This window comes from Mauremys reevesii, linkage group 10 (assembly GCF_016161935.1).
Source record: "Mauremys reevesii isolate NIE-2019 linkage group 10, ASM1616193v1, whole genome shotgun sequence".
Classification (NCBI taxonomy): Eukaryota; Metazoa; Chordata; order Testudines; family Geoemydidae; genus Mauremys; species Mauremys reevesii.
In genome coordinates, this window is record NC_052632.1 from 2,926,303 (window position 1) to 3,069,860 (window position 143,558).

The following is a 143,558-nucleotide window of genomic DNA, read 5'->3' on the forward strand; positions in this document are numbered from 1 at the left end:
GCTGCCAGGGATTTGAACAGTCATTATTCCTATCAAAAGAGACCGCAAAATAGTTGTTACGGGACAAATACTTGTGGGGCTGCAACCAATACTGAAATATTACTGACACCAGCTCTGCAGTCGTAAACCCAGACGCTTGTGTGCTGCTCGCCTGTGTCAGTGGTAACTGTCTTCCTGTTTCAAAGCTCTCCAAATCACAGGGGTAGGTGGTTTTGACATTTGATTAGCCGCAGAGAACAACTTGTGCGTGCTTGACAAAGTGAGTGGGCAAGCTCAGCAGCAATCATGGTGCTGAATACTTGAGCCTGTTGGAGATTGGGCCCTATCAGAGGAGAGTCATGGTGGGCACGGCTCCAAAGGGAAGATAAGTGGGCTGCTGGGAGAGATGAATATGAGGAAAGGAAGTGGTGAGTGAAGTCAACTGAAAACAGTTTCTTATGCTCTCCATGACTCATACGTTTCATTAACACAGGGGCTTGCACCGGAGTGAGCAGACTGTGGCTGCTAGAAATACTGTCTGGGGGCCGGAGGTGGGGAACAAGCCAGTATTCTTTATCCTTAGCACCAGCCTTCACAACAGCAGAGACCTGCCCCACGCAGCCTGAGCCGCTCCGTTGTAATTCCCGTGGATTCCCAGTGCAGGGCTGGCCGGGGGCCATCACACCATGCCAGATGCCAGTGAGCGCTATTCTGTGAGGTGGATGCATTAACCCACGCGGTGCAGCTGCTTTGCACTGAACCGTCAGCACAGCCTGGGCTTAGTGCCAGCAATAGCCAGCTTCAGGGGGGTCTTTGGCTGTAAGGCGATGTCCAGGCTCTCGGGGAAAGACACTTAGCCTGGATGCCCCTGCATGATGGTGAGGTCTGGCTGCAATGTGGGCCCCTGGGGGCTGTTTGCAGCCGCCACACACTAGAGCAGCCCTGCAGCTGCTCTAAGTTGATTTAGTGGAACCGGCCCTGCACACAGCTATAGCTGAATTAGAGGAGAGTAAAGCCAAGCTTTTGTATGCACACACACACCCCCCCGCCCAACCCTACACCCTGTGATTTGACTGTAGCTAAGGCCCTGTCTCATCGTCTCCTAACAAGTCGCAGTAATCCTTCCATCCTGGCCTGAAGGCCTGTGGGCAGAGAGGGGGAGTTCAGATAACCATAGCCGAGCCTCCACCTGCTTTCCAACACAGCCAACCCCAAAGACAGGGCCCAAGCAAGGGAAGAATCAGATCATTGGTGTTTCTTTGTGCTCCCTGGGGTAAAACCCTGACAGTGGCCTTATCGACAGCAGTGGCCTTATTGATTGCCACTGGCTTTGTTACTCTGGTGTAACTCCACCAGTGTAAAACCTGCTGCACCGGTGGAAGTGGTGTTGCTGCGAGTGCCACCTACCCCGTGAGCCACAAAGGTTTTAAAGGCTTTGTGGGGGAGGGATAGCGCAGTGGTTTGAGCATTGGCCTGCTAAACCCAGGGTTGTGAGTTCAATTCTTGAGGGGGCCATTGAGAGATCTAGGGCAAAAATCTGTCTGGGGATTGGTCCTGCTTTGAGCAGGGGGTTGGACTAGATGATCTCCTGAGGGACCTTCCAACCCTGAGATTCTATTATAAACAATCTGGGATCCCAGCTTCAAATACATCTGTGTTCCTGTACAAGTAGGACAGATGCAGCCTGAACACGGGGAATCTCACTCATGTGCATAGGAGTGGTGGAGATTCAGTGCTTGGGCCAGGAAGGCTTTGCTGGAGCTGGGAGTAGCATTGCCAGGTTGCTAACCCAGCAGCCCAGGGCCTCTCCTGAACAGCCAGATCATTTGGCCACATGATCTGCTGGGCAAATGTCTTTCCCGGGCAAGACTGAGGCCTTCAAACCCTTTCCCTCTGTGAGTCGAACCTGGGTCCCATGAAGAGAAAAGCTAGTGTGGTCCCCTCCCCCACTCTGCATTCTCAACCCCCTATGCTGTCCCTGGTGAAAGGAATTTTAAATGACTATTACATGTATCTGAAAGCATCTCTGAATTCAGGCAGCAAAGCAGCCTCACCAGTTCATCTTTGCAGAGAGAGAGAGAGAGAGACTGACTGATACGGAAAGTCCCTGGTGCAACATAACCAAACACCAGCCCAGACAGTCATGAACTCTTGCTCTCCCCCCCCCCGCCCCGCCCCGCCCAACCTAAAACCTGTTGTGTCAGGCTGGTCATGATACTGTAGGGTTGTTTTCTTTTCTCTTGCTATCGCTGCTATCAAGTAGGAGTTAACAGCTCTTGTTTATACAATGACTATCTGGCCAGAGGCTGATTTAATACCTACCACTTCTTTTAAGTGCAAATAGACTCTAATGTGTGTATTAGGCTACTTGAATGGCTGTTCTGGTGAAATAGTAGGTTTCCAAATAATTTACTCCCAGTTAGTACTTGGGGGCGCGGGGAGGATCTATATAATGTATCTAAGCAGCTCTACAAATCCGCAGTCTATGTACCCTGAACAGAGAGGACCAGCATGCTAACAGATTGCCATACAAAGATTGTTTATTATCTTTTATCAGAATGATAAACTAACCAAGTCGGCAGTCCACCATGATCCCTCCTGTTAGATATGTCTGGCTAATGCACTGTTTTCTCTATACACCCTACTTACATGCGGTAATGACCAACCAATTGGCCCCATTATGCTGGGGAACAAACAGAGCTATCGTTATAATACCTAGCTCTTGTATAGTGCTTTTCATCAATAGCACCTCACAAAATCCCCATTTCTCAGATGGCAAAACTGAGGCACAGGCCATGTCTACACTTCCACTTGCAGCGCTGAAACTTTCTTCGCTCAGCTGGTAGCTATTCCCCTCGCAAAGGGAATTTTATTACAGTGCTGGGAGAGCTCTCCCAGCGCTGGAGCCGTGACTTCACAGCCACATTAAATTTAACATTGGCTGTGTAGACATACCCACAGACGGGGAAGTGACTTGCCCAAGGTCACCCAGCAGAGCAGGGACAGAACCAAGACTAGAACCAGGTCTCCTGAGTCCCAATCTAGCTTTCTGTCCACTGGGCCATGCTAACTGTTTCCTAGTAGACAAGCCTTACCCCGAGGAGCTTAAAATGGAGACAGCCAAATGGTAGAGGAACGGGATTGTAATATACAAGCAAGGTGAATAGTGTGTGACCTGAGGTTGCAATATACATATATAAAGATATGTAGCTTATGTGATACAAATAAAATATTCTGGACATTGAAGCATAAGACTAAGAAAAGTCAGCAGAAGAGCATGATCCACTAAAAGACTTCCTTTGGGATCCCACATAATATACATTATTATGCACAGCCGAACAAGCCTGTAATAATGCCATGTCACGAGTAAAAATGGTGCCAGTGCGGAGAGATGCAGTTTCTGCCAGCAGCACTCCTTCATGTAGTTGCTGCTGTTTGGTGGTGTGATTCAGTCAAAACGTATCTTTGCGTTAAGCTTTTAAAGCCCTTTTTATTTAAAGCAGAGATTGAGGTCAATGCAGAAAAATGTTCATGCATTAAATTGCAAAACCTTACAGGATTCCTAGTCCCCTCTGTAAGCTTTTTCTCATGTAGGGCATGATCTGGCCCTAAATAAAGTAACTCTAATTGCCAATAAAATGCAGGCAGAAGTGACAGATTTTCACTTAACACATGTTTTAAAAGGTATAATTTCTTTGCCAGGTACTTAGAAAATTCATACCTATAAAATTCAGCTTTCTGTTCCATGGCAAGTTAAAAAGACAAAACTGGGGGATTGGGGTGGGGGGAATCCTTAGCAGAAGTGTATAAACTCTCCTATCACTAACTTGCATGCAATTTGATGGACCATTATGGCTTCTTCAAGGTCACTTTGACCTATTATATGAATAGGAGGCTAGCATTAAAAAAAAGCGAAATCTGCTCTGTAATTCTATAACTGCCCAGTAAATATGTGTATTGAAAAGCCTGGTAATACAGGTATGATGTGTGTACTGAACAGACCTCTGAAACCTTCCATGCCACGATCATTTTCTTTAAGACATCATATGCATACAAAGCAGCCTCCCAAACTGGAGTGCCAGAGGAAGTTGCTATGGTGTGGTTAATCAGCCTGAGCTATTCTCAGAGTTGAAGAGGAATTTGCCATGCAAGGTTTGTGGTTGGCATCGCCCAGTGACCCAGTCCTTTTACAAGCAAACTCCCACTGACTTCACCTTGTCTGATGTGCTGGCGTAAAGACTGCCAGGGCCCAGCCCAATGTGTCTTTCTATCAGCAAGATCCCAGCCACAACCGAGTGACCTTCATGAGTGGATGTGCAACGAAACCTGCCCGCAGGACCACTCGAGGGACTGAGGAAGAGTGGGTGCTTAGTAAAGGTACAGCAGAAGGCCCCTTCATTTGGCAGCGTCAAAGGGCCTTAAAACAGGTATGAATGTGATTTACTCCAGCTTTCAGGCCCCTTGGTGACGCAGTGGTGTAAAGGGGCCTTCGTATAAATAAGAATCAGACCCTAGAACTTACATTCCTTGCCCCCGCCCTTCTCCCTCTGGCAATTCCCTAGGGGGTGACGTTTTTTAAAGGAAAGGAAACCCACTGTCCCCTGAAATACCAGGAGGGGGGCGATTCTTCCCCTCTCTTTAAGAGAACTCTCTCATTCCTTGGTCTCCATTTCGCACGCGCGTCCACACTAATTCGGCGGCGTCTCTCTGGGTGCAGCTCTGAGTTCCACTGGTATTTTGGAAAGGAGGCGGCTTCCGTGGCTCACACGAGATTTGTTATTTGTTGCCGTGCATCCCTTTCGAGCTCTGACCCCACTGGACGCAGCAGCTCGAGCAAGTATAACACCGCGGTGCGACCTGGTCGCCTTTTCAATGGGAGCTTTGCTTTCTACTCCTCTGTGGCGAATGCCAGCACAGGGAGGGGCAGATCCTGCTGCCCCTGCTCAGGTGGAAATCAACAGGACAAGAGCCAGAAGCAAGATGGTGGAATTCAGAATGTGAACCCTTAACTCCCACTGGTGAGCAGTTATCACATGACTAGCCCCAATGGCTTCAGTGGGAGACCTCTTAGGAGCAACTGACCATCACCATTGGGATGTGGGGTGGGTGCCAGCTCTGCTGATGTCAAGAGGAGTTTTGCCTTTGACTTCAAGTCCAGGATTTACCCCTGGCCCTTAGCAAAAAGTTCATGAGGAATGTGTCTCCTCTTGCAACCAACTCTGATAACTCTTGGGGGGGGGGGGCGGTGATTTGTTATAACACAATAGGGACAGCATCTCACTTTCTTCCTGAATGCAGTTTCTTGCTGTGTACAGTGTACCGCCATTAGTGCCATTGCCTTAAGTGTGTGGGAATTGCAAATGCAGCGAATTCCATTTCTGCCAGAAAGAAAGGAAATCTAGCTCTGCGTGCCATCAAAAGTGGGAGCACTGGGGTGTTTGGAGCGCCAGCTCCTGCCACTTTTCTTTTCTTCCTTTCTCTCTGGTTGTTGGAGGAGACTGCAGACGGTTCCCTCAGTTTAAGGAGGTTAGTTTTTCAGCTCAAGGGAAGTCCAGCATCTTGAAGCATAAACATGGTTGGGCGCAGAATGGCTTTAAGCCCAGCTCCTCAGAGCCCTTTGTACCCACGGCTCTTTTGAAAGCCCACCCTAGTAGCTTATTTTGCTTGAATTGAAGTCCACCAAGATACTCCTCCCTGATAAATTCTGCACCTTACCCACCAAAGTGTCCAATCTGCCAGGGAGCATGCATGCTCCTGGGTGCGGAACAGCGGCATCCTCTTTTACCCTGGTGCTGCAGCCAAACTGAAAACTGCCTGCTGCCGCCGGAGCACATGACTCCAAGCTCAGAGAGGCACGTAAAGCCAACAGGTGTGTACGCAACATGCTAAACGGCTGAGAAAATAAGGCTTGGGATCTGTGCCCTGAGAGTGCTGGAAAGGCCTGGGAACAGCAGCACAGTGACACTACGGAGGGCCCTCTCTGTCTCCATGGATCTTAACTTTGCAGCCGAGAATAGCAGCTTACCTCATGCCCTGTGTACACATCGTGGGGCTTCCAGTGGATACTTCTCCCATTAAAGCCTTGCTCTCACCAGACAACTCGGTAGGCTTACAATGCCCCCAGAGAAGATTCAGAGCCTCCACGCGTCCCTTCCCTAGCTGGCTGCAGGAGAGAGGTTTGCTCTTACAAAAGTTCTCAAGAGGCTGAAGTGAGTCATGTACTGACAAGATATCCCCAGACCCTGTTTAAAAACAAAACGTTAGTTTCATGCACTGTAGGAGGTGACTGCCGGATTGTTTTCAATCAACTGCATCAAAACTGTTTGTACATTTGAGAATTCTACATTGTTTTTCTAAAACAACAACTGCAACAAAAACCCAGCATGTGCAAGACACGGCATAGCAATCAGTTTCCAATGTGTGTATGCAGCAGCCCCTCCCCATCCACCGGGCCATTGTAAATACTCCGGCTTTTCACCTGGTGCCTCCCATCTGCAGATCTCTAGGCACAGTGCATCACTAACAAAGCCAGCTTCCATCCCAGCACCGTGGGAGGCAGGGGGATATTGTTATCTCCCCTGGACACAATGGGCAGGTGAGACTTGTCTTTTCGGGTGTCCCAAGTTGGGCCCTAAAAATAAGGGGCTGCTCTTGAAAAGACTGGGCTAAGTGACTTGTCCAGGAACAGAATCTAATCTCTTGACTCACCTGTCTGTGCTCTCAGCGTTCGGTCCTGTGCCCCTTTCTCCGATAGCCAGGACATTAAACAGTGGGCCTTCCACCGTGCATGACAGTGCACACTGGGTATCTTTAGATATAGAGATCTGGGAACTGTTAAAAGATACAGTGAAGGACAAATGGGATTGTGCCGAGGAAGATCTAATGGAACCTCATGGCACTGATGGCTGCAGTTAGAATCAAGTACCGGGAGCCAAGATTCCTGGATTTTGGCCCCATCCTCTGCCATTGACTCACATGGGGATTCTGAACAAGCTCTTTAAACCCTACCTCATTTTACGCATCTATGAAATGCCAGGTGTAATAATACATCCCCTCCCTCACAGCCACATTGTGAGGCTGAGTTGTTTGGTAAGTACTTGGAAATCCTCAGCTGAGAGGCATTACAGTACACGTGTGAGTTCAAATATCATGACTACACCTGAAGTCCAAAGAGCAACACTTCCTGGACAAAGCTTTCTCATAAATGTGTTTGGTTGTTGTTGCTGCAGCGCTTGGAGTGTTGAGAAAGGGGAAAATCTTGCTAGACTCCAAGAGGAGATCAGGTTCATTGGTGCTCATATCCTGCAACGCTGCATCTGGAATTTGGATGCACTAGATTTATTTTTCAGTCCCAATCGGAGACTTCAGCATTCCCTAAAAGTGAAGAGGGAAGTTGCACCGGAAAATCTCAGTGGTATGGTACGCTGTGACTCAGATGCTGTCTGAAATTGATTTACTTCTGCTGGACTCTGAATTGGGACAGAGCTATATGGGACCCATGCGTTGGAGCATCATTGTCTTGTTTTCAAACTGTTGACCGTGAAGTGTTAGATTTTGTTCACTCTCCTAGATCTCATTTATAGCTGCAGTGAACCTTTTGCCAAATGTTTGTGTGTGGTTCTGGAGTAACAACTGTTTGAGCTACATTCCATTAGCTCATGCACGGCGTGTAAACACGGCCAGACATTCAACCTGAGCGCCTCTCTAGGGACATGACTGGGCAGCTCTTCGGAGGGCCAAGGATCACCTGCGGTTTGTTTCAGAGTGAATAGCTCAGCTCAGTCTTTGCTGTATGTTGTCTAATTATAGACATTATGTTGCAAATGGCTTTTGAAGCTGTTAATGGTATTACTGGTGTTATTCTTCTAGCTGTTAATTATAACAGATTTGTTTGGGATGCTTTCCCGGTTTTCAGCTGTAATTGCTCTCCATGTTCCCTGATGTCTTGCAGTTCAGGGTAAGCCCTGTTGTTCTGGTAGATGATGTTCACCTCCCCTGTTGAAAATGGTTGTATAGTGTTACTTGTGAAGAATGGCTGCCATGTTCTACCCCAGAGTTGGCTGCATTCCTGCAATGGGCAAGTGCTGCAGCTGTGGGCCCGGATTCAGCAAGATCCTTATGCCTGGGGCCAGGGGCGGCTCCAGGCCCCAGCACGTCAAGCGCGTGCTTGGGGCGGCATGCCACGGGGGGCGCTCTGCCGGTCGCCGGGAGGGCGGCAGGCGGCTCCGGTGGACCTCCCGCAGGCGTGCCAGCGGAGGGTCCGCTGGTCCCGCAGCTCCGGTGGACCTCCTGCCCGCAGGCACGTCTGCAGGAGGTCCACCGGAGCCGCGGGACTGGCGACCGGCAGAGCGCCCCCCGCAGCATGCCACCGTGCTTGGGGAGGCGAAATTGCTAGAGCCACCCCTGCCTGGGGCTAACTTTACTCAGGTAAATCCCACTGCATTTTAAGTGAGGCACAGGCACAAGTTCCTTGCTGAATCAGAGCTGTGGCCCATAAAGCAGTATAGGATTCTTCCTGCTAAGTCAGCAATCTAAGGTGTTATTACTAAAGTGCTACATAAGAGTGGGGCATTACTAGTAGGTAGGGAAATGGGAAAATATTAGCTGGATTGTTTCTCTTTTATTGTCATTAAGTTCTAAAGGGGTCTGTTCACTCGGCATAGAAACCCCAGATTTATACAGCAAGCTGCCTGGAGTGCTTTTGGGTTTTGTTTTTTCAGGCTTGTTCTTAAATTTTCAAAATACCAATAAAGCAAACACTGAAGAAAAGACTGGGCCCAGTCCTGCATGCAGGGCTTCTGCTGAGCTCCCTCTGGGATTTCAGTGCATGAAGAACCTACAGGATTGTACTTTCGCTGCTGTGAGGCTTGTAAAGCTTTACCACCAAGAGCTCATAAAATTCAACTTCAAAACAAAGCAAAATAAACTTGCTTTGATTGATAGCTTTCCTAGTGCTCCTCCAGTGTCCCTCATTAGTATGCTTCCCCCTGCCTTTCCAGCTCTGAAATCCTGGTTTAGATAAACTTGAAAGCTAAAGGAAATTTGGCAGGCAGGGTCTTGCCCTATGGGAAGGGCAGATAGTGTCACCTTTAATGTAAACACGCACTATTGACTGAGGCTGGGAATTACTTGTCAACGATAAAGCTACCTTCTGTGGTGGCTGTGTGCACACAGTTGCATACAATGAACGCGGCTTTCATGTTTGGTGAGCTAACCTATTAAAGCAGGTCAGGAAATGAGATGGGGAACAGAACTGACTCAGTAACTTGACTCAGATTAGTGAGTGTGCGCTGGTGCATTGTTTGCAGTGGTGCTGCGGTGTTTGTCCCAGGATAGTGGAGAGGCCAGCTTGGGGAGGTAATATCTTTTATTGGACCAACTTCTGTTGGGGAAGGAGAGAAGCTTTTGAGCTCGGCAGGGAAGATATTATCTCACCCACCTTGTCTGTGTGTATGTATAATAGATATTTATGTACTGAGCCTTCTATAGGGCTTTTAACAATGAGCGTAATTAATGACTGGAACAACTTACCAAGGGCCGTGGTGGATTCTCCATCACTGACCATTCTTAAATTAAGATGGGATGTTTCTCTAAAAGCTCTGCTCTAGGAATGAGTGTGGGGCACGTCTAGGGTGACCAGATGAGAGAGATGAAATATCGGGACATGGGCAGGGGAGGGGGGTCACCACTGGAGCATAGGAAAAATTGGTGGGGGCTGAGCACCCACCGGCAGCTCCCCGCCCCCCACCGCATCAGCTCACCTCTGCCTCCCCTGAGCGGGCTCCACATCCTGCTTCTCCCCCCTCCCTCCAGCGCTTGTGCCGCCATACAACTGAGTCGCACAAGCCTGGGAGGGAGGGGGGAGGAGGAGGAATGCGGCGTGCTTGGGGAAGAGGCGGGGATTTGGGAGGGATCCAATGGGGCAGGGAGGGGGCGGGGCCGGGGCGGAGTTGGGGGCACCAGCTCCCTCCGCCTGTGCACCGGAGTGCAAAATATCAGGACAAACAAGTAAATATCGGTACAGTCCTGATAAAATCGGGACGTCTGGTCACCCTAGGCAGGTCTCTGGCCTGTGTTATGTAGCAGGTCAGACTAGATGATCATAATGGTCCCTTCTGGCCTTGGCATCTATGGATCTATTAAACCGTTTCCCAGCCTCTCCTGGCTGCATCCTAACAAGCAAATCAACTTGATCTGATGGAGCTGGGGTTTGACTCTTACCTGGCTTATTTAGGGATGATGAGAATAAACACGAATCTGAAGGCGAGTACAACTAGTGCAAAATAACAAAACTTTCAACACGGTGCTAGAGTACGCCAGGAACTGGGCAATACAGCCAGTGGAGTATCGGGTGTACACCAGAAGTGTAGCATCTGGGCCAGCCCCTCAGCGGTGTAATTCAGCATGGCTCCAGCAGGGCCCGCATGGAGCTACGTTGAGGTGTACCAGCTGAGGATCTGGCCCTTACACTTTGGGTTCTCCATTCGTTGGTGGGGGGGCTTTCCAAACGCTCCCTCAGAAGCCTTACAAACTGCAGTGACCGGGGCTTTCTTCCACACCAGTGGTGAATTTGAAATGTCCTGTTGCCAAGACTCAGCCGCCCGCGGGAACGATTTCAGCAGGGCTTTGTGAAGGATCCAGAGTTGAGTAGGTGTCTTGCCTACGAGGTGGTGGTTGGTGTCCCGTTGGGTGAAAGCACCAGCCGGAGCAGCTACTGCACTTCTGTCGCCACTAAATGTTTTCACGATGCAAAGGCCAGTTTGCCAATGGGAAAAACTGCTCATGCTCTCTATCTCAAAGGGCTGTTTTGTCACAAGAACAGCGCACCGAGTGTTGCCTTGACCCTTATTCGGTCTGCCCAGCATCCCCTGCAAAAATCCTAAATACAAATCTGCACATTGCTGCTTCAGAGAACGGAAGTAATAGGAGAGGATGCGGGTGCACAGCAGCCGTGGATGGCTCCGGGTGTCAGCCCACTTGTTTGAGAGTAATCGAAGGCTTAGTCTACACTACAGACTTATGTGGGTGTATAACTACCCCGCAGTTATACCGACCAAACTCCTGGTGTAGACAGCTTCTCCCGTCCACACAGCTCCGCCTCTCGGGGAGGTGGAGTTCCTACGCTGATGGGAGAAGCTCTCCTGTTGGAGCAGGTAGCGTCTTCACTAAGCGCTACAGCGGTGCTGTATGTGTAGACAAGACTTGTGCAAGGCAAAGGATCCCTGGAGAGCAGGGGAGGGGCCAGTATGGGGCATAAATAACAGCTCTTACCCATTGTCTGCACCCGGCTCCTTCCCCCACGTGCCTGGAAGGGTCAGGCAGAACACAGCTTGCTTTTCTGGTTTAACATTAGGCTGTTGTATGACTGGAACACACTGGCTTTTCCTTGACTGAAGTGACTCACTCCTGAAGGCTGCAGGAGTGCAGGCAATTGGTTAGGTGCTTTTCTTCTGCAGTTACTCCTGTGATCCTGGCCCTCACGTTCGGACCATCATTTTTCCTGTCTTTGTTCCTTCCTGAGCTCTGTAAAGCTCTCTCTGGTGCACCGGTTGTAGGTACAGGCTAGATGGGAACCGAGCAAACACCCCTCCCGCCCCAGCTCTCACAATGTGCTTCAATCCAAATTTGGAACACGGTTGAGTGTCAAGCACCAGACCAGCAATTATGCAAAATCACAGGCAGACCATCACATGCCCTCTCCTTGTACGGACACGGTTCTCCAGAGACTAAAAAACACGGAGTGACCCCATCTTTCCCCCCCCCCCCCCGTATCTCCATCTCCCGACACCGACATCGGTGGTGTGTGGAGGTTGTAACTGTCATGCCGTTGTTTTCCAAGTGCTGTGCCTTTACATTATTACTACAGCATCTTTCTGGCTGCCATTTTGTGACCGATCTGGCGCATGCTTTGCCGTCCCATGGGGACTTCACGTTTGCTCTTCATTGTGTGTTTGCAGTTTATTTAATCCAAAATAAGCCATTTGGGCTGGTTCTTCTCTGTCTATGGAAAAGCGTAACAACATCCCCGTGACCAGGTGGGAGTCAAACTCTGAGTCTTGGCATGCCATGGGCTTCAGCTATTTAAAGGCTGAATTTTATCTCAGATGTCTAGACCCTGTGCCACATCCTACCTGTTCACCCTCTCTACTGAGATCAACATCCAGCTGGAACAGAATCTTCACCTACTTATGCGCCTGGCAAGTCTTGCTCTTTCGTAAGCACTCCCCTTGGATACCCCTTGAACCTCTCTTTGCTCTCTGCCTTGGCCTTCGGATGCCATTCTTACCTTTGTCAGTTCCCTGAGTATCTTCAGAACCTCATCCTGGCCGACATCTGCTACCTCTTGCTTGACTCAACCAAAGAAAAACCTCTCAGAACCCTCCAGTAACAGTACGCTCTGCAGAGAGCTAGTTGGGGTTGTTTTATTTCTGGTTTTGTTTTTTCCTTCAGTGTCAGGAGTGTTTACACACTGTCACAAAAGAGGTGGGGGGGGGGGGACTTTCAGATGCCTTACTCTTCTCCGGGTTCAGCACTGTTTGTGTAGACTTAAGAAGGGAAGATGCAACTTCCCATGCTCCAGTCACGCTTGTTCACATTATGTGGGCTAATCACGTTTGTTTCATATTGCAATCCTCAGAGCTTGACTTTGCAATAACCCAGGAGCTTTCAGGCTTAAGGGAAACAGAATGTTACTATTAATCTGAACTGGAAGGAGTCTCATAGCCCAGAAGAAACTAGAAACAAGTTGACAGTACAATACACATTATCATCCTCTTATTTCCTGGGTGTAGGATCCCTCCCAGAATCCATGTCACAGGAGAGAACGTTGGGATGCCTTTAGGCAGAAAAAGTGAAAGTTAAAACTGTTATTTTTATTGTTATTGTTTTGAAAGCTGCCATCTAACACACACAACACATTCAGTTAAAAATGTGAGATTTTCTTTTCATGCTAACTTTCTGTCTGGTCACATGAAAACACTACATAGAAAAAGAAAAATAACTTACCGGGAAAGTGGTAGGGGGAAAGCCTGATGTATAATGAGGATGTGAAAGCATCCATTTAAATAGACTTTTAAATCCATGTGATCCAGAACACTTCCTTCCCTCTCCAATGGCTTTTTTTGAACCAGGTAAATTTTAATAACCTACAATCAAAAATCTGCTATTTCAGTGCAGCACTGGTGTGCTAAGTATCAATTAGCAACGGACATTCTTGGTCACTTTACCGCATCTCAACAGGACTGGAGCTAAGATGAAATGAGAAAGTGATGAAAATTATAATCATTTTAGGGAAATCATTAAATAAAAACCAGAATTGCCTTGTAAATACCATGGGACGGTTTGTGTAATGTGTCAAGCCAGTGATAACTAACTTTCAATGCAAAAACATCTTGTTTCCCACCCTAAAAAGGTGGGGGAGGGAGGATGCTTTTCCTTTTCCTTTCCCCCCTTTTCCTAAAAAGACTAGCTCTTCAATCAGTTATGCCTCCCGATATCCCTAGGAGCTGGGAAATAACATCCTTGTTTTACAGATTGGGATACTGAAGCACAGAGAGATTAAGGCCAAAACTTTCAATCCTGAGTTCCTAAAATCATCCATCTAAATCCACATTTAGGCCCCAATCCCATAAGCCAACCCAGGCAAGTGGACCTTACAGCTACACTGAGCCCCACGAAAGTCAACGGGTCCACTGTGCACCTATCTGAAAGTGACCTGATGTCCCAGTACTATGTATGATCTGATGCTAGGACAGGGAGACAGGGAAAGCTACGTAGCGTGTTACCTCTTTGGGGGCAGAGCCTGTCCTTTGGTTCTGTGTTCGCAGAGCACCCCGCACAATGGCGTCCTGGTCCAGGATACAGTAATACAAATAATAATATTATTGCACTTTAGGCCCTGATCCTGCAAGCACCTATCTGCTCCCACAGTTCCACTGCTATATGCATAACTGTTTGTGGGATCCAGGCCTTCGTTTAGTAAGCTAGCTCTTCCTCCTTCGAACACCCTTAGACTCCAGATGTTTGATTCTCAGCGAAGAGCCTGATCCTACTCCCACCCATGTCAATACCAAAAATCAAACTCTCTTCAGTCAGAGCACAATCAGGCTCTGCGAAAGCACAATCACTTTACCCTGTTTCACCTGTTTTCAGCAAGGTGGAGGATGCTCCCAACTCTCAGTGGGAAGCGTGGCTGTTCAGCAGGCTCTCACTGACTCTGCTGGACCAAGCCCAGAGGACTGAAACACACTGGCTAGTCAGTCCCACCGAGTTCAGCAAAACAAAGGGACCCTTCCGGAGTAGCTGCAGATACAGCACTACCGTGAGCCTGCCTGCTGTAAGATCAATTAACCTTTCCTATTAGTGAAAAATTAACAAACGTGCAAACCCAAAGCAAGCACTGAGGACAAAGGGCAATTATTTGGGGATTTATCATAAATCATTACTTCCTTTGCCAGGCAGCAGGGAAGCTTCTCCAGCTTTCTGAAGCAAGCTATTCTTGGTCAGCATCTTTTGCAGAAGGCTGGGGAATACTGAATGTGGCTAAGGGTAGTTTTTCCTCGGGGCTGATCTGAACACTTCAGGATAGCCCCCAGTACTCCTGCATTACCAACGACAAAATATGTCACTGCTGGAGGTGGGTTTCAACTCTTGCCATCTTTGCTTGGTAATATTCCCACCTAGCATTGACCAGACACTATTCTAATACCGTACGATTGTTGATTAGGGTTGTGGTAGCCGTGTTGGTCCCAGAGAGACAAACTTTCAAGCTTCCACAGAGTCCCTGTCATCAACCAAAGTTGCTCCAATAAGTAGCTCCTCACCCACCTTGACTCGCTAATATCTTGAGGTAGTATTGACCGCCTGCTTTGGTTTATGAGTGTGGAGTAACATAAGTGGAAGCACTGACAAACCTGGTTTACTACTGTCTTAGGGCCCAAGCCTGAAAGCAGTTACTATACGTATACTTGCTTCAAAGAGACAAGAAGCAGGAGTAAGCAAATGCATGGGAGTAACTCCTTGGTAGGATCAGGCCTTTGGGTATCATTCCAGTGCAGTAATGTTCTCCCCTTGGTACAAATGTAATGAATCCAGGCCCAGGATGCATATCAAGTTTCTTGCCTAAATAGGTGCCACAAACTGCTATAGATGCAAAATTAACGTACCGAAAAGGTGAGTACCCACCGCACCAGTCACTGGGCCGAGGTTCATATTTTTTTAAATTTTATAATAATTTACATAGCGTGTTTTATCTGAAAGGATCTGCCTGCATCAGTCAGACTACAGGATTGGAGCGTATGGGCACAGTCCTCCAAACACCAATACAGCTTTGCCCGGATGAGTAGTCCCCTCATGATCTACTCGTGCACAATATTTACAGCACTAGGCCATGCATGATGGAGCTGATTGTTCAGAGGTGCTGAGCACCTATTGACTTCAACTGGAATGTCGTCTGGTTCTGACAATAAGGCCGATAAGCACGAGCGAAATGCTGTCCCATCTTGGATGTGGAGCAGCGCACAGCACACAAACTGCAGAGTGCACAATGCCAGACTCAGCAGAGGCATAAACAATCCCTGCAATAATGATCTCAATACATAATTCACGATGCCTGGCCCTTCCATAGCAATTGCCTGATGAGGATCTCAAAGTGCTTGTCTCGCCCTCTGTAAGCGAGGGAAAATCGCCTCATTTTGGGATGGAGAAACTGAGGCACAAAGAGTTTGAGGCCAGTATTTTCAAACCTAAAGTGAGGCACCTCAATAAAAGGAAAGTGCACTGATTTTCAGAGTTCCCGTGCAACACTGGCAAAGTGTGTTCCATGCTCTTCTCTGCTGGCTCCTCCCCTAGAGGGTAACGCCCTACTACTGCTACCAGCCAGTGAAGCTTCTTCTTTTAAGCTCAAGCTGGTATGTGCTTGTGAGGCTGACACCAGTCCCCAATACAAATCTTTCCAGCCAAACCCACCCAGGAGGCCAGGGCAGTCAGAGCTCCTGACTTCCTTGTCCTTGGCTTGGCTGCAAATAGGGTGACCAGACAGCAAGTGTGAAAAATCAGGATGGGAGTGGGGGGTAATAGGCGCCTATATAAGACAAAGCCCCAAATATTGGGACAGTCCCTAGAAAATCGGGACATCTGGTCACCCGAGGTGCAAATCCTGAGCTTGAGAGACGTTAGAGCGACAACCCCGAGAGGAGGCGGCGGGAGATCAAGCACAGGCAGCAGGTGGCCGCCTCGCAAGGCTGCTGCTGCTCCAGCTCCCGGGCTCGGGGACTCCAGCCCGGACTTTCCTTCCCGCTTCGGTGACTGGGTTGATGATTGTGTGTGTGCCAGGAACTCCGCTCCCACGTGGGGCGGACTCCAAGGTGCTCCATGGAGCGGCCAATGAAAAGTCCGCGCTCCAGTAGCAAATGACCCTGACACTGCTCGTAACATAAACAGTGGCGAGGCAGCCAATGAGAGGGGGAGGCCGGGAGGTTTGGACTTTGGGAACTCATTGTCCGGTGGGTGCATGTGCCCCACCGTGCCCGGGGCCTGCCCCAGCCGGGCTGGGTTTGCAAGCAGGGGTCTGCTCCTGCTGTGATGCGAGGATCTCGGCCCCAGGGGGCCCCGTGCTGACTCCCCCCCACGCTGAAGGGCTGCAGTGGGGGGCGGGGAGGAAGGGGGCTCGCCTGGTCATTGGGGGGTCACTGTTCTCCTGCAGCCTGGGAAGGACGAGCCAGCTTCCCCCGTGCAGACACCACGGCCCGAACTGCACCTTGACGGCGAGAAACCTGCACCCGGGGTCTTGGTCTTCTCCTCCCTCCTTCCTGGGGCTGGGAAATAGCAACCGGGCCCGATGGGACCCTGTAACCACAGGCCAACAACCTCCCCCAGCGTCGGGCTCTCGCCCTCCCAGGCACGCCCCCCCCCCCATTTCAACCAGAGCCCTAAATAGGGCGACCAGATGTCCCGATTTTATAGGGACAGGCCTGATTTTTGGTCTCCCTAGCCCTACACCCCCCAGATGTTGCAGGGGAGACATGTGCATTGTGTGGGGGCCAGAGGGGGGGGCTGTTTCATGGGTGTGCGCGCGACTTTTCTTTTTGTGCTTTCCCCTTTTATTATTTAAATTGATACGTTTCATTACTAGGGAGAAAAATAAAATATTCCTTTGATACACAAAATCAAATTGATATTTAGCCTCTGCTTACTTTTTTATGCATGGCTCCTTTTCCCCGCATGGTAGTGACAGATTGTTTGAGCTGGAAGGAAAAGCCATTCAAAGCTAATTAAGCAGCCATTCCAAGCAGTATTTGCAAGCGGGAGGCTGAGAAGCGGCGGCGTTTGTCAGCGCTCGGCACCCGCGTGGCTTTGACTGACAAGGCCGGCGCTGGAGTGGCAGCCCGGGCGGCCTCCGCCAATGGACAGAAGGCAGCCGGCTCTGCCCCTCGCCGATTGGTCGGTTGGATCTTTTTGATGGAAGGTTGCTTTTTGAAGAGGGGGGTGGTGGCGCGGTACGGGCCCCACGTGGGGGGAAGGCAGGGCGGGTTGTGCCTGTGACGTGGGGCGCGAGGAGCCATTTTGTGCTAATAGCTGCTGCCCTGGCGCGGAGCTGGGGGTGCATCTGCGGCGCCCCGAGCCCGGCCCTGGCTGCAGGGGCGAGCTGAGCAACGGGGGCGAGCCCTGCAAGCCGGGGCTGCTCTGAGCCCTGCCTGGCTTGCACCCTTCCCTCCCTCCCCCCAGAGCAGGTGCAGGATCCTCCCCCCGCGTGCTCAATCTCGCGTGGGCAGGACCTCGCCCGCGTGTTTCCCTGCTGGGCTGTGGGGCCTTAGCCGAACCCCCTGTTCCGCGCGTGGAAAGGGCCGGGCCGGGTGCTGCTAGTGGAGCTTGCCCCGTCTGTGGGGTGATTCCCAGCAAGAACAGCGGGGGCGGGGGGAGGGTTATTCCTCGGGGGAGCCAGGGCCCAGCACCCCGGGCAGGATGGGCTGGGAAACTGACCAGAGCCCCGAGGGCCTTGTTCATGGATCCCCACCGCCGGGCCTTGCGCGGGGAGAGCTGGCCACAGCCAGTGACAAGCGCGCTCCTGACGGCTGGCCAGCTCCGCAAACGCCTCCTCGCGTGTTCCCATCCGCCAGCGGACTTTATTGACATTGGCCCTGTAGCCTTTGGGGGACCCCGGAACACTCTCCGGGAGGGAGAACGGGGTGGGAGGCCATCCCCGCTTTGCATTGTGAGGCGCGCTCTGTTTTTCTAACCTAATAGGCCTAGGAAGGGAGAGATGCTAGACAGCGGAGTTTGCAAACACGGTGCGTTTAAAGGCTGCTGCAGATAAAACCTTTGCAGTGGGAGTCTTTGCTGCTGGTCTCTTGTTTGATTTAAAAGCTCAGTCCTCCCCCCCCCCCCCCCTGCCGCAGTTACTCTAAACACGGCTTTGTATGGCCTGTAAACCCAGTGATATTCAAATCAGTTCGGGCCGGTGTGTAACTTTAATGACATTACCCGCGTTCTTCATTAAAGCGGCTCAGACTTGAAAGGAGCCAAGGGGAGGAATATGAGGGGAAACAGGTAGTGAGCTCTGCAGCAAGGGTTGTTCCCCTTTGTATGAGCACCAGGCAGAGTGTCTCAGCCTCCTCCCGGAGTAGGGCACATCAAAGGGGAGGGTTGCTTGTCCTGTCCTGTAGGGTGGAAGGAAGGCAGGCAGGCAGGAAAGCCGTTCTGTGATTCCCCAGCAGCCTTTCCTGGGGGGGGGGGGGGGGGGAATGGCCGACCCCCCTCTTCTTATTCTTGTCCCGACTATTTTATCAGTATTAAATCTTAAGACGTGAAAACGTGAAAGTGACCGAGCGCTTCTGTTTGCTTTACAGTATCTAATTAGCCTCCGCAGAGAGGCGTTTAGCAGGCCGTGGGGAAGGTTCTCGTTCACAGGCGGGAGCAGACACCGATAACTCATAACCTGGAGTTGGGGGGTCCCCCCCCCCCGATCATTAACCCCATGGGAGTAGCAGACTCCTGGCAAAGCAAGATCCAGCCCCGGGCTGCTGCGTGGCAGGTGAGGAGTTCGTGCCGGAGGCGGACCGGATGCCGAGAGCGATGGTTTGCAGGATTTGCTCGGTGGGCACGGGGCGGCTTCCTAGATGCAGCGCGAACTGCCCGGGCCAAACGAGCAAAGGGCTCTCGCACCCGACCCGCGCTCGTTATTGGGGTCCGAGTTGTTGCCCCAGTTCTGAGCTGCCGGGCCCCGGGTGCAGCCGAGGGGCGGGGGGGGTGGCGCCCCCCAGCGAGCCCTGGCGCGCGCCCCCTAGGAAGCCCCCAGCAGCGGGGCAGGGCCCAGGGCGCCTTGCCGACACAAGATGGCATTGTGACGTTCCCGCTGCCGGCGCCCATTCGCCGGCCGAGCCGCCCCGCCCCACGTGGGCTCCCCGCGCTGCCATTGGTCCGGCCCGGGGACGCTGGGCTCCTTTTTGTTACCCTTCACTCGCGCTGTGGAGCGCTCTCGCGCGGCGGCTCGGCCCCTCGTGCTCTGCCTGCGGAGACGCTGGGTGGCAGCGCCGGGGTCCCGGGGCGCGCGAGCCAGGATCCAGCAGCAGCCGCCGCCGCCTCCACCTCCACCTCCACCGCTTCTCGCCTCCGGGGCATGTGTTCGCCGCCGCGCTCCGGCTCCCGGCGGCCGGGGGTCCCCGCGGTGTGAACCCACCCGCGCCGGAGCCGGCGAGGATTCCTCCTGCGAAGCGGAGCCAGCAGCAGCAGCAGCCGCCGCCGGGCTGCGGAGTTATGGGGCCGGCCAGGCGCTGAGCTGACGCCCGGGAGGGGAGTCGCCGCGGAGCCCGAGCGGCGCCCGGGAAGTGGCCCGGCTTTGCCCAGCGGGATTTGGGGGGTTTCTCGGCGGCGAGCAGCGGGGCTGGATCGTGCGGAGCGCGCCGGCGAGCGGCGGGCGGCAGCCCCGCGGGCTACGGGCTGAGCAGCGGCGGGGCCTGGGGCGCCCCTCCGCGCTCGGGGGCCGGAGCCCGCAGACCCCCCCCCCGTGGGGAGCAGGGAGGGGCCGGCGAGCAGGATGCCCAGGAGCGGCCGCTGCCCCGCGCCCCCCGCCATGTGCGTCGTTCGCCCGAGGGGAGCCCGGCTCCTGCGCCCGGGGCCGGCGAGCCTGCCCGCCTGCTAGGCGCCCCGAGCTCGCCCCGCCCGGGACTTCGCCGCTTCCTTTGTTCCAGTTTTGGCCCCTCCGGGGCAGCTTCGTGGCCGAGCCGCGGCCCGGGCTCGCCTGAGAGCAGACGGCGCTTGGGGCCGGCGGGGGGGTGAGCTCCTGCGATGTACCCCCAAGGCAGGCACCCGGTAAGTCCTCGCGGCCCCCGGGCGTTTCCCTTCTCTCCCCCCCCCTTGCGAGCTTTACGGGGGGGTCCGTCTGTCCGTGCGTCGCCGTGGTGCTTGTGCCCCCGTGAGACCGGAGCGAGCCCCCGGCTCCGCGTCCCCAGACACACGAGCCTGGGCAGGGCAGGGGCTCTCCCGCCCGACCCCTCTGCGATCCAGCCAGGGAAACTTCAGGGGCAGGGGGGGGTCTCAGAGCCCGGGTGGAGCCTGTTTGTTTGGGGGAGGGGTGTTGGGCAGGGACTGGGGGGCCAGGCATCTCCTCCCCGTCGGCAAACGGCTTGTTCTCGTCCTGCACCCCATAGGCGCCCCACCAGCCTGGCCAGCCGGGCTTCAAATTCACGGTGGCTGAATCCTGCGATAGGATTAAGGATGAATTCCAGTTTCTGCAAGCCCAGTATCACAGGTAACTCTCTCTCGTCTGCCTGTCTCCCTCCCCTGCTTAACAAAGGTTAAATGTTTAATGACAGATTTTAAGTGCCCACTAGAGCAAGTATTAAAATGTCTTTAGAAGAACAATTTATGGCTCTGTGTTGACTAGCATCAATCGCCAGCCCAGGCTCCTTTTGTTCCTCCCTGTTTGTCATTTCGGAACTGCCCCAGTTTTTAACCCTCTGCCTCCTGGGCTCATCGGAAAAGCTCTAGTAACCCCTCCGAATCCCTGATGGCTGGAACCTTCATTTGTCACTAGGGGGTTCCCCCCTTGATCCATTCCAAGAACACCCCCCCAAGGTTCCTGCTTTGCCATGAGGCGTCCCCCCTCCCCAAAATATTACTCCTTTGCTCCGCTGAAATTTCTCATCTTACTAGCTTGCAAGACTTCTGCTAGCCTGCCATTGATTGAGCAGAAACCTGGGAGTACTAAGGGGTAAATTTCAGGAGCTATTAAAAAAAACAAACAAAAATCTACTGATCTCGGGTGGCATGTTTCTAAGAAGTATTACTCAAGATGGTGTCTCTTCTCTTCTCCCCCCCCCACCCCCTCACTTGACTTGTCACTTCATCACTGCGGGATCTTAAATATATATTTATTCTGTTTTATCCTCTTAGTCTTAAAGTGGAGTATGATAAGCTTGCCAACGAAAAGACAGAAATGCAGCGCCATTATGTTATGGTAAGAGACTTTAATCAGATTTTGCATCAGGCTGCACATGGCATTCGCTGATAATGGAGCAGTTAAATGGGCCTGGTGGTGGTGGTGATGGTGATGCGAGACCCTTAAAATGAATATTGCCCATTCAGAACAAGTTGTCTTCCTTCTATGGCTTGCTTGGGGCTGGATGGTTCCTATCTCTAAACACTACAGCTGTCCCTTCATTGTTATCTGGCTGACTGGTTGTGAACCATCCTCCAAGGGGAGAAACAAGACTTTTGGTGACCAGTCTTCCGGCCCTGTTTTGACAGGCGCTGATCATCTTGTGGCCTCCCCTTAGATTTACCAAATATCTGACTTGTGCCTGAGGACAGCAGGCTTAGAAAGATTGGAAACCTAATACAAGTCTCCTGTTAACCCTCTCCCCTGACACCCCCAAAGAGGACTTTGAAGAATTTAGAGGCAGGAGTCCTGCTGACTCCGTATCACAAGAGTCTGTTTGTATCGTTGCCTAGTTAAAACTTCAGCCCCCTGTAAGAACGCATTCTGCAACTTGCTGACCCTGGAGTGTTTGGACTAACTTCTGATGTTAGGAGACAGGGGTCAGACTGCTCCTTGTTTTGCCTGAGGCCAGAGAAGGCCTGTTAGGACATCATCATCTCCCAGTTGCTTTGAGGAAAGTGAATTCTTTTGTTGCTGCAGAAATCTTTTCACTCTAGTTGCATTACAGGGGCAATAGGTGAGGTGATTCTTTTGATTTGTATTTCTAATCAATTTAGCGTGACCAGCCTTCGTTTTCGAAGCGCGCAGAAAGAGCACAGGCCCATTCCCTGACTCAAAGACATAGTGCAGAAAGAACGTTTAAAGGGAAAAGTAGAAGATGGTTGCCAAACTGCAGTATATTAACTGTTCTATTCAAACTTGTACATACTGGTCACATACAGCTCTGGGGAAAGGGTAGGCTGCTAACTAGCTTATGGAGAGAAGATGAATGAAAGAAAGAGTATCCTCTTGTTAAATGTGTGTCTGTTAAACCCTAAGTGCATGTGGCTATTACTTATGATTTAAAATTTCCTTGTCTAATATGTTTTAAGTACAGTTCTGCCCAGGAGGTTTTTCTGATAATGGTCTTATGCAAAGTCAATGAAAAAAAATGTTTCTTCTTTTTTTCAGTACTACGAAATGTCATATGGTTTGAATATTGAAATGCACAAACAGGTGAGTGATTCTCTTCCATATCCTGTCTCCCTTCCCTGAACCATGAAAATGAAGTCCTGGTTTTGAGAAATAAAAGCTAGCTGCTCAGATGGTGGGTGTTACACCCTGGGACCATGAGTATATATGAAATTGAGTTGATGGAAGTCCAACATTTTTTGCATATGTTAGGGAAGAGTTCAGATTTTTTTTTAATTGTTTACAAGGAGAGATGAAAGTAACGCTGTGAACTTCTCGTATGAGATGCGTACCTGGATTAGTACATCTTGTGTATATGATTAAACATGAAAAACAGAGCTAATTAATACCGATTTGATTGTTGGTGCAACTCCGCATTCTTTAAGGTCATACTTCTAATTAATACAGCACTGGAATGTATGACTTCAGAACAAATTGTCTTGCAGGATTCTAGCAGCCACTGCAATGTGGCTCAACGCCATGTTTTACATCCTACATCTGGAAGGTGAAGAAATGTTTGCAACTTTTGTCTGCTCTAATGTATAATTTGCCTAAAGGGAAAACATGAAGGACTGTTGCAGAATGTGATGTGCTACCTTGATAAGATTAAAGCTAAAGAGCCTAAAGGCTGGGCACATGATGGTAAAACTTAAAGGAATGAAGTTATTATTGAGATTAGACCTGATTATTTGTGTTGCTGCTGCTGCTTATTGGTTTTAAAAGTAGTTCTAAGAACTTAAGATAGATATAAAGTGACATCATCTTTGCAATTCATGAATCAAACCAATTTAACCCAGTGTTTTTGGTAATAGCGATGTAAATCGTATTGACACTCTCCTAAATAACAAGGTACTGCTAGCGGACTAGATTCAATCCATGTTATTTAAATACACAGTGGTACGTGCCTTATTATTTATCTTTTCTCCTCTTCAGTTCATACAGTCCTGCTAGGTATATATAATTATTTAAACAGTGACAAAAATAATTAACATTGTGTTTAGCAAGATTTCTTCTTCCCATGCTGACTATCCATACTTTTTTCCTTTTGCTGCTTCCCCTCTGACAGGATCATTGCCTGGGATTACAGACCTATTTTGATAGTTTATATGCATTCATCTGTAAGAGAGCTGTAGATTAGCTAGTATAGTTAAGTGTCCTCTTATTTGGATATTATGGGGAGATGTGTAGGGGGAGATGCAAAGAGCTGTGAGATTGTTCAGATTGACTTCGTGGTTGGGTGCTTTGGGAGAACCTGTAGCATTTTCTGACTTGATAAAGCCAAGGAGACCTGTAAGGATCTCTTTGGGTGATAGGCACCTTTTGGTGCAGTTATATCCCATTGCTAATGGGAGCTGTATGCCTCTGTCAAGAGGACAATAGCCCCTGAACATTTTTACGAGAATACATTTAGGGACAGAACAAAACAAAATGTGCTGCTTTTATTACAGGATACGTTTTACCTCTGCAACTTACGCAATAATTCTTTTTCCTCTTTTTGGAAATCTGTGACGTATGCAGTGACATAAAATGAAATGCACCTTCTTGAGCAGTGTTTAGTGAGGCAAACTCTGTGGTGTTCATCCTGGCTGTTCTCTTTAAAATGCCTAATGGCAGAGCTGTAGGGTGGTGTTGGTGTATGTTACTAGACTACCATTTTCTGCAACATTGCGAGCTGTTACAGTTTGTGTTTTTGTGAGTGTAAAAGACCCTCTTCCCTTTGGTGGAATTTTGCATAGTGGTGCTATTAAAGTGCAACAATGTTAGTTATGTACAAGTGTTTACATCTTGGGGCACTATTCAAAAACACCAAACCCTAACAGGGAAGCCTGGGTGGAGCTGGTGTTCCCTGTCTTGCATTCCACCATTTTAAAGGACTAAATAAGAATATTCTTCAAGTGGTTCCTGAGTGGAACCTTTCCTGGCTGTTTTCATTATCACTGGTGGCTGTATGTGCAGTATCTTATATTAGAATTGGGGAGGTGAAGCTGTTTTTGTTGTTTGATCACCAATGGTGTGCTTGATGCTGCAGAAAAACAGAGCCACCACCCCTGCCTTAGCAGCTGAAATGAACGTATAGTCTGTTTTCTGAATCTCAGAATTGGGTGAAATGAGCAGAGAAGACAAGGGGGAGGGAGGGTGTGAGAACTCAGGAGAGAAGAGCAAGTATAATCTAAAAGGGTTTGTCACTCTTTCTAACTGCAAGGGCTTTACAAAATAAATCCTACCACTAATTGCAGTGTGGGTCCTGGGTGCATCTGGCTGAGGGTGGCTAGTCCTGAACAAACAAGTTTATCAGCTGACCTGTTTAGCGGTTGACTTGTGTTTATCTGCACACAATCAAGTAGACTGGAGTGCTTGAATTATTCATGCAGTGTCCTGCCCTCCAGACTTGACGGCTTGTGATTACATCTGCCTGAGACAAACACTGATGGATACTTCATCTTTAAGCAAAAGGGGATTGCCTGTCTGTAGGCTTATATAACAGATTATCTCTTCTACATTGAATATTAAAAGTGTGTGTGTTTTTTCTCTTTACCAAATCACAAAGAGAAGTAAGAATAAAGGTGATTTCATGAATGACTCCATAGGCTATATGCAAGGAATTATGTATGAAGTGACAACTCACTCTATTGCATATGATTCAGGGAATTACTCCTAGTGTCTACCACAAAAGATTGTGGTAAGTGCTATGTTACCCAGATTCAGTCTTCTTAAATACAAGTTGTACCTGCATAGGATTTAAATATATATTTGCGGCCTAGTCAGTTTTTCTGAGGCTTTTTTCTTTCCAGCATCGATTTTTCAATTGCATCCTTTTTATTGGTCCTATTTTGCTTTTTATCATCTTGAAAGATTTGGATGAAATCTAATTGAATAATCCAGAAAAGCCTCTAATCATGTGTTGGGAGACAAAACACCGGGTGGTAAATACGGCTAGTTTCTAGGTTTGATGGCTAGGAGCTCAGCACATAAGCATTTCTTGTTTTTAGAGTTAAACTAAGACTTTGGCCTTGGAACACATTTAAACCATATTGACACTTTCATGAGAGAATCCTGCTTCTTCTGGAATATTCCAAGAACAGTGTATACTTTATCATTCTGGTTAGCAAGGCGTGCCAGATAATAACTCGTTAAACACTTGAGAAGCCAAGTAACTGTTTATTGTGATACTTTCTGACATCTTAAGGTAGAAACAAATAGTTTCCAGCTATTTTAACCCTTAGTGACAGCTGGCTCATGAATTCCCACCTTTAACTCCTGTTGTTTTCTGTATTAATGTCAGGAATCCTGGCAGCAGATCAAAAGATACCTGTTCTGAACTTTCTTTCCTAAAGTAGCCTTGTTTGCCTTCTGCTGTTGCGGGTTGTGGCTCGCCCCCCACACCCCCGCCCTGAATTTAATTCTCATCAGTGAAGCTCTCCACTTTGCTAATAATGATAGCAGCCGCAAATAGCTTTCAACATGCCATTGACAGCCTGTTTGGAGAGAGCACTTGAAATAGTGCTAGACAGCTGAAAGTACCCATAATTGTGTACCAGAGTGAGAACCACACTGCTCAAGGACCTTATTTTCATGTGCTTAAAGAGACAATATCCTGGTTTCAACAAATGCCTCTAGTGCTTCACGGGCAGTATTTATTCACCCCTCCCTTTTGATTAAGGCTTCATGGGGTGGGAGGGCACAGATAGCAACAGAAATCCCTGATTACTGATGAGCAAATGATATAAAATCAGACCAATCTGAATTGTGTGAGATGGGCAATTGAGAATCTTTAAGATAGACCTTTCCTTTCAACAAAGGTGAGAACTTTGGCTTCACTTACACCAAAGAACTGCCAAGTTTAGATGGGAGTTTGAAAGATCAGACTTTGTTTTTTCCTGTGGACACCTTTTTGTCTCCTTTTTTTTTTTTGTTAGTCGCTGAATAGCATTGGGGCCATGTTAGAGTGTGGCCAGCAGAGCGTATTGCGAGAGGCTACCCTAGTAATCCGTGGAGTTTACAGAGTTTAAACACCAGATTGAAATCTGCTATGGAAAAAGCGAATATTTTGGCAAAATTGTGACTGGTAAAAGAAAATGGACCGAGTTCTGCCCTCGGTTGTACATATGACCTCCCCCCACAGCCCCCATTGAATTCAGTGAGGGACCTTTGGTGTATAAGATAATAATTTGGTTTTTATTCCTTTGCCAAACTTGAGCCAAAAGAGCTTATTTTTGGCAGACCTATTTGAACCTCCTTACAGTGATTGATAGCAGGCACTTTATGTCTAAATGTGCAGGGGGTGCTGCATACTCAGAGATGGAGTAATGCATCCAGGCGCTTGCTAGGGTGGAGTGTTCTGAACGTACTTGAACACAGGTTTGAAAAATGGCTACTGGGCCTGCATGTTAGCTGCTTTTCATAACTTTTTAAGTATCAAAATTCCATGCGGTGTGCTCCTCCCCGGGGCAACTCCATTGACAGCAGCAGACATACCCATCCCATGGATGAATTTGATCCAGTATTTATAGTATCCTAAATCCTATCCCTTTCCAGTCAGTTTTTGCCATAGGATGCGAAGTGATGTTGTGTGTGTTCTGGAGGAGAGTCCGCTGTGATGTTGGAACAGTCTGGCTTGGGTGCCTTCACCGGCTGCGTGTTGCTAACCTGCTATATTCTTACAGAAAATTCTGAGGCTAATTGACTTGGTGCTATGACTGTTTACATGCCAGTTGGCAAGCCAGTTGCACTTCAGTTGTTTGGGTTGTAGCCGTGGTTGGCTTTGAAGGTGTATCGTAGGGGTGCTCCGACGTTCTATGTACTGATGCCGGCTGTGCGCCAAGATTTCAAGTGGGTATCTGTGGGTGGTCAAGCTGGTGCAAGGTTAGACTGTTAGAAATGCAGCTTCACTGGCACTGATGCCTGCACAGACATTGCAATACTCCACAGCCCATGACATCATTTGTCCTCAGCCAGTTTTGGCTTCTGAGTTTTTTAGTTTGCATCTTAAGTCAGTTTATGGGAGACCGTCAGTGTTTCGAATCCAGTTCCATGTATTTTGTATGATAAAAGGTGATTCATATTTTTTAAACTTCACTCTGTTGTGTCCATTTCTGAAGATGGAGCAGTAGATGGATGTGTCTGAAACCAAGAGCAGTTGCTACTGTGCAGGGTTAAAGTTCCTTAATGCAGTAGCATCAGACCCTGCTCTCTCCAAACTATTTGCACGAGAGCCCTCTGACTTCACTGTCTGCACTCCAGTTATGGCCTGTCTGTGTCGTAGAATGCTGTGGGTTCTGGTAGCCCAGTGGGAATAACTGTTCTGCCCATTTTCAGAGAGGGTGACTGTAACTGCCTCTGAGGCAGGCTGGGCTGGCTGTGTTCTTGATGAGGCAGGATTTATAACTTGTGCAAATGTTCTCTCTCCTTCCTTTGCGGCTCCAGCAACCCCTGCCCTGACGAGAACCCCAAACCAGAGAGGGGACTTGTGTAGCTGGTCAATTTCCTGGGAGGGCTGGGGAGAATTCATTAAGATTCAAGACTTGCCTGTCTCCTTGCCCGGTTGTAACAAGCAGTTTGGATTTGTCTCTGGCATTCTACAGTACAGCCCCGTGTGAACTCCCAACCACGTTCCCAGCCCTTCCATTCTGCTGCACCTCCCTCAAGTCAGATGGGGCTCTGCTGCACCCGACGGCGCTCTCCTCCTCTGGCAGCACTGGGCCCCATCCTGCTCTGCTCCCCCGAGAGCCAGGCTGCGTGGGAGCTGGTGGCTGGTTCGAGGAGTGGCAGGAGCATGTCCCCGAAGGAGAGGGGGCTGGAGAGGAAGGAGCCCAGCCTCCCTGCTGTGAAGGATGTAGTGGCTATGGGCCTGCACTCCCCTTCTCTTGGGAACCATGTATCTGCTTCAGCTTTTCCTTCCCTCTTCAGAAGCAGCCTGGTGCCCCCTCACTCAAGCTTCTGTCCCCAGAAGGGGGGAGAGTAGAGCCTGGGCCCCAGCCTTTCTGTGCCAGGGCACCAAACCTGGAGTCTGGATTGCACCCCGAAAACCTCACTCCCGGGCAGCCGCGCCAGTGGCCTGCCTACCTCCCCCTGCTGCAGGCTCCTGGAGGATGCGATTCGGGCTCAGCTAGATGGAGTGCCGTGTGGTTCCTGTGAGTCTGCGTGCCGCGTCTCGGGGTGAGGCTTAAACTCACCTTTGCATTGCCCTGATCCTTTTTCATAACTGGGCACCATGTAAAAGCAGCCAATGACCTGCTTCACCTTAGCCCAGGCTACAGGGTTGCAGAAGATTCCTGTAGCACGAGCATCTGACCATGCTTCCCCCCACCTCCAGTTGTGTCTCTCTCTCGCCTGCACTAGCAAAGCAAAGTGCTGTGGAGCGTGGCTCAGATTCACCACTGGCGCAAGCCGCAGTGGGGCTGGGCCTGTTTACCCCAGCAGTGACTCTGGCCCTGCACACGTAGTGATCACTCATCCGTGGCTGAAACGCAGCTGTCGCTCTGCAGTGCTGAGCTGGCGTTCTCAGAAGTGAAGAATAACAGCTCCAGTCAAGACTACAGAGGAAGGTGGCTTTTTTTTATTTTTATTTTTTTGGACAGTTTAACTCCCCAAACTAGGATCTGGTCTGAATGGAAAACGCAATGGGCTATGAAACGACCACATGCGGTCAGGTCCTGGACTGATACCTCTGGAAAGCACACAACCCACGCTACTTTGGCTGCACTGTCTGAGGTCTCCCAACGAAGATCAGATCAGACCCTCCAGAGCCTGTCTTAGCTAGTGAGACCACAGCCCAAGCTCATGTGACTGCAGGCAAGAACTACTGTGGGCTGAAAATCAAGACAGTCTCTCTTTCTCTGTGAGTCCTGCTAACTTTGTTGGCACACTGGTTAATCCCCTCCTCCCCCCCATCTTTTCTAACAAAAGGGCTGTATGGAAGGCCATGAAGCTGCACTCAGGCGTGGAAGCCGGGGAGAGCTGCCCTGACAAAGTGTCTCAGACTTGCTGTGACTCAAGACTCTTTAGCAGCTGACACGTCTGTCTCTTTCCTCCCCCACCCTCCTCCAACCACACCCACCTGCCCTGCAAAAACCCAGGTCCTTTTTATCCAGCGTTAATTTGTGGAGCTGATCAGATTGACAGCCCGAAAACTCATCGTAATGACCTGCCTTGGCATGGGTAATAAGGTTTTACAGCCTGTTGCGGTCAAGCAAAGGCGCAATTTGCATAATGTTCTGAGGGGATTAGGTTGTTGAGGTTGCCATGGCAATCTAACGGAGATGAATTGAGATTTTTCTTGGCAGGAATTGCCCGGTGGCACTCGGGGGAGGGCTCCGTTGCTTTGGAGGGGAGTTGATGAATGGGTAGTGATACTGGGAAGGTGTATTGCATGAAACCTTCCCCTGTTCTAGGCCAGCCAGTGGTCCCCTTTAGAGCCCTATTCAACCTGAACGGGGACAAACAGCGTTTAATATGCTTGGGAACTGCAAAATTAAAGTGAACAAATATTTAAAGATTATGGAATCTTATGTTAACAGGAAACCTAGCAGTCGTAAACATAACGTTTCTACAGATACTGGTTTTCTTTCTTTTTTTCCTTTCTAAATTCCACAAGGAAAGTGTCCTTTTTGAACAACAGAACCTAAGTTCGATTCCCAAATCCTTGCTGGAAGTTTAAGCAAAATTTGATTTTTAAGTACTGGTAATGGCAAAAACAAAACCAAGCTCTGAAGTAGCTCTGAGTGAAAGCAAGTGCCCTCTTCTTTTTCTCCTATACAATACCGTCTTTGAGAAAGTGTGAAGGGTTCTTTATTTTGCACAGAGATGACCTTGCAGGAACACTACCGGCTTATAACCAGAGGGGTATCTCTTCCTGCCTGCAGTGAACAGTTGGGTCCATGTCAAATGAGGACCCTGGCTATAGGATTTGTTAGGGGTAGGAAAAACAAAACCAAACCTGCCCCCGAGAAGTAATCACACCGAAAAGAGCAATACGTTTAGTGCTCGTTGCAGGAAGAGTCCAATAGGCTTCATGCGAAGGCATAAATATTTAATGGAGTTGTAGTTTATGTATAGTTTGATCAATACGCCAATGCTAAAAGGGTCTTTAAAGAGGCTTCCCCATCACATAGCAATTTGTGATCTAAGCAGAAACCTTGCTGCAAGGCCTCACGATTGTTATCGGCAGCACGACCGCCACTGCAAAGTAAAACACACGCTACTTTTCTGATTGAGCTCCACGAAGTGCAACGCAGGGCAATGGAGAGACTGCCCAGAAGAGTGTAAAATGTCAGCTGATTGTTTAATGTCACTCTTCGGCGTAGTGCGCTGTACACAGCAGACAGTAGCACTTCAGAGTTACGAACTGACCAGTCAACCACACACCTCCTTTGGAACTGGGAGTATGCAATCAGGCCGTAGCGGAGACAAAAAAACAAAAAGCAAATACAGTACAGTACTGGGTTAAACTAAACTACTAATAAAAAGGGAAAAGCAACATTTTTCTTCTGCATAGTAAAGTTTCAAAGCTGCATTAAGTCAATGTGGAGTTATAAACTTTTGAAAGAACTTCTGTTCAGAGTTACGAGCAACCTCCATTCCTGAGGTCTTTGTAACTCTGAGGTTCTCACATATGTACCTTGTCCTGGCATCGATTTTGTAACAAGAACAGATAACCAACAGCTAGGGAAGATGGGGCAGGTTAATTAGAAGAGAGGGGATGGAGAGCCAAGCCTTTAGATAGATTTCTTGCTTTGGGCTAATTGCTTACACTTCTGAGACTCCCTTTACTGTCTGTAAATTGGCCATAATCTCCCTCCCCATCAGGGATGGTGCAAGGCTCAATGTTTGCAAAGTGCTGTGGAATCTTTGGGTGAAAGGTGCAAAGTTATTTCAGATTAGTCAACTGAAATCACAGGTGCTTTACACATTTAAAAGTTCAGTAGATACAGAACCTCTTTGGGGCAGGGACTGTCTGTTGGGTTTGTGCAGTGCCTAGGGTGTTGGAAACTTAAGTGGGCTGATTGCTAGACAATGTGGTGTCAAGCCATTGGCAATGTACTTATATGTACAGGCTTCAGAATATAGTAACTTCAAGAGCTTTATGATTCAAAACAAAGAGCCAAGGAGCAGTGAAGACCTCTGAAAGAGCTAGTAAAAGCATATGGTGCAATCCGATCAGTAAGGCTTTTCTGAAATGTCACTGTGGATTTGGAAGAATACAATGGTGATGCCAAAAAAAGGTTGACCTTTTTTGAATTGGGGGGGGGGGGCACAGGGGAGAACAGGGTTAGTAAAATTATTTGCACATGGGGGGGGGGGAATCCAGTGGTTTGTAAGAACTTTTTCCTTGAGACAATTTCACCAGCTGTCAAGGGGTATATAGTTACTTCCTGGCTCTTTGGAAAGGAAAGAGGGACCTATGTTAAAATTACACGAGTCTCTCTAAACATCTGCCTGCTGTAATAATCTTTACTGATTTTTACTCAGACTCTGGGTGCAGCAACTTAACTAACAATGGCCTGTCCTAATGGTTCCGGCCACCTTCATCTATAATATTGTTGCCCAACTACTTTGTGTGTGTGTGTGGGGGGGTGTTTTTTCTTAACTAAATATTTTGGAAGTTGTTTAACTGAAATATCTCTGTGAAAAGTATGTAAAAAATGAGGGAGCCCAGAATTCAAATGCATGCCCCTTTAACGTTGTATAAACTCTAATCACCAATCTATTAGAAGTCTTTGAGGATGCCAACAAGCATGTGGACAAGGGTGATCCAGGGGATCTAGTGTACTTGGATTTTCAGAACGCCTTTGACAGGGTCTCTAACCAATGGCTCTTAAGCAAAGTAAGCTGTCATGGATCAGTGACTGGTTACAAGATAGGAAACAAAGGGTGGGAATAAATGGTCAGCTTTCACAATGGAAAGAGGTAAACGGGGTCCCTTAAAGATCTGTGCTGGGACCTGTGCTGTTCATTCCCTTTACCAGATCATTAAGGAATATGTTGAACAGTGAAGTGGCAAAGTTTGCAGATACAAAATTCCTCAAGATAGTTAAGTCCAAAGCTGATTGTGAAGGCTCACAAAGGGATCTCACAAAACTGGGTGGCTGGGCAAGAATATGGCAGATGAAATTCAGTGTTAAGTGCAAAGTAATACACGTTGGAAAACATCATCCCAACTGTATTGGGTCTAAAGTAGCTGTTACCACGCAAGACAAAACGCTTGGTGTCATTCTCTGAAAACTTCAGCCCAGTGCACAGCAGCAACCAAAAGGCTAATAAAATGTTAGGCGCTATTAGGAAAGGGATAGAATACTGTGCCAGTTTCTGCTTTCCCAGTCATAAAAAGGATATAGTGAAATTGGAAAAGGTTCAGAGAAGGGCAACAAAAATGAGGAAGGGCACAGAACAGCTTCCACAGGAGGAGAGACTAAAAAGTCTAGGGCTGGTCAGTTTAGAAAAGAGACGATTAAGGGGCGATATGAGAGAGGGCTATAAAATCGCGAATGGTGTGGACAAAGAATAGAGAAGTGTCATTTACCCCTTCCCAGAATACAAAAACCAGGGCTCACCTGATGCAATGAATAGGCAGCATGTTTAATACAAACAAGAGGAAGTGTTTCTGCACACAAGGCACAACTAACCTGTGGAACTCATTGCCTTGGGATGTTAGGATGGCACAAAGTATAACTGGGTTAAAAAGAGCTAGATAAGCAGGTCCATCCATGGCTGTTAGCCAAGATGGTCAGGGATGTAACCCCAGACTTGGGGTCACCCTCGGAGTGACTGCCAGGAGCCGGCAGGGGAAAACTGGTGGATCTCTCCAAAATTGCCCTGTTCCATGTACTCCTCCGGAAGCTCCGGTACTGGACACTGTTGGAGACTGGATACTGGGGCTAGATGGACTATTGGCCTGATCCACTCTAGCAGTTTTTATGTTCTTAAACTGCTATTTTAAGTGCTTAGATACCATATGGCTGAGTGCTCTAGAGAAGCCTTTGCTAAATGGAAGGTACATGGGCTGAGCCTGTGCAGTTTCAGGGGGGATGGTGAGTTTTCTGGAAAACTGATTCCTGTTTGCCTTCATGTTGCTTTTCTAACAGGAGGTATTTTCTGGCCATCTTGTTGCTAAAGGAGCAGCTTGCTGAGGAGAGGCTGGCGGGGAGGGGGAGATGCAGGTTGACCTAATTAATCATTTCTGTTTTATTGATAACAAGCGGCTCTGAATTATCAAAAGGAATTTTTAAATGTTTGATCGTGTTCCAGTGTGCTTTCGACCAGCCTCCATTGTTGAAGCCGTATTTCTTGAGTTCTTACTGATGTTCAGACGGTGTTTAAGTTGGATCAAAAGCTGTTTTAACAGCTGTCTTAATGGGCAAGGCTGCTGATATTAACCCTTGGAATACAGGGCTTCCCCCCCTCCCCCTTGCAATCTTTAAAAGAGCAGTTGTTTTGGAGAACTCTCATGCCCCCTTTGGGTTTGAATGCTGATGTCTTTAGTATAATACGTCACTGACCGACATCAGTTTGCATTACTGTAAGCTCCATTGGCCAGCAGGCGCTGGGCTTGCTGCAGGGGTGGGAAGCCGGAGCAGGAAAAGCTATCTTGTGTCCGTCACCCTCCTGTGAATGGAATCCCATCCAGTCAACAGAAAGGATGGTGCCTACAGCGCAGGCCTTCAGCTGTGCGTGGTGTAAAAGTTGGGTGGGTGAACCAGGGAAAGGAGACGATGACTCTTCCTCAGGGCTTTGCTGTGGCTGGGGCAGAGCACGGGCTCCTCCCCGCTGTTTCAGAGCAGGCCACGTGCCTGGTGGGTGAGTCTAATGCTGATGTATTTTCAGGGCCTCAATACTTGGGTGATCCTCTGCCTCTGCATTTATACTGTGATCCTCCTCTTAGTACTCGAGCGCTTGACTGGCACGCCACAAATCCCTACGACTGGAATGTTGCTCATGAGTACAGATTTCAAAAAGGATGAAGTCCCATTGGTTTTTCACTAAGAGCTAGGATCCCAAGTGTCTGAGTTGCTATTGAAAATGGAAGTTCAATCGTTTTGAAAATGTTACCTGTAGCTTTTTCCACTGGACTGAAGTTGTTGTGGCAAAACCCACTTTCTTGAAACACCTTTAATGTGTCGCTGCAACTATTTTGATATAGGGCTTTGTCGTCTCTTCCGTGCAGCCTTAGGATCACACAAGGTCTGGTGGTATTAAGTCTCTTGTTTCTCCCTCACCCCAGGGCCCTAAGAGTGAGACCCAGAAGCTGTTCTTGGTACAGGCACGTAACTTGGGAAAGCTAATGCAACATTTGATTTACTTTCTGTTCCATAACTCATTCACTTGGCATTGAACTTCCCTGCAGCTAGGAGTTCTCCTTTCTGGAGAGCTGAAAGTCTATCTGTGTCTTAAACTTAAGTCTACAGCCTACTTCTCAGCTGTTCCAAGACCCAGTGCTTAAGGCCCATTCACACTGCCAGATGTAGATGTACATTACATTCACTCTCACTTTAAGGTCCTCTTTCAATGGTAGAGTGGTGTACTGGGATTTTCAATGGTAGAGTGGTGTACAGGGATTTTAGTGACATCAGGTCTATAATATTTAAGTTTAAAATATGAACTGCTGACTCATATGAAATCTAAGTTTTCACTTAACCTAAAACATTTTACTCAACAGAGATGTTGCAAAAACCACAATTTGACAGTGGAGAACATTATTATTAAACTTCTGAGTTATGTGGTCAGCTGACAGGTGCAAATGGTTTCGGGTTAAAGTTCTTAAGTGATGTAAGTGCTGCAGAATTAACTAGAATGACTTTAAAAAAAATAGTGGATGGAAGTTGAGATCTGAGTAAAATGTTGGTTGTTCACAGCACTACCTAAGATTCGCCATTGACTAACTACCTGTGCAGGGTTTGAATGTGAAGCTTTTCTTTAAAGAAAGCCCATAAAACTTGGAAATAAGTAGCGTGAATGCAATGTGATCTCAACAAGCTGCCATATGAAGATCTGAGCTGAGAATGCAGAATTCATTTTACCTTTGAAAGACATGAACTGTCATAAGCAAATTTCTTCAAAAACTGCAGAAATGGTTTAGATTAACATAATTCTGAAGATTTATCAGCATAGCTCAAAGCCACCTCCACTTTGGAATTGTATACAAGATATCTGAATGCAACAGTGATCTTTTAAAGTTCCCTTTCAAATAAAGTTATAACCTAAAGTGAACAGATGAGTGGAGAACGTCGATTTTATGAGTTGAGAAATGCCATGGTGATTAGATGCTTTGTTAGATGCCTAGATAAATGGACAAGGATCACAACTCCATGCTGGGATGAGGCTTAATTGCTAATGTGTGAATAAAACCAAGTTGGTCTTTGTGCTACTTTACAATCTAGCTTATTTAAATGTATGTGTGACTGGGTTACATAAACTGGTGGATGTTGCTGTTATTTAAGTGATCTGCCAGAGTAACCATAATCTCCTTGCAGCAGCTTCAGGGAGATTGATATGAAACTGACACGTTAGGCTAATATTTTTTCACATGCTCCCTTGCTAATTTGGATAACATCAGTATTTTAACCATTTAGATTATTTTTTCTTGAGACCATCATGGTAAAAAATACAGACAGACATGAAACTGGTTCCGTTTATCCCAATCTTGTTTTGCATCTTTTAGCTCTTGTTAGGGAAAGGAATTCAATATATTATCATTTATTTCCTCCATGCACCTTGCATGAAGGATTTAGAGAAGGTATATTTGTGTGCTCTTGATGCCTCTTTAAAATTTGTTCCTTATTATGTGACGTGATCTATGGAAAGGGGGAAAATGGTTGGTTTTGGGGATAATTTTTTTTTATTCCAAGAAAAGTCTTGCTTTGATTGTTTCTAAATGCTTTAATGTTTCTGATGTCCACACAAGATGATTTTTTGACTACACTAAATGCAGTCTTCTTTTCTTTTCCTTTTTTAGACCGAGATTGCTAAAAGATTGAACACAATTCTAGCTCAAATCATGCCTTTTCTGTCACAAGAGGTAAGGGAATGGATGTGAATTGTTTTATGACTGTCTGCTGTTCACGTAGTGCTGCTATTGATGAATAATTTGTAAAGTCATCTTGGGTCAAGGGGCAGTTATAGCACGAGTGGGTCACATCTAGCATAAGTCTTTAGACTCGGGTTCAAATTCTGACTCATGGCACAAGTGAAAAAGGTCTCGGACTGGTTTAACAGTTAGTTTTGCAATATGCACAATCACGCGGATGCAGACACGACAGACAATGCATGTGCATTGTCAGAGCAGTAAAAGGAAACTTGCATAGTGTCCAGCTCTGTTGTGTGCTGCTCAAAGCTTTTTGGGCCAATGCAACTCCCAGTGGAGCCAGAGAATCTTTTCTGTTGATTTCAGAGGGAGCTGAATCCAATTGGTCCGTAGCTCCTCATTTTCATGAGCAAATTCACCAAGTAAAGCTTTGCCCCCTGACGGGGCTGTCCAGGCTTTCTTTGATCTTTCTGTACAGTCCCTGTTTGGAGACGTTCCTTATTCTAATGTGCCGTTGCAATTCTGTTCCCTTAGCACCAACAGCAGGTTGCCCAGGCTGTTGAGCGTGCCAAGCAAGTGACAATGACAGAGCTGAATGCTATCATCGGGGTACGTGGACTTCCAAATCTGCCTCTCACCGTGTGTATACCCCTTTTATTCCTATCACTTACCATGACCAGAGACAACCCTGCACTTAGCTGGCTTTAAAGAATGGCAGCTTGCAAATATACTGACAATCAGGAACGTTTCTCTGAACCATAGTCGCTGCCAGAGGGCTGCACATTACTAATTGAAATTCCCAGTTTGAGCAAGTAAGTCTTGGAATCAGAAAACTGATTCAGGGCAGGGACCATGTCTCTCTAGCCCAGCGCAGTGAGGCCCCTGAATGAGGTCTTTGAGCACTCCTGCAGTGCAAAGGAGGAGTGTCCTCTCTAGGCTCTAATTGTTGTAACTGACTTTAGAGGTGGGTTTAAACGGTGCGAGGTGCTGCCAATGTGATGAAAACATGCTTCACTTCGTACTGTTCTTTCAAAGCCTCATCAGCCATGGGGAAAGGGACTGATTTCTCCTTTTTAGCAGTTGGTGATAATGTTGCTGCTACAGATCAAGTCACTGAGATCAGTCAAAATGCAAAATTTTTGTTTTAAAAAAAAAAATTCTATATTTGAGCACAATATGGGAAACTAGCTAAACCTTTCTGAGATTTGGGGCTGTTCTTGATTGTTTTTTATTCTTTTAATTGGTCTGGATGTGTTAGCCCTTCTTCTGGCCACCTGAGATCAGGTATGTCTCTGTTGTATTGTTTATGTGAAATGTGCCGTAAATATGATTGACTTGCTGTTCCATGCATTAAGTTACTCATGTAAATGTTACGGGTGCTTATCACTAAGATCCCAAAAGTTGAACACTGCAGTGGTTTTAATTGTTTCTAGCAGTGATAGAATTACCTTTGCCAATTGTTCTGCTTAATCAGGCCTCAAAATAGGCCTTACATTTGATGTACTTCAGGTATTTACTCAAAATCCCAACAGAGTGTGCAGTAGTTGAGTACTACTGTTCCACTCCCATCTGTAGACAGAGCCCTTGTGTCTATTGGAGCTAGACGCACACAACCATGGGGCCAGTTAGAAGTCTGATTTTCAAAGAATAAACTTCCCCCAAACTACTGTTACTTCCATTCTGCCAGCACTCCGTTCTTTCCATTGCTCTTAATGGAACAGAGGCAAACCTGGCTCCTCTTCCCTGGTAATAGCCTCATCGTTGTTGTCTTGTGAACTGTTGTCAACGTGGGACTCTCAGTAATTGGTGTGTCCCCCAGGAAAACAGTGGCTCTCAAAACAGAGTCTGGATTGATGGTTTTAACTGGGTATTTGGCCCCAAAAATCTCTAAGGTAGATCAAAGCTTTGGCTCGGACTCCTTGATGTTACTCCTTGCGAGGGCCAAGTTTGAATTACATGTGCAGGGACACATGGAAACACTTTGATAGACTCAAGAATGTGTCTTGTTTGTTTGGCATGGGTGTCTAGTTCTCAAGTGGCTTTTAATGTTTTGCAGTGGTGTTTGTGCCTTGGCTGCGATGGCACAGAGCAGTGCAGGCGATTTGCCATATCGTTTGCAAACTTTCCTCATTACAGCTCTTCTGAAATTAGGGTTTTAAGATGACTTTTAAAGAGATGCGCCTGCTGCGTCATGTGCCTTGCTGCTGCCTTCCGTTCTCGGCATTTCTGGTGCCAGTGCACTGGGGTCGTGCGCTCTTGCTCCGCTCTCTGGCCGGTGCGCTGGGTGATCCTGGGGCTCAATAGTGTAAGTGTGAAAACGGAGACGTTGGCTTTGATTAGCTGCTTTTAAGTAGTGTTTAGGAGGCTACACGGCAGGTCAAGGCAGCTTGAGGCAGATATTGGAATTCAATTAAGGTAAATGAGTGGGGCCTGTGACCCCCATTTCCTAGGTAATTGCTTCCTCGGATCAGAGTGAATGCAACTGTCGTCCCATCGTTAAGCAGGCAGCCATTTAATCGTTTTGCCTGACACATTTTCACAAGGCAGGAATTATGGGCAGTCGCACAGTGCGTTAGCTCGGGGGCCGTGCTTGACTGCACACTTGCAAAGGATAAAAGCTAATCCAGTCAAGCGTTTTTATCTTGTCAAAGAAGGAACCCAAAAGTGGCTGCTGTCAGAAAGACAGCAAGAGATCACCATGAGCTTTGATCGTGCGAGAGGAGAGAGGGTTCGGCATTAATGCAGTGCGTGGCCCACCCCCAATGGCTTAGCGGATACACGCTGCGATGTGGCAGATCTGCTTGGTAGTGACCGCTGGCTAAGGAGGCGTTGCAGAGGGGGAAGGGGATCACCCCAATCTCTGAGGGGCCGACTGGCTCGTGTAATTCCCGCTGCATTTTCATGCCCATTAACAGCAAGCCGCAGAGCAATACTGCTGCTTTGGAAGGAACAAGTATCTGAGTGTGCAGAGGTGCTGACCCTGACACTTGTTTGGGGGGGGGGGGGGTTCTGTGGGTCAACAGGCAGTCTAAGCGTGAAAGGCTGTTTGAAAATGGCACCCTGGCCTTTCTAACGTGGGGCCCTGCCCAGTGTGGGGAAGCCAGCCCTTCCCTTGGTAAGTCCCTGCTCTAGAGTCCCTGGGACAAGGGTCTCGAACTGCTCAGCCATCGAAAGGAGCCAGCTAGTGTGTCATTCGCCACCTCAGAGCTCCTTCAGAAACACGGAAGCTGAGAGCTGGCATCTTTAGCAAACTTCCTGTCTCTCCATTGTGTGCATACCCCCAGCTTATTGCTGTAAGGCTGTTTGTGTGGAGCAGGGTTGCTTGTGCTGACTTTTTGGGGGGAGAGCGAGAGTGTGTGTGCGTGTGCATGCGTGTACATAAAACTCCATACCTAGAAAGTAACATGGCCTGTGTCAACAGGTAGAAGGAAAGGGGGAGGAGATACCAAATTTGAAGACTCCTAAACTTGACAGGTGCTTTAAATAAATTATTTATGAGGAAACAAGTTTGCTACAGTATGCAAGTAGGACTTCATTTATAAACATCAGGAACTTGTCTTTATAAGCTAGTGAAGGAATCATCATTTTAGTTCAGATGTTGTAAACAAAATTGACAAGTATGAAGATGCAGCAGATCATTAAAACCTCTTTTTTTCTTTTTCTCCCCCCCCCCCCACCCTTCTGAGGTCAGGAACTGTTAATTTTATGCATCTAGGTCACTGTCTTACAGTTCTCCTGCTCCAGGCTTCTGTGAAATTGAGCCCTCGATTTGGTTCTAACTCTGGAAATGATTAGACTACTTTACTAAATGTAACGCAAGTGGTGAACTTAAGTGGTGAACCATTAAATCGGTTAACAAAGGCATGAAGCATGATGTACATAATCCAATTAAAAACACTCTACATACAATTTACAAGGGAGTAAATTGTAACCTCCTCATATCTTAACCATATTTGTTAAGACCCCAGAAGGAAAACATCTTTGTGTCTGTGCATCTCCAGAAAACTTCTTTTTGTTTGGGATTAGGATTTAAGTGAGAGAAGTACGAGCTCCAGCAGCCATGCTAAATTCCAAACTTCTGCTTTTGGAAGTTTTCAGCCTAGGTGCTAATAGTCACCAGGGATAAAATCAGCAGCCTTTTCCCTAGGGTGAAGGCCCAGTACACAAGAGAGGCCCCTTGTTTTACTTTCCTAATTACTCTGTGCTGGTGTTTACCATTGGGTTTGGAAGACCTCTCTGTTTCCAGTGCCCACCTTACTGCAGTGATGGTCATTCCAGCCATTCTTTTCTAGCCTCCCTGTCTGGGGTACAGGCCATGTGATGCACACGCTGCACCAGTGCACACTTCACAGTGTAGTGAAAGCCACAGTCACGGTAGCCGGGTGTCGTCATCTCAACCACAGCCTTGCTAATGCCCACTAGCACTGCTGTACTGTCGCTGAAGGCAAAGGTGTGATGTCTCCTGCCCCGTGCCCTCAACTTGCACCTAAGGTGCTCATTTCAAAGCTTGGGTAGGACCACTGAATGGCTAACCTCAGCACGCACACTCAGATACTCATTGCTGCATTTGCTGCTGTGTTGGGAGATAGATTTTAACGTGGCTTCTCACACCAGCCATGAGGGCAGGGAGTAACTCTTCAAACTTGCTCTTAAGAGCATTTTTTAAAAAACAGCCCTTTTTTCCCCAAAGCAGAGAAGCTTTGGGGACCATTTCAAATAAAACAGGAGAAAACCCCCACATCTTATTCTCTTGTCTACTACATTTATCAGCAAGTATTTAAAAAAAAAAAAAGAGAAAAAAACCCCTTGCTAGTATAACAGAGAAACATAAAACACATTCAGATGGAGAGCTCATTAGAAATGTTTTCCCCTCTTTTGTCAGTAGTCGGCTGTGTTGTGCTTAATCTCTCTGCAAGGAAGTTGAATCTTATAAATACAAGAAAATGTCATCTCATGAAGTGCCTGGATACTACTGAGATGGGTGCTACTCACAACCCTAAGTCAGATAGAGGTACAAATAATCCCAACTAGAGACACTGACAGGCACTGACTCCATGGGTGCTCCAGCCTTGGATTACCCACGGGGAAAAAAATTAGCAAGTGCTTAGCACCCACCAGCAGCCAAGCTCCCCCTCTCCCCAGCGCCTCCCCCTCCCCGTCACACCAGCAACCATGCTGATTAACTTCTCCCCACTCCTCCCAGCACCTCCCGCCCACTGCAGCCAAGCTGTTCTGTGGCATGCAGGAGGCGGAGCAGGGGTGGGCATGCTCTGGGGAGGGGTGGGTGGCCTTGGGGGAAGGGGCAGAGTGTGGGCGAGGCCTGGGGGGGGGGGAGCACCCCCTGGATAGAGAGGAAGTTGGCACCTATGGATTCACTTAAGTCATTCTCTATAGGTGAGTCCTTCACGCTAAACCCCTGGCCCACAATACTCCCCACAAACGGGCCATGTTGGCCTGGCTCAAGAGGAGGTGGGTTTGTGGGGAATGGAGGGCATATGAAGGTTTGGGTTTAAAGAGCTTCATTGATTTTGGTAGCCAGTTATGGTTCATCTTTGTCAGTCAGTCCCTCGTAAGTCAAAGCGGCGGAGTTAAATATGCTGAGAGGGGGGCCGGCATAGGGAGTCCGGATTTCTGCAAGCAGAGCAATGATTCAAGAGGGTGTAGCTAAGAATAATAGGATGATGCTAAGAACTGCTAGTCTGTGGGATAATCTGCTGAAGGAAGTGGTGGGGGTGCTCAGCACATCTCCGACTCAGCTGGACCAAACCCTCGTGAATGCCCAGCCAGGAGCCGTGCTGCAGAGGCAGGAGGCTGCGCTCGGTGACAGAACACATCCCTCCCATTTCCACAGGTGGTGATTCCGAAGGTGGCTGGTCTTGGGGTCCCATTGCGATGAGTTGGTTTTGGCTAACATCATGGGCAGCGTGACCGGTCGCAACCACCGCATAAGCTGCTGCCTGCTTTTATCTCATGGGAGGCAGAGGGGGAAGTTACTTTCCTGTTTGCACAGCATTGTCCTCGCCACCCCCAGCAACAGACGGGGCCAAGGACTATAAAATGCAGATGTGTAGCTTCGTGGCTCTTGCAGCCTGGGTTCAAGCCTATCTCCTTTAAAGCTGATGCCACTGAAGTCAGGGAGAGTATTTCCATTGGTGTAGGATCAAGCCACCCGTAATCCCCACACCCTTTCCCCTCCCCTATCCACTACCCAAGCACGTAGGCAGGTGCGAACTTTGAGAGTGAAACTACTTGTGAAGGAATAGGTTGGCCTCTTGCATGGCTGAGAAGTGACGTTTCTGGAATAGGCCGTGTTTCAAACATACACTTCACTCTGAAGCAATAAATAGTGCAAGCTTTCAAATCACAGCCCTGGTTGGGAAGTTGCATCCCGTGTGGGGATTTCCCCCTTTGTGAAATGTGCCCTGCTGAGAGTGCTAGAAACCGAAAGCTTTCTGTGGAGAAACCCATCAGGTGCACCAGGGCACCCACGTAGCCATGCGTCCCCTGTCCCCCATCCTGCCCCTTCGCTCTGCATTGCCTCTGGGCTTCCCCATTTCCACTGAGCCCTGGGCCTCTTGCAGCTGTTGAAAGATGCGTCTGTCTGTGGGTCCTAGCCTCCACTCCATGCTAATTCTGTCCGGTGGCCTAGACGAGCTAAGTGGCACATGTTGGCATGTCACTAGTTTCGGAGACTCCTTAAGATGGATCATCTTTATGGGAAATGACCAAGGTGAAAGGGGGGGGTGGGAACGGCACTTCCTCAGAAATGTGCGGGGTGGGGGGAGAGGGTTAGTCAGTGCGGGGCTTTCCGAAGGGTCATGTGCTGGGCTCCCTCACCTCCCGCTGGCCTCTGGGGGAGCCGACCGTGGTCAACAGGTGGTGGGATCAGGGCCTAACAATTCAACTCTCTGGGTTCCTGGGGGAGGCGGCGCAGATGCAAGCAAGACAGGGTTCGAGGAGCTTTCCTGCAGTCCCGCCCCAGGTGTCTTCGCGCCCTTGTGCCCTGGCTCAGCAGAACATCTGTCCTAGCGCTTGTGAAAAAGCGGGGACTCCAGCCCAGACGGCAGGGTGAGGCCGTGCCTCGCCGAGCTGGGCTCGGACGGGGTGGGGGCACGTTGTACCCTGTGGAAGGCTGTCACAGGTATCTATGGCTCTGTGGGTTCCCTGCAGGCAGCGTCTGGGGCAGGCTAACCCAGCATGTAACTCTGCCCTCGGTGAATTCTGGAGCCCTGAAGGAGAGTACTTGCAACAAGCTCAGATCCTTAGGGCTGCAAAGGGCCCTGACCCCCCTTTCGGCAGCCACTATCCCTCCACATACTCCAATGGTTCCTTTCAAGGAGTTACTGCCTTAGAGTAAATAACTTGGGTGCTTAAAATGGCCCAAATAAATACGGGCGAGGGAAGCAGGCAATTCAGACGACAGCCAAACCCCTGTAACTTCCCCTGTGTGAATGGACAATGCAGTGCAAGAACAAACCAACCCCATTGTTCCCAGGCCCCCAGCAGAGCTGAGCTCAGAACTGCACAACTAGGAGTACCCCAGCTGCTGTTGGCGTAAGCCAAATTCCTCACGTTTTCTGACGTCATGTAGTCCAGGGACCAGCGTAAACTCAAAGCAAGGCACTGACTTCAGAGGAGTTTCTCCAGCTCTTTGCCTAGCAGCAGAGAGCAGAAATTGGCCCTGCAACATCATCATTTCCAGCACTGGCCTATGGGTCCCTGGCCATGCAGCATGCAATGGAGAGGTCCCCACAGCCGTCCCTGGGCGAAATGGTGCCTATCAGGTGCATTAGGCTTTTCATTCAACCGCACCTGGGATCTGCTTCTGAGAGAGGCCCAAGTCTGTGGCTGTTCTCCATACTGAAACTGGGACCTCCTGCAAGGGTAGGAGATGGACACCCTCTCTCTGCCCCTGTCTTCAGGTACACATGAATATTCAGGTCCCTCTTTCATTGGGTACCTGGTATCCAGATCCATCGGGCCTGACTGTCTCTGCCTCACTGAAATCCTTGTGTGCGCTGAGCCATTCCGGGAAGCTCGGCTGGAACAGGCCCCAGCAGAAAGCCTGCTCCAATTAGGCCTTGCAGTGAGTGGGTTCTGCCTCAGTTGGGTGCAGGATGTCAAAGCAAGGGATTGTGGCTTTTCTGCTGTAGCAGGGAGGGTCAAGGGGAGGTATTGGGCTGAGGAAGTGGTAGCTTCAAAGGGATTTGGATAAACATCAAAAGGCTTGAATGCTTCTCCACAATCACCCAGCCCTTTCACCAGTGCTAGTATTCACCTGCCCCGCAGGGAGCGTTTATAGATACAGCGTGTTGCTGATGCAAGGCAGTGCTCTCCAGCACCAGGCCCGTGCTGCTGAGGGTCCAAGCTCAGGCAGCTCGTGTCCTTGTCACAGGCACTTGCAAAAGTCCGCTTGGGGCACGTTAAAATAAAACAGAGGGAGAATCCTCAGCCAGGCTCTCCCTGGGGTTCCACCTCCTCCCTCGAAGCCACCTGGTATTTTAAACAGAAATTCAGGAAGTAGGAAAATTTCTTCCCCCTCTACATCCCCCGGCCATGTTTTTTGTTTAGCTTCTTCCAGCCAAAAAGGAGCTAACTGTTCCCACCCCTGGAATGGCACCTGCCTGGACAGGTGGGGCTCTTGGCTTTCCAAACACAGAACAAGAAAGAGCAGAGAAACATGCGTCCGCTGTAGCCTCTGAATTGTGTCCAGCTGCTGAGGTGCTGCGACTCACCATGGGAACACGGTGTGTCCCCTCGCTCCCCTGGGCAGGAGAGTGCCAGGGTCCTGATTTGGCGCTGTGGCTGGAGAAGCCGGATTGCACACTCCCTCTTGGAGCGACTCTCCGAGCAGGCCAAGCTGTGCAGCCTGCCCCCATCCAAGCACCAGTCCCTCTGGTGGCAGCGCCTCCAGCACCCTGCTGCTCAGGGAGGGAGCGGGGGAAGTGATGCTTCCTGGAGGGCCAGGCCTGCCCCTGCTTGGCCGCTGAGCCCCCAGCCTTATGCCTGCAGGCACTCAGTGGTGAGTAAAGCTAAGTGAGCTTGGAACGCCTTTCATCCTGCGTGCGAATGGCTCCTCTGCGTCCGCAGGCTGGGCCGTAGCTCTGGCGGGGAGAGAGCTGCGGGATTAGACTGGCAGCAGCTGAGGTCCCGTTCTCCCCCCCGTGCTGCTCTTGGGGAGAGGAGATGCTGCCAAAGCCAAGTGGCTCCCTGCAGGGGCGGGTGTCAGGCAGGGCTCAGGGACTTGCACTGTCTGACCCGCCTGCCTTGTGAGCTGACCTTGCTCAGGGTGTGGCGTTGGCGAGTTCAGGCCACCTGGCTGCAGAGCCTGCATCAGGGCTGGCAAAGGGGCATCTGAACTCTGTGACTTGCCAACAGCAGATGGGGGCCCTGAGTGGGAGGGGTGGGAGGTATCTGTCTACAGGGAGCCAAGGAAAACAAACTGCAGGCCGCTGGCAGCAACGTCCTCTCCAAACAGGGGCAGTTACCTGGAGTGTCACAGCTGGCAAGCCGATTCAGCGCTACGGCAAACACCCAAGGGCTTCTGCCTGGCTCCCCGCCTCCATCTACTCACCTGGCTGGGTTTTCCTCTCTCTCTCTCTTCTGCACTCTTCTTATCGGGTGGTAACTGCTGCCTTGTCAGCAGAGCTGCTTGACAAGCTGCAGAGATACAGCCTGCCAGGAGTTACCCCCGGGGGTGTGACACTTCCAGTAAGAAGTAGTATGTTCTCCTTTCTGTCGCTAAACAGAGTTAGCAAAAACCAGATCCGTAACCCACCCCCAAGCCAGCTTCCCCATGTGCTGCCGTGGTGGAGACAGCACTTAGCCAGGGCTGAATTGGCCTGTTTGTTTTAGGGAATGGGTAGATTTGCAATGAATTTGGACACTAGAAATGTCGCTGTTTTGTGGGGGACTTTCGGGGGGTGTTTGGGGGAACGGTGGCTCTTCCTTGCTATATGCAAAGCTCATAACAGTGGTTCTGTTCCATGGGGAAGTCTGGGCCCTTGGGCTAGCTCAGCGATGCACAGACCTCAGGGTTTCAGGAACCAAATTAGTGATCAACATTACCCAAAAGAGCCACAGTCATGGGAATTCATTGTTTCATTTGCTATAGAACTATCTAGTCCTATTTAAACTGTATGACAGACATATAAATAATTAAAACAAAAGCATCCTGATTGGTTAATATTTAAATCACACGGTGTTTTGTAGCAGATGACACAACATAGCTGCAGGGGACATGTTAAAGAGCCCCTTGTGGGTCCGGGTCATGCCCCTCAGTCTGAGTATCGATGTACTGGCTAGAATACTCTCGTACAAGTGCAAAAAGACTTTACAACCTGTTTTTCTTTTTACTGCCAAATGCCTTAAAATTACTCCCCAGCAAACAAGCAGGAACTGCCTTCTGAGGCAGCGTGAAAGGACAGCTGGATGCTTTTCCTTTCTTCCCAGATCGCATCAGTTTTAACATCTGGCAAAAACAAGCCTCAGAGTTGATGTGCTGGGTGTAATTTCCCCTCCCCGCCTTTGTTCTGCTTACATCTCGGAAATGCCAGGTTCTCTCAGTGGATTGCCAGGAATGAAATGGAGCCCCCAAGTGACGGTGTCTTTCAAACACCTGCGCTATTTATCCCTGGCTCAGAGGGCTGCAATTATAAGCTCTGCCCTGTGTCTGTGCCTCCCTCCCTTCAGTCGGACTCTTCCTAACGTGGATTCTCCTTGCAGACAGAGGAATATGGTGTTTAAGCCAGTTTAATATTCCCCCTCCATAATGCTCTGAGTGCATGAAGCAGGCTCCGCCCCTTCCAGTGACTCCTCCCAGTGTCACATGACCATTTAATATCTGCATGACATGCCATTTCCCATCAATTGCTTACCGCTGGTTTTATTGCAGCAGCAGCAGCTCCAGGCCCAACACCTCTCCCATGCTGCTCACGGCCCCCCGGTACAGCTGCCTCCTCACCCTTCAGGCCTTCAGCCGCCAGGAATCCCTCCTGTCACGGGGAGTAGCTCAGGACTGCTGGCTCTCGGGGCCCTTGGGAGCCAAGCCCACTTGACCGTTAAAGATGAGAAAAACCATCACGACCTGGATCACCGAGGTGAGAACAAAAGGCCTTAAAGATACATATTCTCGTCTCCCTCTCTCTTCATCTTTGCCCCTCGGGGCTCTTCAGAAACACTCCTTTGCCTCTGCCGGGCAACACTATGGCGAAAGCACTGATGGGCTTCTTTGACTCCTTTGACAACCTGGGGCAGCCTCTGCTCCTGCAGGAGGTGCCGAAGCAGCAGCGGCCAGAGCCTCTTAGCACGGAGACTGCTCATCTCACGGCACCCTCCAGAGATCTCCACAGCTTCCCACCCTAGGGGGCTTGCTTGGCTTCTGAGGTGCAGCCGGTTGGTCTTTGCACTGATGGGATCCCCCTGCGTAGTGGGAGCAGTGGACCATCTCTTCTGTTCCACCTGTGCCTTGTAGTGCCAGCTCTGGCCTGGCTATCGAGGCACCCTAGGTGGTAGGGGCTGAGGGTTTGTTCATTAACCCTGTGATGTGCTTGTATGGAGCAAAGCTCCTTCCATATGGTCTCTGGTCCTTTTCCCCCAGGGTTGGGCCCAATTGGCTATAATGGATCTGGGAAGGAAAAATAGAACAGAGCGAGGCTGCATATGTTGGAGGAGAATGTGCACTGGGATGCACTGATTCGTTTTTCCAACCATTGAACGTTTCTGATACAGAACTGGATTGGCAGCATATGCAGACTAAGGGTGAATTGCAGAGAGTGTCTGCTCCCCAGAGTTCAGCAGCAGGCGCTAGTGAGTGGGTTGGGTGGAGAAGTTTAATGCCAATTAAAAATAGACTGGCACCCACAATGCATCGTGCTACAGATGTCAGCGTGACCATTTGCCCCATAGGGAGTTTGCTACATCCCATATGTGTGTGTTTTAAAAACAAACACTGCAAAGATGGTGTTATTTTTTTGTCTTCCAAAGGATAATGGGAAAAGAAACTATAGCACGGCAGTTATATTAAAAAGGTACTAACTCAGAGTTAGTATAGCTTCATGGTAGCTCTGGCATCATACACCCCGAAGTTTCGTAGTGGAGTAACAACTGGTTGGAAAAGTCAGTCTTTGATTTGTATGCTGACTGTATGCCTTACGCTGGAAAATAAAAGTGAGGGTAAGTTTTATAGGGTGACTAATACCCCTTGGGGATAAGCCAAGCCAGCCCCAGAAATTTTTGGCTGGGACATCAGGGCTACCCCAGTTGTTACATAAAGGGCCACAGGCTTGGTCCTCTGTGCAGAGCAGGAGACTCTGTTCCTGAGGTCTCGTCCCAAAGGCGTTAAGCCGGTGTGGGCTAATTAGTTTTGTCCAGGTCCAGACTCCAGAGAACATTTAAAAAAAAAAAAAAAAAAGTAAGTAGATTTTGGGTTTTGTTCAAAAGCATCTGGCGAGCTGGGTTTGGCCCACGCGCTGCCTATTGCCTACCCCTGTGCTAAGCCACTGTCAGGTTGACTCTGGGGGGACTAGTGTTTTCAGGGAGTCTGGGTATTTCCAGTTTGAGGTGTGAGCTCCCAAGACAGCCTGGCTGGCTGGTTTAGAACATTCTCTGCAGTTCACCTGTTAATGACAACACATACTAGCCAAATCCTGAGTTCATGTTTGGAGCAATTTATTTCCAATTAATAAAAAAAAAAGTTTAATTTTTTTGGGTCCTCAGCCGTTTTCTTTGCCCATGGGTAATAGTGAGCATGGTTTGATGACAAGCTTTTGTAGCAATTTTTCCGTATGCTGCCTGATTCGCCCCTGCTGATGGTCTATTTTGTGTCCATAAGTTTATATGCAGGCCTGTTATTGGAGGCTTAGTTGATGCCTTTCCTAAAATCAGAGCCTCTCACTCCATTTGTGGGATCTAGCCCTAATTGTGTTCTCTATTTGAGGATCTGAAACAGCTGCACTGTACACACTCAGATGCTTTGCAGGTGTCCTCCTTAGGAGATCCTTACAGGGTCACTGAGGTGGCAGTGAGAACACCTTCCAACAAGGTTTATATCTGGATATGGACACAGCAAGAGTTATTGCTTAAAAATGGCTGCCAGGGCTTAATGAGTCATATGAAACCACACAGTCTCTCTCTAATTGCAAGAAATCTGCTTGGAAACTTGCACTCGTCTGGAAATAAACAATGCTCCCTGCCAAAGTCATTTTTTTAATCACTAGAGATAATAAGAGAATCTTTGTAGAACAAAAAATGGTGGCATCAAGTCAATTACAAACTAGTACAGTGCTGGAGGAGTTCCACGTGTCTCTGCTCTCTGTTAATATATCAAGATCTCGGGTCTCTTCCCCCTATTTCTATCAGCTTTTAGAGAGTTACCTTGTGCTTCTTCTAACCTAGGAAGTTTCATTGTCGTGGATATTTTTTCCCCGTGAAAGCTTCAGGAAAAAGTTCTTGAAAGTTATTATCAAATTACATTCATTTTTTCTACATGAGTTTAAATTGTCTGGCGATCTAAGGGGAGAATGGGCCTATTTATGTATAAATTAATGACTAAACCTCTGACCACATCCCTTTAAAGTGGCAGCACTTATCTTTGTAATTCTACAAAGAGGATGAGTCTGGATGTTCAGTATCTTCTCCTCCTGGATTTATGACTTAACGTGTGTAAATAGTTTAGTTCCTGCCATTTCTCTTTGTATTTCAATGCATTTCCCTTTAGACACTGTTTATTTTGCCATATAATTCACTTAGACAAAAAAAGGGGGGGGCATATTGGATGTGTGTGATTGGACAAGGGAAAGTAATTTAAAATGAAAAGAGCCAGAAATGCTTTAATTGAATTAAGCCAGAAGTCACTACGTGATGAGGAACTGCGAGGTTTATTTTCTGTTAAGACTTATTTGAACTTGTTTTATTTTTCTGTCTTCTCTTTATCTTGGCTGGGACCTTACCTCTGACACGGGCCTCATTCCTAACAGAGCGAGACTCAAATGCAGTAAGTTCTGTTATGTTCTTTTTCTTTGTTTTTTTTTCTTTTTTTATCTTGGTTTTTGATCGCTGTGCTTTTAATTTATCTATTGTTTTTAAAAGCAGACTTCCGGGTTTAGACTCTCGAGTGATCTCTGTTGGACCCACACACACACACACACACACAAAAAAAAATCATATGGGTGGTGCTAACTAAAATAGAATTTTTTGTTTGACTCTGACTATGTTCCGCTTCAGTTCTGCTGAAGTAAACATTCAGCCAATGCACATTGTCTGGCCGGTACACTTTCTGTGTGCCCGTTATGAGATTTGGTTTAAATCTTTTTGATTGCTGCACAGCTTTAAGATTCTGTTTCAATTGACTAAGCTTTGTGAATGAGTGCAGTCAAGTCTGTAGGGATAAAACTGCTTCAGTGATTAGGAAAGCTATTTTATTCCTGATCACTGTTCTATTATCTTGGGTCATCTAATCTGTTGGGATGGCTTTGGCTATTACATTGTGTTAAGTAGGACTTGGAAGGTCAAGCAGTTAACTAACCATCTAAATAGCAATGGTTGTGGGCAATTGTTGCCTCTAGCAGCTTTTTGTTTAATTCTTGTTTTGACTTGGTTACATCTTAGAAGACACTCTGGTGTTTGGCAAGAAAAAGAGGAGGATGATTCCAGAGAGAGTTTCTGCCCATGCAAAACCAACACAAACCTGCTGCCTCACTTCTTTTTTCTTTAATATTTTTTGTTGTTGAAGAACAGTCCACCCTCATCCCCTCCTCCTCAGTCCTCTTTAATTCTGTCCCCTGCCCCCTTGCTTTGGGCCTTATCCCAAGGTACACAATGCTTTCTGTTTAAAAGAAAAGCTGGCAGGACAAAAAACAGTTGAGTCTTCACTTTGCACTGATTCCCCTGTCATCCGTGCATAGCCGACTTTCACAGTGCAGAGACCACAAATGGGCCTTTTGAGAGTCAAATGCAGATGGAAATAAAAGTGCCGTTTAAGGGGGGCTGAAGGGAGGGATTGGCCATCATTAAGTTGCTTGTTAAGGTTGTAGGGAACGGTTAGGGAGGGTTTTGTACGAAAGATAAAAATGTTTGGGCTCCTTTTTCTTTGGAATTGGGAAAATGTTCCCGTTGGGGGTTTAATATGAACTATAAGCAAAGCTAGATTCATTCATATTTCCTAGCCTGAGCAATAAAAAATACTTAGTTTCTTGGCAGTGCGCCAAGAAACAGCTGAATGGATCGATGCCTCTAAATGCTTGACATGATTCTCTGGTAGCTGCGAGCTTTTTCAGCATGACTGCCTGAGAAGAAAGGCCCTGGTGTTATCCAAAGCTGCTTATTGGGTACTGAGGAGAAACATGAACTGCTTTAGTTCTCCTTTTCAGACACCAAAGAAAAGGAAGCAGAGGAGCTTAAAAACATTTCTATGTAGCATGGGGTGGCAGGCACTCCTATAAGAAATGAAATGATGGTAATTTCTGCTGCAGCTTGTAGAAACTAATTGAATTGCGTCTCTATGAGAACATCCCCAGTTGACACTGCTGTAGTTAAGGCCAAGTAGCCGTTTTTTTTCCATACTAAATTCTGCTCTCCGAAGGCGGCTTCGTTCTGCCATTTTTGCTCTTAGCTAACACTTGGCATGCAAGAGGCCTTGCTGGAGGAGCAGACGTACTGAATGATGTTTTCTGAGATCGGATGCTGTTGCTTAGAGGAAAAACAAAGCAAAAAGCCCACCAATGTGACTACGTGAACATATTGACGACATGTCAATGTTTATTTTAAAAATCTTTTCTGCGTGTCTTGTGGCTTGGCAGAGATCGGTTCCCAGCGTGGTCCAGTTACAAGTGATGTAAAACAGGTCCAGTGCAGTGTGTTGACTCTTTTGCAGTTTGCCTTCTAATAAACCCAGGAGATGAAATCCTGGCTCCATTGAAGTCTATGAGAATTCTGCCACTGATTTAATGGGAACCAGACTTTCACCCAGAATGCAGAACTTCATCAGTAGGACACTGCAAACTCTTTATCACGTCAGTAACCTTACTAGGGCATATAATCGAGTGAGGACTTCAGTGGGGCTACTAGCCAGAGGAAAGTTATTCACGTACTTGCATTTTAGAGGAAGTGAGTTCCCAAGTACTGGCTAGTTTTGGTGAGCTTTCTTTCTTTCTTTTTTCCAAATGTGTGTGTATTTTACTTATCACCACCTGCAATCAACTGCAGGAGCTGCCTTGGAGAAATACGATTGCCTCTCCCTCTCATGAACAATTTTAAATGCTCTCAAAACTCAGCAAGCTATGCCACAAAGCTGTGGGCTGCTCTGCACTGACCGACCCCCTTCCCCCTCACAAAGCCCTGCTCATGTCCAAGGGGCTCCATGCAGGTTCAAGGTCTGACCACATGGAGCTGTTTGCAGGATCGGAGCCCTGGTCATTGAAAAGTTCAAGACAGCTGTCCATAGTCCTACCCTACAGTCCTGTCATGGTGCAGCTTCAGGCTTCGTTGTCTTTCTCTCTGTGAGGAGCTCAGTAGTGGTGGATGGTCAGGGCTAGCCGGGCTGCTCACCTGCCAAAGTCTGCATAGTGTCAGAGCCAGAGTGGGTTCCCAAGTGGAGAAAGCTGTAGTGCCCACCTCTTCTGACCTGGGGGGGCGGGGGCAGGAGCAAGCCCCTCGGTTGGTGCAGTATGGCCTGAGGCAGGTCCCTGGCCATGGAGGGCGTGACACCACTAATTAGGCATTCAATAGATTTCTTTACAAGCACACAGAAGGATGTTGGTTGTTTATAAAACTGGTGCCCTGAGCTCTCTTATGGCTCCCATCATAGTTCAGTTGCTTGCATTTTGTAGGGATCTCAAAATAACATGAAAATAACATTTTTATTTGTTTGTTTTGTTTTTTGGAGAAGGTCAAGGGTCTGCATTTAAGACTCATCCCTGTTCAGAGAAAGTTTTAGCTGTGTTTTAAAAGCTGCCACTTCGGAAATCACTTCAGACTGTGTTGACCCATTTAATGTGGAGCTAAACACCTTCCTGGATTTTTTTCTGTGATTCCAGAATAATTCTGTCTCGCCATCGGACAGCCTGAGAGCTAGTGAGAAACACAGGAGTTCTACAGACTACAGCATCGACGCCAAAAAGCGGAAAGCAGAGGAGAAGGACAGCATGAGCCGCTATGTAAGTCACAAGAGCTTTCTTGGTATTCACTTAATGCTTGTGTGTGTCTGAAAACGAGGTGTTCCAGCCAGATGGTGTAACATGGAGGAAACGATCTCGTAGTGCGGGATAAGAGAGCTCCTTCTGTTAGGGGCTTCTTTGTAGCCTTCTTGGCTACAGTTCTCAAAAGCACCGAAGTCCAGTTGATTTTGAAAGAGCTCTAGGCTCCAGAATCCCATGGGTGCTTTTGAAAATGCTCCCCCTGACTTCTGGGTTGGCGGAGTCGGCTCCTCTCGCAGTAGCATGACTTGCTGTGTGTTTCAGGACAGCGACGGAGACAAGAGCGATGACCTGGTGGTCGATGTCTCCAATGAGGTGAGCGTGGGTGTCGTTTTTTGCTTTCACTCTGGTTTAAAGCTGACTTCGGGGGTGGGTGGGAGGGGGGCAGGGTTTGGATTGAGGCACCAGACTTGGTATGCAGTCTCTAAATCTCCATCACAAAGCACGGTCTGGTGTCAGGAGGCCTGACCTTGCCTTTTTCTTTCCAAGAGTGGCCATATTGAGACCCGAGCACTATGTCCCCACAGGCCAGGGATAGCTGTGGCGGGGGCAGGCCCAGTCCTGAGCTGGAGAAGGCTGCCCTGTTCCCAGGCCTGTCCTGGCTCAGCCACGACGAGGCGCTGATCAGTCAGACTTGTCAATGGGTCTGTGTGCAGACGCCCAGTCGCTACGCCGTGTGTTGAGGCCCCTCCTGCACTAGCTCTCTTCACATGGGCCACTGCTTTGATATTGGCTTTGAAGTAAAGCCCAGAAGTGAAAGGAGCCGTGTCCCCTCCCGTAGCTAGTCCATTTCCCCCTTTAGTTTAAACACTCTCTCTTTGGGCTACCTTAAACTCGGGCCCTTCCCGCTGTATTTGAATGCGACGACAGCATGTGAAACGAAGAATTGCGAGGTCAGCATGGCCATGGCCCTCCTGCGCTTTGAAAACCGTGACAAGCGGGTACTTGAAAGCTTTCCCCCTCCTCTGCCACTGGGCAGGTGCTAAATGCCGTCCTGTCTTTAGGATCCGGCTACACCCCGTGTCAGCCCAGCCCACTCGCCGCCTGAGAACGGGATAGACAAAACCCGAGGGCTGAAGAAAGATGCTCCGAACAGCCCTGCCTCCGTCGCCTCGTCCAGCAGTACGCCGTCCTCGAAGACTAAAGACCTGGGCCATGTAGGTGGATTGGCGCCCAGTACGCGGCAGCCAGGCGCTGCGGGGAGGGCTGGGGCTGTCCCTGCCTTTGGAAGGAGGCTGGTCATGTGGGGTCTAAACCTCTCGGCCACGTCTTCCCAAGGGAAAGGTGCGTTCTTAGCTCGAGCTCGCTGGCTTGGGGCGAAACCCCAGTGAGGACAAGGCAGCGTGTCGTCGTCCCGAGAGACCGGCCTTTCGCTTGAGCCTGTGAACTCAGTGACAACAGCATGCTGCCTTGTCCTCACTGGATTTCGCCTCCAGTCAGTGAGCTCGAGCCAGGCACGCACCTTTCCGTGAGTAGCTCCTCAGCACTGCCGGGGCCTGGAGGCAGGGCAGCAGGGCACAGGGAAAGGAGAGGGGTCTCTTCATGCTAATCACTAAGCCACATCCCTTCTTGGGTTGTCTTCTTTCTGGCCAGAACGACAAATCATCCACGCCTGGGCTCAAGTCGAACACTCCTACGCCGAGGAACGAAGCCCCGACTCCTGGGACGAGTACCACTCCAGGCCTTCGGTCTGTGCCAGGCAAACCAGTGGGCATGGACCCATTGGGTATGTGCTCCTAGAGTGGTCGGCTCTTTGGGGGAGAGGCCAGGATTTGCTCTGTGATTGCTAGCGCAGTGCGGCCCTGACTCTGACTGGGGTCTCCTAGACGCTAAATGCCAGAGGGTTCGATGGTTCATGGCAGCGATACTGAGTCAGCCTCTGCAGAGTCGCATTGCAGTCTCCGTTGCCGTGGCATCAAAACGGCGGCGTTGTGCTGCCACGTCACCGAAACGTGCTGGGGAAGTTGGAGCCAAGCATGGCCGTGCCCTTCCTGGGCTTTGCTCATCTGGCAGGTGGAGCTCCCCAGCTCTTCACCCACCACACGCGGCTAGTTTGTGACTTAATGTTCATCCCAATAGAGCCGCCCCGTCCCTGCCCGTTTCCTGGGAGACGGGAGCACGGGTGGGTGGATGCCCCAAGGACTCGGGTGTTGTGGATGTAGTTTAGCAGGCTACAACTTTCCCAGGTGCCTGGTAGGTGAATCTAGTGATCGCCAATTTCCTCCTCTCCAGCGTCTGCCCTGAGGACCCCCATCTCCATCACTGGCCCCTATGCGGCTCCCTTCGCCATGATGGGACACCATGAAATGAACGGCTCTCTGACGAGCCCGGGGGCCTACGCAGGGCTCCACAATATCCCGCCCCAGATGAGTGCCGCCGCTGCCGCCGCCTATGGCCGATCGCCAATGGTGAGCTTTGGAGCTGTACGTAGAACTTTTAGCTCCTTCTTTGGTCACGCTGGGGCGGGGGGGCGTCGGGGTCGGGGGTGTCTTCTCTAGCAGCTGCCTTCCCAGCTCAGGCAATCTAGAGTGAGCCCATCAGCTGTTGGTGTGCTCAGCTCTGGGCTCCCACCCCGTCAGCGTCATACGACTAGAGAGAGAGGGGAGGGCGGCGGAGGAGATGGTGGAGTGAGTCACTGCTATGAAGCCAGATGCTTTCAAACAGCCGCCTTTGGTTCTGCTCCTCTAATGGGCTTTTGGAGAACAGCCTGGCTTCAGTGCCAACACCTGCAATGTAAACCCAGCAAACCTCAACACTGGGACTAAACGTGCTGTCCGGGGGTCTGCGGGCGCCGGGAGAGCAGCCTCCGTCTGAACTGGGGTTAGTGGGACCCGCCAGGGCACTGCGCCCCTGGGGACCAGCCCCGACAGCTGTTTGCAGGGGCGTGTAAATCCGAGCATGTGTCTTGATCTCAGCATCATCTGCTTGCGATCAGGTGCCGAGGTTTCAAACAATGCTAGGAGGGTCTGTTTTTGTGGGGCCAGATCCTAGGGTTCTCTGCCCAGTTATAACCAGTCCGGAGCCGTGCTCTCCTGTAGGCTTGTTGGGAGCTTGCCTGAGTATGGGCTGATGAGAACATGGAGAAAGGACCTTGGCTTTGGCCCTGGGGTCCCTTGCCTTCTGGAAGCAGCAGGACATTGTGGAGCAGCTGTTCCCACTGGATTTCCACTCTAGTCCTGCAGATCCCCAGACTCTGGGTAATCCTGGCAGTAGCTTCCCGTTTCTGAGGGAGGAAATCAGTGTGGAATTATTATTATTAATCAGCTGTCCTAAGGGCATGAGGAGTGATGTGAAATGCAAAAAGCCGGGGAAAGCCCCAACCCCTCTGTTCCCTTCCACACACTCCAGTGCCACATGGGAGTTGGCTCAGTATCACTGCTGGTGTGTGTAAGAAGCGGGGACGTTTCATTCAGTAGCCAGCATCTGAGGCCGTTTCTGTCTGTTTTACAGGTCGGCTTTGACCCGCATCCGCCCATGAGAGGCCCCGGTCTCCCCACAAGCCTTGCGTCCATACCCGGCGGGAAGCCGTAAGCCCCCCTTTCTGTTCCTATGCTGTGTTGTGGTTAGGTGACACAGGGCATTTGCTCCCTCCCCTCGCCACCACTTTCCTGCTGCTTTACTCCTGTATGTGCCCATTGTCCCGTTTTCTCCCCTCCTCTCCCTGGTCAGAATCAGCACAGGCAGGTGTATGCTGCCCAGCCTTGGTGTGAAAGATACGTGGCTTCTTCCAAAGTGCTCGATGCCTTGTCCCCGGGTTTGCAGGCAATCACGTCACTGGGCGCACAGGGCACCCAAGTGGACGTTTTCAGAGCTGCAGGGGCCATCATAGATTCCCAGACCAGAAGGGACCATTGTGATTGTCTACTCTGGCCTCCCTTAATGCCCTCAAAGTCTCCGTGGAAGTCAGGGACTGACGGACGTGCTCCCTGGGAAAGGGAGTCTGACCTTGCTGTCTGTCCTGCCGTGTGGTGCACAGCCCAGACGTCAGAGCAGTCAAGCAACTACATGATGACTGCGGGTTCTGTACCTCTTTGCCATGAGTGCAAACCTCTCTCCCCCCACCCCGCCTTCGTCCTCCCCCTACAGAGCCTACTCGTTTCACGTAAGTGCTGATGGGCAGATGCAGCCGGTCCCATTCCCCCATGATGCCCTTGCTGGCCCCGGCATCCCAAGGCACGCTCGGCAGATCAACACACTGAGTCACGGGGAGGTGGTATGTGCTGTGACCATTAGCAATCCAACCAGACACGTGTACACCGGAGGAAAGGGATGTGTGAAGATCTGGGATATCAGCCAGCCAGGCAGTAAGAGTCCCATTTCGCAGCTGGATTGCTTGGTAAGTTGCAGACGGAATATGTCCATGGGTGTGCGTGTCTACTGATGCTTTGCCGTGTGTGTGCTCTTGCTAACCTGATCCGTCCTGACTAGCTTCGGAACCATCATGAGCTTGCTCATGCTGACCATGCAGAAATAATGTCACTTACTTTCCCCATGCCTGTTACAAGACGTGTTGGACGAGAACCTCCCAGTAACCTTAGCACCGTCGCTTATTCCTGCAGAACAGAGACAACTACATCCGTTCCTGCAAACTCCTCCCCGATGGCCGCACCCTGATTGTGGGAGGGGAAGCGAGTACGCTTACGATCTGGGACCTGGCGTCCCCGACGCCAAGGATCAAGGCTGAATTGACCTCCTCTGCCCCAGCATGCTACGCTCTGGCAATCAGCCCTGATGCAAAAGTCTGCTTCTCCTGTTGCAGCGACGGCAATATTGCTGTGTGGGATCTCCACAACCAAACGCTGGTTAGGTGAGTCTTTAGAAATGGATGTTGCCAAGACGCCAGTGTGAAACTGTGAGGTTGGTGTTTGGAATTCTGTGCTTTTCATTCCGAAACATTAATTTTTGGACATTCTTGAGTTGTTCAAGACGACAGATGGCAGAAAGTCTGGCAGTACGTGAAAGGAAATAGTGTTAGTTTAGGTTATGGGGGCAATATGTCAATAGTGATCAGAGCTCAAACTGGGCCAGTGTCCGCTGGCATCTCTCTCAAGCTTCCTTCTTGTTCTCAAGTCTCAGCTTTCACTGAAAAAGGAAAGTGAGTTTCTAGCTGCTACGAACCCTTGAAAATGGGAACCGAGTGCAAACCGGTGGAGGTGTCCGAGCCTGAAACATTCTCTCTGAGAGATGGGAGAGGTTGTTTTGTGGGAAGAGCTCGGGAAAGCATGACTACTTCATTTCCCAGTTAAGTCCCTGCCAGTACGTGGCCTGTAGAACAGACTGGAATTTGTGCAGCTTCATTTGTTAGATTGTATCGTCTCACACGCACAATTTTCTTTGCTATAAACATAGCATCCAGCTTCCTTATCAGCAACTGTCTCGGCTTTGGAGTGACTGTACAATTACTAATGGGTTGTTGTTGTTGATCCCTGAATGTAACGCAAAGCAACACAAGCGTTGAGAGAGACACAACTGTGTTTGGTTGAGTTTTCTAAAGCCCTTCCTCTTGTGTGTTGGATTTTTGCTTCTCAGGCAATTCCAAGGCCACACAGATGGCGCAAGCTGCATAGATATCTCGCATGATGGTACAAAGTTATGGACAGGTGGTCTGGACAACACAGTGCGTTCCTGGGACCTTAGGGAAGGAAGACAGCTCCAGCAGCACGACTTCACTTCCCAGGTAAGCCCTGGGTTTCTCTTGGCCTCTAGAGGAGGGAAGACTGCCTGATACCGAGCTATTGCAAATTTCATCTTGTTGTGGCTTCTGATGAATGGGGGGTTTCTTTCCTTCGGCACTGATACCGGAGCAGGGTGGGCTATGCTCTACCCAGTGGGTTTAAGGTTATCTGGTATCACCAGTATTTGGCTGGAGTTTGTGGCGGATTCTCTTCTGTGTTGAAATGTCATTCAAGGGTCTCCATGGCAACTGGCAGGGTGCATCTTAATATTGTTATCAATCTAAACGGGAGGGTGCCCCAGCTCTGGCACCTCGAGTGTCTTACAAAGGTGGGGCAGTGGGGCAGACCCGACTGCGCTGTTTAAAGGTTTGTGTCCCTAGTGGGCTGTGGGTGGGAGGGGAATGATGCTTTTCCTTGTTAGTGTACAAACTAGCGATGTCTAAATTAAACACCATGGTCGTTCCTTTGTCAATAAATCAATGACGTGAGCAGTGGTTGCCGTTAAGAAGCCAGCATTTGTCAACAAGTGCCGCACAATTGCCATAGTGAAGAACATGAGACTGGTCACGCTGGGTCAGACCAGTGGTCCATCTAGCACGGTACCCTGTCTATGACAATGTCGGGTGCCAGATGCTTTGGGGGAATGAACAGAACCAGGCAATTTATTGGGTGATCCATTCCCTGCTGTCCAGTCCCAGCTTCTAGCAGTCAGAGGTTTAGGGACACCTAGAGCATGGAGTTGTGTCCCTGCCCATCCTGGCTAATAGCCACTGATGGACCTGTCCTCCAGGAACTTATCTCATTCTTTTTTAACCCTGTTATACTTTTGGCCTTCACACACCTTTGGCCTTTGTCACTCCCCTGGCAAGGAGTTCCACAGGTTGACTGACTGTGCGTTGCGTGAAGAAGCACTTCCTTTTGTTTGCTTTAAACCTGCTGCCTGTTAATTTCATTGGGTTACCTCTTTAGGGGTAAACTGGTACCTCAGATCTTACTGTTGGTAAATGCTGTTGTCTTAATGGTGAGCAAACCCCTGCTGGATTAACCAGGTCTGCTGCTGCTGTAAGTGATACGAATTCCCAACTTCCTGTGGGATTTCCAGTTTCTATTTAACTGAACGCCCAGTAGTCTGAAGCTTACTCCAAATACCTGAGGCGGGGCGGCCATTGTCACTGCACCTCAGTTCCCACAGACCCCATATCGCTAGTTAAACTTATAAGTAAGTGCCTGAGAAGGGAATAGAAACAATGCATGTCTGAGGGCTCTGCTGAATGAGAGAGTGTCTCAGCTGCTAAGCCCCAGGCTCTACCTGTCAGGAGTTCCCACTGTATTAACGCTTGGCACTGGGAATCTGGCCAGCCTGGTGCCATGCAGTCAGTGCTGCTGTGGCTTCCAGCCCATGACCAGGCAGGGCTTAGAGCCCAGTTAATCTTGCTGCTTTCCAGGCAGAGTTTTCCGACGCTGGGAAATGCTGGAAAGACGCATTCTGTCCACCTCCATAAATACTCTGGCTGGAAACCTGTCCCTGGAGTCGGTTGCATTTGAGGCTACAGTGCTAGATTCAAAAGAAGAAAATCCCTTGTCGCTTGTTCATGTGGGTCCTGGTTTTGTTGGACTAGAAATGTCAGTAGTTTAGGTGATTGAAGCAGACTCCTTCCAAACTCAGCAAACCACTTTTGTGTTGAATCGTCGATCTTGCTGTCAGTTGTGGTAGCAAGGACACACATTTAATATCAACCCAGGGCATGTGTGCCTCCTAGTATAGGAGAGTATAGAGGCCCTAATTTTTATTCAGTTCTACTGGAACTTGGAATAGCACAAGACTATAAATGAAGAGCAGGGAATTTTCTGCCATTCTAGGGAAACAGTGCTCCTGACCCACTCCAGCTCCATCAATGAGGTACCAGAATCTCTCTGAACAAATCTGTGTGTGTTTAAATAAAAAGTTCCTGTTTCATGATGTGCCTTTTGTATTGATCCTCTGCTTTCAACAGAGCTGGAGTCAGTAATGCCTGGCTGCAGAAGCCATGGAAAATCCAGCAGTTGCAGAAGCTTAGTCTTGTATTTAATTTCACTGAAGCTTAAGTTAGGAAAAACAGGATAATCAGTGTTTAGTTCCTGGTTACTAAGATTCTGAGTGTGCATAGAGGTCTGGGAGAAAGGGCCTGCGGTTTCCTAGATAATTCTCCATTGATTTTTTTTCCCCTTTCATTTAAGTAGATCAATTCATACGTTATGTAAACAGTTTTCCTCAGCAATTACTGCTCCTGGACTCTCTGTCACCAGGGCTCAAAGAATTTGTAGCTGTGGGTGGCGATGGAAATGTGTACTCTTCTGGGGTGGGGGAAATTCATGATATGGAACTGGGCTCGTGTTTCTGCCAGCCCCGAAGTGTGCAGTTATTTCTGTTCTTGTTCGGTTAGGACTAGTCGTATCCAGGGCAGTACTCAGTCAGGAGGAAAAGACTCACACTTCAGCAACCAAGGAGAGGCATTCTCAGGGGACTAGGTAGTCCCGGCTACAGAAATCTTCGCCTCGAGATTGCTTGTTTAAATCTGGGTGAGGTCTGTGATGACTAACAATGGTTGCCACGTGGCTGCTGTGGGACAGTTGATGGTGCGAGTTTGGGCTCTAGCTGATGGATGCCCACATCACAACTGGCACCAGAGTAGCTGCCTCAACTACTTCCTTGTTGTGACAGTGACCCCAGCATGGTTGCGGCCTGCTACATGGGCTGGGCGGAGAAGCGTGCCATGCATCTGAGCATACCAGGGCTGCTCTCTGGGGAAATGAACACCCTGGTGGTCTCCAGCACAGCCTGTGGGTCCGGTACCATGTCTGTAGCAAGGTGGGTTGCGGAAGGTTGGCTGGTGAGGAGACGAGCGACAGTTCTAAGACTGTTTTGTTTGAATATCCCTTTAGATCTTCTCGCTGGGTTACTGCCCCACCGGTGAGTGGCTTGCCGTGGGCATGGAGAGCAGCAACGTTGAAGTGTTGCACCACACCAAACCGGATAAATACCAGCTTCACCTGCATGAGAGCTGCGTCCTTTCACTGAAATTTGCCTACTGTGGTAAGTTACCTCAGGGCTGCTGGTGTGTTCAAAGTTGGGCATGTGGGTAAGTCCCTGCTGAATTGGGACCTCTCTGAACCACCATCCTGAGCAGTTCCATAAGAGGTTGTGTCTATTTGGTCCATGTGTAAATGACTTCCAATAGGATTTGTAAGGAGGATGGTTAAATTGTAGGTTCTAGTTGTAAAACAACCTCCCTGCTCAATCGGACTGAAGATGTGTGTGATGTGCTAAGCAATATCACTGAAAACTGTGTTAATCAAAGTCCTGCCCACACATTAACTCCCTAACCAAAGCAGAGGGAAAAAGCACTGATTGAAAGCCAAGGCTTAGGAGTGGTGTATTGTCTTACTAAAAATGTCACATTTTAAGCTACCCAAGTTTGCTGCTATCCTCAAAGACAAGCCAGTTGCCTTCTGAAGTGACATGGCCAGCAAATGGTGGTAGTCATTTTATCAAAGCGGTTGATTAAAAGGTACTAACGATAATAAAATGGCCTTTTCTGTTCTATAATCCCACACTGGTACATATGTAGATAGCAAATACAAGGAAACGTAGTGTCACTTGCCAGGGTTCTGCCAGATCTTTTCATTGGTAGGAATTGTTAGTATATGTGTGCTCAGCTCAGAAATGGAGAGGGGCAGTGTGTGACCTTCCCTACCGTGCATGCATTGATTTCACAGTCACTAATAATCTCCTGCTTGAGAGCTGACAGAGGCTTGGCTCAGAAAAGCCCCACCATTGGAATAATGTTCCCATTGTGAAACTAACCTACACAATATAAGTTGCAGCTTTTGTGTCTGACCTGCACTGGTGTGGGAGAACTGACGCCGTGCACTGGTGTGGGAGAACTGACGCCGTGCTTTGTGTGTTTAGGTAAATGGTTTGTGAGTACAGGAAAAGATAATCTTCTCAACGCCTGGAGAACGCCATATGGAGCAAGCATATTCCAGGTAAGAGGGCACCCTTGCTTGGACCTTTCGGACGTCTGTCCCTCTTGTACCAGCTGTGCAATGGGGAGAGCTATTACAGCTGCAGAGCAAGGTTAAATGCTGCCCTGCAGCGAGCCGGGTTTGAGAGTGACCTCTGGTCTCCAAGCACGGGGCTAACACCATGGTCTGTGCAGCGCGGAAGGTACAGAAACTAAAAACTGGGCTCACCTACCTCAGGAACGGGGCAGATGTAACATCTCGCTCTTCTGCAGTGAGGCCAGGGATGTCTGCAAGCCGTCGTGTCAGTGTCTCACAGAAAACATGTGGAGCTGGGAAGGGAGAACCCACTGGCTAAAAATGACTGATAGTAAATATAAGTGAATGTGGCTGAAAGGAACTTGACAGAAAAGTGTATTTTGGTGCATCTGAAACTTTAAAATTTATCACTGTTTTGCATGTAAATAACAGTAACTGTTTCAGCACAAAGAAGCTTTTCTCCTTAGTCAAATGCAGTTGGAAGTGGAAGCTGTAGAATCTGAACTGATTTTTCTGTTTTTTTTCCCTTTTACAGTCGAAAGAATCCTCCTCTGTCTTAAGTTGTGACATTTCAGCAGATGACAAATACATTGTTACAGGCTCTGGTGACAAGAAGGCCACAGTCTATGAGGTCATCTATTAAACAAGGATTTTAACAGGGCTGTCAACTCTGAATATTAGGCTCGAGTCTGACAAGACAATGGCAAAATTCTGAAGGATGTAGGAAAACGAAAGGAGAGCAGCCATGCATTGAGAGGCTGTGTAATATGGATCTTCATGGACTCAGAGTAATGTACATGGACTGATGCGTTTCAGCAATTTTTATTTTAAGCCGTGGCATATCTGGATTTATTTGGAAGTCTGCGAATATGACACACATTGAAGCCCTAAACAGGTTTTGATTTGGTTTTAGGGGGTTTGTTGTTGTTCTTTTGTCTGCGCTTTGGTGGCACTATAAAGGACTTATTTTTTATTGTGATTTTTTTTTTGCGCTCTATATAAGACTTGTGAAAAATGTAAATAACGGACTAGTAAATAGAATTGGAAGGGTGAGGTTAATCCTCCTGGTACACTAGTTGTGTATTTTTTTATTTTTTATTTTTTTGTCTGCTGTAATTGTATTCCACTGATGGGTTTGGTGGTGGCAATTCCCCCCCCTCCCCCCCGGTATCTATTTGAGATACTACTTTGACCTGCAGCTTGTAACCAGATTGAGCAGAGATGTCCACTGGTGAAAGTTGTTCCTACTGTCGTACATGTGAATTGTTCGGTGTGTTAGTCAAATGTTTGAACACTGTATGGACTGAAGTTAAATTGGTCAGATCTTCAGCTACTGATGTGACATCGGCAAAACAATCAAATTTTTCTATGGATTTTTGTGCTCATATGTTTGAAGAAAACAGGAAGTCCATGTTCTAAAACTTCTGCTCAAGCCCTTCTTGATCTTCGGACATAAATGATGAGGAATAATTTCAAAGAAAGCATAGTAAAATTCAGCTCAGGGAGCCACGAAAGATAATAGCAACTTATGTGTTTTGTATTCAAATGAAAGTAAAAAATTAGAATTGATAACCTTTAAAATACAATTCTTTTTTTAAAAAAAGTTTACTAACAAGTAGGGTTTGTGTGAGGTGGGGGCGAGGGGCTGTCTCTGGTAGGGGTCTGTGGCTTTATGGTCTTCGTCACTTTTGGTATATTGGTTCCAACGGAGCAAAACCCATCCCCACACAGGCCAGTGTGTCAACATTTTGTACTAAAAGGTTAAATAAATAAACGGGAAATAAAAGTATTTGTGTAGCAGAAGTGCTCACCCTGTATTGTAGCATATGGAAGAGAATTTTTATACTACATTTTTATGGATTATTTTTTAATTTTTGATTTTAATCTGGTCAAAAATAATTAGGGTTACAGTGAAAACTACCTGTTTGAAAGCGATAGTACAAAAGAAGAAACGGACAATGAAGTTGGAGATGTTCTTTAACTTTCTGTTCTTGGACATCCATTCAGCATCACGTCTGAATTGCAAGTCGTCAGCAGTACCCTCCAGCAGTAGCTATTGGTTTGGGGTGGGGGAGAACATAGATTTGGGGGTGAAAGTAAAGTTCATAGGAATTTTTTCCCTAAAGTCTCAGATTTTAAGATTGGACTTCTCCCACCAGAACAAAAACAAGGGAAATTTCAAAGGCAAAAAGTATGCACCCCATGAGACTTTAGTGGTGATGCACCTCTGATTGCATGACAGGCAAGTTTCTTGGAAAAAGTGTGAATTTTGATTTATGTACTGTCACAAAAAGCTCTTAAGTAAAAAAGCGTCTTTTAAAAGAGAGAGTGGTTTTTTGAAGTGCAGTTATGTTCAGAAAAATGACTATGTAAAGATGGCACCATGTTCAGTGGATCTGCTTTCTATGCATAAGAGAGTCAGATCTGCTTATTTTTAGTGACTACACATTTTTACTCTTTTCTGTTCACTGTATTGTTCCGCAGTGCGATAGCAGAAGGAGACAGATTTTTTTTTTATGGCCTGCTCATCATCTGCGGAATGATTTTAGTAAGTTCCAGTTGCAGGATCATTATTACTGGTGATAATGTGAGAGTGCTAATGAACCCAGCTTGACTCTCAGACCCCCATGTGAATTAATCCATTGAGAGTCAATGAACACAGAGCCAGAGAGTGCCATATTTAGAGTCACTTTTCGGTGTACAAGCCACACTTTACAACCTGCTTGGAATGAGTTGGAAAGGGTTAGAGGGTTTTGAACTTTGAGTGAAAATTCCCACTTTAATAACACCACAAGCTAATGTCCCAAAATGGTTGTTTGCAAGTTGGTGCTTTTTAAATAATAATAAAAAAAAGATCAGCTGGGTTTAACTAAGTAGGCGGAGGGTTACTAAGTCACTGTCTCAACTTTACACCAAAGTATGTAGCAGAATATGTACAGCTGTTAATAACTACAACTGTTTTTGTAAAAAAAAAAGGTAAAGAAAGAATAAAAATTAAATGTAATGAAGCTCAACTGAAAACCAAGTGTCTATAAACCATTTGCTCTCTGAAAACCTGCACTGAGTTGTTAATAAAAACAAACAAACAAAAGGGTCAGTGTTGTTCTTATGGGCGGTGAGCCTCTACGTCGGCTGGTGGAGGGATGAAACCTAAGGTCAGTATCTCAGTTTCCTGCTCACCATGGTCACAGGCTGGGCGGCTGCTGCTGCTAATCTCGGGCCTGATCCAGAGCCCCTTGAAGTCAATGGGAGTCTGCACTGACGTTGAAGAACTTTGGCTCAAGGAGCCCCAGATGAATGTGCGCTGCTGTTCTGTCTCCGGTTGTGAGCACAGTGGCTGGGTAGCTGGACTTGAAGGGAAAGTGAGGAAGCAGAGATCAGAGGACCAATCCCCCGGGCCAGCTCCTACAGTGCGTAGGGTTGTATCCCTGTTGCCACTGTAGAGTAGCAGTTTAGAGCATGTGGCGCGTGTTCCTCCTCCCAAGGTGACTGGTGGGCAACGGGTGTGACTGTTCAGTGTTACGATATGTAAATGGATGCTGAAGTCAGCTGTGAAAGACAAACCAGCAGCAGAATACGTCAGAGCTGCTACGTGAGACTCCAAAGTACCTCTGCCAGCATTTTACCTTTTACTTTTCCTGCGACAGACGTTTCTAAAATGGTTTTGATTCCAAACATAAGTCATGACAACACTGTAGCCAGGCCTTGAAGCTGGCTGCATGCTGTAATCCAATAGCTTTGGGGATGGGATTTCCTCCACATTTTTTTTTTTTTTTTAAATTCAGTCTTATTTGGGAAAACATCTGTTCTGTGCAGAGCTACCCCTCCCCTCCCACCCCCTGGATGAAGAGACTAAAGAAGTAACCTGGGAGGATGATCACAACTGCTGCTAGTATTGGCAATACGATGGTACCTGCTTCAAGAGACCGGAGGATTGGCCACCATCTACTAGAGTTTGCCTTTAATTAAAAGTTGAACAAAAATGAATACAGAAAATCTGGATACTTCAAAGTTCTTGGTGCAAGTTTCTCCTTAGAACCATCTTGCCCCAGTTCTGCACTGATCAATCCTGGGATGATCTTGGTCTTCACACACATCCTGTGGATGTAGAATTAAGTTGGTACTTTAATTTTGGTTGGTTCTGTGGCCTAGCACATGGGCAAACGGACACTACTCTGTCCCTTTGATACATAAATATCTGCTGCACCCCACATGTTCTGTCCGGGTGGTGAGTGAGGCCGCTGTTTCCATTGACAAATGGAGTAATGCAATGCCCAGTGCCATTTGCGGGGAGGAGAAAGTCTTTGGGTTCTGTAGGCGTGCAACCAAATTCTTATTTCTCAGAGGGGTGGGGATAAGTTGGTCTCCTCTGTGGAAATTATTTGATGCAAATGTCTAGTGTTCCATTGCTTTCAGAACAGGCGACCCCTGACCGAGATAAAGCACTTTTCTTGAACTAGGACATATGTAACATCTATAGGGGTTTCCCCAGTGATGTATTGAACATGACAGAGCCTGCTGGGAGGGAGAAATAAAAAGCAGGAGCAGCACTCTAGCGGCTTGGGTTTCCGATAATGTACAGCAGTAAATGGTTATGAGTGCATTAAATCTGATTTTAAGCTGAATGGAATGAGGCACTTACACATGGGGCCATTAAACGACACAAAAATCACCAGAAATTCTTTGTTGTAGACTTTGGAAGAATTTAACGCACAGGCATAAAAATGTGTTTGTACGAGGCCAGTGAGTTGGGTTGTTACTAAAGGACCAAACCTATGTTGCACTATTGATGATGTATGTGTATTGTGATGTTCTGCTTTCAACAACTTCCAGCAATGTGTTGGCCTTTATAATTAATTTGGCTTGACTGTAACCTTTCAAAAAGCACTGACTAGAGAAGGTGATAAATTTTTGAATAAGCTAATTCCACTTTCCCTCTAGCAGCAAGGCCCTCTTCATGAGCTGGGCTTTCTCATCGCTTTCCAAGCTGTGTGCACTAATTTCTTATCTTGCATATTAATAAGGGCTTGTAAAGATGCTTTTAGTTCCGCTTTGGACTGATGTTGCTATAAAATACCGTAGAGTAAAGTGAAGACATCACTACCTCACTTGGCAGCTTAGCAAATGGTTTGACCATGTGGAAGCCTAGCATGTCCTATTTGTCAATTACTCCAGGCTGGGTGTTGCTCTGAATACCTGAGTTTAAAAGAATAGCTTATTTCAAGCGAGAGCCATCCTAGGCTGCTGAATTAGACTTGCAGCATTTTTGGTCTTTGTTTTGATGAGGTGCTTCATTGGGGAAGCTTTGTGCTTTGATTTCAAAGGTCATCTGTAGCAACTGCTATTTGTTTAATACTCTTCGGTTCAAGCAGCCTCCGTATATGAAGCAAAGTAAATAAGTGTCAAAAAAGCATCCCGTTTCCAGGGGAATGGAAGAAATGTACCTGAAAACACTCGGGGGGGGGCAGCGAGGAATCTGTTCCTCAGGATGGATCGACTCTCTGCCTTTTGTTTCTATTTCAGCTCCTCTTTGCACTTTGTTTTGTTCCTGAGGATTTATTAGGAGAAAGCTCGTGTCCATGGCCTCTTGACTGCTGATGTATTAAATTGGCCTTAGAGATTTTGTTGTGTTCTGTTATGTTCCCTGTGTGGTGTTTATCGTGGTTGTGTTCCCTGGCAGGGAGGGTGCTGGGCCGCCCCGCCGGAGAGATGCCAGGCAGCTTGCTTTTCCACAGGTTTCCTGCACTGTTGCTTGATGGGATGCTGTGAAGTCATCTGTTCTGAAAGACAGAAGTCCCATGCTGGCCTCTGGCTGTTAACTAAGCTAAGCAAGAGCTTGCTGGAGCAGTGGGGAAAGCCAGGCCCAATGCTACCGGGTCTAAGCACGCTCAGGCTGTATTTGGTGAACAATAATTGTTTTAGTTATCTTCATCCGTGCCATCCTCTGATGAAAGCAGCAGCAGTGTGTGTGTGTGTGTCTCTCTCTCTCTCTCTCACACACACACACACACACACACACACACACACACACACACACACACACACACACACACACACACACACACACCTCAAAAGAGAGGGAACATAAGAATGGCCATACTGGGTTAGACCAATGGTCCAACTAGCCCAGTGTCCTGTCTTCCGACAGTGGCCAATGCCAGGTGCCCCAGAGAGAATGAACAGAACAGGGAATCATCAAGTGATCCATCCTCTGTCACCCATTCCCAGCTCCTGGCAAACAAAGGCTAGGGACACCATCCCTGCCTATCCTGGCTAATAGCCATTGATGGACCTGTCCTCCATGCACTTATAAGAGGGTTCAAAAAAGAACTCGATAGTCTTGGCCTTCACGATATCCTCTGGCAATGAGTTCCACAGGTTGACTGTGCGTTGTATGAAGAAATACTTCCTTTTGTTTGTTTTTAAACCTGGTGTCTGTTCATTTCATTTGGTGACCCCTAGTTCTTATGTTATGAGACAGTCAGATGTGCGATGCTGGCAGCTTCAATTCTGCTTCGCTGAACTCTGTGCCCGTCCTGACACTTCTGTAGCTGCCATCGAGGCACAGACCAGGCAACCGGAGACCCCACCAGTGTAGCTCAAACTTGACCTCTTGGGGTGGGGGAACCTTAGTTTCATCCTCCTGTTCAGTTAGCACCAGAGTCTCCTCCCTGGGGGAAGCTCGTGTTGGGGAGCATCTTCTCCAGCACATTAGCACCAAGCAGGGTGCTCCTGAATGTCAGGAGTAGGGCTGGCTTCAGGGCCCAGCTGTTGAACCAGGTGTGGGCATCTGTCTGGCAGGGATGGGATTAGATTAAGACCCTCCCCCAATTCATTTTGCATCAACTACCCAATGGGCATCAGCTGGCATCCTGCAGGAAAGTTCCTGCTCCTATTGCCCTGCCGGGACCAGCTTCCCCGCCTCTCTTTGGGCGTGGTGGCGTTTTCAGTGAGCAGAAAGCAACCTTTATGGAATCCAGCAACTCCTCGCTCAGAATGCAAGCAGCCGAGTGGGTAGAACGTCGGGCAGGGCAGGTATCGCTGCAGTCTGGGCGAGTGTTTGCTTATTGTCTCCACTCCAGCTGTTGCCATGTCTAGGAAGTTATGAAAGCCCTTTTTATCCACCATACGCTCAGTTGCTGTGGCACCTAATGCCAGTCTCTCAGCCCGGGCTCTCGGAACAGATGGCATGAGGAGGCGCTGGGACGCCATCAGCTGTTGTTATCTCTAGCTGATGACACGGAGTGTAAATTTTGTTGGCACTACTCCCTTCATCTGTTCTGCTGCTGCATCCCACCAGTTTTAATTACTGTAATTGAGCTATAATGAATGATTGTGCATTACCATTGTCTGGGATGTGGCGGGGAGTATTCTCTTCGTTAGACACTTCATTTAACAACATGCCCCTCCTCGTTGCTTTGTTTATTTGGTTGAAGGGTGTCATCACTTCAAATGGCATAGATAAAACAGTCCTCACAGTGTCTGCTGTTCGATGTTTATCGGCTCTCCGGTCCCAAGAGCTAGTGCTTCGCTGGATCCCGGTGGAAAATTGCAGTACTAGATAATTAATTTGGCTTAATCCCTCCAAAAACTGCAGCTTGCTTTGCCTGCTGAAAACTATTAGCCGCAATTGATAAATGTAAATGTATGTGTATTTTTATACAAGTGCCCCTCCCTCTCCTCCTCTCCCCCCTCAACCCCCCTCCACACACACACACACACACACACACACACACACACACACACACACACACACACACACACACACACACTCTCTCTCTCTCTCTCTCAGTCTTCATAGAGAGTCCTGTTTGACTCTTCTATAGCGGGTGTTTCGCCCATCCCAAAGCAACACAATCAACAACTGGCTGCAAGTACGTTTTAGCTGCATCGCCCTTAAATCATCCCTGGGACAGTTTATGCACAGCTGGGCCTGGCAGATTTTTGGCCTTTTAACAGGTGACTCTGACTAATGCACATGGATACTGCCTAATACCTTGTAAATATATGTTTAATCAACTAGGGGCTCATTGCGGGCCCTCTGCCCAAATGCTGCCTGTTGAAGATGCATTTTTAATAGCATGGAAGGGTATTTCTGCATTTCTCATATCACTGCAGCCCTCTGCAAGTGTTTGAGGGGCTTTCCTCTGCCTGGAAAAAATAAAAGCCATGGTCAGGGCTCAAATCAGGGGGAGTGGCGGAGGGAATTGGTGGTACTCACCCAAGTTCCAGCCCCGAGCTAAATTCCATCAATTTTCAGTGCAAAAATGAGCTGTCACACTCGGCAGATTGTGTGGCTGGGCTGGCTGTTTGGAAGACATGGAAGCCCTGAGCTCAGCAGGAATATCTCCCCCTCAGAGGGACTAGGAGCCCTGCTGGCACTGGCTATTCCTTGATGGGGCTCAGATGGGAGGAACAGAGCGTGGGAACCATCTGGCCTTTCGGCTGCATGGTTTGGATGGGAGAGGGCAGCTAAAAACAAGCAGCCCTTCCCTAAAAATCATCCATGATGAGCTCCACTCCCATAGCTTGTGCAATCAGTGATCCTCCCTCCCCTCTCATACCGTGAAATAATGTAAATATCCACATTTTAAACTATCATCAATGGCATCTGAGTTAACCTCCCTGGAGACAAATGGGGCAATTCACCTTTTCAGAGCTATTGTGTCAGGCTCTCTGCAAATGCAGGCAGGAAAGGCTGCATCAGTTTACTCATTCACATTGGCAAGGTTCTCTCTGTGACCCGTAAGGGCTAGACTTTGCCGTGTGTTTTTAATGAAAGCTCAGATTCTGGAGCCCAATATGAGCCCTTCAAAACTAAGTGTCAGGTGGCTGACCTGGCCCAGTCCAAGCCCTGACCGTGGCTGAGTTTTTCAAAAGTGACTTGTGCTTTTAGCGTGCCTCAGTTTTAGGTGCCCAACTAGATGTACTTTAAAGGCCCTGATTTTGAGAGAGTGCTGAGCACCCACCCTTTGAAAATTGGGGCCTTTAACCATGTCTCTGGTTAGACATCTCAAATCACTGGTTTATTTTTGAAGCTCTTGGTATTACTAAGGTCTCCACGTCTTTTGGAAAAGACATGTTGTTTTTCTAGGAAACCAGTAAAAAGGGAAAGGACCACCTGAGGCCACCCTTCTCCATGGACAGTGTCTGATTGGCTCTTAAATATCACTGTGTTTTGGGCAATTCTGCTACACCGGACATTCCTCATACTTACACAATTTTGCCATGCAGCAATAAAGCTGTGTGTGTGTGTGTATGCGCTTGTTTGTTTTAATCTCCTACCTTCCTTTGTTTCATTCCAACTATCCTCTGTTGGCTTGGGTTGACCCCATCTATGCCGTTTCAGGTTTTACAAACTGAAATTGTTGGGCTGTGGTCTTCAGGGTGTAGTAGGTTTTTTTTTTTCCCCACGTTAGTTTATAATCTGACTTGATTTCAAATTAATGACCATGTGCTGGTGCTGAAAGCTCCTTGTTCGTGAATTGGCTCTAGTATTCAAGTTGCTTCTGTTGGCTACACATTTTCACTGAATTGTCTCCTGTTACAAGAGGACATGTTGCATCACCTGAGACAGTAAAACCACACACTATAATGCCACACATTAAAAGCATTTCTTTTTCTTGGCTACATGGAGCAAGTACAGTAGTTGGCAAGGAGTTGCCTGCCAATTCTGAGCTAAAAAACTATGTTCTTTCAGTTCACAAGCCGTTCAGTTCACTGATTACCCAAGCCATCTCCAGTACCTGCTGAACTGCTTATAACTCAGCCAAGAACAAATAAAGGCTATCTGCAACCTGGGAGTGTAGGTCATGGTGGTTTCCTAAAAGTGCCAGCATGTACTGTACCTGCTTCTATTAAAAACACCACTGAGTATTGAAAGGATCTGTGCTAGCTCAAGCAGAACTTATGAGCATGGTGCAGGAATCACTGGGAGAGCTTCTATAGCCTACATTATGCAGCAGATCAGACTACATGGTCATGAAATGGATGCCCTGCATCTTTCAAGTTGCATTGTGCTGAGGAGGCATAAACACCTCAGGGCTAGACTGTGGTTGAGTTGGAGACGCTTGCTTTGTCCAACATCCGTGTGAAGGTCCAAAAAACTCTGCTCTAGCAGTCGGAGACACTAGCTCCTACCAATACAGTTCTAGCTCGGAGTTGGTCAACGGTGAGATGTTCGTCATCAGTGGTGATGGTCCTCGGCGACAAAGCCAGTGAAAAACTCTGTGTGGAGACATGGTTGAATTAATGATGTTGTAGCCTTAATGGCCCGTGTCTACCATTCTCCGACCTGCCCTACAGGTGGTGAGGGACCAATCAAAACTAGCCGCATAACGTGCAGGATGGTCGCTGAACCAGCTGCCGGTTTCAGCTGCGGATACGAACATCCAGCGGAAGTGGATCACTAGCAGCCTCGGGTAGCATCCTGGAGGAAGTTTAGAAAGGAAGGTGGGTAGCGAGGCAGGGTCTTCCCCTGCAGCTCTCCTGGGTGCAGCCCCCACTGATCGCTCACTAAGCGTCATAGACGCCGTCCGAGTGCAGGCTCAGAATGTGCTGCCCAAGCCCACTGAGCTGATGGCGCATTTTCTTGTTTAGGGCACTAAGCTCAGTGACTCCTAAGGGCTTATCGACACTCGGGAGATTTTTTTAAAATGTCCCCGCTGTTCCGTCAGCCTGCGCAATGATGACTGCCCTAGCAGAGCCAAGGCTCCTGCAGCTACTTTCAACATGGCGTCCAATAACCATGTTCAGAGCAAGTCTAGTCGCTATGGCGGTAAAAAGGGCTGCGGAAGCTTGTCTACATTAGGGCTTTCAGGATGGCTCCCGCTGGTGCCACAGTGGGAAATCGGAGAGGCAGTGTGACGAAGGCCTGCTAATGTAAGGAAAGGGTCTCCGAGTGATGGTCTCTGTTGTACTCCACTGAGGGGTTACACACGCACCCCATGTGGCCAGAGCTGGAGGACTTCAAAGGGGTCATGGCTGTTGGTCTGCGCACAAGCCCTTGCCTCACCTCAGGGTTTTGTCCGAGGCGCTAAACGGCAGGGAAGACGGGCTGCTTCTCCGGTTCCTTCTCACTGCCGCGTGCTCTGAGTCGGAGTGGCTAGTGTCCTCTGGTCTCTGACACACTTTTAAAAGACACAAGTTTCAGAAGTTGGATAGTTTGGTTTTATTCTACAGTTTCTTACGTAGTTTCGTTTTTAGTAGGAGTTTTCGTAGGATTTGGACTTTGGGGGAATCTGTTTTCTGCCCCCTCGTCCCCACCCCACCACCCACACCTAGTTTCTGAATTATGCAGAAGACACCAGGATTCAAGCTCTGTGCCTCCTGCCCACGTTACAGGTAAGTAACCCCCTCTTTGCAGGGCTGGGCCCCATTCGCTGCCTTCTATTGGCTATTAGAATTTGGGTTCTACCATTAATATGCCTGCCTTGATTTCTCTGCATTTGCCAAGATTTGCTAGTGTTCTGGTTTTGCCACATATGCAGATGCCTTCAGAAATCATCCCCCCACTGATACAGAGATAGGGAGCTGTGCCTCCTCTAAGGGTACGTCTATACTACCCGCCAGATTGGCGGGTAGCATTCAATGTATCAGGGATCAGTTTGTCTCGTCTAGACGTGATAAATCGATCCCCAAATCAACGCCCGTACTCCACCTCAGCAGGAGGAGTAAGTGGAGTCGACGGGGGAGCTGCGGCAGTTGACTCGCTGCCGTGAGGACGGCCAGGTAAGTCGAACTAAGATACTTTGACTTCAGCTATGCAAATAGCATAGCTGAAGTTGCATATCTTAGTTCAAACCCTCCCGCAATTGATTGGCCTCCTTCTCCTGGGATGGGTCTGTGATCTCTGTTCTTCTCCCCAGGACAAGCACTCTGAGGGCAGACAGCTTCCTTACGAAGGAGCACCAAGCACTATACCTCCCTGCGAGTGAAATCCCACCTTTTAATAATGGGGGGACAGCCCTAGTCAAGTAATGAAGCTGTCAGGCTTATCTCTTCAGTATTTATTAATTTCAGCCGGAGCTATTTCTGGGCAGTTTCATTTCCCTTGCAACACGCATCCCGCTGTGAGTGCCGCTTTGTGTGTTGTTGGAAAAACCCATCAGCAAAGAAGGAATTTGGCAGAGTTGCTGGAGATGGAAGTGACTAGATCTCAGGACTAGATTCACAAATCAACCTGGCGTGGCACGGGCAGAGTTAAGGACAGCAGTGGCTTCAGAGCTCCTGAGCATGCTCAGTGCCTGCAGGGGAGCCCGATGGAAGGCCAGGGCGGAGCATAGTGCACAGGGGGGGCGGGACGTGCTGGGTGCAGCAGGAATGGCTCCAGAGGGACTGGCGGTGATCAGTTGCATCCTGCTGTAGAGCTCTGCAAAGCCAGCATGCCAGGCAAGGAGCCACCTAGGCTAGCCAATGGGAGGTGCCAAGCTGATCCCGGCCCCTCACTGAGACAGGCGCCTCCCTCTGGTTGGGATTCTTGGCTGCAAACCCTCTCCTGGCATTCAGCACCTAGGCTGTTGTAGGCAGGCTCCCTCCTAACTTCTAGCCCAGTGGTTTGGGCACTCGCCTGGGCTGGGGAGAGCCCTGGTTCAAATCCTTCCCCCTCTGCCTGCAGAAGAGAAGGGATTGAAAGGCTGCTCCAACCACTAGGTATGGGATATTCTGCAGGGGCTGCCTCAGTCTCCCCTGTTGAAGCTGTTCCACCACAGAGAAATACGGAGAGAGCCATTGTGCCAGAGAGCCCTCACAAGCGGCAGCCTGGTCATTTGAGCACTCGGCTGGGTGGGGGAGACCCAGGAGCCAGTTCCCCTGCTCCAATGACTTGTATTTATTTACTATCCAGAGCAGAGCGGCTTCAGCTGGCCAGGCCGAGGCAGCCACTGTAGCATTTGCCACAGCCCAGTGGCTTGGGCTCTCACCTGAGGGAGGTCCCGCTCCCCTGGCTGGGGCCCAAGCTGGCAGCCGAGGTCTGAGTGGGGTGACTGGCACGGGCCCTGTAGGCGAGTTCAGCGGAGGAGCACCTGTCTTCCCCGAGTTCGCGAATCACTTCAGGCCTTGGGCGTCTGGCTGCCTGGCACGGGGCAGCTCTGCATACGGGCACAGGAAGAAACGTATGTGCCTTGGGAGTTCCACTGCAAGCACGTAGGCGCTGAGAGAGTTTAGATGCAGTCAGGGTTCAGTGGTAGCTGAGTGGACTTTTGTGAATCCCGTCGGGGCCTGACTCTGGGATTCAGGCTCCTGAAGGGGTCATTAGACACCCAAGTCCTGTTATGACTCCAGTCCTTAGTACACTGTGCCCAATCCCCTTACAAGCGCAGATGGATGAGCTATTTAAACCAGTGCTGCCGGTGCCATGGGGCTCACCCGCCCCCTCCCGCTGCCCCAAACTTCACTGCACACGCTGCTAATGCCCCTAACATGTGGCAGGGGTTCCCCCATTCCACTGTGGTTAAAGAGAGCCCCTCGCTGGCCATCCAGCCTTTCAATAGCGATTTCCCTCAAACCCAGCCATTTCCAGGCCCTGCCCTGTGCTTTCACCAGGTTCCCGTGCCGCTGTTGCTAACTAGTGAGCCACGCAGCAGAGAGGCAGTGAGATGAATGAGCACAGTCAATACTCATGCTCAGAGGGGGTTTCATTCTGGGGGCAGAGGCTGAGATTGTATTCATTTGTGCTTTAAGCTAGAGCTCGAGCCCTGTGCTCTGAGAGCATCCCTCACTCTTCCGGGCTGTTAGAAGATAATGTGCTTGTATGCACCTAATATTTCTTCTAGGCTGTGGTTGGCTTAGAAAAAAAAGTGAGAGCGCTTTTTTTTTGATGAAGGGTTTGGCTCTACCTGTGCACTGTCAGTAAATGGCTGAACTAACGAGCATGTTGTAATGAATGGGGCCATTTGAATGTTACTCCCCTCCCCCGCCTTTTTTTTTTTTTAAAAGGTAAATTCCAGCGGGCTCAACACGACACAGGAATTGCCCCAGAGGCAGTTGGCTGGTCACCAATTCGTCTTGTAAAAAAGAGTCATTATTGCTCTTGAGCTGAGATGAAACAACCCTTCGGAATTCAAGTGTCTAATTTTGACCAGCCAACATTCTGCTACAATGCAAGTTTTTATTGTTGCACATAAAAGTCAAAATGCAAAACCCTCCACACCCTAGTTCGTGATGGGTGAGCTGATAACACGACTCGCTCACGCTTGCACACAACTGAAACTGAAAATGGTCGAACACTTGCCAACCTAAACACAGATAAAAATAGCTCTAGTGAGAGGAGCAGTTTGGGAGAACACCCAGAAGCTGTTGATTGTTTTGCTGACTTAACTAATCAAACCCTAAGGCTCCACTAGCACTGTGATTAGATGTACAAGAAAAAGGCCATATGGAGCACCAAGCCCCCAGTAAGCTCTTTATCAGTTATGTAAGGCACAGAGGCGTGCCAAAAAGTGGACCGGGGACCGGGGGACGGGGGGGGGTGGGTGCGAGGGTGGGAGGAGGGTCGGTGCACAGTTGGGTGCTTTTCACTTTCTTCTGCAGCAGCAGCTCTTGGCCATAGTCTGGAGAAGAATATTGGGCTCGATGGGCTAGGCCATAGAGTGGATGGTCTGGTCCATGGGAAATCCCAATTCTCTTTGTAAAGCCAAGGCAAGCAATGGAATGAAAAAGGCCGGGTTGTCTCATGAGCGGGGAATTGGGCAGGAGTCTTGGATTCCACACCCCAGCTGGCTATACCTGGTGCTAACATTGAATTATCGGCAAAACTGTCCCTATAAAGACGTCCTCTTCCCCTGCAGCTCGCCTCCCTTTCCTTCCCCTGCTACAACACTCGCCTTGTCTCCTGTCACACATGCAGAAGTTGCTCATCTGCTCTGTCCCCTCCACCTGCCTCAATGACCCCGTCCCATTCCATCTTCTGCTCTGCCTCAGCTCCCTTGCTCATCCCTTCCCTTGATCTTCTCCTTAACCACTCCCTCCTCTGGCTCTTCCTCCTCCCCACACAAGGATGCTCTAATTGCTCCCATCTTAAAAGCCCACCCTTCACCCCCTTGCCTCGCCAGCTACTGCCCCATCAGCTCTAAGCTCACTGAACATGCTGCCTACACTCACCATCTGGGGCTCCTCTGCTCCCATTCCATCCTGGACCATCTCCAATCTGGCTTCTGCCCCTCGCGCACCTCTGAACCTGCTCTCCCCGAGGTCATGAATGCCCTCTTCCTAGCCAAAGCTCAGACCCACCACGGCACCCTCAGCCCCCTTGACCCGTCAGCCACCTTTGATTGACCACGCTCTTGGGGAACTCTTCTCCTCCCTGAGCTTCTGTGGCTCTCCTCTCCTGGTTTGCCCTTACTGCGGCTCATTCCTTCCACGTGCCCTCTGGAGGCTTCTTCTCCAGACCCCTTCTGTGGCATTCCACAGGGCTCTGCCGTCTCGTCTTCCTCCACATCTTACCCCTGGCTAAGCTTGTCTGCAAACACTCATTCAGCTACCCCCGCTGGGCTGACAACTCACAGCTCTATCGCTACTCCAGACCCACCTCATTCTGACCAAACTAAGACCTCGGCCCCGTCTCTCCGACCCCATCAGCTCAAATCCAACCTGGTTAACTCTCCAGACCCCTGCTGCTACCTCCTTTCTCGATTACCGTGGGCAACAGCATCATCCTGCTTTTCCCCCAGCCGCAACCTGGGCATCATCTCAGACCTCTCTAGGGCCTCACATCCATGCTATGGCTAAATCTTGCTGATTCTTTGTGCACAACCTTGCCATGATATGGTCTTTCCTGACCATCCACACAACTAAAACTCATCCAAAGTTTCATCATCTTGCATCTCAGTTACTGCAACATCCTGTTCCCTGGCCTTGATACGTGCCATCTTGCCCCACTCATACCCAGCCGAGCCCTTGAAATCCCAGTGCACGAAGTTTATTCATTCCATGGGCTCTGCTCGCTTCCAGCCCACTTGACCCCTCGTCGGTGTGCTCTGGTGAGAGGTGCCATCCTAGCTGGTCACATGCCCCTGAGTTTACAGGTACAAATTTCAAAAGTGCCTAAGGATGCATCTACACAGTAACTAGATGCCCACAGCTGAGCTGTGCCAGCTGACTTGGGCTTGTGGCCTGGTGCTTGGGCTGCGGGGCTCTTCCATCGCTGTGTAGACTTCCAGGCTCCAGCTCCCATCTCACAGGGTCCTAGAGCCTGGGCTCCAGCCAGAATCCAGCAGTGAAACAGCCCCACAGCCCGCGTCAGCTGGCATAGACGGGTGTCTAGTTCCTGTGGAGACAGATCTAAGAGCTCATGTCCCCTTGACAGTCCCATTAGGTGTGTTTGAAATCTCCCTCCTCCTTAACACTGGGCACAGCGAAGGAGAATGATAAAATTATCAAAATGTTGCTCCACTTTCTGGAGTAAATTGGGAGCTGAAAAGCCAGCGGTGCGGAGACCATGAAGCTCATTGTTACTTCTTTCTAGCAGGCGCTCGGACATTTCACCCACCACTAGGCAGCAGCCCCCTCTCGTGGAATACAACGGCTTAAATGCATCGCAGGTGAATTTCAGTCCCCATCTTGGAATTGGAAGACACCAAGCGTAGCCAAGACCCTCTTGTGAAATGTAATCTAGCATTTTAGCGAGCCCAAGCAGTCAGGGCCTGTGGGTTACAGCTGTCCTACAAATTGTCCCTTCGCCGGTCTCTCCCCAGCACAGTTCCCTCTGACATGACACCAGTTCCGTGTCACTCAGGCACTGGCTACACTTAAAACACTACAGTGGCATAACTGGGCCACGGTAGCGCTTCAGTGTAGACACTGCGTATTCCAAGGGGAGGGGTTCTCCCATCACTGTAGGTGCTCCACCTCCCCAAGAGACGGTAGCTAGGTTGACAGAAAAATGCTTCTGTTGACCTAGCACTGGCTAAACCGGGGGTTAGTTTAGCTTAACTACATCTCTCGGGAGATGGGGGGGGGGTGAATTTTTCACTGTCGCAAGCGTCTACTCTGACGTGCTGCAGCTGTAGCATTTTAAGTATAGCCATCGCCTCAGGCTCAGGCAGGCTTCTAACAGCATGTTTTACTTGGGCATCTCCTGCTTCCCTCCAATCCTTTTTCCATTAGTAGCCGTTTCACGGCTGCGTCGTTTAATCTGGTTCAGAGCGTTCAGCGCAGGATTGCCCAAGTTTTCATCCTTGGCGATGCGTGGAGTGTGCTCGCTTTGTTGACTGTGTTAGAGCCTGTTCTGACGGTGTTTGCTTTGCCTACGTTTGCAATTCACAGTGTGTTTGGTTTACGGGAACTTGGATTGTGTTTTCATGTAGCTGAAGGTGGGCGGGTGTTTGTTTGCACAGGGCTTCGCTGACTGGAGTTCACCTAAGCTGGATTTAGTTTGCGTTTCTTGTTGTGCAAAAGTCCATGTTTGTGTTGTGCCTATGGCTGAAGTGGTGTGTAGGTGTAACTCTCCAGCCCACGTTTCTGCACATACAAACCTACACATGACATCCATGCACCCAAGTTTTGCAGCTGCAGTGTCTGTCCCCTTGGACACTTCCATCACTTTTGCATGCACAAGTGTTAGAATTTGTACCTGTAACCCCCCTCAGGCAGATATCAGAATAAAAGCTGGGTAGCACACAGCACCATTCCTGAGTGGCAGACGAGCAGAGGCCCATCTGAGAAAGTGGCCCATAATAACCCATCGTTGCAGGAATGGTGAGTGCACAAAATTAACAGCAGTCTGGTTAATAATGACAGCAATGATCCATTGCTTTCATCTTATGATTTATGGGGGAAGGTCTCACCCTGACATTCAGTGGGCATTAGGTGCCTAACACTCACTCGTGTCTTTGGAAAATCTCCCTCTGCATTCTAAAATTCAGGGGCTTTTGCCTGGAAAGGACAGGAATTTAATAGCCTGAATTTTTACTTTGGAACCACATTATTTTTTATTTCAAATCGTCTGGCCCTATTTTGACACATAGTCACTATTCATGCAAACATGTGCTCCCTCCTCTGTAACAGACAACGATCTCCTGGTCATCGGTGTGCGTTTCTGGCTGTGTTAGAAGACGTACCCCGGCTATTATCCCCTGGCAGCGTGCATAGGTTGGAAGGCAGTGGAGAGGAAGGAAAGAGGGTAAGAACAGGGTGCAAAAGTTCAAATGACACCAGTTAATGAATCAAAAATATTAGCCGTGGTTTCTGGCCATTGAGGGCTTGCCTGTCGTTTAGATAACCTCTGGGCATTCTGGCTCTCGTGGCCAGTTAGCAGCACTGGTTCCATTTAGACTAAACTTACCATGAACAATTCCTCACGTGTATTGGGCACCAGTGAGCTGCCATCAATATCAGGCATGTGTCCTTGAACCTTGTCGTCTTTTCTTGAACGAATTTAAGCCTAGTGGCCAATGGGCAGAAAAATCCCTCTGTGTTTCTTTTTGATGGCGTTGCCTTTTGGTAACTTTCTATGACTCTAATTTAGACTATGGTGGGAGTGCAGGATCAGGGTGCTTTGGTGCTGCCACCATGATCTTAGGAACCACTTTCAGGGCTATGCGCCACAGAGTACCTGGCTGTCCTTTGGTTCCTTATTCTGATGCCGGCACAGTTCCTAGTAGATATCCCTGTGCACAGGGCTGTGTAATCATTACTGAAACTGATCACCCAATGTCCATTATCTTCTTCCAACTAACCCTAACCCTAAAACAAGGAAAAATGTGGGGCCTCTCCTCCCCCTCTTTCCCAACTGTTTCCTTCCCCTATTTCCGAATTGCCACACGTCACAAAACCATGGTAGAGTCAGCATCTGGGAAAGCTGCTGCTCAGAGCAGCACCTAACTAACAAAGCCAGCATTGTGTGTACACACACACACACACACACACACACACACACACACACACACACACACACACACACACACACACACACACACACACACACACACACACACACACACACCCCCCTCGCTGGCTCTTGTGTGTAAGAATGTTAAAAATTGTACACCAAGATCACTTGAATAAAAAGGCTTCAGCCTTTTCTGAAAAATCCTTTTGGCCCCTATAGTGTCACTCGGCTCTCGCCAGTGGAATCAACACAAGCGTGAGAGAGGTTTTCAGGGTTGGCTGACAGTGCTGGCTCATTTCCCTAATGGGTTAATTTCCCAGGAAACGTGACAGGAACATAACACTCTCTCCATCAAGGCTGAGCGAAAATGAGCCTGTGCTGCTGTAAATGGAGTCCACAAGTCTCTGTGTAACGGATTGAGTTTTGAGAACGAAGTAGTTTAGCTCCGAAGGAATGCACAACACTTCCCCAGTCACCAAGCCTGAGTCATTCTGCACAATGGCCCCACAGTGTTTAATCCAGGGTGTTTGGCCTATGTTGACTTGCAAAGTCTCTGGCATAAGAATGTCATGCTTCTCGCGCATGTGTAACCACTCTGTTTTTTTAAATCTAGCTCATTACCCAGGTAATGCATTAGCTACCTACATCTATCATGGGAAGCATGAATAGGAGACACACAACTCTAGCTTGTTAGCACCTGTTTGTCAGGGAAATAGTCTAACTTAATTACTCCAGACTAGAGCCCCAGCTGTCCACTGCTCCTCATGCACATCCTCGCTCATGTAATGCAGTCAAGCGTATTGAAAATGGAGCGGGTCTGACTTAGATGGGTCTGGGTACTAGAGCCGTCTCTGAGACCTGATGAGCCATAGTGAAGGCAGCTCTGCCATGGAAGAGATGCTGAAGGCTCTTAAGAGGTGAGAGAAAGTGTGCGGGAGGAGGGCTTCAGACCCACAAGTGGTAGGGATGGTGAATGAATGTTTGAAGGAGAAGAGCAAAGATGGTAACACACTCCCACTTCCCCTGTCGACTCCGCCTGCACCTCCCGCGGCACTGGAGTTCAGGAATCGACGGGAGAGTGCTGGGAGGTCGATTTAGACACGATAAATTGATCCCCCCTGGATCGACCGCCGATCCGGCGGGTAGTGAAGCCATATCCGCAGAGGATTTTCCCTGTGGACTCTGATAGTAATGGCCCACGTCTTTGCTGCTGTACTGCTGAGACCAACCCTAATGATACTGTAAGACACATTGACGAGGCTAAGCAAGGCAGCATGCTAATAAAGAACTACCTTGGCTGATAATTGGTATTTCATGCATGTAAATTTGACAGCATCTGCTGAGAGGTTAATTAACAGTGCATTTAGCCACTGCAAGTACTAAACACAAGTCTATTGAAAGGGGTGTGCTCTGAGGCCTGGGCTACACATCAGACTGCACTCCGTCTCGCTCCAGCCATCGGTGCTGGGGGAATGTTGTACCCTGAGTGCCACAGTTAAATTGACCTAACCCCCACTTTAGATGCAGTTACATCGATGGCAGAATTCCTCTGTCAACCTAGCTACTGCCTCTCGGCGAGGTGGAAACCCCCCCCCTCCACTGATGTAAGAAGTGGCTGTATTATAGTGCAGCTGTACATGCAGTGCAGTGTAGCTGTATATGCAGTGCTGTATTGCTGTGTATGCAGTGCAGTATAGCTGTATGTGCAGTGCAATATAGCTGTATATGCAGTGCAGTATTGCTGTGCCGCTAGAGTGCAGCCAAACCCAACACTGCACGTTCACAGCAGCATATGGCGTAGGTTCAGTGCACGCATCCCTGAGTGACGTGCTGAAAATCTTAATTAACATACACATCTTGTAATTAAACCTAGCTATTAGCGACTAGCGTGTATTACTCTGACGATCTGCACCCAGTGCCGAGCAGGGTACAGTTAACGTAGGCTGCAGGGCAAGCTAACCGGCCTGACGTCCTTTCCTCTATAGCAGAAGCAAGCCCATGAACCACACATGGCTTTGATGAGGCCACCCACATGCGCAGATGCGAGTGCCTCACTCTCACTCACTTTCCCCCCCAGACATCTGTAAGATAGCTCAGACCCAGTCTTGACAACCCCCAACATCCGGACAGGGGACCCCCGCCCCCCAAGACATTGTCCCCATGGTGTGCAGTCCTGTGGCGCCATCCCACTGCAGCTGCTGGCCTCAGTGGCTCAACGTAGCTCCTGGAGCCAATCTTTGCTATGCACACGCGACACCCCCCGCCCCCCCCCGCCACCCAAGCTGGAACTGGCCCTGGGCTGCCCGTGTGCTCCCTGGCCTGCAGGTGCTGCGGCTTTATGCCCCCCCCCCCGGCCAATAGCACAAGCCCCACACGAAGTGCACGAAGTGCAGCGACCCAGGTGACCCACTGACCCCGCCACGCAACAAGAGCTGTTCTTTAGCCGTGCGGTGCCGTGGGGTGTGGCACTCACCCTGTGCCCAGCCCCAGGCCCGTCACACCCTGTCACAGGAGCAGAGCGGCTGAAAGGGCCCCTAAAAGCCTTGAGTGGGGCTGCCGCGGGGCCCTCTGTTGCAGGCACCGCTGAGGCGCCGCTCATGCGGCAGTGGGGGTGGGAAGGGAAGGGTTATGGCCGGGGGACTGACTGGGGCATGGGGGGATTGGAGTGTGGCCCCCGAACGCAGGGCTGTGATTTCTGTGCATTTACAGTGAAATGGGAGCAGGGGGAGGGCGCCAGCGAACACGCTGTTCAGGGCCCCAGGTGTCTCGCAATAGGCCTGGGCAAGGCCCTGTCAGCGGTGGGGCCAGAGCATGCAGCACTGGGCAGCTGCTGGCACTTAGAGGGCTAAGTTAGGCGGGGCCTTTCCAGCCCCCAGCGCAGCCAACGCTCAGAGGTGGCTTCCAGCCGCCGGTGCCCGGGCTCGGGCGACGCCCAAACTGCAGGGCTCGTGCCTCGCACTGGGCACGTCTGTGCTGCGCTGCGCTGCGCTGCGGCAGCGAGGGTGCGCGTGGGCGTGTACGTCAGCGATGCGTTTGGTTTAGTGTTTATACGAGGCAACACAACACAGCTAATTTGTGAGCTGAGCGCGTCACCCTCCCAGCCCAACAGACACTGTCTGAACCACAGCACCCGCGCCAATGGCCCAGCAGTTTTAAAATGCTTTATGGCAGCACACAGCAGCTGGGCTGAGCTCACGGCATATGGACGTGGTTTAATTACATTTTGACACTAAGAGCTGTTTTATTATCCCAATTTTTGCTGTATAACTAGCCCAGGCCCTGGCTTGCAGGGGTGTAATCCATTAATGCGCACATGGCCTTACCCCTCACTTGCAGAGCACTAGATTATTCCAAGCGGCAGAGCGCCGGTGACACGGCTGGCTGTTAGTTCTGCCTGCGCGGCACTGCATGCTATGCCTGGGCAAGATACCGTGCGTGTGAGCGGCTGGTGCATTTCAGTGACTGTGGACCTCTGCGCAGTTAAGTGGCTGATGGGTTTGTTCTAAGAAACTATTTCAGCGCGAACCAGACCACATGTTCCTACAGCCGAGGGGATGTTTAAATCCCGGGTCTGTGGCAGGGGCCCCAGCAAAGTAATGCACAACAGTAGCACAGGGGAAATCAAGGCGCAGCTGTGAGGGGTGTGTTTATTACAGGTTAGATATGTGATGAACTGGGGGGGGGGGAGCCTTAATTCTTAGCCACCCTCCCCGCCCTGCCGCCATGCACACATGCTGGTTGTCGTGTCTTGTGTGACACCTAGCTTGTGAGCACTCTGGGGCCAAGTCCATCCTGTTGGTTATTGCTATGTACAGCACCTGACACAACTGGGCCCTGATCATTGCATGGGGCCGTTACAACTTCTTCCAGTGCTGTTACATGCCCCTATTCTGGCTTAGAAAAAAGACAGGCGTTGTACTTCCTCAGCGGGGGAGGGGGAAGGGGGAGTGTGTAAATGTGTAAGTTTACTGGCACTTTAGCAGGGTTTCGCAGGGTATTTAGGACTAAGAATGGGCACCTCCGTTTTGCTCACTTCTGAGCAGCAAGGCACTTTGAAACCAGGCTGCAGAACCCACTGCTCGCATGCTGGATCAAACCCTCTATAAGAGCAGGGGAATGTGCCCCCAGCATGCCCAAGGAACAGCACAGAGGGAATTAGTGCCAAGATGCCAGGCCTGCAAAAGCTACCATCTGGCTCAGCCGCACCTTGCTGTAGGGGACGCCAGGGTCCTCGTGCTGGTGCCTTCAGACATGAAAGCTTGCACGATGTCGCTAAGCCAGCCCGATTCCTGCTAGGCCCCAGAGCCATGAGCTTTCGGGCTGCACCTGCTCCAAGTTTGGAGGGGTGAGGTGAGGTTTGGCTCAAGGGACCCTTCTCGGCCAGATGCTGATGGCCCCGCTCACTGTTACTCGCACCTTCCAGCCTCTGCCCAAGCTCCCCTTGGCGTCAGGAGCCAGAATCCAGGTTCGGCGTTAGGCTCTGACTCAGCAAGGTACGTACGCGTGTGTAGGGCCTAGGCTCATTGACTTCAGCGGGAGTTAAGCAGAAGCATGAAGCTAGGCACATGCGCTCCTGAAATGGGGCCTTAGGCGGAAATAAGCAGGGTGGGGCCCTACCTACCCTCAGCCTGAGGGACGAGACGGCAGAGCAGAGGCGTCAGAGCTTGTGTGGGTCAGGTCGGAAGCAGGCCCTGCTCTAATGGGCTGGGCGTGGAGCCCAGCGGGAATTTGGTTCCACTGGTAACTAACCACAACAAGTGCCGGGATGCGAGACCACATCTTGCCCCCACCAGCTCGTTAGCAGCCCTGCCAGCCTAGGCTTTATCCTGCTGCTCCGCGGGGGCCTGGCCCAAGTGCCTGGCCTGTGGGAAGACTGCAGGGCGCCCCCCCCCCCCCTTTGCACAGAGCAGGGAGAATGGCAACGATGGGACTCACCAAGAGGTGTTAGGTGCCTAACGCCCATTGAACTCTAGGCACCTTAAGAGCGTTGTGGCCCCCCCCCAAAGACACGATGGGGGCCATGGCTGCCCCCTCACCCACAAGCCGGCAGCAGAGCTGGCTAGGCGGGGGGAAGGAAGCTGACCCCATGCACGGACGGGAGGGGGACGGTAGTAGTGCGTGTAGAGCTCCTGGAGGCATCACACAGAAAACCTCCCAGCAGCCATCGCCGTGGGCAATGGCTAAATGACACCGTCTAGCCCTGAGCCACCAGGGAGCTGACTTGGAATGGCAAGAACATGGACAATCCACCCGTGCATTACCAAGGTGGCAGCCTGTGGACAAGCACCGTGGGCTGTGGATAACACACTGCAGTGGGGCTTGGCAGGTCTGGGGTCTCTCGCTGGCTTTGCCCCAATGGGCAAGTCACTTCTCCTCTATGTTGCTATTTCTGTTCTGCTTATGTTTTTGGGGCAAGGACGATGGCTCACTCTGAGCATGTACAGCTCCTAGCACGCTGGAGCCCTGTTTTCAGCTTTGGTCTGTAGGTGCTATTGTAATGCAAATAATACGTTGTAACATGGAACCAAAAAGGTATGTCTCAGCCACGCGTCTCCTCAGGCCGATTTCCCCTCGAAGGACTCCATTTGTCTAGCGGCACTTTCCCAGCTAGCCATGATCAATCTGCTTCTCATATTGGTTATCCGAGCGCAACGAGGGGCACTGGCTGCACAGCCCTGGAGAGCTCCTTGTCCACAGATGCTATTTAAATTCATGCAGCTAATAGCTCCCTGATAGTGCGGCTATTAAAAATAGATGAAAAGGTATAAACGTTCAAAGGAAGGGTGCCTCTAGGGTAGAAGGCAAGGGGGCGCTGGGCGTAAGTGAACATGATGGCTGGCCATCAAGCACAATGAAAGCCGGCCTCTAAGCCTCTGTCTTCACCTTGTAAGGACAGCCTGCTGCAGCACACTTCGATTATTTATGCCCTCCTATTACCTTTGAATAAACCGTGAAGGCACTGACGGCTTTCAACGTGGGCTCCGGTTGGCTAAGAAATTTAAAAAGTCAATATGTTGCTAAAAAAGAAAACCAACACAGAGTTTCAAAGAAAGATAAAGATCAAAGCCTGAAAGGTCAAAGCATAAAATGCAATATCACAGCCAAGCTAAAAGCAGGAGTGGCGCAGAGCCCCTGCACTGCGCCTTTGCCTGCAATCCCTTGCAAAGGGGAAGGCTGCAGCAGTGGGCAAATGGCAGTGCCGCTGAATGCATGGGGGGCAGAGCAGGGAGCCAGGAGCAGGATCTGGAGGAGCCTTTAGAAGCTAGAATACCATGGTGCCATGTTAACTAGGAATTTGCTAAGACTACGCAAAGCCAGGGCTGAAGGCGTCCAGCTCCCTGATTTAACATCCGCTCATAGCTGCGGGTTTCAATGTAATGAGCGTCATAAGACAATCTTTTCTGAAGTCTGCAGCCATGATTTTAATAGCAACGGAGGTCAATCATTTCCCCAGTGCAAGCATCTGTGGTGTGCGGAGCATCTCGGCACACCTTCCTGGGGGTGCACGGTGCTTTTCCTTGCACGAGCCGTCACACAGAGCCCACCGAAAGCTGGGTAAATTGCTAGGGAAAGAGTTAGGGCCAATGTTTTCCAAAGTCCTGCATTTGCCTTGACCAGAAGGAAGATAGGTAACGAGGCACAGAAGAACCTGCTCTACACATGCCAGCGTGGGCTTTTGCATTTACAAAGAGATGCAACAGCAAACGTCAAGAGCATTTTTTGTCTGCCACAGGAAACCACCAACGCTCGTGCAATATGCTCCCCATCCTCCCAGTTTCATTGCAGCAAGCCCTGGGCGGATATACGGCTCGGTTGTTGGCACTGTTCAGCTGAGCCGTACAATCCCCAGTCCAGCGAGGTGCGCAAGCACCTACCTAACGCCCAGTGTGTGAGGGTATCCCAATGAAACGTGATTTGGGCCTTTAAGGAACACACCAATTCATCCCACTGATGTCAACGGGAGCCTTGCCATGCATTGACGCCAGTCAGGGCTTTGGTTTGACGCTCTCTGGGTGAAGATGTGCTCTCCACACCGCGGTGCTGGAACCTGTCAGGGTTTACCCTTGATGTTACCTGGATATGAGACGTTCTGTGCCGTTTATGGCTAAGCCCGTGTGCAATTGTCTCCCTTCGCATTAACATAGGATTTTTTCATGCTCTCTGTTTAATATAGCATGCGTTACAATGAGGCCAAAGGCAGAGTCAGATTTTATTAGCTGCTGGCTCCATTGTGCTGGGCAGTATTCTTGTAAAGGGCTTCTTGGTTGGCTTCACACTGCTGACCATGCCGTCCTTGTGTCACGCAGCGGAATTTAAAAAAACCGCCCCAGCTTTGCAGGGACGTGGGTAACAATGGCATCCAGAAGGCCACGAAGACCAGACTCCCTTCAATTGGAAAGGGCAAAGCAAAAAGGGCAGGAGGAAAGGGGCTGGCCATGGCATGCTTGTCTGCTGGCTCAGGGCTTAAAGATGCATCGGATCTGTGACTCTAAAGCAATGAGACCCAAATGCTCGACAAACAGCTACAAATAGTGAGTGAGCATCACCTAAAAACCAGTTCTTCCCAAGAAACCAATGGTTGCAAAAGGCAATACCATCAGGGGGATGCTGTCTCCTCCCCCCCCCAGCTTTTCTTAAGGAAAAGAGGTTCGGATTTTCAAAAGGGCCCAGGGGACTTAGGAGCACAAGCCTCATTGCTTACCAAAGGGAGTTGCGCTCCTAGGTCACCTGGGTGCTCTTGAAAAGTCTCCCCCATTTCTCTTTTAGGGGCTGGTTGTTGTTGGTTTTCCTCCCTGAGCTCCACTCACTCTCTGTCTCTGACATGTCCCAGCGTGTGCACACAGCTCTCACCTCGTCCGCCTCGTGCTCGGCTTTAGCTGTGCGACTCCGATCAGCTCAAACCTTCTCGCTCACCCCGCAGACTTGGGGAAGACCCTGGCTTCAGCCAGGTCAGCTAGGCCCTCTTGACACCTTGGATTCGATTTCTCAAACCCATTGGAAGGTTTCTCTGTGCTGCTTTAATAACACCGGCCTGTGTATATGTCGAGCACAGCACACGTATCTTAGCAGGTCCATGAAGGTGTGAAGAACTGGGAAATAGCTGGATTATTTGTGCTGACTATGGGGCACCTACTATGGAGTGAAAGGTGTTAAGGACCCCCAAACCCTTGAGACAGCCCAACAAAGAGGCAAACACAACAGGCCACGAAGAGGCCCCAAGGCTGTGATGCAAGCAAAAGGGAACGTTAACTCGCCAAAGGACTGCAGGGCCCAGAAAAGCATGGGGGGGTACACGGAATTGCCAGAGGCTGCCTAGGGAGCGTCTGCAAAAGCTGCCCGGTTGGCGAGAGGCCATGCAGACAGGGAGCGGGCTAAGGAGCAGGACAGCCTGTTCTCCTAGCCGGAGCTGGGGGTTAACTGGGCTCTGGGGAGCGTACGAAAGTCGGCCTGCAGAGAGGAAGGTGTAAGACAGACCCATGCCTAGAGGTCTGTTGGTGTTTAACCCTTAGTGCTACCTGCCTGCTACCGGTGGGGGATGGAATCGATAACACTTTGTTTGGAAGGTGCTGTGTGTCTCCGTCCCTTTAACCAGCCGCTGGCCACAGGTTCCCAGAGCCAAAGGGCTCACAGGTACCGCACACAACTGGCCTGTCACACTAACGCAGCTGAGACACAAGCAGCTGGCGGTTGCACCCAGAAGGAGGTGCAGGAAGCCAGGCCTGAGAGGGAGTGAAAGGGGGTCTGAGGAGCCGTTCGCCCTTCAGCCATGACAGAAGGACACAGTCTAGTAACCTACTGTAAGATTCCCCTGCTCTGGGCGATGGGACACAAGGAGTCTGCTCCTCTTCGAGTGGTGTGTGTCAGTTAACGGGAATGTCGCATGTGGCAGGTGAGGCTGTGCTCTAAGGAGGGCACCACTGGAGCCCTGAATACAAGGCTTAACTTTCATGACACAAAGATGAGGCTCTTCCAAACCTAGGGGAGACATCGAAACAGCTGCAGACGCAGCTTCTAGGCACCTCTCTGTGCCTCGTAGCGCTTCACCGGACACATGCCTGCTATTACAATGACAGCTTTGCCTGCTACCTGGCACTGGATCTACCTAGCTTAGCCTATAATCGAGTTCAAGGTACCCGCAGGACAGCAGTTGGCCCTGCAAGACTTCCAGCCCCTGGTGCTTTAGCTAAGATGGATCGGAAGCCAGATCCAGGAGAGTTTTGACTCTAATCCAGAGTCTCCACCACAGAGGCCGATGTGCATCTCCTTTGCCCACCCTTCCCCCATAGAAAAGTTTGCAGTGGGGTTTGATTGGCGGTTCCACTTGGAGCTTGAATCGAAATCACTCCGGCCGTATCTGAAGCGCACCCACTTCTGGGGTAGAACGCACTTTTGCCACGCACACCAGACATACAAACCCCTTTTAGGTCAGGTGTTTAATATACAACGTCAACTTTGGGGGAATTGTAAGTAGGCAGGGTGGCATCTGGCCAGGAAGACACCAGGGCTAACGTCCCTGGTCTAGTGAAAATGACCAGACATTCTATGAACACTACACATGAACTTGGTTTTAAGTCCTATTCCAAAGCTATATTAGCATTCACCAGCTGCTTATGCTCACTGGCTTACTCGTCCAACACCACTTCGTGAGGGTTCTCACACCACCGTAACCCAGCGCTGGTTAGATTGCATCGTATCAGGAGCTGGGTTGAAATGTACGTGCGAGAGGCTGTAGGTTCATATTGCTTTTCACTACAGGTCTCTTTATAAAAGACAAATGACAAACGGGCATGAACAGCGTTGCCCTTCCTTCCATTATTAACACGCAGCATGAACGCAGAGGAGTCGTGCAGACAGAGATGTAAAGGCATCCCAGAATGTGTGTGTGTATTGGGAAATATATGTAATCAACAAGATGAAGCACCCTAAGGGTAATGCACTGGGACATTAGAGCTGTGATTAAATGTTTGCTGCATACTGGGCAGGCATGGCCTGATCTAGTGCAGAAAATAAGGGGTGGGTGCCGGAGAGCAACTTTAACTTACCTCACTTATTAAACAGCTTCATTCAGTCAATGAATTACTCACTGCTGCTTCTGAGCAAAATCTAAATAGACCTACACCACCAGCTCAGCCACTGACCCTGAACGCTGCATTGCTAATGCCCAGTGGCGGGACTCTGCTAAGGGCAATTTCCGGCCTTTGCCATGTACTCTGGAGAACTTGAGTGACGAACTTGTTTTGCCAAACCTAGAATAAATTGGGGGGGGGGAGGCGAGGCGAGGGAAGAAGGTCTTGATTTGAGGACAGAACACGAAGCTGTTGGGGGTTCTAATTTCCAGCACCCTGTGCGCTCTTGGCTACTGCAAGTTTCAGGTTATTTCCTAGAAGCAGGACAAAGTACTGTCTTTAACATTTGAATATCAGGGGCTTCCAGAGAGTGGGAAATTCATGGGAAATTCCTCCCCCCCGCCAGTATAATTTCCATTAGGAAAAAATATTTTGAACACCCCCACCCCCGTTTTCTTTGCCGTTGTCTTCGTCTCACTAGCCGTTAATACTCCACTGGCTTCTCTCTTCCTGCCCCCACTCCCAAGCAGCGGTGCCATAATGCATCAATTTGCACTCAGCATCGATAGTTCTTCACTCAGTCCCTTTTGCTGGATGTTTTAAACAACTGACGTCTCCCATCAGCATCCACTAACCAGAGGAAGGCTCACCAGAAAGAGGTAGGAATCATGGCTTACCATCGTTCCAAAATCCAGCACCTCGCAAAGCATGTTTCACTCCCTTTATTTTGTGTTTTCGAGCATAACACTGCAGAAGGGAATTCAGGGGATTGAAAAGTAACAGAGAAAAAGGTAGCAGAGAAAATTTACAGCAGTTTAACATCTTTTTTTTTAAGCTTTATTCTTTGCAGTTGCACATATTGATTCTTATCCTTTATTTGAATGTTCCTTCCACATGAGTGATGGGTAACATACCTTCCAAAGGGCTGCAGCAACTGAAAGCAACATAACGCCGTCAATGTCGTGTATCCAATAAATGTTCCACTGAGGCGTGTGTGCCAGAGAAGTGTTGATAATAGCTAGCACTTATGTAGTGCTTTTCATTAGGCGATCTCAAAGCACTTTACAAAGGCGATCAGTATCATGAACCCCATTTGACATATGGAGAAACTGAGGCACAGAGCAGGAACGTGACTTGTCCAAGCTCACCCAGTACACCAATGGACGAGCCAGGACTAGAATCCACTATCCCTAAGGAACCCAGCCTGTTCCAACCTGAGAGTTGAGTGTTGAGAAATTAGCCTAATGGGCAAAACTCAGCCACAGTGGAAGCAGCTGTAACTCCACTGGTCTCGGGTGGGGCCAAATTTGCCCGGGATGTTCAAGTTAATTTTGGTTGTGCCATCAGTGAAAAGGCTATTGCCTAGTCCTGAGCCTTTCTCCAAATACGGCTCCCGCTATCTCCTACTTGGCTGGAGTCATACAATCAGTATGGAAGTATGGGTAGCAGTCTTCATTGTATGGCACCCATACATGAATGCTTGGTGATCCACAGAAAACACACACACAGCAGATCCCTGTTCCTGTTGCCCCTTTGCCTCCGCCCTGACCCCTGTCAGAGACAAGGCTGGGCATGCTATCGTGTTGCTCTGCCAGCCAGGCACCACCATTTTTGCCTAAACTGTGGAGCAAAGGGGCCGTAGTAGGCGTGACGACCTTCCCCCTGGTTGTGCCTTTGTGACACTGTCCTGCACCCACACAGCTGCCAAGCTAAGTGATTTTTATCTGCACAGGAACTTGAAAATTGCTCAGATCAAAACCATTGCTCTGTAACCCAGTGCAGGCAGCTCAGGTTAACCAACACATCCACCACCCACCCAGCACAGTTCCACTGCAGATGACTTCCCAGACACAGGGGCAGAGGCAAGAAAACTGCTTCGCTGTCTGCGCCGAGTTCTTAAACACATTCCTGGTGTTGCCTTTTCCTAACACTTAACCTTGTGATCTTCACTCTTTGAACACCCAGTGCTTTGGCAGACAGTTAGCCTTATGGACCACCCTCAAAAAGCAAAGCTCTTTAATTTATGGAGATACTTGCTTTAAATCATGAGGTTTTTTTCCCCTCTACAGTTTGTCCTGACTATAAATTTGTAATGACAGTTTAGAAAACATGAGCAAATCTTCCATGACATTTTTATCACCTGGCTGATACTTTAAATAAAAGGTTGCACAGAACTGCATTCTGGGAGCTATACAGCCTAGATCTCATCAGTCTAGCTAGCCAGTGTTCCAAATACCAGCACAATAAAAAGGAGGGGCCAGATCCTCAGGCTTGCCCGAGCTAAAGTGTAGCAGCACTTTTTGTGTGTGCGCAGCAGACCTGGCCAAGCCCCTGCTGGGTGCAGTGTTGAATGTTCATAAACCTATAGGAATAGCATGCAGTGATGGCTGGGACATAAAGCAACATAAGAAAACACATGCACCAAAAGTTTTCACTAGACTTTTGCCCTCCAGATTCCTTGAGTACCAATCAGACTGAGCCATAGGGTAAAGAACCCATGTTGGAAACCCAGAACACGTGTGTGACATTCACAAGCGTGTTAAGGACCTTGAGTTAACTGGCAAAAATTAATTGTTAATTGCCTCGCTTGGCACGAACATATTATTAGGCTGGAAGTCCAGTGAACTACCAAGTGCGTTTACCAAGGGAATGCTGCTACATGGCTGGAGATTACAGTCACCAAGAGCTTTGGTGGTGTAATAAGATTGCCACTGATGAATGTAGCTTGAGCAGCCTAGCCAGACCATTTTAAGGACAGCTGCAGGTGGTGCTCGATCTGCAGGAAGGCGATGGGCCTTTGGGAATTGCTTTGGCGAGACGGAATCGTTAATTGGCTGTTACAAAAGTGCAGTGAAGACAAGCCCATCTTAAAGGGATCCCTCAGCTCATTTGCATACTGCAATCCTATTGGTTGCAATAAAACGAGTCGGCATGTGAGTCAGCAGGGTGTGGCACAGAGACCATGCACAGCATGGGCTTGGCCATGATGCCTGGCTACCAGGGGCAGCAGTCACCATGGGGGGAGGGGAGCAGTCGTCCCCCGACCTTGGCTTGCCCCTCCCAGAACGTTTCTGAAATGATGGCCCTGCTCGCTGCCACTGAGCAGTGCGGGGCCCACAGCTTTTCCTCCACAGCCCCTGCCCATTGTCTGTGTCTCTAGTATGGCCTCGGGGAGAGCTGTGCTGGACAATCGGCTGACAGCTTCCAGCCAAGCCATGTTTTGAGAGTGACGCGCAAGAGGCCGTGCTCAAAACACACTGACCGTGCCCCAGCCTGGCCCTCTGTGCCTGTGCTGGGGCTGCGGGCGGGGAGCAGGCAAATGTCTACTAGTGAGGCCTCCTGCTGGCACTGCAGCGGCCCTCCTGAGCTTTGGAAGGAGAGAAGCCAAGGGGGAGCTGCAGAAAAGATGCCTGGAGGAAACCAGTCAGTGTGGGTGGGTTTACTGCACCGAGTCGGTTATTTATATAGTGCTGGGAGCATATGTGGCAGTTCTGCATAGATACAGGCAAGCAGATGGTTTGTTTCTGATTTAATAGGGCTCAGCGTTAGCATTTTTCTAGTGTCATTTTCTTTGTACACTTCGGCAGAAGGAGGAGGCGAGACTTGGCACTAAATTCTGGGCATGCCAACAAGGCCCAGTGAAACTGCACATGCATCTTAGGGCACAGCCTGGCCTGCAGTCTTCGGGCAGAGTTCAGCTTTGCGTCGATGGGGCTTTGAGTAGACCCCAGGATGTGGACAGGGAAAATTCTGATGCTTTGTTTCTTCCCATACAGTTATACTGGGACCCTGACTGGCATGTGCTATCTTACACGGGTTTGCAGTCACAGGGCAGGCTACTAATGAGACCCCCCATGTGTTTACTTCTATTGTGTTGCACCAGGATCTCTCCTGGCCACTGCTAATGAATCTAGCTCCATTAGGTCATTGAACCTGAGTCTAAGGAACTATGGACTTGATTTTCAGAACTGCTCAGCACCCCCACCTCCGCCTGGAAAGCCAGCCTCAGCCCGCCAATAGCCGGCTGACACAGACTCTAATTTGACTTTGGTGTAAATTAAATGTGACCCCATCACAGGTGTGGTCCACTAATGTAAAACCAGCAGAAATAGCCCCCCCCCCACCATTATCTCTCACGCTGGATTGAGAGACTCTGAGCTCCATTCAGCACAGGATGGCAGCTTCCACACCCCACTTGGTAAACAAACAAGAACCTCCCTGCTGTCTCCCACGTGGCCCCTCACACAGGTGAGATGTTCCCCATATACAGCCACAAAGACTCCTCACGGGCCTCTTCCAAATCCCTCCATAAAACTCACCTTTGCCAGGATGCCTACAAAAAAACTTGAGACCAGTCCCCTGGTGTGCTGAGCTCCCTGCCTGTCCGGCTAACCAAGCACATCTCATTGTTTCCTTGGGCTCCCCGATCAGTCTGTCTGCAGCCAGAGGTTCTCTTTTCTTATACTTGCCTTGTAAAGTCTTTGGGGCAAAGACCATCATTTCATTCCAGGTTTGTACAGCTCCTAGCACCATGGGGCCATTATGTGCTGTAGTAATCTAAATAATAACAACTGTGATCAGACTCAAACCCTTAGGCGCGGTGGGATTCTCCAGTAACGCCAGTGGAATCATCAAACAACTGTATTTTCTATATAACAGCCGCACTCTAAATAAAGGGTTAATGTACATTTTCAAAGCGCGTCACAATCCCACCCACAATTCATAGTTGCAATGGCTTGAACAGACTGAGATAACATTCATTTGTCTTCATTAGGTGCAGGAAATACATGGAAGGGATGGTGTTGTGGCCTAACAAGGGGCCTTTTCAAGGGTCATCGTGCCGTTCTTCCATGTAATAGAGACAAATGTAAATCACACAATCCCCTGTAAGTAACGCTTGCTGTAAAGTCGGTGACTGTCTCCTTTTAAAAACTGCATGCAATTCTAACTGTAGTTCTGATTGATTGGCCTGGGTCTGCCCCTGGGATGTAGGCCAGATTTAATTGTTTCCACAACATAATTTCATTGGCGCCATTTTCGCTCTTAGCGACTGGCTCGCCTTGGGACTTTGTGGTTCGACAGTCAGCCCTGCTGTCCATCTTGAGCGGAGCAGCCTTTGCGTCCATTGATGTCAGGTTCTTTAGCGGAATGGCTGCACCTCAGGATTCATAGGTTCCAAGGCCAGAAGGGACACTGGGGGATCATCTAGTCCCAGGGTTCTCAAACTGAGGGGTGCTCCCCCCCATCAGGGGAGGGGGTCAGAATGTATTCTGGGGGGCATGAGAAGCTTTAGGAGAATGGCGGCTGCTAGCCGGGCATCCAGCTCTGAAGGCAGCGTTGCCGCCAGCAGCAATGGAGAAGTAAGGGTGACAATCCCACACCATGCCACCTTTACCTTTGTGCTGCTGCAGGCGACAGTGCTGCCTTCAGAGCTGGATGCCCGGCCGTCAGGCACAGCTCCCCACTCTGCCATCAGAGCTGGGCAATAATATCTGTACTTGCGTGGTGGGAGCGGGAAAGGGGCAGAGCACAGATGCCTACAGACACAAAGAAGCGGGGACACGATCAAATACGTTTGAGCCCCCACTGATGTCGTCTGACCTCCTGTGTAACACAGACCATAGAACTTCTCCAAACTAAATCCTAGCATAGATCTTTCAAAAATCAATCCAGTCTGGATTTAAAAATCATCACTGCCTCCCCGATTGGGCCCTAAAACAGGAAACATCTAGAATTCACCAGCCAATAGAATTACACATCTTCTCACAGAAATATCCTATAGTGCAAGACGTCTGCAGAGCCAGTCACAGGCTACTGGCTCCACCTCCTCACTTCCATCTGCTAAACTGCATTAAAAGACAGGTGCATTAAATACGTCTCTGATGTTATTTTTCCACATAAGCATTTGCTGTAATAATAAATAATAATAATTATTGGAGATATACCTATCTCCTAGAACTGGAAGGGACCTCAAAAGGTCATTGAGTCCAGCCCCCTGCCTTCAGCAGCAGGACCAAATACTGATTTTTTGCCCCCGAGCCCTAAGTGGCCCCCTCAGGGATTGAACTCACAACCCTGAGTTTAGCAGGCCAATGCCCAAACCACGGAGCTCTCCTTCCACAAAAATGCTGTATGGCAGGTGATACTAGACTGCACCACATACAGTACTTTACAGCACAGGGCTAAATAATGTCAGGTGGGGTAGCAGAAGGCATAGGAGCATACATTTGGTGGGGGATGTTACGGGGGGGGGAACCCACCCCCACCACCCCTTGGTGTCATCCCTGGTGATTGTGCCTTTGCAAATCTCCCTTTTCAAACCCGATTCTGATTTCACACCAGTTTCACACTGATGTAAAGGCACTGACATTAGTGGAGTTACTCTTGGCTTACACCAGTAGAAGAATCAGCCCCCCCCCTCTCCCCCCCATCTATATTTCCTGAGTGTGTGTGTCTCTCTCCCTTTTGTTTAGTTTTGTTTAGGGACTTGGCTTTCTCTGTCTCTGGAAGGAGCCAGCGAGGCACCAAAGAACATGTACATCTTGTTTGGTTATCTCTGCTGAATTGTAGGATTGTATTGTTTTTGTCATTCATTTCCAGTGAACTGAAGGTCTTTTCTTTTGCTGGTAGGTGCTCATTGTTGGTATGCTCTTTAGTAGCTGTTTGCTTATGTTGTCAGGCCACTATGACACCATAAATCCAACAGAAACAATAAGCAATTGTTATTTAACTTCATCAACTCCTTTTTATTCATTAGGCAATTCCCCCCAACCCCCTGGCAAGGCAGTGGCTCTAACCCATGTTTATATCACAAACGTGCACTGGAGGTCACCTAGTCTCCACACTGCTAGAGGGGCGAGGCCAGATAGTGCTTTCCTTAGGCTTGGTTTCTTGTCTGGCTGTATATTTACCCACAGCTCCTTAGCTGAGTGCTAATAGAGTCCCACAGGAGGCTACAGCTACATCAGAAAGGTTAATTGCTTTGGTCTGGCGTGTGCCGCCGATGCAATAATATTCCAGCCTGTTCAGAACAGGCCTGAGTCAAAATGTAGGATTCAAACACCCCAGCGTGTGTTTGGGGAAGTTCAGATCTGCATTCATGCCTTAGCTCTGTCTGTGTTATTCAGTATTGAGGAAGCCATCCCTACCTTCCAGCCTACGGGGCCCCAATCCTGCAAACACTTGCACACATGCTTAACTATATTTACATGACCAAACACCAAAGTCAGTGGGGGTACTTGCAGAATGAAAGGTATGCATAAGTATTTTCAGGATCTCCTCTGAACATACGTAGCTGCTTATCTACCATCCCATACCAGTCTAGCTTTTCCTAGAGCACCCTCTCGCCAACTGTATTGCATCAACCAACGTACCTTGCACTTAGAGCATCCTTTGGAAAATAAACATTTTAGTTTGTTAGGCTCTAAGGTGCCACAAGTACTCCTCATTCTTTTTACATTTATTTAGTACAGCAAACAAATTGACCACAACAAACATATAATTATAATTATGGATGTATTCACTGATAAGTCTTCTCCATCCACCCCTCCTAAAAATCACTGTTGAAATAAATTAGCCAGGCAAGGTGGGTGAGGTAATATCGTCTAGTGGACCAACTTCTGCTGGGGAGAGAGACAAGCTTTCGAGCTTACACAGCCCCGCTCTTCAGGTCTGGGACGCCGAGTTTCACAGCTCTAACAGATTAAATTAATAACTTAGCTAGACACTAAAAATCATGGTCTTAATAAAGACACCGGATTTATGGCTCATTATAACAATCTGTAACCCACTAACTCCTTTCTGTCCTATGATTACAGGTGTGTTAATGGACCACTTCACCGTGAATGGCCCCTTAGAATATGTGCTAACTACTTACCCTAGACTAGCTGTTAGAGCTTGTATTGAGCTGTGGCACTCGGAATACCTTTCCCAGGCCTGAAGAAAAGCTCGGTGTAAGCTCGAAAGCGTGTCTCTCTCATCAACAGAAGTTGACCCAGTCACAGATATCACCTCACCCATCTTGTCGCGCTAATATCCTGGGACCAACATGGCTACAAGAACACTGCACACAACATGTTGAAATAACCAGCTGGGTTGTTTTTTTATAATGAAATGCGCTTTACCTTCCGTTGGGTTGTAAACTCATGATGTCTCATCAGGGCCGGCTTTAGGCCGATTCGCCTGATTCCCCGGAATTGGGCCCCACACCTTAGGCGCCTTTTTAATTTTTTTTACTCACCCTGGCTACAGTCCGCTCCGCTGGGGTCTTCGGCAGCCCCGCTCCCCTGGCCAGAGTGCTGGCCAGAGCACGGCGGCCCCGCTCTCCCGGCTAGAGCTCCGGTTGGAGCGCGGCAGCCCCATGGCCCCGCGACCCCGGCCGGAGCGTGGCAAGCCCCGCGGCTCCCCTCCCCCGGCCGGCCGGCAATCGAAGTGCTGCTGAAGACTGGGAGCGCCGCCCGGTGAGTACAAGCCCTGCCCCCCCAGGAATCGGGCCCCGCACTTGCTTAAGACGGCCCTGTGTCTCATCGTTGTGGTAGGTAATTGCAGTGCATGACTCAGAACACGATCAGCACTGCAGAGTGTTTGTCTTTTTAGTTCATGAAACGCTCCCATGCAAGAACATGAGCTTCCCTCTGATTCAGCAGTGGCCCTGTGGAAAGGGATTGGTGCTATAGCTAATGACCTCTCTGATGGGATATTAACACCTCTTCATTTCACCTGTGGACAGATTGCACAGTGACCACTGGAGCAGTTTAGCGAGGAATGCGGTAGATTCTCAATCACTTGGAGTCTTTACATAGAGGCGGGGTGTCTTTCTGAAAGCCATGCATCTGAAGGAGTGAGGTTTTCTACCCTCGAAAGCTTATGCCCAAATCAATCTGTTAGTCTTTAAGGTACCACTGGACTCCTTGTTGTTTTTCTGAAAGAGATGCTCTAGTTCAAGCTGCAGTTACCGGGCTGGATACAGGGCTCATTGGGTGAAGGAGGTGTTATCACCTGTGTTTTGCAGGAGGCCAGGCTAGATGATCATATAGTCTCTTCTGGCCTTAAAAATCTATGACTCTATGATTCTAGCTACTGATGGGGAGAACTAGGGCTGTGTCATTTCCCTGGAGCCTGGACCCAGTCCCTCGGCAAACCTGATAAACTTGGCAGGTTTGTAATTGCACTAGACATGGCAATAGCAGATATTTAAAATGGCTGCTAAGCTCATGGTGGCAGCCATTTTAAGTAGGGTCAGCTTCCCTCCCGACTCACTTCTGCTGCTCTGCCTCTCAACACCCTCCCTTGGACCCAGACAGTTCTTCCCCGTCCCCTCTGCCTTCCCAGCCTTCCTCCCATCAGCTTCTTCCCAGCCTTTCCTGGACCCAAATAAACCCTCCGCACTCACTCCCGCTGCTCAGCCTGCTTCCCAGAACCCAGTCCTGGCTCCTAGATTCATGCACTGCTGCTTCCCGTCGCCCACCTGAAAGCATCTAGACAAAATGAAGAAAGGCTCCCCCCGCCCCCGCACCCTTGAGTTAAAATCACACATTAAAGTATATGCCTATGCTGACAGCTTCACACAGGGTCCTGAAAACATGTCAGCAACACCCTTCCCCCAAATGAGCCATTAGAACACAAAATGTCACCATCATTGACATTTTGTCAGAGGGGAGGAGGGATAGCTTAGGGGTTTGAGCATTGGCCTGCTAAACTCAGGGTTATAAACTCAATCCTTGAGGGGGCCATTTAGGGAACTGGGGCAAAAATCTGTCTGGGGATTGGCCCTGCTTTGAGCAGGGGGTTGGACTAGATACCTCCTGATATTCTATGATTATGCATAGAAGGGCCCCATTGGTGCTATTTCCTGGACAGCTGTACTATTTCTCAGCCTATGGTTGGATGGTCTTGCAGTTCATGCCTGGGACTGACACTTAGAAGAGAGACAACATCATTGCAAACAGACCAACTTGCCGTGCAGAGGTGTTTTGTGCTTTAGCCAGCTCCATCTTGGAATGTCTCACCCATCAGCCAACTGAGGGCTCCCTCCCTCAACATGCTGGGTTCAGTGTCAGGTGCAGTAATGGATGGAAATATTAACCATTTATGTCTACCCAACTCAACAGGGTTTAATCAGAGTGGAAGGGCCTGTGTTGAGGTTGGTTAATTATCACTATGGCTATGTACAAATTACTTTGGTATAATTTACATTGCTCAGGAGTGTGAATAATCCACCCTCTTTGAGAGACATAAATCACACCAGCCTAAGCACCAGTGTGAACAATGCTGTGTTGGTGGGAGAGTTTCTCCCACAGATATAGCTCTCGCTGTTCATGGGGACTGGAGTTATTAAGCCAACCAGAGAGCTCAGCTTAGAGCGTCTGTGCCACTGCAAATGACTCAGTATAGACACAGCCTGAAAAGGGAATGATAGCACTTTGCTAGAAGTAATTGGTATTGTGCATAATAAAACACTTCAGTTGGACTCCACGGAAAGTGTCAAATGCAGGAGCTTAGCAAACAATTGCTATCAAGTGAGATATCTTACAATAATTGCAGCTTGTAAGGAGCCAACTAATTTCTCCTGAAATCAAATGGTAAGAGAGGACATTAATTCCTACTGGCGTTTCAAAATACAAAAAAAGGCTACAATTAGTAGCATCAGCTAAAGTGTTATCAGAAGTATGCTACACATTCTGTGTAATTACCTCTGGTCTGGCTCCTCCAACCTCCTTTCAAAATGTTGTTGTTCAAGACATTTGAGAGTTCTCTCTTCCCGGATCGGAACCTTCCCATCCATATGGCAAAGTATTACAGGGTTCTGCAGCAGTTGTCCAAAACACCATGTCTTATTTGCTAGCTGCACATGCTACTTCAGTGTTGGGGATGCACATCTCATCCCACCCTTGATAGCTCATGCCAAACTTTGGCCGTGAGTGCCTGGCCATTGTTCACAGGCACTCCCTGGGAGCCTGAACTGTAATACAGCCTCTGACATGAATGTGTATTTTGATTTCTTGTCTTAAAGCTGGACATTCAAGTGCCCATGAAATCATTGGGAATTGGTGCATTCAAGATGACCCTTCATTTCTGGGTAGGACCTACGTGACCTGGCATAAGAGTCCCTAAAGAAGAGACCTTGTTAAATAGGGAGAAATCTCAGAGAAGCCTGCTGAGGTAAATTCACACACGCCACTCAAAGAGAAAATAAAAGCTGTACAACCTGATGCAGCTCAACTAAATATCGGCAGGTCATAGTATGATGGTAAGTGCTCTTAGTGCCTGGAAAAATGAGATCTAATTGAGCTGGGTTCTCTCCCAGTGCAGTCTGCCCTTTAGATCTCTCTTCTGACAGGCCCAGTAAGAGATGGAGGCAGTGGATGTTTTCTAGTCACCATCAGCTGCCCAGTGAGGTGCATTTGGGTCAAGGCAGAAGAAACTCGGCTCACAGGGCTGAATCACAACATTACTTTGTAAAAGAGATTTGCATTTTAATGAGTTTTTCTTCCTCTTCCATGGACTTTTCATGCTTGAACCTTTGTACCTTTCTAGAATTCATCAAAGATGGGCTATGTGCAATCTGAACGGAGCCAGTAAATGTGAAGGACCAGATGCCAACCTCAGAGGCAGCCTTCAGTCTGGCACAGTTCTAAAAAAGCCAGCCCATCTAAACCTGGACAAAGGTAGTAGCTGATGCTCCTGCTGCACCCACCAGTTGAAGGTGCAGTCTGACGCCAAATAACAGCTACCTAAGCTGTGTAACAGGCATAAATGACCTACCCCTGTAGGGGAAGGGTGGAAGATGATTGTTTCTTTATATAGTACAGCATCAGGGGCACAAACGGAGCGTGGTTTTATTTTGAATATACATTCCAGGGGACATGGAATGCAATGAGTAGGATGATAGTGAGACCCACTCTCCACCGCTGGGATTAACTGAGCACTCAACAACCCGCGTTAGGAAAAAGCTGGGGATGCTGCCAGTAATGGCAACACCCACTAGACAAAGAAACCATCCTCCAAGTGTTTAAACTGAGTCCTGCACTATTGAAGCCAATGGGAGTCTTCTCATTGACTTCAATGAGAGGAAGCCCAAAACCTTTCCGCTCTCAGCAGCCTGGCAGGGTTCTCAAAGCAGTAAGAACCCCCCTCCAGCTAGCTGCAGGGGCAATACTGCCGTGGTCTCCCGGTGAGAAAGCTGCGTGGAGTGAAATGTTCTGACCTGGCTACTTTTAACGTGGTTTGAGCTGTTAACAGCAGCCGAGCAAGTCTTGGGCATTAACACTAGTGAAAAAAATAATCTGCGGCTGATGGGAAAAAGTTCAGTGGCTGCATCCAAAATGTCATGGGGCAACAATCCATCCAAGTGATGAGCTGGCAGAGAGGGGCAGGATTTCCATTTCTTTCTTTCTTCTGTCTAGTGCTGAGCCCCTGCTCTCTTAACTCCTGGGAAAGGAACAAAAGTGGACATAGAAAAGAGGAGAAAATATTTATACAACATCACACGAGATCATTGTTTGTAGCAAACCAGATACAATTATTACCTGCTTTTCAGTATCGTGTTTCAAACTAACTCAGTGGCGCCACTCAGCAGAACTGTATGCTCCTCATAGTGTCCCCCACACACACATGCGCAAAACCCAAACAGCCTAAAACAAGCACTGGACTGGGACTCAGGAGACCCAGGTTCAATTTCCAGCTCTGCCCCTGTTTCACTGGACGCCCTTGAGCAAGTCACTTCCCCACTCTGTGCCTCAGTTTTCCCATCTGTAAAATGGGGATAATGATACTGACTTCCTTTGTAAAGCACATTGAGACCTATGGATGAAAAGTGCTGTATAAGAGCAAGCTAGTCTTATCCAATCCACCCTCAAATCTCTTATGAAAATGAATTCTAGCAATATATGGTGAGAGAAAATGTTGCCCTAGAAAGCAGTTTGATCGCAATGTAGTTTTGATGTAATACGGTTGCAAGCGATTAGCTTGGTTGTGTGGATTTTGATTTAATTATTTCCTTGGGAAGCTGGTTTGTAGCCTCACCTTGGGTATTTTACTCTCTGAAGAAAGCCTGAACTGCAGGAATGTCAAATGAGGTTAAATAGTTGCCCGGCCCCTAGCATCACTGTCAGACAAAAGCTGACACCTTCATGCGCTAAATTGCTAAGAGACAGTCAAGGACTCTTCACTATGCCTGCAAATTGTGTGACTGAGCTGGAAAATACAAACCACAAGATATTCTTGGCCCGCGTGCACCCATAATCAGACAAACCCATAATGGAGCAGAGACAAAAAAACCCTCATTTTAGACATGTTGAAATGATTGGAAAAATCCTTTGTTTTGGTCTCCTTGTCTGTTAGAAAAGGGCTTCTTGATTCTACTCCTGTTCACCCCAAGCCTGGGTGATTGCAACCTAAAGGACTCAAGAACACTTGTTTCTCGGCTTAGCTATTTGTTTGCTGGCAAGATGTATGTATTTAATGAACTGTTTTGCATGCTTGGATTGGGCCTGAGAAAATTAACTGAAACCATTGTTACCAACTGGCCCTCTGGAGCGCTCTTCAGAAGAATTACCTGCTACACAGCAATCTATACTCGGCCAATAGATGAAGGGTGGCTGAATTGCAGGTTTGAGCAGACCATTGTTGCTGCAGAAATGTTTAGGAATCAGCCATTTAATGAGAACAAAAGAAATTAATTGGTGGTTTAGGCCTAATGAGACTGCTGTGCAAATTAACAGTCCTCATCAGCAGAAACAAACAGAGTCCTTAAATGAATTGCTGTGGAGCATTATACTGACTAAGCTTTTGCTGGAATGATAAATAGCAGGTCAGAAGAGACCATCTGTGCTTTTTTTTTTTTTTTTTTTTTTTTTTGCAGAGAGAGGCAGTGAGGAATGAGGCTTAGTGGGGGAAAAAATAGATCTCAATAAAGCATAAATTCTCTGTTTTATTCATCTAGGCCCAGCTTGACACCAGCATCTTACTACAGAGATAAAGAAGAAAACCACTTGCATTTGCATCTGAAAAGAGCAAGCCTATATGGCCTATACACTCATGAAGCCAAAGAGTTCTGATTTCAAGGGATATTTAGCCCCTATTCAAGCGCTCACAAAAGCCTAGCCTCCACTAAACCAGGGCTAGGCCTGTCTGATTAGGGCTGTAGACAGAAGCCTTGTATATCTGTCACAGAGCTCATTTGTTCCCTCTGTTTACTTAAGACGTTCTTCAATTCCCAGTGAGGATTTGTATTTCTGGTTGGGTTTACTTATGCTCATATGCTGAAAAAAAAATCTGTCTGATCTTTAATAATCAAAGTAATTAGAATAATCCTTTCAGGGCTGAATGAAGGATTATTTCTTCATGTCATTTTAGTTTCATCCTCATTTGGGCTCGTAAAATGTGGAAAAAGCACTTCAAAAGCACCCCCGTAATGCGCTCAAGAATTCCCACCCACATGACTGCCAAACCCAGAATTCTCGGGGACATTTCCAGTCCTTTGCATGTTTGTCTAAAGGAAATTTATTTATTTCAGCGGTGGTCAAATAAACACTGGGGCCGCTGAGACTGGGGGATCGTTTGTTGTTTTGCTGCCTTGGTTAGATAAGGAAACCTTTGATGGGCCTAATCTGAGCCTAGCAGCTCCACACAGCGATTGGAAAATGCTGCTGTGTCTGTAGGGAGCAATAATTACATAGGAGGATTAAAAGGTCCTAAACCTCACCTATATTTCACTTTTGTAAACCAGTGAAGAACAAAGAATTCTTGGCTTGCCAAGAGGAAAGAATAATTGACACAATTCACAGGCAGTGGATTATTATAATGTAAATAAATGAATGGGATAGGGCAAAACTAATTTAGGCCTTAAACTTTTTCATCTGGCATTTAACAAGCGGGATAAACACATCTTTTTAAAAGAGTGTCATGAAACTGAAACCCCCATTTTCATTTTATTACATCTGTTGCCCTCTTTGAACTAAGCTCTTGCATTTGGCAGTAGGAGACCAGGCAAGGCTAATGGTGGGATAGATTTGTAAAAACACCCTTTTAAACCTGGACGAGTTTGTTTAGTTACAGGCTGGGGATTCTACGTATGGGCCACTTGGTGCTGATTGCAGTAGATCCAAACAGAACCTTTGCCCAAAGTAGCTGATTGTTCAGATTTTAAAACTAAATGTAGGTAGTTTCCCCTCCCCCCATCATTTTGCTGCTTCTTTTTTTTTACCGGACTCAAGCTTAGAATCATAGAATATCAGGGATAGAAGGGACCTCAGGAGGTATCTAGTCCAACCCCCTGCTCAAAGCAGGACCAACCCCAACTAAAGCATCCCAGCCAGGGCTGTGTCAAGCCTGACCTTAAAAACCTCTAAGGAGATTCCACCACCTCCCTGGGTAACTCATTCCAGTGCTTCACCACCCTTCTAGTGAAAAAGATTTTCCTAATATCCAACCTAAACCTTCCCCACTGCAACTTGAGACCATTACTCCTTGTTCTGTCAAGATACCATTTTTCTTCCATCATGACTGAAAATAAGAGGTCTGTAAATTGTCTGTAAATTTTGTGGGAGCCTTGTTTACATGAGATTTTCATCCTAATGTGGTTTGGACAAGCATCCAAAATTCTGGGTGTTTATCTGTATCTTTTGCCATTGGCTTATCTATACACCTATGGACACATAAAAGCGCACACTGGGTGAGAGAAAAAATTGTGTTAGTGTTTAGGTACAGAAGTAAATACCAGGGGAATATGTGTCCTAGCCCCAGCAGGGTCTGTGAGCCACCCTTGGGTAAGTCATCGATTGCTTGATTTTTAAAATTAGACACACATAATTATGAGTGAAAAATGTGCATATAATTACACCCCTGAGTTATGTGTTTAGTTACTATGATTGTACAAGTAAATTGGGTAATTGCAAATGCAAATATATGGCTAGATGCGCAATTACCTGCTTTGGATGAGTGTGTGCAGAAATTACATCAGAAAATTAAGCACACTATTAAACTCACATTTTTGCACACATAATTGCACTTGCCTAATTCTGAAACTCAGATCCTTAACCTCACCGTACTTCAGTTTCGCCATCGAGACAGCGAGAATAGCAATTCCCTACCTCACATGACCTATTTGATGCAAAATGCTTTGAGATCCACAGATAGAAAGCTCGATAAAAGTGCAAACTACTAATTATCAGCCCTGTTGCTCTTGCTGATGTAAGATCAGCAGCCACCTCTGAACAACATGCTGTACGATTAGGCAAGAGGCGGGACAGAAAAAGATAATCAAGTGCTCTTTTGCCAGCTTGACATCTGATTTCAGCTGATGAGAGCAACTACACAAACAAACATTTGAAATCTGAGTATTCCAAAGTCAGGACCTGTAGCAATCTAGGTATAAGAGATTGCATGTCTTGTTTTCTGAACTGTAGGGTAAATTTGTTAGAGAGAAAAGGTGGGTGAGGAAATATTTTTTATTGGCATGACTTCTGCTGGTGAGAGCGACAAGCATTCAATTTTACACAGGGGTCTTTTTCAGGTTAAATTTACAGACAGTGTTGACTGAAAAACACCACTTGGGAACAGTTATTCATATTTATTCTCCATAACTTATATTGTGAACAGCTGAGTGTGTGTGTGTGTGTGTGTGTGTGAGAGAGACAGACAGACAGACAGACAGGATGGGGAAAAACTATCCTTTTTCTGCTTCTTAATAAATACCAGTGATTTTCTGGGTGGTTGTGGAAGGGGAAAAACACGCTTTTTGTCTCAAATTCTGAATGATTACCAGTGGGAAAATAAGAATGAGAAAATCAACAAGGAGCTCAATATGTTAAACTAAATGACTAACATGAATGCATTCCTATTAAACAGTCAATATCAGGCTGGCAGTTGTTGTCTGTTCCTGTTCCTCATTAGACAAAGCCTTGACCTTGACCTCATTGCCCTGTTTGCCGGGAGACAGAATCCCATAACAACTCGTTTGGCAAATGTACTGGCCCAGGAATCCATAAATATTGATTCATTGTTTTCAGTGTAATTTAAATGTCAGTTATAAGTCCAGGGCACATAAAGATCTATATCAACAATAAAAGTAGATAGAGGCTATAAATTCCTTGGGGGAATCTAAGTTAAAATGAAAATGAAATAGATGCGTCCTTTAAAAAAAAATATCCTGCGCATGAAAGGGAAGGAAGTCATTGATTATCAGGGTAATCAGTTTGAGTTTGCAAATCAAAAATTAGTCAGCCCCCAATTCTAGGTTCACATACACTGTCGTGTTTAGGGCAAGCTGTTTTGGTAATAGATTTGACCCAGTGGAATAAACTGCAGCATATACTCTTTGATGCACAGCAGAATAAATGATGGCAAACTTTTGTAAACACTGTTCTGGAGCTCTTTGCAGTCTGAGGAGATTAGACCAGCGTGTGTCCCTGTCATCATGAAGAAAGAATAAGGGCCCTTTCCTGCTAGCCTAACAACTACACTTCATTTACACAAGTCTGAGTCAGGCAGCAGGAAAGAAAGGCCTTACTGTGAGCAGGAGCCTTTGCTAAAGGGGTTCTTCAACAACGTTCCCGCACAGCATTGATTTAAAGTTCTCCTCCTTCATGGAATTTGGTTTTATTAACGAAGTAATTAACAGTAGTATATCAAAGTTCAGCTCACACCTTCTCCGTAGGCTTGGTTGCTCCTAGAGTTCCTCTCTCATATTGCTCAACCCACACCCTAGGTCTTCACTCCCCTAGACAGACTCTGGTACCTCCCGTAGAGCTAGTTTGGAGAAAAGCCACCTGCCCCAGTGAGTCAGCAGAACTCACGTAATCTTTTTTCAGCAAGACCAACACCTGCTACAAGGTTGGGTGTTCCAGGCAAACACGTCTCCTTTAAAAGTAACTGCTTTCCTTTGGTGACAGGAGGGAAGGGCTGGACTGACAGCTCCAAAATGGCAATTGACAGAAGGGTGGCATCATTTTAATATTAGGACAGGTCCTACAGGTATGCAGCATTCATCATCCCATTCAATGTGGGTCAGCAAGCTAGCAGAATTAGCTCTGTCCCGCTCACCAGGGATTGCTGTTTTAAATAACACGTCTGAGTCAAGAGGGGGTGGACACCACAAGTAGCATGCTGGAGAAATAGCGCCCTCCCAAAGGAAGCTCGGAATTGCAAAGGCCATGACATCGACACAAATTATTCTAGTCTGTCTGCTTTGCTCTTGGCACCAAGAGACGTGGTGTAATGCAAGCACATGAGCCCCGCTCCTAAAAGGGCATTAGACGCCTCAACTCAATAGGACCCAATCCCACAAATACATCTTCACTTGTTATCATCAGTGTGACTCCTCTGTTGAGTAACAACCAGTCTAGAGAGCAAGGCCTGTCCAGAGGCATCGATTAAAACCAGCGTTAGGTCTGTTGACATCCTGTAGGATTCCAAGATACAGTCCCTTGAAGGTTGCCTTGTTAAAATGGGAGTTTCAAGGGAAGCAGATTTTAAATTCCTTTTATTAGGATATTAAATGAGGGGAAGGGAATAGTGCTGGACTGCAATTATTTAATAGATTGTGCTATACATAAATTACTCAGGAAATCAAGCCAAAGAGGTCAAAGGAGAAGGGTTTTCCCTTTGAATAGTTCTTTTAAAAAAAATAATAAAACTTTCCACATTTGCTGAATCCTTTGCGAGTCCCAGAGATTGCTTGGCCTTTCTTGACAGATGCCCTGTATTCCAGTTATGTATCAGTGACAGTGGGATGCTGGTTAACACAGCCGCTGCTGTGCTGGGAAGGTGCTCAGGGGTGGGTGAATTTCCAGAGTGTCAGAGAAGCACCCAAATGTGCAGAGACTTCTCTGAACTGCATCTGAATCCTTCGTGCATGCAGGTTCAGGCTGGAAATCCCTCAAGAACTGGCTGTTCCGTGAGGTTCCTGGGGCATCCCACTTGCAACCAGGTGGCACTTATCACAGTGATGGTCTTTGCCTCATGCTTCTGCTTCCTGACTTGGCTTTTTAATCTCAAAATCTCAAAACGCACAAATCTCAAAAATTAAACTCTACAAAATGTTTGAAATTCAAAACAGGATCAGCTCCTATAATCAGTGAATGTTCATGTTTGGGGTTGATTATTACTAATTGTAATTATTATTTTATCCAAATCAGGTCACCCTCTCCTGGCCCTCAGTCCATATAGTAGCCTGGAGTGCTCAGAGGAATAAGCCTCTTCTGGCCAGTGCACCTCGGTGAGCCCAGACCCTGTGGGCTCTGCAAATCTCCTGTCTCCCCATCACTGTACTTCTGGAAGGGACAAAGTCTTTGTGCAGACTCCCTGTTCCCCACACAGAACCAGCTCCCAGGAGGGGCTGGAGGCTTCCCCCCAGAGTCTGGGTGATCACCATTGCTGACGCATGGCCTTGCTAATGGAGAAATCATTAATACCTTCCAACGTTCAGCTCAGTCTTCCTACCTGGCCTCAGCTGCCCCTAGGACTCCTCCTGCAGACTTGCTCAGCACTCTCCCCATCTCTAGCGAGCCCCTCCCACCCGCCTTGTAGCTGGGGGGTTACAAAGCAGGCCTGGGACCGGGGAGTTCTCTTCAAAGCACCACCTACAAACCAAACACCATCTACCTGAGGCAGCAAAATGAGAGGGCCACACACGTTGCATTTTGCAGATGATCAAAATAGGATCCTGAGGTCCCCCAAGGCAGGGCTTAGATGGCACCTGGATGCCTGGCTGGGCTCCATTTGGCTTGGAGTCCTCTCTCTCAATTGCTTGGTCTCCTCCCCTCGTTGTCCAGTCACCAGCGTGTCTTTCCAGGCACACGAGACCTCAACTGATAATGAAAAAACAAGAAGAAAAACACACTTTTAACACTGTAACCAAGGCCCCCTTTAGCCATCACTACATGGGAACGGGCACAAGGCAACTTTTCTTCCGTCCACATTTCCCTGTTAAAACCAGTAGGCAGCATGCCCAACGATCCTGTCATAGACACAGCTACCACTCCACCAGGAGTGCCAGCTGTCCAGTGTCCTGCGGCCCTTGGTTTTATCATCTCCTGCCATTTTCCCACCAAGCAACACTGACTTTGCAGGGCTGCAGGCCAGTCACATGCTGAATGGTGCTCGGGCGGCGGTGTTTCCTGTATGAGCACAGCGTGCTAATCAGGCCCTGCCCACCTGCAGCTGGCTGACTGGACAGGGATGAAAGCCACTCGCATGCCACATCCTCCGCCATCTCCATTGTGCACACGAATGCAGGCTTTAGCTGGACCAGAACCAGCTCTCCTTGCTGCCACGATGCAACATGCAGCAGCGGATGCCGTGGCGTGTTGATGGGCGCTTACCGGAAGACATTGGACACAAGCAGCATGGGCCCCCAGGCGTGATCGCATTATCTATGGGTAACGTAGAGAAATGAACGCTGACCACCACCGTAGTGAAATCTGGCTGAATTCCAAGGGGTAAAGCTAGAGCAAAGAAGCAGACAGGCTTTAACCTTGCAGATGCTTTTCCTTCTGTGTTGTCTCATTTCTTCTAAACATTTAATTACTCTTCCAGTTATTTCCCTGTTAAGGCAGTGTGCTGGGGAACTAATCAACTTCCCAGCGATACAAAGCAAATCCTATTGACAACAATGATAAGGAGCTGCAGTGTGCAGCTGCTGAACACAGCCCACAAGCTGTTCAGGATGACTCCAGGAGATTTGAGGGTTTCCTCCGCTTGCCTCTGCCAAGGCATATGGGAACTTTTGGGGAAGGGCTTTTCTCCTTTCCCCCAGGCAGAGTCCTCCCCCTGTCATCGGGCACAAAGACTCAGCCAACCCAACCTCAGTTGGAAAGCGGAAGAGATAGGCCTTAGACCTGCTTGCTCAGCACGAGATCTGGAGTTTGGTTTGGGGTCATCGCTCATGTTGAATAATGGAGCCTAATCTCACTGTACAGTAAGTTCTATTTTGGGCAACAAAGACATTTGTCAATTAAAAATCTGCAAGTGCTCTTTGTCGGGACTTCTCAACCACCAGACTTACCGTGGCTTCTGGAACAGACAGCATGTTACTGGATACCAAACGTGAACCAGCAGCTGATGTACCATATCAGGTCTTGTACCCAGGGTAGAGGCTTTTTTCCTGCCCAGGAGGAAGACGAGATACAATCACTTCAATGCACTGAAGTCGTTGGCAAGCCCCAGAGGTATCACAGAAATCCAAGCTGATTGTGTCCAGAGTGACCTATTTTTCTGGTTCAGCTCAATCTTCCTGCAAAACCCTGGCTGCCTAGTGAGTGAATTTCAGCTAGTGCAGGTTACTTGATGGCAGTGGTTCCATTCTGTGACCCCATGTTACAATAGGAAAATGTTTCAGGAACCTCTCCTATCCCTTAAGAACGTTAGGCTGATCTCTTCTGCTTCGGATCTATACACAGCTTCCCTGGGGACACGATCCTCTGGTTGAGATCCCATGCTCTTTGGCAATGCAAAGTGTTGTTAATGATGCTTCTCCCTAGGCACTGCAGAAAAGTGTTTTAAAACAAAATACGCCCTACACTGCTGCAGTGTATGCTCCTCGTTGCGTTTCTGCTCACTGGAGGTGTCTTTTCAAAGACTGGAATGTCTTGAAGGTTCTGCAGCTGTGATGAAAAACCACTCCTGGGCCTGCCACAGAACTGCTCAGAGGAAGCGCGCGTTTCCAGAAATGCACATTCAGACTCATAATTGTGTGCTCAGATGTGTGCATCTTCCTGATCTGTTTCCAGGAATGCCCCTGGGCACCCATGTGGGGGCTTGCATAGGCAATGACTTTGCATGCCCTGTCATGGATTTACCCATTGCACCAAAAATGGGTCAAATGATTGTTTTTCACTTGCTTGGGTCTGTGTGTGGCTGGGGGAATGAGGGAAAGAACGTCGCTCTGCTCCTCTCCGGAATCTGCTCAACCATCCATGACTTTCATCTCTGTCTCATAAAGATTCTGCCAAGGAGCTGATCTTTACTCTGCCTCGGAGATTACATTTCCAACCATATTCTCAAGAGGAGGGCTAGCTCAGTGGTTTGAGCATTAGCCTGCTAAACCCTGGGTTGTGAGTTCAATCCTTGAAGGGGCCATTTAGGGAAGTGGGGTAAAAATCTGTCTGGGGATTGGTGCTGCTTTGAGCAGGGGGTTGGACTAGGTGATCTCCTCAGGGCCCTTCCAACCTTGATATTCTATGAGATACTTTAGAACAGCTTCACACTCTGCCAAAGCAGTACTCAGCAGCATGTTTCATTTTGCCCTTATACAAAGTCCACTTTTGTTTCTGGGGTTTTAAGAATTGTCAGAGAGAGAAAAAATTAGTCTGCTGATGCTGCACCACGATCCATGTTGCAGAGACCCCAAACAAAGCGAGCTCGGCAAGGGCCTTTATCCCCTTTGTTGATGTCGTTGGGTTTGAGTGCACATGAGGGTTGGCGTTCACAGCACTGCTCACATAATACAGAGTGGGGGTGACTTGTGTTTATAGGGCAGAAAGGCCATTGGGAGTGGGTGGGGAGGGAACAAACAGGCCCCAAACATTGCAGCAATGGCTGCTCCTTCCACCTTCTTTGGCTTGTTCTTATCCATGCGTGTAAGGATGCCCTGGCTGGGAAGCTTTGCTGAGTTATAGCCAGTTGTTTTGTGCAGACTCTAAGCTCTTACCTTCATCCTCATCTGTGCGGTCAGCGTCCCTCTTGGAGAGTCAGGTCTTTTGAATGCCAGAGAGGAAGTACATCAGCCTTTAAAAATGACTCTGAAAGTGCTTAATAACCCCCAGTCTGGCAGTTGCCATAGGGCAGCTATCCGGAAAGGCGTTTGTTAAATCCCACCACTGGCCGTTTTCTGTCTGATGCACTCCTAGGAATGCACGCGCACCAAGCCCACAGAACATATTGTCATGCAACGGCATTTCCCAGCAGCTGGTGTGCGAAGCCTCACCTGGGAGCGGGCAGAGCAGGCAAGCACCACAACGCATCCCCTCCCCTCCGCCAAGCATAACACAGGAAATCCGAACACGTTGTAAATGGTACAAAGGGGACTCATCAGCAGCCTGCCTATTGTGCTCTGTTACTCCTGGGCACAGGAAGCCCTTCCTGTCGCAGAGAACCTGGCCACGGCGGGAAATGGCCCTCACACTGAACCAGTGAAAGAGGGATGGGGAACCAGCAAGAAAAGGGTTGGCACAGCAGTGGTGTCCTCCAGCTGTGGAGTTAAGCAAAAGGAAGAGAGGAAGGCTGGTCCAGTGACTAGGGCGCTAGTCTGGTGTTTGGCAGACCAGAGCTCAGTTCTTGCTCTGCCACAGATTCCCCTTGTGTGACCTTGAGCAAGTCACTTAGTGCCTCTGGGCCTCAGTTTCCCCTGTGTACAATGGACATAATAGCCCTGTCCTGTCTCACAGGGGGTCAAGGGGGCTGTCAGGATAAATCCATTAACCATTGTGAGTTGGGCCAGAGATGTACTTATGACAGGTTAAGAAATCAAAAGGTCTCTCAGCTCTCTGGCGAATATGGTCACACACATGGATGAGCAGCAGGGAGTCAGTCCTACTTGTGAAGTTCTCCCTGTGCAGAATGCAGCACAAGGCCTGTGCCCCACGTAAATCACCCTCCCAGAGTGTAGATTGAAAGGCACTTCAGAACAGGGCTCCTCATGGCAACCGCTCACTTGGGGGTTCAGGGCTTCAGAGGTGCCTGGCTTGGTGCCGGCCCGCTGAACAGAGGGGACTGTCACTCCCGTGGGTTTTGCCAGTAAGAATGGCTCCCTCCCCACTGATAACGCTTTGCTCTTCAACAGCACCTTTCAGCCGAGGTTCCAAAAGTCCATTCCAAATATGAGTGAATTTTCCTCACAACCCCCTCAGAGGCAGACCTGGCAGGGGAACCATTAGTGCCTGTCCAGTATTATTCAGCGCGACCAGGTCCCGCATGCTCCTGGACTTCAAGATACTGGCGCTGCTATGACATGTTTGTGAGCAAGAAACGCCTCCTGGGCGCCACGTTGGGACTGATGTGCAGCGTTCCATGCTTGGTCTGGGCACATCCTGTTCCAGTGTGTAACCGTGCATGCTGGAGAGGGGACTGCACCCAGGGGTGGCAGGAGAGTGGGTTGGAGAAGAGAGGGCCCTCCGTGTGGGGTTTTTTTGCATGCCAGTACCCTGCATATGCTTCCAGTGCTCAATGTCAGTATTTCCCAGCACTGTTGAGTGCTGGGAGCAAACACAGAGGCTGAACACTCGTGTGTGTGTGTGTGTGTGTGTATGCGCGCACGTGCGCAGACGTGCCTCTTTTATGTACTCTCTCAGCAAGTTCAAACATAAGAAAAGCAGTGATAGTTTTGTGCCAAATCCACTGTCCATATAGGACTTACTGGTCAGGCTTCTGGCCACCTGAAATTTCACAGTGTCATTGGGGATAGAATTCAGACCTTTCTGTTCCAAAAGCACAGGCCGCCCTTTGTGTTCAAGGAGAATCTTGATTAGCATTAAGCAGTGTAGGGTCTATAGCACACAGATGAACAGTTCTGATTTCACACAGCATAAAGCAGTGGAACACCCACCCCATTAATATTATCTCCCATATAGCACCAGGAATCTGAATGGAACTTTACTGAACACAAACAAAGACAGGGTCCTGGCTCCAAAATGTTCACAGTTTCAAAGAGATAAATATGATACTCTGGACAATATTTCAGGCCAGGAGACAAGTGCAGGGACATTGTGTGAGATAAGGTCAGCTCTGAAGGGCTCTGCAAAAGAAATAGGTTCCAAGGAGGCATTTGAAGGAAGGAAGGAAGCAATGGTTCTTTGCACAGGGAAAGTGGAAGCAGTTCCAAACATAGGAGGTGACATCAAAGAGACAGCAACACCAGGAGAGGAAGGCGTCGAAGGGAGCAGTTAGGAAGAGCAACAGTATCAAGTTCTGTTTACTCAAGAATTATTCTCCAGCAGCATAACCACTTTCTTAGCCCTTCAGCTTTAGTTTTTAACCTTTCCAGTCCTGCTTATTCACATGAGTCTCGCCTCAGTGGGTCTCTTACAGCAAGAGAAACTCTCACTGCTCCAGCCATCACTAATGCCTGCTGTTGATCTTGATTGCAAGTGACACTCTTAATTTTCTTGAAGAGGGAATCCAGCTCTGTGTACTTCGCTTAAAAAGATGCCTTTTGTATTTGTTATGTTTGCCTGCCTGCCTAGAGCAGGAATAGTTTAGTTTTGTCTTTTTGTCTCTTCCCTTCTGGACCATTTGGCAAGTTACAGACTGTGCATGAAAACACTTTCATAACATTTGTTTTGTCTCACAGAAATAAGACACAAATTCTTGGCTCTCTGCATCAAATATGGCCTATCTTGCGGCAAATGTATGTAAACTAGCAGCTGAAAAATATTATGCACTCAGGTATGATTAGATAGCAATTTAAAACGTTTCTTCTTCCTGTAGGCAGAACTTCAGATTTTTTCCCAGAGGTATTATGTTTTGTTTGTTGTTCTGTTTTGTTTTTTTGCAGTACATTGGAGAAAGCTTTTTTAATTATTTTTAAGTAGCAGACATTTAAATTGTTTCATTGTCTAATATCCCTGTGAAGCAGTCCTAGACACTGAGCTCATTATTTATTGAGATCGATCAATGCCTTTAAAAGAAATATTTTATATCAGATTTGCAGCACACTAATCTGCTTAATCTATTTGACAGGAAGACAAACCATAGCTGATAAAGTCCTGTGCTGCCTTTGAATATAGGTTAAATTAAATAAACAAAATGTATTATCTGGGGATTAAGCCTAAATATTACCTTGATGGAGTGCAGTTATGCAAATAGGATTGTTCACATACATGGATTGAGGAGGAATCAGAAAATCCCAAAGATGTGACTGAGATTTTAAAAAAAGTGACTAGTGATTTTGGGGTCCAACTTGAGACCACTTAAAGGGACATGATTTTCAGAGTGTGGCTGCTCAGCACTTTCTGGTCTAGAAGGATATTTACCATCTTGGATACATGGTCAACTGGGGTTCATCTATGATGATCCATATTTGTAAACATGAGAAACTTGTCTTCAACCCCAAAGGCAATCAGGAAAAATGAGGTCCTTGCACAGTGGCAAGAGAAAGCATTCAACAGTGTTGAGTGGAGATACCTTTCATATAGGATTTGAGGATAATTTTGGAGGTTGGGTGCATACGCAGGACAGTGGCACAAGGACAAAACTAGAATTACTTTACTGTGCCTACTTGTCCAATGTGAGGAAATGCATCATGCAGCACTGGTACAAGGATTCTCTGCCAGTGGCCCATTAACATCACAGGGTTTCATGCAGAAAGCATTTTATACCTATGCTTTAGAGTGTGCATGGCCTTCCAGTGATTTTTCAGGTGACTTGAAGGTCTTGTTTTTTATTAGTAAATCCATGCGTGGAATCTTGAGACCGAATCTCGCTTTGTGCTTCACCCTGAGATTTAAGGTTACTTGAGTTATAAACCCTACATTTACTCGTCTCAAGGCTATGACACCGTGCGAGCACTGGAAAGATCAACTCTGGAAATTCCTTCAGCCTTAGGTCTGACGAGGTTGAATGTGCTAACTGGCAAAGACTCATCTAATTACTCAAGTGATTTTTCTAGCTAGAGGTTCTTGATGTGTCATCTTCTGACGTTGTATAAACAGAAATTATTAACATGTGTGTTTTAAAACTGATTGTGCCTTGGAAGATGGAGCTCAGCACCTTGTGTAAACTGGAAAAATGAAGGATACAAATAAATAAATCTTGTCACGAGCAACTCAGCCTGTCAGCCGTCTCTGGTAGATAAGATGTGATCCAGTAGAAACCTTAGCAATGAAGGACCTGTGTGCTGTGTGGACATTAAAAAGGAAGTATTTGCTCCAGTGTCCTTGACCCAAATTTCCATCTCCCTCCCTGTTATTGATGGCCCCCACACCATAGATAGCTGCATTTTAGTGGCAAAACTGCATGTATAAAGATTGTGTACCACTTTGGGATCCCAAATAATAAAAGGTGCTACGGGAAAGCATTATTAGTATAAAGAACCTTGGTAGCTTCCAGGCTTAGTTAGCATTTCAAGCTCAGGGCCCAGTGCTGATGTTGCTCCATGTGCAGAACTCTTGTTTAAGCCAATGCCTTAGCGAACGCAAAGTGGTAACAAACATGGGTCCTTCCCAGGTAAATACATCAACATGCAATTGTTTCTAAGCAAGAGAGTCAGCACAAGGCCCCATTTAAGCCTTCAAAGCAGGGCATAAATTGTGCAGGCCTGTTGCATGGGGGAGAATTTAATCCCCAAAGAGCATTTCTTTCCCCCAACAACTCCACATGGACTCCTCCTGAGGGTCAAAATGACAGTCTGGACCTATACATAGAATGCTTCTGCCGACGTGCACAGGCAGAAATTGTGGAAAAACAACATCGCTTGCCTCATAACCTAAGTCGTGCAGAACGCAACGCCATCCACAGCCTCAGAAACCACCCTGACATTATAATCAAAGAGGCTGATAAAGATGGGGCTGTTGTAATCATGAACAAGTCTGACTACCAAAAGGAGACCACCAGACAACTCTCCAATACTAAATTCTATATGCCACTTCCCTCAGATCCCACTGAGGAATACACTAAGAAACTGCACCATCTACTCAGGACACTCCCTACACTAACACCGGAACAAATCAACTAACTCTTAGAGCCCCAACCAGGGTTATTCTATCTACTACCCAAGATCCACAAACCCAGAAATCCTGGACGCCCCATCATCTCGGGCATTGGCATTGGCACTCTCACTGGCACCCGCGTGGCCCCACAATATGCCAATATTTTTATGGCTGACCTGGACCAATGCTTCCTCAGCTCTTGTCCACTCACTCCCCTTCTCTATCTACGCTACATTGATGACATCATCATCATCTGGACTAATGGGAAGGAGACTCTGGAAAAATTCCACCACGATTTCAACAGCTTCCACCCCACCATCAACCTCAGCCTGGACCAATCTACACAGGAGGTCCACTTCCTAGACACCACGGTGCAAATACGTGATGGTCACGTTAACACCACCCTATACCGAAAACCTACCGACCACTATGCCTACCTTCATGCCTCCAGCTTCCATCCCGGGCACACCACACGATCCATTGTCTACAGCCAAGCACTGAGGTACAACCGCATCTGCTCCAACCCCTCAGACAGAGATCAACACCTACAAAATCTCTACCAAGCATTCTCAAAACTACAGTACTCGCACGAGGAAATAAGGAAACAGATCAACAGAGCCAGACATGTACCCAGAAGCCTCCTACTGCAAGACAAACCCAAGAAAGAAACCAACAGAACTCCGCTGGCCATCACATACAGTCCCCAGCTAAAACCCCTCCAACACATCATCAGGGATCTACAACCCATCCTGGACAATGATCCTTCACTTTCACAGGCCTTGGGTGGCAGGCCAGTCCTCGCCCACAGACAACCTGCCAACCTGAAGCATATTCTCACCAGTAACTGCACACTGCATAGTAACTCTGACTCAGGAACCAATCCATGCAACAAACCTCGATGCCAACTCTGCCCACATATCTACACCAGCAACACCATCACAGGACCTAACCAGATCAGCCACACCATCACTGTACGTCCATCACCTGAACGTCCATCAATGTAATATACGCCATCATATGCCAGCAATGCCCCTCTGCTATGTACATCGGCCAAACTGGACAGTCCCTACGGAAAAGGATGAATGGACACAAATCAGATATTAGGAATGGCAATATACAAAAACCTGTAGGTGAACACTTCAATTTCCCTGGACACACAATAGCAGATTTAAAGGTAACCATCCTGCAGCAAAAAAACTTCAGGACCAGACTTCAAAGAGAAACTGCTGAGCTTCAGTTCATCTGCAAATTTGACACCATCAGCTCAGGATTAAACAAAGACTGTGAATGGCTAGCCAACTACAAAAGCAGTTTCTCCTCCCTTGGTTTTCACACCTCAACTGCTAGAACAGGGCCTCATCCTCCCTGATTGAACTAACCTCATTATCTCTAGCCTGCCTCTTGCTTGCATATATACACCTGCCCCTGGAAATTTCCACTACATGCATCCAACGAAGTGGGTATTCACCCATGAAAGCTCATGCTCCAATACGTCTGTTAGTCTATAAGGTGCCATAGGACTCTTTGCTGCTTTTCCCCCAACAAGTCACTGCAGTGCTAGTTTGTATTCTTTAAAGCAGAATATGGTTTGCCCAGTTTCAAATAAAAAAAAGCTGTGAATAGTTAAGTAAAAGAAAGCTTGGATTCTGGTCTAAGGTGTGTCTTGTACTTCTCCTCTGGAATTAATACAAACATCCCTTGGAAGTTTTCATTAATATCCAATTTAATATGGTGTGATTGGAAGTTCACCCAGGACGCCACCAGAATGTGTCGAAGTGCATGCGGCTGAAGTATTCTGGGCAGAGAACATGACCTTTTAATGTGGTATTGAGGTATGCACATTCTAATCTTATTAGGCTTAGGGGTTTGAAGTTTAGAAGTTTAATTCAAACTCACATTATTATGACTGACCCTTTATGTTCCCCTTACGAATGATGACTAATCCCTCAAAATAAAAACAACCTCAAATTTGCAATGTACAAAAGAGGTAATAATCCATCCCCTGAAATAATTTAAAGTCGGGGTTGAGACCTTCTCCTTCCTGCTGGACCAGATCCTAAAATGCATGGAGGAATTATGTGCCTGTAACCTTTGAACTCAGGAGTTATACTTCAAGCCTACAGTTGAATAATGTGACCCAAAGGTCTTTGCTGTTAAAAACCCCAACACAAACCAAAGTTAATTAGGTGGGATGGCCAAGAATGTCTCAGTGTGTAACGGGGACCGCTTCACAGAAGGGAACAAAATGTAGTTCTAACTTTGCAAGGTGAGGCTCCTTGCAATCCTGCCCCGACCTATGCACATGCTCAACTTAATGACCTGTGCATAATGCCATTGGTGTGACTGTGTACAAAGGTAAGCACGTGTGTAACACTGTGTGGGATTTGGTTGTAAAGGTCTGAATCAAAGTCCATTGAAGTCAGTGGAAAGACTTCATCAGGTTTGGATCAGACCCTACATGAGGAACAACAAAGGGATCGGTGGTACCAATGAGCCCCGGGGGTATTTTTTAAAATTAGTGCTAGAAAATCATATTCTCTTTTAATAGGTTGAACAAGGCCTGCAAAGATAAAGAGGTTCACGCCATTGTGATTCACATGGAATAAGTGTAAAATAAATATGGCTTCACAAGCACTGCTATCAACATACACTTGCATAACCTGGAACTCCTTGACTAGCATGCGGATCAAAGACAGAAGCTTTGAACCACTGACTGCAAGTACTGAGTATGTCTGGCCATTTCTATATAAATATGGGTTTAGGAGTATAACTTGAGTTACCAACTATTAGGATAATTACTGTAAGCTAATCTCATGCTTCAGGGCTTCAGCCAGTTGCCTGAAGGGGTCAGAAAGGATTTTTTTTCCTGATGCAAAATTGTATTTTTGTTGGTTTGGTTTTGCTGTCCTTTGAAGCGGGAGAGATCTGCCATGTCTACAGGTAGGATACTGGTTGAGGTGCAAAAGTGCTTTGGTACTGAACATCCTCTGTTTTAGATACCTGACTGGTTCTTGCTCAGGGTCAAACCGATCACCGTAGTCAGGGCAGGGGCTTTGGGTACCAGTGCCCCACAGTCTCTTCTGTTTGCTGAGTTTAGTTTCCTGAGGGCTGTAACTGTTCTAATAGTTGGGCTTGGTGGAGGGGGCGGGGTGGTGTTTAATGGCCTGTGTTATACAGGAGGTCAGACTAGATGATCTAATGATCCATTCTGGCCTTAAATGCTATGAAACTATGAACATTTTGGCCTAATCCTGGATTTCAATGGAGCTCTGTCGATTTATACGCAGCTGAAGATCTGGCACAGTAAGTGCAAAGTACAAAATGTTTTAATGGGGACAGATCCAAAGTGGAGTGGGAATGAGGGAAAAAACATGTCTCTACATTGAAAGATTTATTTCTGAGCATGTCAGTAATGGGAAAACATTTTCAAAATAAATAGCTCACACTCTGCCCTGGAGATTTTTCTTGGGAGGGTGGAGAGCAAATTAGTCTTCGGGTGAACATTTCTCCAGGTGAATGCTGATATCACTGTGGTTCTGTGAAATTTGTATGTTTTAATTGTGCTTGACAAGCTCTGAATAACCATATTGGCTCTTTCCAAATTAACTTTGAATCCTCAGACAGAATATACTGTAAACTATTTACCATACAGCTGTCTGCAGACCGTCGGGGCTTCTTAGGGTTGATTACATATTTTTTTTATGATGGAAAAAAGGGAGAGTTCAAAAACCTGTAGAGTTTCACAAGGCATAATCTCTATTGTACAGTCAGCCATCAGATCTGCAGCCCCTGCTCACTGCAGAAAATCAACAATATCCCTGGCTCTTTGGCTCTCATTCTAGCCAGACTGTGGATCCAGCTTTCTGAAAAGAATTGACACAATTCAGAGCTCTCGGGAAGCACCTTACCGAATGGGTGAGCTACTTTGTCCCTCTCACAGGGACAAATGCAGTTCAGAGGTGTCATTTTCATGGGCATTATTTGACACTAAAGTAATTCTCCTTTGCAGCTGCCACTTCCCATGGCTCCTGCTGAAACAAATCAGATTATGCTAGAGTTGTGTGCATTGGATTGGAGGGCTTTTGCAAAGGGTCAGCTTGGGAGCACCATTCCTCTTGCTTACAAAGTTCTCAAGTAACATTATTTCTTATCCTGCAGCAGCTATACCTTGGCTACAGACTTGGTAAATCCTATTATTGGTATTTTAATTACAGTGCGGAGCCAGCAACAGTGTACAAAACACTTCACTCTGGAGGACTGGATACAATGAGTGAAAATGCCATATACTCTGTAATAAGGGCACAGGTAGTAGAGTTGTGCGAATATTATATTAACAGCCAGACACTCTGGGTTTGCTTAGACAATGACATTTTGTCATTCTCTTCTCACCCGTCAGGTTTCAGTTCTATGCTGGTGAGAGCTAGAGAAAAACCTGAGCAACGTCAGTATGCTACCCCCAACCGTGGGAACATATTTTTTGCTAAAAGGTTCCCCTCGTCCTCGGTTAACTTCCTGTGGCTTATCTGCTAACAAAGCACAACCTGGAATGTTAGATCGGAGCCATAGTGCAAACGTGAGGGTAAGTGCAATGCAAATGCTGAACACCACAGCACCGTACCTGACAACGACCCTTCTGTAGCATCTGAATCCAGTATAATACTTATTCAGTGTCAGCTTCTCGAACATGCTCTGGAGGCTGTTGAAGGTGTTTATGCGTTTGTTCTTTCTGAGAACAGCATCAAACACGAGTCCTGCCTAAGTCACCCTAACTGGAATGACTGTGAATAAATGAATCTCGGTGCTTCAGCTCCAGTTTGTACAGCTAAGGTCACCACAGAGATGTGATGAGTTTTTTCAAGGTAGGTAGCAAATCTGCCTAGGAAGCTTGTCAGGAAAGTTTCCTTTTCAGTGTGCACAGCGAATGCTGACTGAGGAGACACCACCATGATCTGGAAACTAAAGGCACATGAGGGTCATTAGGGCTCATTGAAAAGAATGTCTGTCTATCAGCCAGAAGTAGGACAGTTCCAGGCTGGTCCTCAGAGCTAGCTTTGGCTGTCTGGGGTCTGCCTTCGAAACCATTGTTCAAAGCTCTCGCAGACTGCAGAGACTCCAGCCCACAGGGATCCGACCCGTATGTCCAGGGCCGAGCTCTGGGGTTTAGGGTGAGTCTCTGAAATGATTCTTGGACCTCTCTACCCCAAATGTAGGTGTCTCATTTTATACAAAAAAAGCTTCCTCTATTGCAAGAGGAGTGGAACTCATTAGCTTGTGCTGGGCTCTGGGAATAGTTACCAGCATTTTATTCATTTAGCCTGGGACAATTCTCTGAACAAGCCGGGGGCTGGAAGAGGCGACGTCCCCATCCACCAGAGGGCTTGGGGTACATTCAGCTGAGTACGAGGCCATTATCTCCAGTCCTTGGACGACAGACTCTCTCCAGTGCACTCTCCACACTAGTCCCATCCAAAGCCTTTCCTCCAAGCTTGCAAACATGGAGGACGTCTGCCCGTGAGGGACAATAGAGAACTCACATTAGTGCTGAGATAAATAAGTGGCATTCGCTCTGAAAGATTGTCACTCTTTTATCCAGTTTCTGACCCATTTCTCATCTCATTTCTCTCTCCTCAGCAGTCTCTTTTCCGCTCTCTCCACAACCTTCTAGCGTTCTGCCAGCTTGCAGTGACTTCTCCTTTTCCCCTTCTATCCTTTGTTCCCCTTTTGCTCACTGTAGCCTTCTCTCTGCCCGCCTCCACCCCACGTAGTCCTGTCTCTCTCTGCCCTTCTCCCCGACTCTCTAGAGTAGCGATCCATACGGAAGCATCTACCTCCTAGCACAGCACCTAGGAGAGGTGTTCACGTGACCGGAGACAGAAGGAGTTGATGTCGGAGGAGACAAGAGAATTCAGGCCTGTGCTGAGGACTTTAGGTCTTGCTAGCTCTCATGCTATTGAACTGCCCCCTCCTGTTACTGGAGGCTGCCCTGACTGTCCAGAGATAAGCAGACCTAGCACCGCCAGTAGTATCCTAGGAGGCACTGCCCCACAGCCAGAAACTGGTATGGGGCCCCTTACTTTACCCTTGCTTTCAGAGTCATCCTGGCTTCAACTCTGAGGAACGTCCCCATCCCAGAGATCAGTTCTCATTTCCAAGTTTATCTTGCAATGAAAAGGCTAAAGATGTCCTTCCTTCCAAGGAAAGATGTCCCCGAAGCTGCCCAGCCCTGATGACACTGGCACCTGGAGACGATTTGCTTTACCATCCTAGCTGCTCAGAAAGGGGCTTGGGTTTGCCTTGGGTTGCGGGATTCTGGCTACAGCAGGAGAGCAGCAACAGGCAGGAGAGCAATGCGCCCGGTGCAGAGAAGGGATTCAGAGAGGTCCAGCTGTGTTCCAGTGCCCCCCCCCACACCATTTCATTACCTCTCTCTGCACTTCCCCCTCCCTGAAGCACCGCGTGCCAGATTCAGCAGCTCTGCGGGTGCAGCTCCCATTGAAGTTGGAGCCAATGGGACTGGTGCCCGTGTATCTGGAGGAAGAATTTGGCCCCATATGTTTTTCCTCGCTCTGAATTTACATTCCAAGAATGGATCAAAACCAAATAAAAACGGTGACACGATGCCAGCTCATACATCTGCCTTTGGAAACACTCAGCTGTGGCCACTAACGTTGCCTAATCCCAGCCAGCCAGCGCGGCTGATAAATGAGAGAAGAGCAGAGCGGTGGGTCTCTGCAATGCTAATTGCTGCTCCCAGTAGTCTGTTTGCTGCAGGAAGAGCTGTCTTCCCACCTCCACCAAACTACCTCTTCAAGTTCCTTGGGGTTGGGGTTCAAGACTTGAGAAAAATCTCCTTTCCTCATTAATTCTTCAATGAAAAGAATTACACATGGGTCCAGGGAGAAACTAAACTATGCATCAAAAATGTTGAGGAAAAACCTAGAGCAAACATGAGCTTTCCAGCTGATTTTAATAGTTGAAGATGAAATGATGGCAGTGGGTCTCGCAGAGGGCTGGTGTCTTCAGAAAACATGAACAGCCAGTCGACCTTGAGCTGTGCCATTTTCCAGGGAGTTCATGGAGAGGTCACCCCTTTATTTGAGTCACTACACTGTCAGCCAACATGTTTTGCTTTGATCAACAAGCTGTAGAGCCACAGCAGCCTACGGTAATAGAAAACAAATTGAACTCAACTGGAAATGTTTAAGAAGAAACACACGGCGCAGGAGCCAAAAAATGGCCCTTAGCATCACATGAACCATTAAGTGGCATTTAATTCTCGATCCCAGCACATAAAAAGACAGATGAAAGCATCTCCTATTCCCCTGCACTCTGCATCTAGCACCGTCTCTGATTCGCTTCAATTCAACTCCTTCCCTGCACTAATCCACTCTCTAGCTCCACTTCACTCTTCACTCCACTTCTAGTGCACTGACAACTGCGGGGGCTGCCTATGGGCGCCATGCAATGCGTGCCTTTGGCACACCAGCCCGCGAAATCAAGCCAAGAGTGTCAGAGCTGCTTCTGCCTAGAACTGTGCAAAAGGCCTCGGTTTTTCACTGGGAGAACTTTGCTACAAACGTCAATGAAAGTGAAAACGGTGGAGTTTGCGGCTCTGACACCAACCTGGCCATCTCCCCTGTGAACGAACGGTGCAAGACCCAAGCCAGAACAAAAATAACCACTCTGGGGCTCTATTTTGAGAACTCCCAGAGTTACTCTCATGGGAAGTGGCCTGAGATAACTCTCCAACCGATGTTAGGACAAGAGCAGGGTGAATTTTTTTCATCAAATAATAGTTTGGGCCAAAAAAAGTCTTTTTTTTAAGTCAAAATGTTTCGTGTTGACATATTTGTTTTGCAATGGTGTTTCGAATTCAGATGTGGCCAATTTACAACCCTGCCCCCCCAAAAAAGAACACTGAAAAAAGGGTGAAAAAACACCCCCAAATGGCCAAATTGAAACAAACAAGAATGTTTTGCAGCAACGGAAATATTTCCGTTGACTGAAAAAAAAATTCGATATAGAACTGCTCAAGATAGTTAAGATCCAGGCAGACAGCGAAGAGTTACAAAAGGATCTCTCAGAACTGGATGACTGGGCAAGACAATGGCAGATGAAATTCAATGTTGATAAATGCTAGAAAACATAATCCTAACTACTGTATACATATACAATGATGGGGTCTAAATTAGATGTTACCACTGAAGAAAGAGATCTTGTAGCCATTGTGGATAGTTCTCTGAAAACATTCACTCAGTGTGCAGCCGCAGGCAGAAAAGCAAACAGGATGTTGGGAATCATTAAGAAAGGGATAGATAATAAGACAGAAAATATCATATTGCCTCTATATAAATCCATGGTACACCCACATCTTGAATACTGCGTGCAGATGTGGTCGCCCCATCTCAAAAAAGATATATTGGAATTGGAAAAGGTTCGGAAAAGGGCAACAAAAATTATTAGGGTTGTGGAACAGCTGCCATATGAGGAGAGATTAAGATTGGGACCTCTCATCTTGGAAAAGAGACGACTAACAGGCGATATGATAGAGGCCTATAAAAATCATGACTGGTGTGGAGAAAGTAAATACGGAAGTGTTAGTTAAGCCTTCTCATAACACAAGAACTAGGGGTCACCAAATGAAATTAATAGGCAGCAGATTTAAAACAATAGAAAGTATTTTTTCACACACTGCACAGTTGACGTGTGGAACTCCTTGCCAGAGGATGTTGTGAAGGCCAGGATTATAACAGGGTTCAAAAAAGAACTAGATAAATTCATGGAGGATAGGTCCATCAGTGGCTACCAGCCAGGATGGGCAGGGATGGTGTCCATAGCCTCTGTTTGCCAGAAGCTGGGAATGGGCGACAGGGGATGGATCACTTGATGATTCCCTGTTCTGTTCATTCCCTCTGGGGCACCTGGCATTGGTCACTGTTGGAAGACAGGACACTGGGCTAGATGGACCTTTGGTCTAACCTAGTATGGCTGTTCTTGTGTTCTTATATGGTTGTGTTTTTTGTTTTTTTTAAAAAGAAGTTAAAAATGGTTTTGGTTCAAATTGACCGAGATTATTTTTTTTTGGTTTGGTCCTCAAAACTAAAAATCCACCATTCACTCATCTCTGATTCTGACCAACTGGGAGCTGTGCGGCTATGCAGTTGTATGTACTCAAGACAACATGTAAATAAGGTCAAGTTAAGTTACCCCAACTAGCCCTCTATGGAATCAGGAGCTCACCGAATGAGTGGAGGTGGGACTGAGGCCAGGGAGCAAGACTGCCAGAGGCTCAGAGACAGGTTACACTATTTTCTCCAGGCCCTGAACTATGAAACATTCGCTGGTGTAACCCATGCTGGTTTGTCACTCAATGGACAGGCTGGATTTACAGCTTGGGAAAATGACCTCTTGCTGTTTTCCACAAACCCAGGGAGAATGCGAATTGGCACAGACTGACCAGTGGGGAAAATGTTTATTGCAACGCAGCACATGTCGCTGGCCAGCATCTTTCTCCTCTTCTGCTCACAGGTGCTGTAAATACTCAGTCCACACCTCCAAGCAGAAGCCAATGGGGACTACCTTGCCCCCTCCCAAAGTGCAGAGGGCCATCTGGCAGCAAGCTGGAGCTGTCCCATTGTGTGAAGGTTTGCAGGGGAGCAAGATTTGTGATGAGAAGCCCTGCAACATGGGGTCTTTTGGGAGTGGCAGCACATGAGGCCAGTGCCAGAGGATCTCCCTCCTGTCCAGGGAGCAAGTGTGCGAATGCCCCTGATGTTGAGTTTCTTTGCTGGCACTCACCAGCCAGGGTAGGGGAGAGGGGGAAGGATTGAGTGAGACACTTGAGGTGGACACTGGATTTTCCCGAGTAGGAAATGGCATGACACACAGTGCCGTGTACTGGAGGTAAAGTCTTGGTCATATACACAGTAATTTATTGCAGCTAGAGGACTTGTCTGTGACTGCAGGTTTCTATACATAGAGTGGTGAGCGCGTGCACACACACACTCCCCTCCACCTTCACAGGAGGTGTGTGGGTTACAGGAGGCCAAATTCAAACAAAAGCACCTAAAATTAAGCACAATAAAACGTCTGACTGTGTTGCAAAGTCGCTGGCCTGGATAGTTCTAAATGGACTTGGATCCACACACTAATGACATCTTTAAAAAAAAACCAAATGTGTACATTTCACCGAGTCGTTTGGAGCTTTTATGGGAATGGCCCTGATTTACAGCAGAAAAGGCTGCTCCGAACGTGCAGTCGTTCTCCAAATGGCAGGAAGCCAATGGAACATGCAGTTCATGAGCAACAATCCTGGGTTTTAAAAAGAAAACAAAAAATAATGAAGCCTAATGAACATGAGAATGCCTAAAGGGGTTAATGATCAGTTAGAGCCTTAAGTTCTTCCCAGACTGCTGAAGTGAAAGGCTAGATCTCAGGCGGAATAGAGGAGTACACCAAGGATGATAGCTGCAGCAACAGGCGTTTGGGAAAATCATTGGCCTCCAGTGAAAGTATGCACAGTTCCGATTCCCCCACTGCCCCCACTCCCAAAATACATGAGCGACAGTGGAATTGAAAAGCAAGGTGTCATTTTATTTCCCCTTCGGCTTTTTGTCCTCTCCTCCAGCCAGCCACACAGGCTTATGGGCACATTTAAATGGAAGTCTATAAAGTCGCTGGTTTTCTCTGGAGAATGTACATGGAAGAATCAGTCTGCTGATGAGTGCTCAGTCTAAGAGGAGGTGAAAGTATGCGGGAATACCTTACTCCTTCAGTCCTCTATGGTTTGTGATGCCTGGACAATGCCTTGCGCCCACCCACAACAGCCATACCCGACGTGTCATGAGCATCGGTTTTATTGCATGGTTGCAACAACTGGGTTCAGGCTCTCAGCTCAGATCTGGCTTTTACCAGGGCGGTCCCTGATGGTCCCTCCCCAGTGTAAAAAAGAACTCACAAGTAGTGACGTTCTCCAGACGCTGTCCCATAATGCATTGCCTCATATTTGGAAATTGGCCAAAAGCCCCTTCTCCCAGAATTGGGCTGTATAGGATAAGTGCTTCAGGAGTGCAGGAGAAGTGCATCAGATTCAGAATGCAATGACACAACCAGGGTGGTAAGACACACCCTGTGGGGGATACACAGTGTTGCTCTATGGTGCAAATGCACCAAAACTGTTGCATGGACAAGGGATAGGACTCATCATTTCATGCACCCCATGACACCGCAATGGCGTCTGCAGCTACTGCGGGCTCTTCCTGAGGAGCACTTTGTGCAGGCGTACCTGTAAGCCAGCTGGGACGGAGGAGGCGTGGCTATTTGGTAACATCAACCGCCATTGCTTTGGGGCCTGAACTGCACGGCCAGATCTGCACGAGACACACTGCTGGAATAGCTAAGACGATTATAGGTGTGTCTGTTTTTACTGGGACGGAAATGCCTCAAAAACCCTAGTGTAGCTGCAGTGATAGTGACATCAAAATGCTTTTGGCTGCATAGTTTATTTCAAATTTTCAATCCAGGACCCAGTATAAACTATACCGGCAAAGCACTGTTTTGCTGGTACAAGTTGTGTCAGTATAGCTGTGCCAGCAAACCTTTTCTAGTGTAGCCCAGCCCGCTGGGGGCAGAAGAGAAGAGATGAGCACCAGCACAGAGGGCTCAGCTGTCGTTTTCCTCCAGGAGTGTAACCAGGAGCTCCTGTTGGTGGTGTGCTCTGCTCTGCCGCTCTTTTGTTCTTCTGCTCCTCCTAACTCCTCTAGAGACTGACGATGGTGGGAAGAGGTGGGGGATGTGTCATGAGAGAGGGCGTTCTCGCAATATTTCGAGCCAAGGCAAAAATACTGGGAAATTTAGTGAGAGAGCATATTCTCATGAGATTTCTGAAGCAATTTGATGGCTTTAGAGGGTCTAATAAAACCCAGGCCACTAAATGCTTATCTGACCTGAAGTTCTTCCAGGGTTCCCCCATTTCTTGCCAGAATCAGAATCACTCTGTCAGTACAGAATCACTGCTCACCTCAGTTTGTGGAAAGTGACACTCCAGAATGGGCTGAAGGAGACTTACATTGGGTTTAAAGTTCTGTGCCAGCGTTGGGCTGCATGCCAAGAATCCCTGTGCTCGTTCCTCGGGGATGTGGCCCTCGCTGCTCAGCTTGGACAAGATCGTCACACCATGTCATGTACTGGTTGCTTTGAATCTGAGATCGGAGGTTATAAGCAGCGATAGGGCTAGAACCTGGGTCTGCAGACTTTCCTGGTGGTGACCCACTTAGCAAGGCTGGTAACAGTACCACATGGTAGGCCATGAGTCACAGAGGCCCTCACGCCCACAGAGAGCCCGACTGACAGGACGTTCCCCACTCCTGATTGGCCCAGGCACACTCTTTACGCCTGGGGAAGCTACAGGAAATGTGTCTATGCAGCTGGTGGAGCTCCAGCTAGCTCCTGCTACAGACTCTGCTTCCTCATGCTGTTTCTGACCTCTGGTTCCTGACCCTGGCTTTGCCTCCTGGCACTGTCTCATGGTTTCTGACTCAGCTTGTCTCCTGCTTCTGGTTCCTGACCCCGGATCGATCGACAACTCCAATTCTTGCTGTCTGATTCTGGCGCTAGCTGCAGTGACCTACCCCTGACGGGGGTTAAGTAAAACATCACAGCTCTAATTCTGACAATTCGCAAATCTGATGAGAAGCTTGTTCCTGCACCAGAGAGTCCTCAGCCAGATGAGGGAACATTCGAGTGTGATCCAGCGCCCTAGCCCCCATACAGAGATTGTCAGAATGTTTCCCAGAGAGACTCAAGAATAAATTAAGGGGGAGGAGGGAAAGTGTGTGTGTGTGGGAGGGTCCTGAAGTACCTCCCTCACAGTGCCCAGCACTGTTAGTGGAGCAGGGCCTTCTAGATAGCTTCCAGATTGGAAGCACTACAATTGTGGGATGTTGTCTGGAGGATTGATTGGGCCGTGGCAGCTGCCATGCTTGACACTTCCTGTCCACCCAGAGACTGCCAGAGCTTGCTTAGAACGAGAGGGAGTGACACAGTGCTTCAGGTGAGGAGCAACGGAGAAGGATGGAGAACACGAGGAACAGCGATGGCGGAATGCCCTCCCTCCTTGACAAAAGGGCTTCTGTTCTCCATGAAGTGATGGACATGAGCCGCAGCAAGGAGGGTAATAGCAGCACGAGTGGATCTCAACAACTCCGTAGCCTTGGGAGAACGTTCCTCTGCTCTCCTGACTAGTGGGTGTGATCCACCTGGAATTCAAGGGAAACCAGGGAGTCTCAAGAGGTGGGGGGAAACGTATCACCCTGGTTGGTTTGACCTCAGGCTGGGGCTTGCTGCTTTGCAGGAGAACCTGTGTCCAGAGAAGAAGTTAGGGGCAATGTGGAACCTTTGCTGCTTGTCAGAAAATTTCCAGGTGTTTCGCAGAGTTACTTAGAATGCAACAAAAACATTTTTGTAAACACGGTGAATTGGATTCTCCTCTCATTGACACCACTATAAGCCTGTGGATTTCAATGAAGCTATTCAGTGTAAGCCAGAGGAGAATTGCCGCTGGTCCAAAAATGTCAGTATTCCAAATTAGGGTGAAAATTTCATAGAAATTTCAAGTTTTAATGGCAAAAAAATAGATGATTTAAAAAAAAAACCAAAAAAGTCTTTTATTACAGCTCTAGACATTAAATAGCATTGTGTTTTCTCTGCAGAAGGTGGGGAGCCCAGAGGCTCAACTGGATTCCGTATTTATGCTAACTCTCAATATGTTACAGTCTTTACCATCACCTCACTTCTCCCTCTCGTGAGACTCTCTCTAAGCTACCTCAGGTGTTCTGGAGTAGGTGTTGCATTTCCCCGGTGCTGCTCTGCTCAGTGAACCAAGACCCACAAGGAACAGTCTGGCTAGGCAGTTCTTTAGTGATTTGACAAAGCCGTGTCTGGTCAGAAGATGCATGAAAAGAGAGCTTTGGAGCGTGCACACCACTCCAGTTGGGTGGGTGCTTCCTGTGGAAGCCATACAGAACTGTGCAATAGTCTGTCGTCTTAGCAAAATCGAGCTGTTTCTCATACCGGAAGGCTGGATTTATTGGCTGTTGCTATACATTTTATACAGCAGGATTAAATAAACAGTTAATGGTTTGTTGGGATAGATGGATGGATGGATTTACGGTCCCTAAGCAGCCACATTGCCTATGATAACTTATGCTGTTCTGCTCTGTAAGAGGATTGAGCAGATTAAATGAAATCATGAGACATGCTATGCAAATTACATCCCAAATCAGATTTTCTGAGAGAGATTAGTGGGGGGAAATTGTAAACAGTAAACTTTTTTTTTCTTGTCTTGACTATAGGGTACCCTTTCCAAATGAATTAGCAAAAGGTCAGCCCTACAGCTAGCGCTAATGCCTTAATATTCTCAGGAACAGTTTTAATAAAAAAACCAACCCATCCCCCTTGCACCTCGGGATTACATAGAGCATTCCAATATTCCTGTTCCCTGCTGATTGGCTAATATTCGTGACATTTACTGGGAGAAAATCTAAAACAGCAGTGGAAAGTCTTTGCATGCCCATTTCCACTCAGCCTTAATGCACGCATCAGCTCAAAACTTTCATTATAGCTGGCCTCTAGATCAATAGGACATTTGTGCTTTTAACAGATTAGTGCCTTTGACAACTGTCTGCTTACACACATTCTGCTGAAGAGCATGGACAGAGATGTAAATCTGTCAAATTTCATGAGCACTGTGTCAAAGGACCTGTAGGAGTTTTGCATTTGCTTACTTTGTCTTTTTAATCTCTTTTGTTCCATGGTTGAGCAATGACATATTGAGTGATGGATTTGAGAACTGAAGGCCTTAACAATCATTGCAGCTCCAAGCTTTATAATCCACCACAAACTGATCTCATTTTCAGGTGCTGTATTTTTATGTGCCAATTAACTAGGGATCAGTTGCTGTGACATAATGTACTTGTTCCGAAGTTTGAATAATACGGTTACCATCCAAGAAACAGTTACTCTTATTGGATTTGCTCAGATCTGAGAAATTTATCTGCGCCGTGTACCAAAAATTGTGTGCAACAAAGTAAATAAAAATGAAGGTGGATTTGTTATTAGCTGCAACTTTCCAGACAGCCTGTACATTTTTAAAGGGACTCTGGGAGGTCAGATACTATGCTGAGAGGTGTGTATAACTATGGAGATCGAACAGAATAGAAATATGGCACTATATCTAAGTCTTTGTTGTTTGTCTCAGGGGTTTTTGTTCCTTTGATTATTTGCTTTTTGTTTTTAAGGGACAATAAATAGAAATCGGTCCATTATTTTTTTTAAATTGGAGTATAAAATTTACATTAACAAATAAAGATTCTCCTGCAGTGCTTTTCTCTAGCGCAGAGAATCAGACAGTGAAACTGACTGTAAACTAAAGGGAAACTGACTGGTTTGTTTTCATTGTCCAAGCTGAGAGAAATGGCAAAGGTAAACAAATGCTGAAAAGTCCATTCGATTTCTGAAGCGTTGGGTTTTAATGATCAAATGTGGTTTGTTTGTAACATAGTGAAGGGAATTAATTTGTAATGATTTTAGTTTTTAGCATGCTGGTGTCCCCATGGCGTTAAATTGGGTGAGAGAGCAAGAAATACAGCGAGACAGGCCCAGCCGGGTGTTCCATCTATTTCGCTAGCATGTCACTAGAAGGCGGCAGTACCCTGGGAGATAGGGGACCGCCATGAAACAGTTCAACAAAGCTCGTTAAGGCGGCTGGTGGAGCATCAGGCTAAGCTCCATGGTTGAGCACGCCACCGCTGGAAGGACAGCATGGGACACCCTCTTAAGCCACCCGCCAGGCAGCCTCCAATCAGACAGAGCACAACTGCCCCCTCTTCTCTCTCACCCTTTGTCCCCCTTGTTTCTGTCTTTTCAGCACACTTCCCCCTCCTCGTTCTCTCCCTTTTGGCCTGCCTGTGCCTTGTGCTCCTTGTCCCTTCCTTCTCCCCCTTGTGCTGCACACAGCACCCAGCCGCTCCCTCCCCTGAGCTCGGGGCATGGCTTTCCTGCTCTGAGGGGAGGATAGCCAGGTGGGCATGTTCCATCCTGCAGGAGCAGAGCAGGCCCAGGTGCCACGCAGATAGCATTGCAGCAGGGCCTGCAGTCCCCACACATCCAGCGTGGTGCAGGACGAGGAGCCCAAGCCCATACGTACCGTAGCCCATTCAGAGCTGGCTTTAGGAAGTGCGGGGCCTGATTCGAATAGTTTCGATGGGTCCTGGCAGAGATGACTCACCCAGCGGCGCTCCGGGTCTTCCGCAGCACTGAAGGACCCGCCGCCGAAATGCTGCCAAAGACCCGGAGCAAGTGAAGAACCCGCTGCCGAAATGCCGCCGAAGACCTGGAGCAAGTGAAGGACCCGCCGCCGAAGAGCCGCCGGGTGAGTAAAAATTAAACAGGCGTCTAAGTTAGGTGCTCTTCTTTAGGGCACGGGGCCCGATTTGGGGGAATCAGCCTAACGCAGGCCCTGAGCCCATTGGTGGCTGTGTGTCGTAAGCAGGAGCTGTTCGTGCTGCACACCGTGACCACACAGGACTTGGAGGATGTAGCAGCTACAGGACTCAGATTCTTCTGGTTCAGAAGCACAGGGCCCCAAGGCTGGAGCTAAAGCAGAATCTCTATGGCCTGGTGCGGTGTAGGTTTTCGGATACGTAGTGGAGGTGTTCCAATTCCAGTAGACCAGTGGTTCTCGACCAGGGGTACACATACCCCCGGGGGTACACAGGGGCGTTCCAGCAGGTACATCAACTCATCTAGATATTAGCCTAGATTTATAACAGGCTACACAAAGCACTAGCAAAGTCAGTACAAACTAAAATTTCATAGAGACAGACACTTATATAGTCATATACCAATGCTCTATATACTATACCCTGACATGTAAGTATAATATTTATAAATATAAATTGATTAATTGTATAATTATATGGTAAAAATGAGAAAGTCAGCAATTCTTCAGTCATAGTGTGCTATGTCACTTTTGTATTTTTATCTCTGATTTTGTAAGCCAGTCGTTTTTAAGTGAGGTGAAACTTGGGGTATGCAAGACAAATCAGACTCCTGAAAGGGGTCCAGTGGTCTGGAAAGGTTGAGAGCCACTGCAGGACACCGCAGGGATAGACTTACCCAATAGATAGACCCTCAGTGCAGTATCCCTAGACGGGCTTAGTATGATGTTCTAGGACAGGGGTTCTCAAACTGAGGGTCGTGAGGTTATTGAATGGGGGGTTCTGAGCTGTCAGCCTCCACCCCCAAACCACGCTTTGCCTCCAGCATTTATAACAGTGTTAAATATAAAAAACCTATTTTAATTTATAAGGGGGGGTCCCATTCAGAGGCTTGCTGTGTGAAAGGGGTCACCAGTACAAAAGTTTGAGAACCACTGGGCTAGGATGAACTTGAGACCCAGGTTCAAATCCCAGCTTAGCTACAGACTTCCAGTGTGACTTTGGGCAAGTCCCTTCGTTCCTTCCGCATCAGTTCCCCAGCTGTAAAATGGGAATGAATGCACAATCCCACCTTCTGGGTGGAGAAGGGGTAGGGAGGAGACAAGCCATTCATGGTTGTGAGGTGCTTGGATACTACATTTGACTTGTTCTGTCCCTTGCTCTGTTCTTCAGTCAGTCCAAACTTCTGAACGTCAGGGTAGCTCCTGAGTCATTGTCCTCCAGGGTGCTGAGCTGGCGTAGCAAGGAGCAAGCAATGGATAATCAATAACTGAGCAAGGAAAGAGGCTGCTGTCTCAGGGTCTGAGACTCTGCCAATAACACGTGAACTGGGGTGAAATGAATCTCCCTGTCTGAGGCAGCATTGCTGACAGGTGGGAACAGTGAATTTTCTCAAACCTCAAAAAAGTTTGATTGAATTCTAGGGGACAGTTTGAGTTTTTTCCTTTGAACCAGTTTGCCTACCCCTAGATCCTAGTAGGAACATAGATACCAATGTAACCAGCCCGCTAAAAATACACATTCAGACAGATCTTATTGCAAAATTAACTTAATCCAAAATATCCTTGCACCATAAAACCCATGCACGATTCTACCTGAACAGCAAAATAATCAGAATCTCGCTTTTCATTTCATACAGTGTCTAATAAACCACCATGATGCCTCATATCTGATTTCAACATGTGATTATAGGGGAACCCATATCCTTTTTAACAATCAGATACCTAACCGATGAAACAATCAGTGTCTCAGCCAATTTCTCTTAATAGTTTCCCTTTTATTTTTTTAAAAAACAAAATACTTTTAAATGATTTGTTGTGATCAAAATACCGCAAAGTATTAAAATCCCTACTTCAATATCCTTTATCCTTTAAGGTTCTTTATAATTCAATAAACAGGATTTCAAATCCTCCCCAAACTAGAGTGGACTCGTTCTGCTTTGCTGTTCCAGGCCACTCTTCTAATGCATACTCTTATTAAGCTGTGCAAGCTTACAGCTCTTTAATCTTTTTGAACACATGTTGAGAAGAATAAAAGCAATTTTGTTTAGGAAACGGAAGGCCATGTTCAGCTGGAAATAAGCTTTTTCTATAATCTCACCTCTTGCTTTGCGAAGCCGACTACATGGCTGTTACACAGCAAACCATGAAAGGCACCGCATCGGTCCATTCATTTTCTTTTTTTCCTGGGGGAGAGTGTGTGTGTGTGGGGGGAAGGAATTAAGAGAGAATCCTAATTTTGACTTTTCTGCTCTGAATCCGTACGATTCTATATTTTCTGCCCTCAAAATAATCTCAGATCTGAGCTTCTTTTGGATCAGAGCTAAACTGGATGTAATTCCCCTACCTCGCTCAGTGCCCTTGGCAACACATAAATACAGATTAGAGGGTTACATAAATGTAATTTTCTAATTAATCATTTTAGATCCAGCTACTGCATTTTTGTATGGCAACAAACATACAGAAAGATAAAGTTTAACTATTGGCGGGGAAGGTTTTTGGAGTTGCAGGGGTTTTGTTTTTGTTTTTAAATCGCCTACTGTCCATTCGGCCTGACCTTAGCTAAACTCCCCGAAAACTCTGAGATAACAATAACGAATCCATCTCCTTGCAGCTGGCCTATTGTCTCCATATGTTCTCAGCAATGGTCTTCGTTTAATGACACTTGACCCAATGGGTAAGGAGGCTAGGCGGCAGGGATGGGGATGCAAGTTCCAATTTTGCAGTGACCCAACCTTTTGAACTTGTTAGGCCTAAGGCAGTCTGTTTCAGAAAGCCTCAAATCTCAGCCTAGGAAAGGCCTATCGCTAACCTAACTGTACCATGTTCCTGCCTTTCCACTTAAATCAAGAGGCCTGAGAGAACCCTATAGCTACCCAAGCCTCATGAAGACTTTGCTGGCTGAATCTTTTTGCTCCCAACTGGCAAACTCCAAGCTGTATGGCTTTCTGTCTTCTCCCCTCAGTACAAACTTTCAATGCTGCCGGCCAATTGTCCCCTTTTTTTCTAAGATGCAGGTTTCCCCATTTAAGAGAGTCCTCGTAGAATCCAGGCATGTTTCTATGTAATCCCAAATTCCAAGGAGTTTGGACCACGATGGAATCCCTTGATCCAGCTTGGTAGCCGGGGTCAGTCTCTGAGCCAGGGGTGGAAACTGGGAGAGGACTGGGTCACTGGATCCACCATGTGAGAAATGAAATAATCTAGTAATTCAAGCTTTCCATGTCTGAACTCACTGGCAATAGCAACGGCTGCTTTGCCTAGTTTGTGGGTGTGTCATTGGCGGGACAGTTCTTGGCTGCTGGATGGATATGAGATAGGGTCCTAAAGCTGGCTGTTTCTATTAACATAAGAATGGCCATACTGGGCCAGACCAATGGTCCATCTGGCTCAGTATCCTGTCTTCTGACAGCGGCCAGTGCCAGGTGCCCCAGAGGGAATGAACAGAACAGTACAATTTATTAGGTGATCCATCCCCTTCAGTCAGAGGGTTTAGGGACCCCCAGAGCATGGGATTGCATCCCTCAACATCTTGGCTAACAGTCGTTGATGAACCTAATCTTCACGAATTTCTCTAATTCTTTTATGAACCCAGTTATACTTTTGACCTTCACAACATCCTCCGGCAATGAGTTCCACAGATTGATTGTGTGTTGTGTGAAAGAACTACTTCCTTTTGTTTGTTTTAAACCTACCACCTATTAATTTCATTGGGTGACTCCTGGTTCTTGTGTTACACGAAGGAGTAACTAGCACTTCCTTATTCACTTTCTCTACATCATTCATGAGGTTATGCAGCCAGGTAGTTGCTCGTTGGGTACTGGAGGCTATCCTGGCTGCTCCTCTTGCAGTCTCTGTTCGCTGTGCTCCTTGGTTTAGAAACCCGTTCCCAGCTCCTCTCCTCTCCTGGAGAAGATAACTCTCCACTTAGCCCTGTTCCTAAGTTTTCACTCCTGGCTTTCAGCCTAACCAGGCACAGATGCTCCCTGCTCTGCCTTCACCTCCTATCAGATCAACTTCTCTTCTTCCTACAATAGTTACAGCTAAATAACAGACACAGAGGCTCTTTGCACAAAATCAGCCTTGGCAGGCACCAATGGACATTTCTTTCATTCCCTTTCCCTTCCCCAACCTCCCCTCCTGGCTTTCCTTTGTAAGCTGATTTCTTTTGTAGATGGCCACAGTTAATGTGGTATTTCATGTAGCGTTTGAAGCTGTGAGTCCAAAGGATGTTTCTTCTGTTCTCCTAGGTGGCTGCTGAGCCATTTGAAGATAATTTGCAGACATCTTTGATTCCGTGCTGTGCAGGAGGCTAAGTCCTCTTTCAACTTTCCCTTGAAGGAGAGGATTTGCTTACCTCCATACTGCAGGGGCAGTGCTTCCCCCCGTCTGCAAATCAACTTTGGGGGAAAATGGGGGAAAACATCAACATGCTCAGAAACTGTTCTGGAAGATTTTTTTCCCCAGCTCCTTTAAGTAAAAGAATCTTGTTTTCTCTAAGCATCACAAGGAAAATACCTGCACTGTTGCTTTAAAAATAAAATGAAGTGTTCATTAGCTGGCCTATTTTTTCAGGTGTGTTCTAATTGTGCTAATTAACTCTAAGGTAGATTTTAGCACTTCAGCCTCCCTTTCTGCCTTCAAATGCCAAAACAAATCTTGCCATAATTACCAGCAATCCTTTTCATTACCGGCTGCCTAATTATCCTATTAATAGCACATCCTAAGAGACTATATTTGCTTGGCAGGCAAATATTTGTTTTTAAATTAGCAAACACAAAGACAAACTGCTCTGTTTGCTAAAGGATTTTGAAATGCAAAATGGTTTATATTTGTGGAAAAAAATATAATCCAAGTAAAACCAAATGTTTAATCCATTTGAAGCATTTGAATCTTTTTAGTGTGATCATCTAGGGGGAAGATAACTGAGCCTCAAGAGGTAACCTTAAATACTTGTATAATAATGTGTCTGTATCTATACAGGGGTTTGTGTTAGTTTTATCACTGGGGAAAGATGATGCCTGGCAAACAACTGGAAAAATGGAACCTCACAGTAAATTATAAGTCTCAAAACCATCTCACTTTGGGAAATAATGAAAAGAAAGATTTTGAAGTATCTCCCTAGCTGGTTAAATTTAAAGCTGAAACTGTGAAGCTACTTTTAAATATCACCCACAGCATATTGACAGCAAAATGATTTGGGGTCTCATAAATAAATTTCATGCAGATTTTTTTTCTTCTTTTGTCACTTATTTAGCAGTTTATTTGTTTTCTACAGAGCAGTCCATATCATTGAAGCTTTTCCCCCACAATAATAAACTGAAACACATCTGCATGGTATTTTTATATACTTTTATAAAACCTTTCCTGGGATGGAATTAAAGTGTACTAAAAATGAAGCGTTTGGCAGTTTTGCGCCGTGGACATATCTATGCTTGCTTAACGCAGACAATGAAAAGTTTGCCAGCTGGTGCTGTGGGATAGTTCATTTGCCTGTGGGCTCTGGAAACCTGGGTTCAAAATCCAGCTTAAGTCACAAATAAAAATGTGATAAATAATTTCATCTGTGTCCTCATTTGCACCCAGAAGGGGCCAAAGAGATGTGCAGGCCAGGCGGGGACATCAGGACTGGACCACACTGGCATTGAGAGAGCTGCGTCAGGAAGTTTGCATAGCATTGACCTACACCCTGGGCCTTATCCAAACCCCACTGAAATCAATTGGCGTACTTATGGGAGATTTGTGGGAAGGTAATGCTGCTCAAAAGAAGAAAAGTGTAGATTTCAAAATGTGGTGCTGGTGAAGACTCTTGAGTGTCTCCTGGATGGAAAAATAGTCGAATGCCTATGTTAGAGATATTATTGGAGAGAAGCAGATCCTGATGTTGGAAATTGACAGACACAAACATATGTACTTTGGTCACATTAGGTGCAGAGATGGAAAGAACCTTGAGAAAATTATTATGGAAAGAACGGTGGAGGGTCATCGTAGTAGGAGATGCCCAGGGAAGACATGGACGGATGGTGTGTGGCAGGTCACTGGAAGGCCAGCTGCTGAGTGCTCGTAGTTAGTGATGAATCGTGAAGGCGTCACAAAATTCTGCTATTATGTCATTGATATTCAGACATGAATAAATGGATTTACTTACTTCACATGTATTCCCACTGACTTCACGGGCATTGGTCAAGCTCTATGCCTTGCTCCAGCCAGTTCTATGATTTGCTTGCTTTCACCAGTGTTGAATTCAACTCATGCCAAATTTTTAAAAATCCAGACATCTAGGCTCTGTCTGCATACAGTTCCCTGTTTAGATTTTATAAATGAGATAAGTGGCCTCCTGTGGATCTTGCCTTGTCACTGGTGCTGAGAGAACTCTGTTGGCCAATGGCTCCTACTTTTTCTTTAGCTGGGAGAAAAATAGCTCAAAGCAGCTCGATGCTAGCTTGTGCCCCGTTCCCAGGATCACAGCTATGCTGTTCATAGTGGGCACCACCCAGGGACCTAGCAAAACGGCCTTTGGTTCTGTCTTCAATATATAGCCCTGTTACAGCAAAAATGCTGCACACACAAACTTCTATAAAGATGCACTTGATAGATGAAAAGAACGAGGAGTACTTGTGGCACCTGAGAGACTAACAAATTTATTTGGGCATAAGCTTTCATGGGCTAAAACCCACTTCATCGGATGCATGCAGTGGAAAATACAGTAGGAAGAGAGATATACACAGAGAACATGAAAAAATGGGTGTTGCCATACCAACTCTAACGAGACTAGTCAATGAAGGTGGGCTATTATGAGCAAGAAAAAAAAACACTTTTGTAGTGATAATCAGGATGGCCCATTTCCAACAGTTGATAAGAAGGTGTGAATAACAGTAGGGGAAAGATTAGCATAGGCAAATAGTTTTACTTTGTGTAATGACCCATCCACTCCCAGTCGTTATTCAAACCTAATTTAATGGTGTCCCGTTTGCAAATTAATTCCAGTTCAGCAGTTTCTCATTGGAGTCTGTTTTTGA

At 48.0% G+C, this 143,558-nt stretch overlaps 1 protein-coding gene and 1 long non-coding RNA gene across 10 annotated transcripts; both read left to right on the top strand.

Moving 5' to 3' along the window:
- Positions 1-19,917: 19,917 nt before the first annotated feature.
- Positions 19,918-66,304, top strand: TLE3 (TLE family member 3, transcriptional corepressor). Of its 9 annotated transcripts, none has more exons than XM_039490687.1 (20): positions 19,918-20,286; positions 20,625-20,725; positions 21,370-21,433; positions 22,586-22,630; positions 36,534-36,596; positions 37,137-37,241; positions 47,497-47,701; positions 50,579-50,595; positions 53,636-53,755; positions 54,059-54,109; positions 54,799-54,951; positions 55,388-55,520; positions 56,027-56,217; positions 57,245-57,321; positions 57,881-58,130; positions 58,354-58,601; positions 59,324-59,471; positions 62,392-62,542; positions 63,419-63,495; positions 64,046-66,304. In XM_039490687.1, exons 1-20 carry the CDS (start codon positions 20,263-20,265, stop codon positions 64,151-64,153), a joined length of 2,331 nt encoding a protein of 776 aa, XP_039346621.1. In that variant the 5' UTR covers positions 19,918-20,262; the 3' UTR covers positions 64,154-66,304. The 9 variants fall into 9 exon arrangements, with proteins under 9 accessions (XP_039346621.1, XP_039346623.1, XP_039346622.1 ...); XM_039490689.1 differs by having other exon boundaries at positions 56,027-56,202; XM_039490688.1 differs by having other exon boundaries at positions 47,500-47,701.
- LOC120372992 lies at positions 41,343-42,968 on the top strand. Its single transcript, XR_005585314.1, has 2 exons — positions 41,343-41,613; positions 42,454-42,968. It is a non-coding gene; the product is annotated as an uncharacterized LOC120372992 (long non-coding RNA).
- Positions 66,305-143,558: the final 77,254 nt, after the last annotated feature.

Coding starts and splice junctions, on each gene's coding strand:
- TLE3 (XM_039490687.1), top strand. CDS start 20,263: ATGTACCCCCAAGGCAGGCACCCG. Junction 57,322..57,880: donor TCCATACCCGGCGGGAAGCC/GTAAGCCCCCCT, acceptor CTCCCCCTACAG/AGCCTACTCGTTTCACGTAA. Junction 58,131..58,353: donor TTTCGCAGCTGGATTGCTTG/GTAAGTTGCAGA, acceptor TTATTCCTGCAG/AACAGAGACAACTACATCCG.